This window comes from Grampus griseus (assembly GCF_964374135.1).
Source record: "Grampus griseus genome assembly, chromosome: 15".
NCBI classification, from domain to species: domain Eukaryota; kingdom Metazoa; phylum Chordata; class Mammalia; order Artiodactyla; family Delphinidae; genus Grampus; species Grampus griseus.
In genome coordinates this window covers 76,484,109-76,625,005 of record NC_139009.1, presented here as the reverse complement: position 1 = coordinate 76,625,005, position 140,897 = coordinate 76,484,109, and the positions used below count along the sequence as shown (strand labels likewise).

General features: G+C 53.2%; 3 protein-coding genes across 4 annotated transcripts; 2 read left to right on the top strand and 1 right to left on the bottom strand.

Annotated features, from left to right (window-relative positions):
* The first annotated feature begins 9,592 nt into the window (after nt 1-9,592).
* On the top strand, nt 9,593-16,138 carry LOC309834002 (interleukin-1 receptor antagonist protein). 2 transcript variants are annotated; one of them, XM_082672599.1, is made up of 5 exons: nt 9,593-9,666; nt 9,806-9,857; nt 12,286-12,374; nt 13,486-13,598; nt 14,810-16,138. In XM_082672599.1, the coding sequence occupies exons 2-5, from the start codon at nt 9,844-9,846 to the stop codon at nt 15,023-15,025; spliced, it is 432 nt and encodes a 143-aa protein (XP_082528725.1). In that variant the 5' UTR covers nt 9,593-9,666; nt 9,806-9,843; the 3' UTR covers nt 15,026-16,138. The 2 variants fall into 2 exon arrangements, with proteins under 2 accessions (XP_082528725.1, XP_082528724.1); XM_082672598.1 differs by lacking the exon at nt 9,593-9,666 and having other exon boundaries at nt 9,703-9,857.
* A 30,340-nt stretch (nt 16,139-46,478) lies between these two features.
* Nucleotides 46,479-62,922, top strand: PSD4 (pleckstrin and Sec7 domain containing 4; the record flags this gene model as incomplete). Its single annotated transcript, XM_082672179.1, has 16 exons — nt 46,479-47,450; nt 48,437-48,562; nt 48,862-48,940; nt 49,432-49,813; nt 53,649-53,825; nt 54,261-54,341; nt 54,477-54,589; nt 54,799-54,857; nt 55,015-55,104; nt 56,127-56,170; nt 56,520-56,680; nt 57,755-57,825; nt 57,917-58,080; nt 58,605-58,749; nt 59,031-59,174; nt 60,695-62,922. 16 exons carry the CDS (start codon nt 46,479-46,481, stop codon nt 60,950-60,952), a joined length of 3,066 nt encoding a protein of 1,021 aa, XP_082528305.1. The 3' UTR covers nt 60,953-62,922.
* Nucleotides 62,923-74,033: 11,111 nt separating this feature from the next.
* Nucleotides 74,034-131,915, bottom strand: PAX8 (paired box 8; the record flags this gene model as incomplete). The annotated part of the gene is made up of 12 exons (XM_082672766.1): nt 74,034-75,105; nt 76,551-76,637; nt 83,099-83,245; nt 90,132-90,338; nt 90,795-90,915; nt 95,088-95,263; nt 95,501-95,626; nt 95,908-95,996; nt 97,724-97,924; nt 100,356-100,521; nt 130,845-130,952; nt 131,864-131,915. The coding sequence occupies 12 exons, from the start codon at nt 131,913-131,915 to the stop codon at nt 75,029-75,031; spliced, it is 1,557 nt and encodes a 518-aa protein (XP_082528892.1). The 3' UTR covers nt 74,034-75,028.
* Between the last annotated feature and the right edge of the window lie 8,982 nt (nt 131,916-140,897).

Below are 140,897 nucleotides of genomic sequence, written 5' to 3'. Positions count from 1 at the left end.
AGCATTCTAGAGTCTGCCCATCATTCCTTCTTCCAGCCAGCCCCTCCGCTATGGCAGGGCAGGAAGTGACTGCTCCCTCTGCAGTTATCAGAATGAGGGCCTGGAGAACGAAAGGGACGCATCCAGAGTCATGCAGCTGCAGACCTGGGGATGAGACCCGGGACATGGAGCCTGGCGGGAAGACCCTGCCACTGTTCCCATGCATCGACCTGGGTGGTTTTAAAGATTCCTGAGTTGTCTGCTCCCTGCTGGCAGGGTCCAGGGCATGAAGCTAACGAGCAGGTCAGTTCTGAATGGCAAAGAGGAAGAGAGGGTTGAGAACACAGAATCTTTCAGAGAAGGTGGGGAGAGAGTATCTGACCTCGAAGACAGCATCATGCCAGGGTTGGGCACGGAGCCTGAGGGTAACTGGAGGAGGGGACGCATACCCTCTGCTCCCCAAGCCAAGCCCCAACCACATGGGCCACAATCCAACCATGATGATCCCACCCAAGGGCCTTTGTGCTTGCTGTTCTTCCACCTGGAACACTCCTCCCCTTTCTTAATCATTCAGGTCTCAGCTCAAATATCACCTCAGAGAGACTTCCCCTGGCCACTTTCCCTAAAATCGCACCCACCCCACGTCCCTTGAAAACCTCACGTCTCTTCTTTCCCCTCTAGCACTTCCTGCCATGTGAAGTTAGTTCGTTTGTTTCTTGTCTGCCTTCCCCTTAGAACATCAGGGAGCTTCTGTGGCTTTCCCCCGAGGCCCAGAAAAGAACCTGGCACACAGGGTTAAGTCCACCCACGTTGTCTGGATGAAGGCGTGTACGCAGGCGCCAGCTGACGGTCGTTGGGTTTGGGTGGGCACGAAGGTCCAGCCCCACTAAGCCTGCTCAACCCCTCCCACGTGACCTCCAGTTTTATGCAGGTAAGAACCAGTTTGACTTCTGTTCGCCTGAGTCACCTTTCCGGAAGCTGGGCTTGCCCACCTCCTTGCGGTGGCCAGCCCTGCGTGGGTATGTGGGAAGGCAGGCTGGGGCTTCTCCTCTCATCCTTTTCAGGGAATCAAGAAGGAGGGAGCAAAAAAAAAAAAAAAAAAAAAAAAAAAAAGAAGGAGGGAGCAGCTCTGCCCTGGGAGGCGTTGGTGGCACAGGTAGTGCCTGGCTGCTCTTCCTTCCTGTGCCAGCGCTCAGTCTGGAGCCAGAGGCTGGAAGACCTTGGAACACCTCGTCTTCTACCAGGCCCTCCCCATGGAAACCCATGGTAAGCTCCTTCCACTCCTATTTTTCCATCTGAAACATGGGACTGAAAAGTATTTGCTAAATGCTCTCAGACTCTGAAGAGTGAGCTTCAAGGGGAATGTCAAGGGCGTGGAGCTCCAGGCTTGTCTGGGAGACCTGGCCACTGTACAGACAACAGCCTCCATGGAGAGACCACGCAGATGCTCTGAGGCAGGGGCTGAGAGCCCCGTGCGTGCTGGATGAGCAGGTGAACTGAGGTGCAAAAACTGCTGTGCAAAAAATCTGGAAGCCCTTGGAGTCACTTGGGCATTTCCCACTGTTGATAGAGATGTGGAAAATTGGAGAACTGTTTCTGTAAAAAGAGAGAAAGGGCTTCCCTGGTGGCGCAGTGGTTGGGAGTCCGCCTGCCGATGCAGGGGACACGGGTTCGTGCCCCGGTCCGGGAAGATCCCACATGCCGCGGAGCGGCTGGTCCCGTGAGCCATGGCCGCTGAGCCTGCACGTCCGGAGCCTGTGCTCCACAACAGGAGAGGCCACGACAGTGAGAGGCCCGTGTACTGCAAAAAAAAAAAAAAAAAAAAAAAGAGAGAGAGAGAAAGAACAGTGTGAGCTAAATGAGAAATACTAATAGAACCTGGTCCTCAATCATAGATCTGAGGGGTAATAGGGAAGGGTAGGGACGGTGGAGAATTAGGGGTTGTCACTAGTCAGTTCCACAGGTGGGTTTTTCCATGAGAATGCAGGCCCAAGTGACCAGAATTTCTCATTTTTCTTCTTTTTTTTTCCCCGCACCATGTGGCATGTGGGATCTTAGTTCCCCAACCAGAGATGGGACCTGCGCCCCCTGCAGTGGAAGCCCAGAGTCTTAACCACTGGACCACCAGGGAAGTCCCAAAACTTCTCATTTTTCAAAAAGAATCAGATATTCTGATTTTGTGATGTGTAGCATTCTGATTAAATAAAACAATAAAGTGAGAAAATAAAATATTTAATCTATGAGCTACTGGCTTGCAACCTCTGGTTAAGTAAGATACATGAGGGGCAGAGAAAAGATCTTAAGGATGGTGGTCTGAAGGTCCAGTTTTTAATTCTAAGTTGGCCTCTAATGGGTAAATTATTACTCCCACCTGGGTCTCACTTTCCTCAATGTCGAGAGGAGGCTGGCAAACTCGGGGTTTCAAGGACACAGTAATAATTAATACTTCCACAGTGCTTACTACAAGCTGGGCATTCTGCTGAACTATTTACGTGGTTTACTTCATTTAATTCTCACAATAACCATATGAGGAAGGACTATTATGGTTCACATTTTCAGAAGAGGAAACTGGGGCACAGAAGGTTAAATAATTTGCCAAAGGCCAGACAGCCAGTATAAGCGGAGGAGCTGGGCTTGACAACAGACAGTCTGTCTCCAAACCACTGGATATACTCTAGGGGTATGGAGACCAAATGAGATCAGGAAGCAAGAAGTGCATTTAAACCACAGCAGTGATTCCAGAAGCAGCAAACCTTCACCCTTCCCCCAGCGGGTGTAACAGTCTCCAGTGGGGTGCGGTAAACTGTTAACCCATGGTCTTCTGTAGTTTTCAAATGTGTAAGGGAAGATGTAACTCTCAGAACCAGACAGTGATATGCTGTGAAGGAATCACTATACTTATAAAAGGTTCATTCCAAAATATTTTAAACTGGCACATAGTAGGTGCTAAATAAAGTGTATAACTTGAACTGGATTGAATTCAGGAGACAATTGCATGTAAGTCCAGTGAAGACACCATGTCTCCTGGGAGGAGGAACCACATTCTCCATCTAACGTCAGGAACATGGGTGGTACCACTGACGCCAACCAGAGAACGGGGATCTGAGAAGAGAGAACTCAGTGAGATTCATGGTTTGACAGAAGAGCCGGGAAAGTGAGGACAGAGACAGGATGAAGATGGAAGCACCCTGTGTGTATTCTGCATTATCCTGGACAAGCCATTTACCTCACTGGACCTCTGTTTCCTCTCTACACTGCTGACTTTATAGCTAATGTGTGTGAAGGAGGGGGAGGAGGTGAAGAAGTGACAATGAAAAGGTAAATCCTTTCTACAACCTAAGTTTTTTTGTGTGTGTGTGTGTGGTACGTGGGCCTCTTACTGTTGTGGCCTCTTCCGTTGCGGAGCACAGGCTCCGGACGCGCAGGCTCAGTGGCCATGGTTCACGGGCCCAGCCGCTCCGTGGCATGTGGGATCCTCCCAGACTGGGGCACGAACCTGTGTCCCCTGAATAGGCAGGTGGACTCTCAACCACTGTGCCACCAGGGAAGCCCACGACCTAAGTTTGAAAACAGTTTTAAGCTACTGAATGTTGACCATATCTTGATTACATAGTTGGGGGAAATTAAATATGAATGACTTAATTAAAAATTAACTTGATTAGAATGAGAGTGATTGATCAATATTATATCTGCTATAGTCTCTGTCCTTGAGTGGAAGACTTACTAAGGCTTTGGGGTCCTCTGGTGTGCTTTGCCTATATGTCTATTCATCTAATAAAATGGACAACATCTCTGCTACTGGGCTAATTGGCAAGGTACAATGATTGATAGTTAATTGTGCCTGCAATTTGCAGCACTAGCCATGAGATGGTGCCAGTACCTTCTAAGGGTTTGTATGATAAGGCAATCATCTGTTTTCCAGGGACTGAGGGGTTTCCTATGATGCAGGGCTTTCAGTATTAAAACCAAGAAAATCCTGGAAAAACTAGGGCAATTGGCCACCCTAGTCCATAACAAGGTAAAGAGGTTTCTTTTTAACCTATGTAAGGTCTTAGAATCATCTTTTCTTTACTAGCAAAATACCTCCTAAAATTTCCAAACAGTTATAGAATAAATCATTGCTCTATAAGATGTGAGTTCAAACCAAAAGGAACAGCATAAGAACAAATACAATTCTTGTTCCTGTGCTATCAAGCAGAGAAGAAAAGATGTCACCTGCCTCTCTGGCAGGACTGCAGTGTAGGAAGAACCGGCTTCAAATCCTGGCTCAGCCAGGATCTGGAGCAAGTGATTTAATCTTTCTGAACCTCGATTTCTTATTCTACAAAGTGAGTATAAGTATATCCCCGTCTTGAGACTGGGGGTACCTATACCTGCCTTGCACAGCTATATGAGGACTAAATAAGATCTGTATGAAAGCGTACGACACAGAGGCCGAAATACTGCAGGCAAGAAACAGGGTAGTCCCCTCCCCCAAGTTCCTGTCCTTCCCCTTCTCCTCCTGCCTGTGGAGAAGCTATCTTACAAAGCGAATCAGTCATCAAAGCCCAGAAGGCAAGAGTAAACACGTACCTTGGAAAAACATAAGATAAGTAGGTAAAATAATGGCTTTCAGCGCAGATCCCTATCAAAGCCAGAAACTGCTGGAACAAAGATCATCTTGGAGAACTCTGAACCTCAGAAAGGATTCACAGTGAGTTTACCATTTGTATCTGGGAGGAGAGCAAGCGTCTTGTAAAGCAGCAATCAATCGCAGTTGGCTTTATACACCGTCTCCTGACGTTTACCAGCCAGGACAGGCAACTCGGTCATTCCGACGGCTGCAGCTTGGTGGGCAGAGACGCCCAGGAGAACACCTGTCTCCAAGCCTGACCTGCTGCTATAGGGAGCTTTTAATAAACTAACGGATTTGGTTAAAATTGACTTGGCTGCCTGGAAGGGCAGGGTAGCTGGAGATCGACAAAGGGAAGACAGCAGATTATACTACGGGGGCCTGTATTGATCACCCTTTTTCCTCCTCTTTGTATTAATATATTTACTCATCTCTTGGAGAGAGTAACGGGAGCCTTTGTGCCATTATCTTAGTAAACATTTACAACGTTTGGACAACAGCACTGCCTGTATTGTGTGGTATGTGCTGTAACACTCAGGCATTCAAGAACTGGCTGAAGATTCTGAATATGGGATTTAGCCATTACAATGTAAGGCACACACCTGTCCACCCAAGCCTGTTGCTTAAGTGTTTCCCAGGGACACTTGGATGACAACAAATGCAGCTCCAGGAGGCACAGCTGGAAATGCACCAAGATGCATTGATGTTTCCTGATAAATGGGATTTATTGGTAGGGATTGTTTCCCGGGAGGGCGATGGGACCTGTGGGGTGAGCCATTTGGGCTGAGGAGGAGGAAATTTGGAGTTGGGAAAAGTGGGGACAATTTCTGTCTAGAAAGACGAAAGAACGCTCAAATCTCCCTGTCCCCTCAGGGTGCTGGAGCCAGGAAAAGCCCGTCTCTTCCCAACTTCACACTCAGTGATGTGGGTGGCTTGAAATCATCCGTGGTGGGCGTATCTACACCAGAGAAATTGGCAAATGCTACAAGTCAGAACTCCATTTGGAGATCCCGCTGTCAACATGCACTGCCGAGATCAGGGTTACACCACTGCCCTGCTTTCAGGTTCAATCACCCCAAAACTTCTTCCAAGTCTAATCCACCTGGCCGCTGTTCCCCGGATGGTCTTAATAAAACAAATATGACAGTGTCACCCTCTGATTCAATTTTCTTTTAGATAAATTCCCTGCTCCTTGAAGGGGAACTAAAGGCCCCTCCTTCCCTGGTTCCTGCTCAACTTGTCAATCACGTCTTTGGGCAGACTCATGGGACTCGGGGGCGGGGGAAGATGCAGTTTATATTTTATCTCCCACTGAGTAGGAAGGCCCCCCCCCCCTCCACGACAACCCAGGTTTGGGCTGGGACCCTGGAGCGTGAAAAGTGAATGGAAATGAAGAAGTGAACAGAAATGGACTCTGGAGCATGAGAAGTGAACAGAAATGGATTTCCCAAAGCCCATTTCTGACTCATCTCAAGCCCTGTTTGGGTGAAGTCACCTGGGGCTGCCGTGCTCCTGGCCTCAGTGCCCAGAGAAAGCAAAAGTGAATTTTCTCTGGGTACATACAACATCATCCAGGGCCTCAGATCATTCCTACAGTTTTTGCTACACAGTGTCCAGCAGTTAATAACAAGTAGTCAGGCATACGCAAGACAACGTGTGTACCAGAGAAAATCAGACAGGAGAAGGAGACCCAGTGGGGATTCAAATAATGTAGTCAACAGGGGAAGCCTTTGTAAGAACCCTGAATGAAGAATAGGATCAAGGATGTAAAGGACAAGATTGCAACTTCTGGCAGAGAACTAGAAATTCTACAAAAAAGGAAGCACATGGAAATCCTAGAACTGAAAGATGCCATTAACTGAAATTGAGAAAGAGCTCGCATGTATTGAACACTTCCTATGTGGGCAGACTGCACTGAACACTTTACTGGCAACAACAATGAAGATTCACCCACGTGGTCTCCATGGAGCCTGTCTCGTGTCACTCCTAGGACCCGGACTTAGCCTGGCTGTCCTGTTTCCCTTCAAGTGGACCTTAGTCATTTCTGCTGTCACCGGTGTCTAGCAGGGCAGGGCTCGGCACGTAGCAGGTACCAGTATAGCTGTGATGCCTGGTGCCCGGGGAAAGCACAGGGTGCTGACTGGGAAGCAGAGTTCACTCCATGGCGTGGTCATTAAGCTTAATTCGGAAAGCAGAGTGACGAGTGAGCACTAGAAGGGAGAATACGTTTAGTTAGAGATGTCCCGTGGGTGGGCAGACATCACAGGGACACCAACTGATTTGATGGGACAGAGCAAAGAGTAGAATTGTGGCCAGAAGCGTGAGGAAAGGGAGGAGATTCTCCTCCCCACTTACTTCCTCCCCTGCCCACTCTTGTTTCCCCCTCACCCCGCCACAGGAGTGAATCCCTCCCCTCTGGAGTCAAGCGGGCTTGTTGGGCATGTGGACGGGGATCAGGGCATTGTGACTGTCCCCTCCCACTCTACCTGGGGTGATGAATCAGACATCATACCTCCCTATTGTTTAAGTAGTTCCTACGTGCCAAGGACGGGGCTAAATACATCGTGTGCAAAATGTCTCCATCCTCAAAGCAACCCGTGACAAGGCTTCCTTCTATTATTAGCCCCATCTAATGGATAACGAAACTGAGACTTGGAGAGTTCCGGCATGTTGTCTGGGTGGCCCAGCTCATAACTGACACAGGAGAATGCAGCCCGAAATCGGCCTGGCCCCAGGGACTCCCGCCCCCATGTCCAGAAAGACTCGTCAGGCCACAGAAGGAAAAAGATACAGATCTAGGAGATGGGGTTGGGTGGGTGGGGAACCCAGGGCCTCTGCTCTCAGGGAGAAACCTGTCTCTTAGAATTTGGGCTGGGAACGGAGGAACATTTACCCAGGCACTGCAGTGTGGGCAGGACCTTGACCCCTTGGTCTCACCGTGGCAAGTCACTGCTTTTCTTCAGTATGTAAGGATATTTTTTTTTTTTTTTTTTTGCCGTGCCGCATGGCATACGGGATCTTAGTTTCCTAACCAGGGATCGGACCCGTGCCCCCTGGAGTGGAAGCACAGAGCCCTAACCACTGGACTGACAAGGAATTCCCTTTAAGGACAATTTTTGAGTGATGCTGGTTTAACAATCAAGGAGTACTTCATAAGTAGCCTAAGAAAGACAAGTAGGAGAGAACTTATCCTGGGAGGTGGCAAGCTGCCTTGTTCCCTTACAGCAGGTGTGATGACCAAGGTATGCACCCGGTGATTCATAAGTGTTCCAGAAATTATAAACCCCAATTCAGCAAATACTGGAAGTGACGAATAACCAAGTAGGTTCATACACATCGCCTCCTTCAGCCAGCCCCCCCAAAACAAACAAAAACAATCGACCCCCCAATACAGCCCTCGAAGGTAGACATTATTTCTTACATGTGTTTCAAAGGTGAGTAGGAGCCCTCAAGGTCGCACAGCTTGTGAGAACAGAGCAGGAGATGTGCCTACGTGCCGTTTTGTCCTACTCAAGGAGGTGACAATTTTTGCAGAAATGTTTCACTTACTCTGGAAGAGGAGCTCATTAACGATCTGAGAAATTCATTCGCAAACTTCCTCTTTAAAAAATTTTTTTATCGAGGTATAATTGACATATTACATTACGTGAGTTTCAGATGTACAACATAGTTATACAATTATATTTTTTGCTTGTGATGAGAACTTTTAAGATCCACTCTCTTAGTAACTTTCAAATATGCAGTGGACCCTACCTCTCTGACAGATTTTACCCTCATTTGGACACAGCCTCTGATTGGTTGGTTGAAAATAAAGTCAGACTCCTGCTGTAATAGGAGACCCCTGGGTGGGAGTCAGGAGACCTGGATTTCTGGCTACACCTTTGCCATGGAAGAGCTGTGTGACCTTGGGCAGGTGCCCTCCCCTCTCTGGGTCTTTCTGGGTCTTCTTCAGAAACAGTGCTGGGGTGAGGTAGAATGATGCTGAGTGCCCATCCGGTCCTCAAAGGCTACAGTCTGTGCTTCTGCACTAGCGTTACATTCTCCTACCATTTAGATCATGTAGGACCCGCTTCACCTCTTTTCTGTCCATTAATAGGAATATACTTTCTTTTTTCCTAACTGTCTAGAATGTAGTAAGAAAGGAAGTGAATGTTTCTTAGTGCTCACTATGAACCAGAACTTTTGCCTTCCAACCAACCTTCCTTCCTCCCTTCCTTCCGTCCTCCCGTCCTCGTACCTATGAGAATGACATAATCAACCTCATTCTGAGCGTGAGGAGAGAGAAGCAGAGACCCAGATAAGTGACTTGTTCCAGGTCACACAGGTGGCAAACGGCGAGTGCTAGAGGTAGATTTTTGGATTCATTTCCGTCCCACGCTGAGTTCACCCCATTTTCCCGAGACCATAACTTCAAAGACGTCGATAACAGGAATAGGGTTGGTTTCAAAGCCCCTCTCAGGAAGTTGACTCTAAAGCAGGAGGCAGCAAACTTCAGGCCAAATCCAGCCACCACCTGTTTTTTGTAAATAAAGTTGTATTGGAGCACAATTAAATTAGCTTGCTGGTGTACAGATCGTCCAAGGCTGCTTTTCAGCTACGAGAGCCGAGTTGGGTAATGATGACGTGCGGCCCTGCAAATTCTAAAATGTTTGCTATTTGGTCCTTAACAGAATGTTTGCCAGCGCCTGGTCCAGAGTTCAGCAAGGCCGTCCCGCCTTCAAAGAACACAAAGTGACCTGAGTCTGTCAGGGGTCCTGGGAGCCCTGCCACCCGACTTCTTAGGAAAGGGGGATGTTTCTACTCAAACCTGTTTTTGCAACGTCTCAGGATACCTGTCGGGCAGACGAAGGGCTTTGGTTTTCAGTGTGCTCTTATTCCCAGGAACTCCGTGAAGGGGAAATAAAAATCTCAATTTTGGGGAAATTGCACAGAGGAAAAGGGGAGGGAATGGGTTACAACATCCCATTGCGACACTCAGCAGGGCTGAAAGTGACAACAGCAAGGTTTCTCGTTTTGAAAATGTGAGGGCGTTTCCGTTTCTCACAGTGGGACAGGGTGGCCGCAGCCTGGTCTTGGTGAGGGACTATTTTCTTTATAAGCAGCTCCTCTGGGTCTGAAATGGCAGTCTCCCATTGCCTTGTGGTCACAGGATGGAAGTCTGCAGGTGTCACCACGGTTACCTAATCTCTCTCCTCCTTTTCCTGTTCCATTCAGAGACAGCCTGCTATCCCCTGGGAAAGAGACCCTGCGAGATGCAAGCCTTCAGGTAAGGCCGACCCAGAGGAGGTGGGGCTGGACGGGTAGAAAATGGAGAAAGAACAGAGAGCCATCTGTGGCTGCCAGGTTGCATGAGGTTTGGGCTGGAAAGGGATGCTCGTTATTCAAGTAAGAGGTTGCCACATCCGCGGTCTTCGGGACTTGTATTTCAAAATATCCCAGATGTGTGAAGCTTGGCTGGAGGCCTGGCGGACTCTCCCAGAGACCCTGGCAACTTGGTGACAGACACGTGCCCAGGAGCCACGCTGGGGTTTGGGACCGGCAGAACATGCTAGGCAAAGAGGCAGAGAGGGGCGCTGTGGGCAGGGCACAGCCCAGAGTTCCAGACTGACTGTTAACAGTGCCTGTCTGTGTTGATATATCAGAGGATCCCGCTCCCCTGGGACCTCAGTTTCCCCATCTGTGACATGGGGTTAATGCTAACCCTGCCTGCATTACAGGGTCGATGTGAAGGTCAAATGCACGGATAACAGCATGACGATGTTTTGTGAGCAGTAAAGCGCCTGGCAACGATTACGCTTATTAAAAATTAGGTCAGGGACTTTGTGAGATGTCATCATTCCTGGCTGTAAAAATAGCAGGCTGTGATGCTGATAAAAACAGAACACTGTCCGAGTGCGGCCTCTGGGCCAGGATGTCCCAGGACGTGTCAGGGTGATCTCACCCTCCAGCTCTGAGTTTCTCTTGCCTGAGGCTACGGGACGCTGCGTGCTTGTGTGTGTTCCAGAGAAGTCCCTCCCCCAGGGGTCTGCCTCTGTCTCCTCCCATAGGCTGGGAGCTCTAGGAGATGCTCCAGGGATGTTTAATCCCTTCAGATGGGATTCAGCTCATCCAGGAGCTAAGCATAATCACAAAAGGTCAAATGCTCACTCGTGCCAGGAATTTTACAGTTTGCCTGACCCCCTCTCATTGGGCTCAGGGGCTCGTCACAGCCACCTGCTGAGGTGGGTGCTGCTAGCCCCCTCTCACAGGTGAGGAGATGAAGCACAGGTCCAAGGTCAGGCTGGTGGGCGGCAGGGAGTAGAGGGTCCGCGTCGCGGCTGGGGCTCTGTTTACTGCATCTCACCGCTGCAAGCCCTGCTCTCAGCCGGAGGGGTCCTTCACCAAGAAGAAAAAACTGGAAGCCAGAAACAGGCCATGGGGTGAGCTGGAGGGGAAGCTGACTTGTCCCTGGGGACAGTGGTCCCTGACAGACCCAGAACAGGCCACTGGCCAATAGAGGACAGGCTCTGGGGACAGACCTCCACGGTCTAAGGCTTGGAGGGAGTTAGCTGCAAGGGACTCTGACCCTCGAAACTTCTAACCCTGTGCCGTGTGGGCCACTAGTCTTGGATGAATCTTAAAATTTACATTTAAATTCATAAAAAGAGAAGAAAGTAAAAAATCCAGACCCTTGGTCGCATTACGTTTCAAGAGCTCAATAGCTGCATGTGGCTGGTGGCTGCCATATTGGATGGTGCAGACAGAACATTTCTGCACCCACGAAGTTCTGTTGATGGTGTTACCCTAGAGCCTGCTTTGCTGAAGTAGAAGGTGGCTGCCCTGAGAACTTGAGCATAAGGAGCAAGGTAAAGAAAGGGGTAGGAGCTTCCCTGGTGGTGCAGTGGTTGGGAGTCCGCCTGCTGATGCAGGGGACAAGGGTTCGTGCCCCGGTCCGGGAAGATCCCACATGCCGCGGAGCGGCTGGGCCCGTGGGCCATGGCCGCTGAGCCTGCCTGTCCGGAGCCTGTGCTCCGCAACAGGAGAGGCCACAACAGTGAGAGGCCTGCATACTGCAAAAAAAAAAAAAAAAAGAGAGAGAGGGGTAGAATGCAGGCCCACAGCTCACCAGCTGTGGGGGTTGGGCCTCTTTTGGTTTTTTTCATATTCAAAATATATTTCTTATTTAAAATATTTTTAAGTTGTTACTTATTTTATTTTTTGTTGACTATTTTATTTTACTTTTTAAATTTTTATTGGAGTATAGTTGGTTTACAATGTTGTGTTAGTTTCAGGTGTACAACAGAGTGAATCAGTTATACATATACATATATCCACTCTTTTTTTTTTTGCGGTACGAGGGCCTCTCACTGTTGTGGCCTCTCCCGTTGCGGAGCAAAGGTTCTGGACGCGCAGGCTCAGCGGCCGTGGCTCACGGGCCCAGCCGCTCTGCGGCACGTGGGATCCTCCCGGACCGGGGCACGAACCCGTGTCCCCTGCATCGGCAGGCAGACCCTCAACAACTGCACCACCAGGGAAACCCTATATCCACTCTTTTAACCAGGGTTGAGCTCAGTCTCCACATCCATGATACGGGTGTGCTGAATTCCACACCCCAGGCAGAAGGTTGGACGCAGATTCTGCAAAGTCTGGGGAACACAGGAAGGGGCTGGGCACATAGAAACTGTCCACTACAGCTAGGTTCTTCTGCTTTTCAGAATCTGGGATGTCAACCAGAAGACCTTCTACCTGAGAAATAACCAGCTAGTTGCTGGATACTTGCAAGGACCAAATACTAAATTGGAAGGTGAGTGGTTGCAAGGAAGGCCAATGTGATGTGGGCACTGGTCACATTGCCTGGGGTCTGCAGCCTTGTGGCCCAACCTTGGGAACTTTAGGTGTGATGTCCTAAACGCTGCTGGCTCTTTGTGGCCAAGTTTGAAGCTGGAGAGGCCTGGCCACTGAAGGACACGTACAAGCACAGCCTCAAGAAGGCAGAGACGGGTGGAGTCTTGGTTGGGAGCTACCACCTACAGGCACCGTGGTCCCAGGGGGGGAGGTATGGCCCAGGAGGCAAGCTCAGCCCTTTCCTTCCTCTGGTGCCTAGAAAGCCCCCGTGTTCCTGTGTGATCAGACTCTCACTCCCACCCAAAAGTCATACACCATCAACACGGCTGGGTTATGTCCCTTAATCACGGACACCACACTCAGTCATGTTCCAGATCCATGTCAAACTGGATGAACTTGAACAAGTTTCACCCACTCTGTTCCTCAGTTTTCCCTTTAGTGAAAGAAGAGCAGTTGGATGATGGGACGTGGGATTCTTTCAGCACCGGCCCTCTAGGCTGTTTTCACGTCCCCGTTGGCTGGCTTGGCGTCGTAGGATGGCGTTATCCCCATGCCCTTGTCCTCTGTCCCCGTCTCACTCTTAAAGGGTGTGAGACCCACCTTTCCTGTCCTTTTGGTAATTCTCCTAATGAGGACACAGAGAGGCTGAGATGTTCACTCCCTCACGAGGGCATGGAGACCACCGAGGGGAAGAGGCGGGTTCAGAGTCACCCAGGCTCTTGTGGACCAAGCCCTGCGCCCCACTCATGACCTCGTGTGCTGTTTTCCCTGCCCATGGGCAGCACACCTGTTGACCTAGAGCGCAGGGGTCCTGGGGAAGGGAGGGAAGGATAGAAATCACCCGGAGCAGATTCTAGGTGCCTTGGACCTTGAGGGGTAGCTAGCTAGTGTGCTTGGTTTGATCTTCTGTTGGGATGCGGACCAGGAAGGGGGGCCCTTGCTGTCCTTCTGACCTTGGGGTTTTACTTAAGGGGCTGGAAGAATCCCCGGGGAGAGTCCAGCCTGCCGTGTCTTCGTCATCTGTGCCTCCTCTTCTTTACAACCCGAACTTCCCCTTTGTCCTTCCCCAGAGAAGATAGACGTGGTGCCCATCGAGCCCCATGCTATGTTCCTGGGAATCCACGGGGGGAAGCTGTGCCTGGCCTGTGTCAAGTCTGGTGATGAGATCAAGCTCGGGTTGGAGGTAAGGACCGTCTCAGATTAACGAACACCTCAAACTCGGTGGCTTAAAACAAGCACAATGGGTTCTTTCTCGTGATTCTGTGGGTTGACTAGGATCAGCTGGGCAGTTCTGTGCCACGTGCTATAGCTGGGGTCCGTGCTCCAGGCTCTCTCCCCACGGGGTCTCTCTGAGTTCAGCTGCCCTCTTGAACTTCCTTATGACACGAGTGCTGGCTTCCAAGAGGGATTACTCCAAAAAGACAAACCTCAATGTGCAAACGCTTATTAAACTTTTGCTTGTATCATACCACTAATGTCGCACTAACCAAAGCCAGTCAGGTGGCCAAGCCTAGCCTCGACGAGGGAGGGGACTACCAGGGTGTGGACACCAGGAGGCATGGCTCCTTTAGGGACCTCAATCTCGGTATGCTGCTGTCTTGCCCAAGGGTCCCCAGCCCACTTGGACTTGCCCTCTTTCGGTAAAGCCAACCTTTGGGACCATTCTCTTCCAACCCTTATCTACTCAAACCCATGAGCTGGCATCCCATCCAAGACCCTGTACTCCCGTGCAATATTTCTTATCTTTGCGGTGGGGTGGGGGGTGAAGCATGCCGTGTGGCTTGCAGGATCTCAGTTCCCAGACCTGGGATTGAACCCGAGCCATGGCAGTGAAAGCCTGGAATCCTAACCATTAGGGCACCAGGGAAATCCCCTGTGCAAATCAATGGGCTACTCAGCCCTGGGAAAAGAGGGCTTTGTATCAGGGGATTGTTGGATAAAATCTCAACTCAGATTGTGAGTGGCCGTAACTATGGCACTGTCCCTTCTGTCCGCTAGTGGACAGACACTTTATTGGAGCGGGGCTGCCTGCTCTGTGTGGCGCTGGAGTGACCACGATAATGCGGTAACGTCTCGCATGGACTGCGATACCCGGCCCACCTTGTCCACTGCTCCCTCTCTTGGAGGTGCAGACACAACAGACCGCCAGCCTCCACAGGCCTTGGCCTCTGCTGATGGTACCATGTGTTCCCCAAACATATTGGCCGAGGGCTGGAGTGACCAGATTTCCCCGCATCAAGGTGTAACCGTGGGACAGCCTCCTTGTGTCACAAGACCCGGGACGCTGGGTGTCCTGCCATGGTCTTTGGGCCAGCATTTCTCCGTGGGCAGTCACGGGGCCAGGTCCTGGGGGCTGGGGTACAAGGACCTCTCTGCTCTTTCCTTGGCCCCCAGCCGGTAAACATCACTGACCTGAACAGCAGCAAGGAGGAGGACAAGCGCTTCGCCTTCATCCGCTCCGACAGCGGGCCCACCACCAGCTTTGAGTCGGCCGCCTGCCCCGGCTGGTTCCTCTGTACCGCGCTGGAGACTGACCAGCCCGTGGGCCTCACCAATACGCCTCAAGATGCTGTCCAGGTCACCAAGTTCTACTTCCAGCAGGACCAGTAGCGGTGCTGTTCAGCATCCCTTGCCCCCCACTCCCAGCACATCTATGACTCCAGAGATGTCTCTCCCTCCCACCCGGGGGCTCGCCATGGTTGCAGTGAGCGCTCAGCGGGGCAGCCTTGGCCGGGGGCGGGGGCAGCCCTCGGAAGGAGGTACGAGAGCCCTGGGAACAGCCTCCTCTACTTACCCAGCCTCTACGAGGCCTCCGCCAGGTCTTTCTAAAGTGCACATGGGATCACGGCCCCGATCAAAGCCTTCAGGGTCGCCTGTACCTTCAGGGTAAAGTCCAGGCGCCCTGGCCAGCCCCAGCCCCTCCCTTACTTCCCTTCCAGGCCCCAGAGCCCGCAGGCCACTCGCTGACCTGCCCCCAAGGGGCTCCCATTCCGCTCTTTGCAAACTGGTACTTTTCCAGGGGCAAGAGTTTCAGGCTCTGTGGCAAAATGGAAAACAAGCGTTTCCTGTTTTTTTTTGTTTTTTTTTTCATTAAGCCAGCTTTGAGAGAGAGTCCTTTATTTGGAGATGATGTCCTTTCTGGAAGGGGGTGGAAGATTAAAATATCCCCTTGTTTAGGAAACGATGGTGAAAGGAGGTGATAGCTTTTCCTCTTTGTCTTTCTTGTTTTTGTGATGCCCTGACCTGTAAAATGAAAAGTTAGTGGACTAGGTTGGTCCCCTAGTGTTTTTCTTTCTGGAACATTCTTATAAGTCTAGACCACCCCCCGGCCCAGGCCCCGAGCACCGTGTCCACTGCAGACCTCCTGCAGCTGCCTGCAGTGCTGTCCCCTTCCCTGCCCTCCCGTCAGAATCCCCCAGCTCCCAAGACACAGCACAAATGTGGCTTCTCCGGACCTCCCGGGAGGAACGAATCGCTCCTTGACCATTTTAGCACTTCCGACACCCTGAGACTTGTTTGGAAGATGTTGTGCCTCTGTCTGTCTCCCCACCATCCTGTGAGCCCCTGAGAGCAGGGACCTTGACCCCCCCCCCCATGTCTTAGGTCTCTGCAGGGCCAAGCACATGGCCTGGCCCTCAGTAGGTGCCCTCAGTGAACGTGTGTTGTATGTGTTGAGTGGAAAGTTTCCTACTCCCTGTGACCTGAGCTTTGTTTTACAATAAAACCTTGAAAACTTGAAAACTCATCTACTTTGCTGGCTGTGTCCATGGCCTTGCCGGGCTTGGGGCAAAGAGAACTGGAAAACGGGGGCGGGGTGGAATGTCGAGCGACAGGCCTTTCAAACCCTGGGGCCGGGCCTGGGTGTCTCTCCTCTGAGTCCTTTCCTCCTTGGGCCTCGCTCTCCTCGAATAACAGGAGAGCAAAGCTCTCTGCCAGGAAGGTGTGCAGCACCATCGTCCACAACAGCCTCCAACTGGAAACAACCCAACCCCCCAGCCCAGAAGAATGAACACGTAAACCGTGTACGTTCGTACATACAAGGTAACGCTCGACAGCGAAGAGAATGGATAAACCGCCATTGGCTGCAGCCACAAGACGGATGAATCTTACAAACACCTTGTGGGCTTCAAGGATCCCCAAAGCATGCGTAGAGCACGATTCCAGTTACAGACAGTTTAAAACAGGCAGATGGAACCGTCGTGGGGAGGGATGCAGAGACACAGAGAACAGCAAGGACACGCCCTGCCTGAAAGCGGGGCGGTGGCCCGAGGGGCCAGGCAGCATTCTGTTTCTTGGCATGGGCGTGGTTAGGCGATTTTCTGTATGGATGTTATATTCACAGTTTTGAAAGGTCTAAAAATAAAAAGCCTTGCCCCCTCCCCCCATCCTGGGATGTGAGGGAAGGGGGCACCTGGGAAATGGTGAAATTAACGGGTGGAATGTTGAATGTGGCCCCATGAGATGGGAATGCAGGACTGTAAGAATGACCGTTTATCAGACACCCCTCGGCTAAATAGAGTCAGGCCAGCAAGGGGCGCTGTCCCTTCCTGGGATTCTGCCGACTTCTGGGCTGGGTCCCGGGAGTCCTAGAGTCAGGCCCCGCTGGGCCCACAGCCTGCTGTGTGATGTTGGCCAAGTCACCTCCCTTTCCTAAGCCAGGTCCCTCCTTCTCCCAGGAAGAGTGTTGACTTAGATTGGGGTTTTCCAGACAGAGCTCCCTGGATGCCTCTCTGAGGTCCCTGGAAACAAAGCCCATAAAAGGGGAATGGAGAGGCCAGGCTCCATCCCTAGGACTCAGCTCCCACCCAGCCCTCTGCTTCCCAAACTGGACTTCCCTGCAGGGCTTTATCTGAAGAGATGTCCTTGCTACAAACAAACAAAACTGAGCAGGTTAAAAGGCAACTGATTGGGAATTCCCTGGCAGTCCTGTGGTTAGGACTCGTGCTCTCACTGCTGAGGGCCCGGGTTCGATCCCTGGTCAGGGGACTAAAATCCCATAAGCCATGTGGCACGGCCAAAAAAAAAAAAGGGCAACCGACTGGAGAAAATCTTTAAGATCTCGCCTAGGTCCCAGATCCTAAGACGACAATGAGGTCGCCCCACTGCTCAGCTTTCTCTCCCTCGTGTGTAAAACGGAAGAAGCCGCTTGCTCCACAGGGACAATACACGATGAAGTGAGACGATATGAGTGAAACGCCGTGTGTGATAAGAGTGTGAGTGTGGCTGATATATTTTCAATCTGGGTAAAAGGAGGACGTTCAAGGCAGAAAACCCTTCCAGGCTTCACGGTGACAATAGCAGCTAACATTTGTGAGGCTCCGTAGACATCCTCCCCTCATGAAACAGGAGGTGAAGCCCAGGGCTCAGACACCATGCGATTTGGTTAAGCAGCCAACCGTAGGTTAGCAACAGGCGAGGCAGTCACATAGCCACGCACGCATGCGAGCCCGGGAACTCTGGAGTCACTTCCTGGCTCTCCTGTTTGCAACTGTGCTCATGGATGAGTTAGTTAAAGTGTCGGAGTCTCAGTTTTCCTACCTCTGATGCAGAAATCAGCCGATGAAAAGGGCTGAGTTATTTAATCTTTGCAACAACTTTCTGTGGTCCGTAGGAATGTTCTGATTACTAGTATTAGTCCAGCAGGAATCAGTGCTCAAAGGAATCTGTTTGAAAGCCCTGCTGCTCAAAAGGTGGTCCATGGCACAGCAGCAGCCTCACCTGGGAGTTAAAATGCAGAATCCCAGGCCTCACACCAGACTTACTGACTTAGGGTCCTCCTCTCAACCAGATCTCCAGGTGACTGGATGCATCTTAAAGTCTGGGCAGCTCTGCTTTGAAGGGAAGCACTCATACCATGTATAAGCTCTGGCTTTTTTTTTTTGTGGTACGCGGGCCTCTCACTGTTGTGGCCTCTCCCGTTGCGGAGCACAGGCTCCGGACGCGCAGGCTCAGCGGCCATGGCTCACGGATCCAGCCGCTCCGCGGCATGTGGGACCTTCCCAGACCGGGGCACGAACCCGTGTCCCCTGCATCGGCAGGCGGACTCTCAGCCACTGCGCCACCAGGGAAGCCCTCATGGTTTTTTTGTTATTTTGGGTTTTATTTTGGCATTTTTGTTGTTAAACTGACTCTTGTAATTACAAACCCAAACATCCTTGCTATCCCTCCCAGTAGCTCCCTGATGGTACCGAAAACTCCCCTCTTACCATCTCCTCACTTTGGCTTGAAATGTTCTTTAAGAGAAGAAAAGCTTTAAGCCGCCCTCATGTTGCTAGAACATCAGCTCCACACACGCAGAGCTTTCATCGGTTTTGTTCCATGGTGTATTCTAAGTACCCAGCTTGGAAGATACTGGGTGCTCCATAAATATTTGGTGAATAAATAAATCGGCCACTGACCTCTCAGTAGGGCTTAACGTATTTCATTGGTCAGAAAATTTAAGGAGAGAGAGGACTCGGACCGGGGAAGTTTTAAAAGAAACCTAGAGAAAGGGAAAGGCCTCCGAGTCTAGGAGGCTTGAGGTATCTGGAGGCTGATGGAGGAAGAAGATCTGACCACCAGGTGGCAGCAGCACACAAAAACTTTACTGGATGATGTTTTCGGGGAGGTACATCACAGCAGGGGTCCGTCCAGAGGCTACACAGTAGCAGGTCCCTGCTTAGAAGGAGAGGAGGACAAGGGGACTTGGGGGAGGGGAGCTCCTGTGTGTAGGCGATGTCACTCAGTAGCACAGCAGGAATCTCTGGGTCAGAGAGCTGCAAAGGTCAGCAGAGGACATGCGAGGGGCCAGGGTGGGTCTGTTCTGGGAAGGCCCCATAGGCTCCTGCTTGGTTACAATCCCTGTTTTCCTTGACACACCTCAATCTTGAAGCGGGAGAGGTATGGGACAAGAAAGGGAATAATACAGTTTTGGATAGAGAGGTTAATCCTAAACTCGGCAGAGGAACTCCGTTTTACGGGGATTTGGTTTCAGGAGAAGAAGGTTTTCTATTTTCTTAGCCTTGTTAAGACACTTTGAGCTTAATTTTGGGGGGACATAGATTGTGCTATAACTGAAGGTGTTAAATCGGGGCAAAATCCTTGCAGATCTTGGGCAAACCAAATAATTTTGTCTTTTCTCTTCACGTAACGATGAAATCCCTAAGTCATAATGGCAGATCTCAACATGCTTGATATTAAACCCAACTCTCAGAAAAGTTTGGAGAGCTAGTGAAATACCCTATTTCTGTTGGGGTTCTTAGCCCGAGAAAACTTAGAGAGATGTTCAACTTTCAAAAGAAAATTTTGCCTCTGGGTCTACTGCTGTTACCCAGACTTGGGGGGGCGGGAGCGGGGAGGGTGGGTGGGTTTGAAAACGCAGTTCAAGAAATGTCCACCAGGGGTCAGCATTTTCTTGAAGATAGTCCGATTATTCTCTTGTTTTGGGAAAAATCTTGGGAAGACAAATAACTATTTCAGTTTATGCTCTCAGGGGTGAAGATTTAGTCTTTCAAAGATTCCCTAAGAAAAACCTGGTTTTTCACTCCACGGAAAGTTTATTGTCATTCACCTGTCAGTTGAGCTGTAGTTTAGTCCTGATATGGGCTATTTACACATAGGAGTCTGACCACTGACAAGCACCCAGCAAATGTTGTCTTTTATCCATGTCTATTCTCCAAAGGGTGTGACCTGAGAGATTCTAAGGGTCTTCTTACACCTGCTTGAAAGCCAACATACTGTAGTCCTGTTTCCAGCTAAGGACCACTTACCTGGATGATTGATTGACATGTGGAATTAACCCCACCCCCTACCCACATCCACACCTCCACCCAGGAAAGAACACACACCCACCTTGCCGGAACTCAACACAGGAACCCCTGCGGCATGTCTGCAAGGGAGACGTGCACTTTTTCATGTTGGAGGGTGGTGGCTGGAGCTCTCCATAACAGATAAACAAAAAAGCCAAGACCCTCATTACCATAAGGACTAGATCCATAGAGTGAACAGCGGTGCCTGCACCCTCTCCCCAGGGAAAGTCCACGCAGGGTCAGATGACTCGGAAAATTTGACTTGAAGTCAGAGTGGAGGAATGATCTTGGTGGCCAGTGAACTCAGACAGCTTCTCTTGTTACTCCACCTCCACTCTGCGGGTCTCCCTGCAAAGGGAGTGGAGTTCTATGTCCTGGAGTCAGGCACCCCCTTCCATGGGCCGTGATGGAGTCACTCTGCCACTTTCTTCTCTCTCCTTGGCAGCATTCCTTATGAGTCATGGATGTTTTCTTTCCTTGTGTCACAGGCCATGTGGTCGGAGCACGAGGACGGGGGAGAGGTAGGCAGGGGCTAGATCCTGCTGGGCTTGGCTAGTGATGGCTAGCATTATAGTCTGTCCTAAGGCAGGAACAGGCTTTGGAAACTCTGAATCCCTTACCCCTCCACCACCTTGTGCCCTAATTCGGAGTGTCCACTCTCTTTCTCTGCACCAACTAGTTTCTACTCAACTTTCAAATCCAGGCTCTTGGGCCACTTTTTCCATGAAGGCATTGAGGACCATCCATGCCAGCCCACATTAAGCCCACTTTCTTGAAACTTCCACTAGGACCTGTGGTTCAGAGCACTGATTTGCATAATACTGATGAGGTCTTTCCAGGTGGGCATGTTTCAGCCGTCCCCTGAATAACCTAAGGTAGGGACTAAGTGTTTTGCATTTTGCAACCCCCCAGAGCACCTAGCCACTTACCTGAAACTGATTTTAGGTTTCTCCCCTGTCCGGAAGTAGAGTGTTCCTGTGAAACCTTTCATAAGCATGAATGGCATAAAGTGAAGAAGAAATTAGCTTAGGACACATCTTGCTAACAGATGCACAAAATAAATCGAGCTAAAGCACAGATGCTCACAGACACAGTTCAAAGCTATGGTGCCTTGATGCTGAGATGCTGAGTATAGCTCCCAGGGAAGGAGCTCAGGGGTGCTTAGGTGCTACTCCTGCTTCTGGAGTGTGTGCTGCCTCTGTAACGGTTGGCTGCAAAACAAACGCTGATGCTGTTTTTGCTTTTCTCCTTTTTTTGTAAAAGCGAAAATCCTCTTCGGATTCCATTGGTGAAAACGGGTACTAAGTAAGTCTTTTGTAAAAGAGAAGCGGTGTAATGCAAACTTTCAAAAAGCGGGGGATACCTGTAAAACTTGTTGCAAATACGTTCTGAAGTATATTAATTTCATGTGCATTTCCCCTTTACTCTTCCCTTTCCATTTTCTTCACTGAGACATCTGCACAAATGGCACCTTATCCGAGAGGTCTTTTTTGACTATCCTGCCTAAAATAGCATTCTTTCACCCAAAGCCACCTGTGACTCTTTCATTCGCTCTCTCTGTGGCCTGTTTATTTTTCTTCCTAGCAATGATTACTTCCTGACATGTTATATATTTGCTTGTTTGCTTATTTGTCTATTCCCCTACTACATCTCAAGCTCCATTAGGGCAAGGACATTTCCGCACATCAGTGCCTGATTATTAATTCAACAACCTTCATGGAGCAAGGACTCCGCATCAGTTCCAGGTGCTGGAGATGACACACAGAGCGCCCCCTAGCGAGCTTAGCCAGGAGTGGAAACCAGTTCAAATACCCACGCGTAATTGGTAGTATTTTCCCATAGTTAATTGGTATTTCCAGTTTTTGTCTTCTTTCTTGTGTGTTGTGGGGTGAATTGGGAAAATAATGGTTCCTTCTCCTGGGGTAGATATGGGGGTCTGCGGGGACAAATTGGGTGTCTCTGTGTCCCTGTTGTGAGAACCACAAAAATCTCGGTAGGGCTACTTAAGCTTCCTGAGGTTCATTTTATTCATTTGAAAAACCAAAATCATTATACTTCTCGGAGTCGTTTGGACGATTAAATAACATATGTGAAAGTACTCCGTATAAAAGCTCTCTATAAAAACCGTTTTAATAATGTTATAACCCAAGTGTCTCCAGCCTGTGGAAGCAAAGCAGATCACACCACCTGCGTGTCGTGGTCCCGATCCAGCTCCCCCTTAAGCCCCTCACCATCCTCTGATAGGAAGCCTCTCTCCACCCAGTATTTCTGGATGACCCAATGGGGGACCCTCACTCATGTCTGTCACAACCTTCATCCCCAATCTCCCTCCACTTCCCTCCTCTCCTTATCCATCAACGTCTGTGCCAAGCAATCTCTCCAGATAAGTCCAGAGTCTCCAGTTCTCCAGGTGTCCAAGAGGGTCCCAAGAAAGGAAAAGAACATCTATTTTCTCAGCTTTTGTGCCACCAGTGTAGCACTTATGTCCCCGAATAGCACTCGATGTTGCCCTTAGGTCCCCAGTGAAAAATCTGGCCTGTCATCATTCGTTTCAATAATACACACATTCCCAAGAAGAAGCAACATTGTGTAGGCATAGTAAAGTCTGATCCCAGTTTAGAGAAGAAACACAGGAAGCTGTGTGCAGAGATGGGGCCCTTGGTCTCGTGTTCAGAGTGCTGCAATGAACAAAAACTCTCAGGTTTTATTTAGTTGACAATATTTTTACTTGGCTTTCTATTTAAAACATGTTTTTAACTACTACAAATAGAACTACCATATGACCTAGCAATCCCACTACTGGGCACATACCCTGAGAAAACCATAATTCAAAAAGAGTCATGTACCAAAATGTTCATTGCAGCTCTATTTACAATAGCCAGGAGATGGAAATAACCTAAGTGTCCATCATCGGATGAATGGATAAAGAAGATGTGGCACATATATACAATGGAATATTACTCAGCCATAAAAAGAAACGAATTGAACTATTTGTAATGAGGTGGATGGACCTAGAGTCTGTCATACAAAGTGAAGTAAGTCAGAAAGAGAAAGACAAATACCATATGCTAACACATATATATGGAATTTAAGAAAAAAAATGTCATGAAGAACCTAGGGGTAAGACAGGAAAAAAGACACAGACCTACTAGAGAATGGACTTGAGGATATGGGGAGGGGGAAGGATAAGCTGTGACAAAGTGAGAGACTGGAATGGACATATATACACTACCAAACGTAAAATAGATAGCTAGTGGGAAGCAGCCGCATAGCACAGGGAGATCAGCTCGGTGCTTTGTGACCACCTAGAGGGGTGGGATAGGGAGGGTGGGAGGGAGGGAGATGCAAGAGGGAAGAGATATGGGAACATATGTATAACTGATTCACTTTGTTATAAAGCAGAAACTAACACACCATTGTAAAGCAATTATACTCCAATAAAGTTGTAAAAAAAAAAGCAAAACATGTTTTTAACTGGATACAGAGCTATAAGTTAATAGATTTTTTTCTTTCAGCCCTTAAAATCAATGTCCCATTGTCTTTTGGCCTACATTGTTTCTGATGAGAAGTTAGCCGTTATTCCTATCATTGGGTCACTGTATGCAATGTGTATTTTCTCCCCTGGGTCCTTATAAGATTTTTCTCTTTATCTCTGTTAAGTCAGGAACTGTGAAAAAATCCAAGATTTGATTTTACTCTGCTTGTAAGCCAGCAAGTTAGCATGTCACAGTTTTCATAGACACTGGCAGAAGATAAGAGATAATTTATGACTCATAGCAATAGGAGAGGAACATTGTTGCTTAGGTCTCCCTACCCCAATTCCCACAGGGAGATACGATGAGGTCCAGATGTTGCCTGCACAGACAGTGGGCCATGCTATAGCAGAGGAAGCCCAATGTTGGGAGGCTCTGATCTTATGCAGAACGTGACAAACTTGCCTATCTCCCCTCTGGCAGGGAAAGATTGAGGTATCTCTTCATTCCAGGTTAATACAGATAGAGATGTTTCCCTCCCTGGAGGAGATATATTTATATTCCTTTTGGTTGTTTATTTTAAAAGTAATGGGGATCGTATTTCTGCTGAAATTCCCTCTCTCTTCACCTTTATATCTACCTTTTGCTGTAGGTTCTCTAACATTTTTATCATAATTTTTATTTTTAATTCTTTATTTTTATTATTATCTAATTTTTAATTTTTGATTCCAACATCTTATTTGTCTGTATGTGTGATATTGTGATATAATAAAAAATACATATTTGGTCTCTGACACAGAACTCCTAAAACCTCTTGTAATTTCCTGAGTGAGAAGGTGATAGGAGCATCTTTTGTTGTAATACTTGGGGTTTTTTTGTTTGTTTGTCTGTTTGTTTTGTCCCCAGTTTTTGAAATAGCTCTGCAGTGACAAAGGTGAGAGTTTTTTGTTATTCATAACAGGCAGCTTTCAACAACACCTGAGTTTATGCTAATGAGGTGACTTTTGGAAAGGTCCTACAGATGGGGGCTGGTTGCCAGGGGAACCAGTCATGTGATTAGACGTTTGGAACTTTCAGTCCTACCCCTTGACCTCCAGGGAGTGGAGAAGTGCTAGAGACTGAATTCAGTCACCAGTGGTCAATGATTTAATCAATCATATGCCTACGTAATGGAACCTCCATAAAAACCCTAAACAACTGGTTTTGAAGAGTTTCTGGGTTGGTGAATACGTCCATGTGCCAGGAGGGTGGTGTGGCTGGAGATGGTATAGAAACTCTGCACTCTCTTTTTGTCCTATGTATTCATTGCATTTGGTTGCTCCTGAGTTATATCCTTTATAATAAGCTGGTAATAGTAAGTAATGTGATTCCTGAGTTCTGTGGGCCATTCTAGCAATTAACAAACCTGAGGAGGGGATCCTGGGAGTCCTCAATTTATAGCCAGTGGGTCAGAAGTACAGGTGACAACCTGGGACTTGCAATGGGGGGCAATCTTGTGAGACTGAGGCTTTAACCTGTGGGGTCTGCACTAACTCTGGGTAGTGTCATAATTAAATTGTAGGACACTCTGTTGGTCTGAAGAGTTGGAGAACTGATTAATGTGAGGGGAAAACCCACATGTTTGATGTCAGAAGTACTGAGAGTGTAGAGGAAAACAGTTTTCCTTTAGTGGGTATATTTTAATTGACTGGGTTTTTTTCCCCCTTTTGACCACAGTTCACATTTTCTGTTCACAATGTCTGCTATTTTGTTGTTATTGTATGGTAGGCATTGTGAATGATGCATTGTAGATGCCCTGGATTCTTTTATTTTCCTCTGAAGAGTGTCAACTTTTGTTCTAGCAGGAAGTTAAATTATTGGAAATGCAGTTGGTTTTGCGGGGGCTTGGTTTTAGATTTCTCTTGGCTTGCCCCTAATCCTGGGGTAGATCCCTTAATCCTGGAATGCAGTCTTTACCCCTTAAGTGTGGTCATTCTGAGGTGTCAATGGACAGTCCAAAGTGCTTGCCAACCCCCTCTAAGGTAGCAGGACTTGACTCCACATTCCCCAGCAGCAGGCAGCTAACTGCTCAAATCTCTGCTCAGCTATACTTTTCCTTTGGGTCATGTGCATCCTTGCCTCATGCGTGTTCATTCAGGAGTCAGCCACGGATTTGAGGGAAGTTTGCAGGCAGACGTTGGACCTCTCCCCTTTGTGGTTCCCTCCTCTCCAGGATTCTTCCCCTCAGGGAGTGACCCCTCACCTCCCAGCCCCCATCTATCTACATCACATCACTGCTTATCTCTCCTGCTAGGCTGCAAACTTTTGGAGTATTTGGTTCAGTTTTCTATCCCATAGTGCCTAGTCAGTGTCTGACATACATACAGTAGGTGCACAATAAATGTCTGTAGCGTTAACAAGTGAATTACTAATAAGTTGTAGGATCGCTGATCCTACAGTGATGACGGTCTATGTGGCCTTGGTCAGGTTGTTTCCCCTCTCTGTGCCTCAGTTTCCTCATTGTATGGAAAGCTGCCTGCCTTGTACGGTGGTTGTGAGGATTAAGTATTAAGACAGGTAGAGAGCTAGTGCCTGGCGCATCAATAACACTCATAAATTATTAGCTGCTGTCATTGCTTGAGGACCTTCAGCATCCCATAGAGACGGACTTCTCCACGTTGTCAATCTCTATGGAAGCTGAAATATCACTGGCTATACTGGAAAAATGGAATCAGCTTCTAGTTTCACATATGGTGTCTTATATAGTTACAGAAATGGAAACCAGAGAGTGGCATCAAGTGGAACATTAAAAAACAAGAGCTTCTTGCCAATATCACTACGTCTGAGGACATGTTTGCTAAAACAAATGGAAGTTTCAAGACACAACTATTTGCTTCCAAGCCACCGATCCCCAAACCAGCTAGCGAAAGTTCACCAGTTGTCTGTAAGTCAACAGTTACAGACAGCTGAAATTCTGAGCTGAGATAATGCAGTTTTTTCTGGCGCCCACGAAAGAACTGGCACAGAATGGGCTTGGAGGGACTCGGATTTTGACCCGGCTCGGGGCGTGCACCCGTCTGGGGCTGGTCTGGGCTTCCGGCTGGTTTCCGAGCTGGAGAAAGACACCGGACAGAGGGCTCGGGGCGCCGGCGGCCCAACGGGGACAGCGCAGGTCGTGCAGGAGGCGCCCGCCCGCCGCCGTCAGACCAGTCGGACGGCTTCGCCCGCCCCGCCCCGCGCCGCCGGCCCGGCCACCGCCCTCCGACTCCCCGCCGGAAACCCAGTGCCTCGCGCGAGCCGCGCGCCGGAGCTGGACCGGCCTGGTCCCCCGCGCAGCCGCCGCCCCGCGTTCCCCGCCGTCCCCGGCCCGCGCCTGGGCTCCGGGCCATGGGGCGCCCGGGCGGGCGGGCGGGCGGCCGGAGCAGGAGCCCAGCGGGACACTGGTAAGGGCAGGTGGGGCCCCGCGCCGGCCTCGCTGCGGAGAGTGTGCCGCGCACTGGGGGCGCCGCCGAGCGAGGGAGCATCTGCGCAGCCGGGGAGAGCGGGAAGAGGCTCCGAGGGGCGAGAGGCGAGTAGGGCTGGTGGGGTCCTCAGCGTTCAACCTCATCAGGGGGCAGGGCCGCCGACAGCAGGGGGATGCTCCCTGAGAGAGTCAAACTGCCCGGCCTGGGGTGCGGCGGCTCCACAGGCTCTTCCAGCCGGGCGGGGTGCACCTGGTTGCAGGAGGCGCCCTTAAAACCATCCAGCATCAGACCTGGGCGACACCGAGGGCCTAACTCCTTATCTCCCGTTGGCCTCCGTGGCCCCTAGGCCGGTGACCCGGCGGGGCCCTCCTCCCTGCTCCCTGCTTGCTGGGAGCCTGGCCAGTCTGGCAGGCTGCCCCCGCCAGGAGCGCAATGGGATGGAGGAGAGCCCAGCTCTTCCCCACTCCCTTGGATGCTGGCGGCTCTCCTTGGCCCTTCTCCTTGGCCCTCCTGGGTGTGTCTGGTCAGAAAACACCAGAGGTTCCTAAGAAGGTAAACAGTGTCTCTGCCCAGCAGACAAACTCACTTTCCCCTCTAGGGTTCTTTCTGGCTCTAGGATTGAGTTTAGCTTCTTTCAGTAAAACAGTGGAGCCAGGGCTGTGAGTTCCTTGCAGGTGTTTTTTTCCCACTTTGCCAAGTGTGCTGACCCAGGCCCTTGGGTCCATGGCCTGCATGTCTAGGTCAGGTGGGCAGCATCAACGTGAAGGCCAGGGCAGCTGAAGGCTCCACCTGCCCCTGACCTCATTAACCCAGTCCTTCCCCTGGCCCAGAGCTGATTGGATGTAATTAGCAACTAATTGGATGTCTCGAGCCCCTCTACATAAGAAACGTCAAGGTCAGGTTTAGACAGCAGATAGTACCGAGTGATTCATTTCTTTCTTCCTTTATGTGAGGGTTCTGAAGAAGGGTCATTCATTCATTCGTTCATTCATCCATTCATTCAACATATATTTACTGAGTGCCAACCACTCATCAGGCATGAAGGCAGTGGGAATACAGCTGCTCTCGTTTATATGAATTGCGGGAGAGAGAAAATAAGTAAGGAGATGAATCACATTAGTTCAGAGAGTGATTAAATGCTGTAAAACAAAACAAAACAAAACAAAACAGGTTGATGATGGGCATGACCGTGAAACAGATCAGAGAACTCGGCCCTGAGCTAGAAAAGGTAGCAAGCAGGCTTTCTAAATAAGGTAGGAAAATGGTACCATCTTCAGGCCCTCAAATTCTGGGGGCACAGGATAGGATGTCCTCTGTGACCATGAACAGGGACTTATGAGCTGCCTACAAGGGATCAGTGTATAAAGGATGAGAGGTGAGTAGCCCCCCTGTGGAGTCCTGAGAGTGTCCTTCTTGTTGGGAGGCTTAAATCTGAGGTGGATTAAGCTTCCCCAGAAGACATATCCTGTTGACTCGATTATTTGTTCATTCATTCAACAAATACTGAGAGCCTACATGTTAGGCACTCTTCTGGGTGTTAAGGATACATCACTGAACAAGACAGTCTTTCCTCCCTAGAGCTTATTTTCTGGTGGAGAGAAATGGACGGTAACAATAACAGCAATTTTAATGTCATGTCAGACAAATGCTGTGAACAAAAGCAAAGCAGCTTAAGGGGTTAGAAGGTGAGGGGACCTCCTGGGTTCAATAGGGTGGTCAGGACAGGCTGTGCTGAGGAGTTGGATGTAGACAAGACACAGGCATGTGACTAGCTGGGAGAAGAACATTCCAGGCAGAGGGAACGGCAAGTGCAAAGGCCCTGAGACATGAAGGAGGCTGGAGCAGGCTGGGCATTGCTGAACAGGAAGGAGGCCATGGTGGCTCTGAGAGGTGAGCAGGCATCTCTGGGGCTCTCATTAGAGGAGGCAGGGGCGGGGCTCAGCCTGCTGACCGGAGGCATGCAGGAAGGCAGGTGATGCTCTCAACTGCCGCGGCAGGAAGATTTACATGCTCCCAAGAAAACTCAGGGTCAGGCCTGGAGTTTTACACTAGCAAGGAACAGGTGATCACCAGAGATGGAGAGCGTGTCTCTTGGCAGGAGAGGTATCACTGACTTTCCTTATATGCAGCGTCCATCCAACAACATGGGCTAAAGTGGGAGGTACACACCAAGTTTTCCAAATCAGTAAAGACTTGATATGGGGAGAAAAACTGTTGCCTTCTAGGAAAATGCCAATAATCTTCTGTTTTTCAGAAGAACGATCTCATTAGTAGACTTAAAAGGAAAACAGGAGAGGATATCGGGCATGTACTATATGCCAGGCTCTCTTGAGCACTTCGTGTGCAAACACGAATCATTCTCACAGCACGTCTGTGATGTATGGACCACCCCGTTTCACAGATGAGAAAACTGAGGCCCAGCGAGAATAAGACAGTTGCCCACTTTTACACAGCTAGTAAGTGAAGAATCAGGACTTATAATCGAGTGGTGCAGTTTTAGAGCCAAGTGCTCTGAGAGAGAGAGAGGTTTTGGCTAAAGGGATGTTTGTCTGCAGTAGAAAGGGTCTCCAGGGTGCCTCACAGCAGGGGCTGGTTAGAGAGAAGACAGCAGGACTTATGGGTGCATTCCACTTCTTTTCTGCTTTTTAAGATAATATTTGCATGGGTTAAAAGTTCTTTTAAAAATATTTTGAAAGGTACTACTTGCCTGTGTTAAAAATCTTTTTACAAGTGTTGGTTCAAACAGCCCTTAAGGAACACAGTGAGAAATCGCCTTCCTTCTCCTGTCCTGTGATTCCCTATCTTTTTTAGAGGCAATTGAGAATACTTGCAGACCTATGTTCTATTTGTAAATGAACATATACATATTATACTTTTTCTTTTCTTTCTTTTTTCTTTACACAAATAATGAGAATATGAATACTCAGGTCTGGGACTTCCCTGATGGTCCAGTGGTTAAGACTCCACGCTTCCATGGCAGGGGACGGGGGTTCGATCCCTGGTCGGGGAAGTTCTGCGTGCCGTGCAGGCGGCCAAAAAAAAAAAAAAGAATACTCATGTCTGTACCTTGTACCGCGCCCCCCTTCTTTTTTAACTTAATATACTTATTCAGATTCAGGACATATAGATGTGCTTCATCCTTTTAAAAGAAATGTGTAATATCTCACTGAATGGATTTAACATATTTATCTAGCCAGTCCTTTATGGTTTTCTAAATTGTTTTCCCCATTTTCATTTGTTTGTTTGCTGTGACAGACAACTCTGCATTAAGGATACTTGTACCTACATCTTTGCTCACTTCTGTGACTGTTTCAGCAGGCGACATCCATAAATGTGTAATTACTGATTGAAAGGCCCTGTGTATCTTAGATTTCCGTTGATGCCGGCTTGGTGTTATAAACTGTTCTTGCCGATTTGGCAGACCAAAGAAATGGCATCACATGGTCGTTTTAATAGGTGTTTATAGTCAGCGGCGTTGTGAGTCTCCTGTATGTTTTAAACCCTTTGTCTTTCTCTTTCTGTGGACTGTTCATGTCCTTGGCCTGTGACCTAACTTGGATTTTTGTCTTGTTGTTATTATTGAATTATAAGGGATCTTATGATGATTTTCTCTTCATCCCTCAACTCCAGTCCCGCTGACTGCCCTTCCATCTTCCCTACCTTTGTCCACAGCAGCTACTCTGATATATTTATGATACGTTCATCCTGGGATCTGGACTATTTTAGAGAAATATATGATGTTGATTTATATATGCGTGTATTTTAAACTTACGTACCTTGTACTGTGCTACAAATCATGATCTTACTTTTAAAGCCGGTGCTGTTTTTTAAGAAGATTTATCTAGCTGCTCCCTGGACACTCGGTTTGTTGCTTCTGACCGCTGCACTGCTTTCCGTGGTTGGAATTATGGAATTATCGTAACGGTCGATTCTTACCGGCTTGGTCTAGAAAGCTTGTTTGGAGAAATGGCATGATGGGGGTGAGCCCTGGAGGCTGAAGAGGATTGGATAGGTGGAAAGGGGGATGGGGAAGGGAACAGAGCTGACCAGGAGCACAGCATGAGGACACGACAACGTGTGAAATTTCCAGGAACTATTGCGGGGAGCCCCATAGACTGGGGGTGTGGTTGAGGGTGGCAGTGTGTGGTCCTAGGAGAGGCTGGGGGTCTCAAATGCCCTGTTGGGTTCTCCCTAAAGGCAATGAGGAGAGGTGGGGGTCAGCCAGGAAGGATTTTCAAGGGCAGGAGTGAGCTCCTGGAGGAGAATTGGGACAGACTGTGGACGTGCACCTGAGAGGCAGGAGGTCCCTGGGGCTCTCCGGATAGGTGACGAGCAGAGGGGCTGCCGGGGACGGAGAACCAGCAGGACTGGACGCTGGAGGCATGAAGGGTGCCTGCTAACTTGGGAAATGGGGCACATGCGATGCTGCAGACAGGACCTGGAGCGCAGGGCTGGGCACGGGGCGGGGGTGCGGGGAGGCATGCCCACGGGCACGTGGACAGGTGATCGGGCACCTGTTGATTCTGAAGTCCTGCTCACCTGGCTAAAGGATTTCCGTTGGCATTTAGGACTCCGGGCTGGGGAGGGTTCATGAACCTTCAGCGAGTGGGTAGGAGATGAACGTGTGGGAGTGGGTGAGGTCACGATGGGAGAGCATTAAGTGCAAACTAGGCCCCACTGGAACAAAGCCCCGGGTTGTGGGTGAACAGGCTTGAGAAGTGGATGGACAGGCTGGACCAGCAAGGAGACATGGATGCACTTTCGAACTCTGCCCTTTGCTGGCTCCGCAATCTCAGGGAAGCATCCTCTCGGCCTGGGAACCTGGGCAGGGGTGGGGCGGGGGGTCCTTGTAGACAAGGACGGCCAACGAAGGGTCCCTGCCTTCCTGACATCTCTCAGTGTGCCCTTGGAGGATGAGTGGAAGGGCTGAGGTGTACAGGAGAGAAGAGGCCTCCGGAAGCACAGGTGTGCGGGCTGTCTCCCTGGGGAGGAGCTCGGGGCCCCAGGGCCGTTCCTGCTGGAAGCTGCTAAGCCAGACTGCCCGCTCTGTCCCTGTGGGCAACTGTTGATAGACATGATCTGTTCCAGCTGGCACAGAGAGGGCACCGGGCAGCCTAGGGCTTTGTTGCTCTGGGCAGGCTTATGTGAGAGCACCCCCAGGGTAACACCAACCTTTTGGGGGTGGGGGGGCGCCCAGACAAAACCCCCTCTGAGTCTTGTCTCCCTCCTTCGCGATGTCAGCGTATACCTGTTCTCTCTCTTTTTTCATAAAGTTGTTTTTTTAAATTTTTATTTATTTTATTTTTGGCTGTGTTGGGTCTTCGTTGCCCCATGTGGGCTTTCTCTAGTTCCGGTGAGCGGGGGCTACTCTTCCTTGCAGTGCGCGGGCTTCTTATTGCGGTGGCTTCTCTTGTTGCGGAGCACGGGCTCTAGGCGCGCGGGCTTCAGTAGTTGTGGCGCACGGGCTTCGTTGCTCCGCGGCATGTGGGATCTTCCCGGACCGGGGCATGAACCCGTGTCCCCTGCATCGGCAGGCGGACTCTCAACCACTGCGCCACCAGGGAAGCCCAATATGCACATTTAAAAAAAATTGAGACCATACTGAATATACAATCAAGTTTCTTACTTAATAATATGCAGTGAGAATCTTTCCACTTCATGAAATACTCTTCAAAAACAAGATAAAGGTTGCTGAGGTTCGCTCGATGGTTCTATCATAATTTATTTATCTGGTTCCTGGTGGATGTTGAGGTTGTGAGCATTTTTGCTTTTATAAGTATCTTAGCGCACATGTATTGCAACAGATGTTTGTAAGCATCTTCTGGGTGCCCAGGGGGCTCAAGGACAGATGTGAATAACTGTAGAGCCCTACTCTCTGCTTACCTAAGAAGGACAGACCTGTGACAAGTGGCTGCAGGGAAAGTGCTAATCTGAAAATACAGGGTGGCTTTGGGAGAGAGCAGCTGGGGCCGGACTTTGGTGCCAAGGAATAAGAAGGCCAGGGAGTGGTGGCCTGGGCACCTGTCCACAGTAACCACAGCAAGGTTACTGTACCCACTGCGGGACTGGGCAGCCGAGTCCAAGAGATAGAAGCTGTCACTCACTTTCGTAATAATCACTTCTGGCCCTTGCCCAGGAAAACAAGGGCAGCCTTGGTGCCCATGTGTGTAGGGCGGTTGGTGATGGTGCTGCCGCTCTCCCGTGATCCCTTTCCTCACTGCCCTGCCTCTGGGACACGTCTCCCTCCCAGTCTAAGACCACAGGTGTTAGGGAGGGGCACCAGTGGCCCCTGCCGTGGGCACAGTCCCTAGAAGCCCTCACCCTGGCCCTCCCTCCCAGCTGCTGGCCAGTGGGACTGTCACCATCTACTCTGGCAGAGAAATATTTAGGAAGGCAAGTGTCCTCCTGTCTGTCCTCCCTGAGGGCCCGGGCTTGTGGAGGCCTGAGAGCTAAGAGGGAAAAGGGCATTTTCTGGAGGAAGGAGCAGGTGGCTGCCTTACTCCCAGGCCTCCCTAAAGGACAGAACCTCTACAGTGACAAATTCAGGGACATGGGGGCCCGTCGAGGTGCTTCTGGCCCCGGCTCTCCCCCGGCCTGGTAGCCGGTACCCCCGGAACGATGGTAGTGAGTTCCATCACCGTTGGAGTTTTCATAAGGTCTGCGTTGTAGAAATGAGCTCAGGCTGGGCCATGAGGAGCCCTGCTCCCTTGGAAAGCAATCCCAACTCCTTCGTATCAGCAGCGTGTAAATGGCGACAGGGTATAGCAGACAGTGCATTTGGTTTGGCAGTCCTGGGTTCAAGTCCAGCCTGAGAGGCTGCTCTGACCCTCGGTCTCCTTATCTGTTCTGTGGCGTGGGGATCGTAACACCCCACCCCCACCCCGGACTCTAGGGTTTGGAGATGCTGTTTGTAAAGGGCCTTGTGAGTGGCAGCCCCTAGGGGCCCTCTGTGTAAGGTAGTGAGAAGCCAGGTGCCCATTCCCTTCCTCTGCTGCCTCCCGCCTCTCACCGCTCTGCCTCTCAGGAGGGCAGGCTGTGTGCTGAAAGCCCCAGAGCTCCTCTCCTGGAAGGTGGGCTCCACTCCACCCTCTGCGCTCTGATGCCACCTCCCCACCTGTGCTGAGCAGCTTCCGCTGCGGGCAAACAGGAAGTCACTCACCTCAAGGGAGGCAGGAAGGCTGCCTGCCCCTGGGCTGTGGTTGGGTCCGGAGGCTGCGTGTCTGCTGGGCCCTGGGGAGGGGGACAGTGGGCGGGGACCCCCAGAAGTGGGAGGGGGCACCAAAGATCAAAGCTCCCCACCAGCAGGGGCTCTGGGCGCCAGAGCTAGTTGCCCTGCGCCTGCCCACACTGAACCACACGCCCTGTGAGCTGGAGGCCCCCCTTGCCTGTGGCCCGCCCCTCCCCCCGCCCCTCCCCCACCCATCCAGTTTTGCTCCTTGCATCTTGGGAAGGAGGTGAAAGTGCTAGGAGACGAAAACAGAGCTGGCGGCTGCAGGAGTCTGGGAGTCTCTTCGAGGAGTTTGCTGTAAGCAGGAACCCCCCCCCCCCGGCCACATCCCAAATGCCCCCAAATGCACACACCAGTCACGTATAAGACCTGCTGCCTGGGAGGAGAGCGGAGAGGCCGACTCCGTTTCCCACGGTGCTGCTCGATGTGATTGAGGGTCAGAAGACAGCAGCTTTGACTCATGCATTCATCAGGCTTGGGAGCAGTTATGAGCCAGGCCCTCTGCTGCACAACCTGGGTAGCGATAGAGGCGAGTGGACCAGTCCTCGCCCTTGAGAAGTTTACAGTCAGGGGAAGGAAGGAGACTCATAAGTACACGGAGGAAGCCGATCGCTGGTGCCCGGGCTGACCGGCAGCGTCTCAGCCCCAGGGAGCCCAGCCTGGGATGGGTTCAGGGCTGGGAGTGGAGGGGGAAGACCCTTGTCCTCGGCTCCTAATCAGTCCTCACCTCATGGTCGCCTGGCTTCTGCCTGCATCGTGCCTCCAGCCCCCATCCCAGCTTGTCTGTAACCTCCGTGCGCCCTCGTTCGATGGTCACTTTATTCCTCATCTTGCATTACTTTCCAGTAGCGTTCGACACAGCCGACCACTTCCTCCTTCTGAAGTTATCTTTCTCCTCTCTTGTCTTTCTTTGGTGATGACACACCCTCACGCTGTTTCTCTTACCTCCTGGACAGCCCCTGCTGTTCTCCTCTGCGGGCTTTTCCTGGGGAGGCTCCGCCAGCCCCCAGCGTGGACCACCTTCCTGCTGGTCACATAGGAGCTCCTTTCTTCAGCCCAGCCCCTCCAGTCAACCCCAGGTACCAGCTACTCCTGCTTGAGTATCTCACAGATATCTCAAGCCTAATATTTATTTATTTTTGAAATTATATCTTTCTATTTTAACCTTCCAATATATTATTGTTACTGCTTTATACAGTTTTAATGTTTACTGCATCTTTACCACTCTTTGCTCATAATTTCTTCTTACATCTCAGACCCTCCATCTGGGAGAATTTTCTTTCCTCCTAAAGTGTAGAGCTTTCCTCCTAAACTGTAGAGCTTTCTTTAGTTTGAGATCGCACTTTCTTAGATTTTGTGTATCAGAAAATGTCTTTATCTCATCCTTGTTCTTAAAAGATATTTTCATTCTATATGAAATTCTGGGGTGGCAGTTACGTTTCTATCACCGCACTGAATATTTTATCCCACTGTGGCTTCTGTCACTTAAGTTGAGAAATCTGCTATCAGCAGAATTTCAAACCTAATATTTAAAGATGAAACTCTTGGTTTGCTCCCTGAAGCCTCATCTCCCCACATCTTTCCCATTTGAGCAAATACCATTACTACCCATCCAAGTTGCTCAAGCCAGAAATCTAGAAGCTGACCTGGACTTCTCTAGCATCACTTACGTGGCAGATTCTCCCAAGCATCCCCGATATAGATCCCACATCCTCTGTCTCACCTTCTCTGCCGTTTCTGCTGCCCTCCAAACCACTGTCCCACCTCCCCTGGACTGTCACAGAGCCCCTGCCTGGTCTCCCTGCTCTCACTGCGCCCTCCACTGTCTGTTCTCCATGCAGCAGCAGGTGATCTTAAAAATAAATACGCCTGTCACTCCCCTGCTTAGCCCTGGGGACCCCACGGGATCTGGCCCCATCCTCTTCGGCCACCCTCCCCTAGGCCAGCCGCACTGGCCAAGCTGGCTGGCTTTCTGTCCCCTTCACTCCTGGAGACCTTTCCGGTCTCGGGTAAGAAATGAGACATGCAGTTTCATCTGCCGAAAATGCCCACCCTGCACTCTTTACGTGCTGCCTCCTCTTTATGGGAATAAGGTGCCCCCGGTCTCCCTTCGCAGTGAGCTTCCCCACTGCTCACTTTCCTTTCTCCCCGTCCCATCCCCCCGCCAGCATTTATCACAGTTTATAATCACACACCGATTACTTCGTCGCTTGTTTATTTTCTGTCTGTCACTTGATTGGAAGCTCCTGAGGATAGGGGTCCTGTGCTTTATTCCTGACGGTCAGCAGCTTCTCGCGTTGGGATGGCGTGGGGCCAGCGCTGACTGACCCGTGGCCACGTGCCGGACACCCTGTGAGGCTGGAGGCCTGAGGGAGGGTTTGCGTTTGGGCCGAGGCGACTTTAGGTTTCTGGTTTACCTGGCTGGGCAAAGTGTTGTAAAATCCTCCACACAGAAGGACGAACAGCTTGGGGAAGGTTACGAACCCGGTTTGTGTTGCGCTGACCCGGAGATAAACCTGCCGCTAACATTTGCGAGCTCCAGAAAAGGGAACAGTGGAGGCCCCCCACCCCAAGACGTGTTCGGACGTGTCAGTGTTATAACACCGCACCTGATGAACTGTTATACAAAGTGTGTCCTCTTTTCCTGCCTGTCACTTTGATGATGACCTGGGGGTCCAGCTCTGAATGAGGGTTCGCAGCCCCTGCTGAATGTGGCGGCAGAGGCCACCCCAAGCCTTTAGCTCCTTCCCTTTCTTTCCCCTGCCCTGGCTTGGTGCCGCACGTGCACGAGGGCATCGACCCGCCCCCAGGTCCAGGCCCTCTCCACCCCCTCGCTGCCTCTCCCCCTCGCCCCAGGTCTAGGGCCGCACAGAGCAGTGATGTCCCCGGGGAGGAGCAGGAGTAGAGGTTCCACGGGTCCAGGAAGCAGAGAATCTCAGGCTTCTGGGTGCCCAGAGAAAGGCCTGATGGGCACGTCCCTGTGGACTCCTCGCCGTGCGCGTGCGCGTGCGTGTGCGCGTGCGTGTTGGGGGGCGCAGCTGGAGCCACGCCCTGTGCGCTGTGGGCCAGGCCGGCCTGGGTCTGAGGCCCTTGGATTCTGGGCCTTGCAAGTCGAGGAGTCTTCTGGGAGGTTGGATTTATGAGGACTAGAGTTCAGGGAGGGGGCCGGGGTCTTTGGACCCTCAGCAGGGAAGCTGGTGGTCACTGAGACCGGAGAATAGATGGTGCGGAGGGAGGAGAGCACGGTCCGGTGAGCGTGGTTCCCCCAGCCTCGGACTCAGACTCCTGGACCCCTGTGGCCTGTGGCCTGCAGACATACGTGGGGAATTCAGCCGTGGGAGATGGATGACAGTCGGTCCATGCGGTCAGATGCTCTGAGTTCCAACCACAGCTTCGTGATTTCCCAGCTGTGCCACCGTGGGCAGTGGCTTAACCTCTCTGAGCCTGCCTCTGGATCCATGCAATGGATAGAGTAACAGTTCATAATGTAAGTGAGAGGGGGGACTCAGGGGCTATTGGGGAACCCTTTGTCACTGTAGGACAGTTACACCAGGTGCCATTATTACCTACCCAAGACGGCCGTACACAGATTGAGGGAACAAGAAAAGTTACCAGCCCCAGGGCCCTCCCGAGTCCCACCGAGTGCCCTGCCAGGACCCGAGAGCTGGGCAGAGATGAGAACCTGGTGACAGAACGTGGGGGGGAGGGATGGGGCGTGTTCACAGTCCGGGGCGCTGCGCCTTCCTCTTTCTTTCTCCTGGGCCCCTGATTCGGGGCTGCGTGGAGGGTGGGGGACCCCCGGGAGCCGGGGCAGGGGGCTGGGGCCAGAGGCGCCAGGCCTGGGAGCGGGTGCTCTTGTCTCAGGGCAGGAAGTGTGAGGTGCAGCGCAGCTGGGGAGCCCCAGAGGCCTTGGGGCAGCAGGGGGGTGAGTGTGGTGAGGGGAACGGAAGTCGGAAGCTGCAGCTGCCACGTTCCCCATTCACAGGCCAGACGGACGGGGCAGCAGGGCCGCTCCCGGGGAGCCGGGCCCACACACCCCTTCCCGGGTCCTCTGGAGGTGAGCAGGGTGGGCCTGCTTCGGGTGGGGGGGCTCGGAGGGCGCCGGGGGGCGGGGATGTGGAGAGTCACGTGTGGGCCCTGGCGGTGACCGCCGGGGCAGGTGGGCAGGAAGAAGGGCTCCACAGGCCCCTGCGTGTGCACCTGCGGTGCGCCCGACCTTGGGCTGCAGCCCCATCCTTCCCCTTCCTCCTCTCCGTCCACCGGCCCCTCCCAATCTGGCCCTTTCTGGGATTCCTGCTCTGGCTCCCACGTACCCCAGCCTCCCCGGAGCCCCTGGGGGTCTGCAGTCGTGAAGTGGCCAAGGCCCCTCCCTCCTAAAGCTCCCGTGAGCCTCCCCAGGTCCCTGGTGGCTGCTGGGACTGGTACCCAGCAGGGGCTTCTGTGGCCAGAGGGCTTCTGAGCCTTGACCCCTCGACCCTGGAGAGAAGGAAGCCATTCGGGCTGGGGCTTTGGGTGCGGTCATCGTAGGAGCTCAGACTCGGGGCTCCCGCAGGGAGGACGGGTGGAGGGGAGGGGCCCAGCGTGCTGGTTTGCCTGGGCAGTGCTGGTTTAGGCCCGTCGACCTGTTGGGTAACAGGGACCAGCTCACTCTCAAAGGCTTCCCTGTTTGGGACACCGTCGGGCCTTCTAGTTGTAATTGTTCATCTTAGCCACTGCCCCCTTATTCTAGGGCCTGAGATCCTGTGGGTGGAGTCAGTCCTGCGCTAAAAGGCTGGCAAGGGTGACCTGTCATCAGCTGATAATAAGTACCCCAGAGGACCGAGGGGCCTTAGCCAGGAGGCCTGTCTCCCAGGGCTCTAGGGCATCACAGGCTCCCTCCTCTACAGATAAGGAACCAGCCTAGGGATTAGAATCCAGGCTCTAGGCTCTCTGTAGTGGGAGGGGGAGATCCAAGAAGGGGTGAGGGAGGCCCAGCCTGGCCCTGAGCCTTTGCTGTCCTTCACAGGCAGTAGCGTCTCTGGAGACCCTTTGGCCCTCTCCGCCCACCCTTCCCCCCATCCTCTCTGCCCCTACCCCGTCCTCTCTGCCCTCTCCATCCTCTGTCTCTGCCTGAGTCTCAGCTGACCCCACCTCAGGGTTCTCAGCACCAACTCGTGTGTGTGCGCGCGCGCGTGTGTGTGTGTGTGTGTGTGTGTGTGTGTGTTTCTCTCTGCGCATTTGCATGAAGCCTCCTTCCTTGTGGGCAGGATGTGGGGTGGCCCCCAGTCAAGTACCTTGGGTGCTCTGGCCCCGGGTTCAGGCAGGGGCGTCTGTCCTGCACCTTGAAACTGGAGACGCTCGGGGAGCTGTCCTCAGGGACAGCACCCTTAACCTGGCTTCCGCCCAGGGCTGCTGAGGGACAGGACAGGTCACCTCCTAAATCCCTGGATGGGCCAGGAGCCTTTGCTTTTTGCGTAGGAAGGAAACATTTCCAGGGCAAAAGGAAGCAGTTTTCTGAGTTGGAAGCTTAAAGGGAGAGAGAGAGATGCACACTCCGGATAGGACATCCCGGGCCGACTCCTGGGGGGCTGAGGGAGCCCACTGGGCTGAGGCCGTGCTGTCAGGGAGGACCCGGAGTCCGTGTTTGTTTGGCTGCAAGCCAAGTTAGTCTGAGCATGACGTAGTGTTTCTGAGCACCTCCCAAGGGCTGGGTCCAGCGTTAGCACTCAGACCCCCTCCCACTGTATAGCAAAGCTCTCAAGGAGCTTTGTCCATCTTGTTTCCTTCTTTCACAGGCAAGGAACCAGGTGAAGCTTTGGGCCAGAGTCGCATGGCTCGTCCATTGTAGCTAGGATTTGAGTCTAGTCTGCGAGCCTCCAGGTGTAGGGTGAGTGGGGGCCGAATGCAGGACATTCACGCTGTCATCTTCCGCACTCAGGCAGGCTCTCCCCCGGCCTCCCACGGCCTTCAGCACCTCAGGGCACAGGCTCTGTGCCCAAGCGGGGGGTGGAAAGCAAACCCACTCTCAAAACGATGATGCAGGTGCCATCTGGGCTCCTTCCTGCCCTAAGATCAAAAAGACATTGGTCTTGGGCCTCCCTGGTGGCGCAGTGGTTGGGAGTCCGCCTGCCGATGCAGGGGACACGGGTTCGTGCCCCGGTCCGGGAAGATCCCACATGCCGCGGAGCGGCTCGACCCGTGAGCCATGGCCACTGAGCCTGCGCGTCCGGAGCCTGTGCTCCGCAACGGGAGAGGCCGCAACAGTGAGAGGCCCTCACAACAAACAACCAAAAAGACCTTGCCTTGAAGCCCAGGGTGGGTGGCGGGTGGTGGTGGGAGGGACTTATGTCCCCCTGGTCCCCGAGCCGTGGATTTCTGTGTCCTTTACCTCCCATCAGCTAATGCAGGCTCAGCCCCTGCAGAGGTTACTCCGCTCAAGACAGGAGCCCTGGGGGCTGCCTAGTGCAGCATTGGCTCTCTCCGCCCCACCCCATCCTCAGCTTCCTCCCTAATACTTCCTCTCACTGGCTTCTGGACTCAGAGCATTTTTTTGCATTCCAAAGAGCCATCACACTTCTTCCAGAGCTTTTCCTTAAAAGTTTTCTCTTCCTGAGCCACCACGATGCTTAGAAAAATGAAGGGCTGCTTATTTCAGAGATAACAAGGCCTACCTAAGAAGCCTGTGGAGATGCTTTCTCCCTCCTTTGTTCTGGTTAAGATGGCTGAGCAATTTCAAAAGCCATATCGCTAAGCCTCAAGGGTGAAAAAAAGGTAAACCAAGAAAATGCTAGACACATGAGAACTAGGCTCTGCTCCCCAGTTCCTCTGTGTGTGTGTGTGTGTGTGTGAGAGAGAGAGAGAGAGAGAGAGAGAGAGAGAGAGGGAGGGAGAGAGAGAGAGAGAGAGGGAGAGAGAGAGAGAGAAACTTCTTAAACTCGCATTTCTAGTGGAGAGCACAGGACAAGGTGGTTGAACCGGTCCTGATGTCTCCTTCTCTCTGTCCAGCTACTGCCTCAGAGCCAGAACCCAGATGAGCATTTTGGCTGCTGGGTTGGCCTGGCAGGAGCCACCTCTGGAAAAGCTCTGCCCTAAGGGTTCTGGGCTTCCTGGAAGGAAGGTGTGATTGGCTCATGGCCAGACTGGCCCTCAGGGGGGAGTCTTCATGTTGTAATGAGGCTAAATCTCTTTCTCCAAGCCTCAGTCTCCCCAGTCCTGTAGGAAGGTTGTTGAGGAGGGGGCTTTCTGAGGATCCATCCACCCATCCACCTACCCATCTGTTCATCCACCCCCTCCATCCATCTATCCATCCAACTGTCCCTCCATCCCTCCTTCCACGCTTCCATCCGTCCCTCCTTCCATGCTTCCATCCATCCATCCACCCACCCACCCATCCACCCACCCATCCATCCATCCATCCATCCATCCCTCCCTCATCCCTCCATCCCTCCTTCCACGCTTCCATCCATCCCTCCTTCCATGCTTCCATCCATCCATCCATCCATCCATCCATCCACCTACCCACCCACCCACCCATCCACCCACCCATCCATCCATCCACCCATCGATCCCTCCATCCCTCCTTCCACACTTCCATCCATCCCTCCATCCCTCCATCCCTCCTTCCACCCTTCCATCCATCCCTCCATCCCTCCATCCCTCCATCCCTCCATCCCTCCTTCCACCCTTCCATCCATCCACCCATCCATCCATCCATCCATCCATCCATCCATCCATCCATCCACCCACCCATCCACCCATCCACCCATCTACCCATCCATCCATCCATCCATCCATCCCTCCCTCCATCCCTCCATCCCTCCTTCCACCCTTCCATCCATCCATCCCTCCATCCCTCCTTCCACCCTTCCATCCATCCATCCATCCATCCATCCATCCATCCATCCATCCACCCATCCCTCCATCCCTCCATCCCTCCTTCCACCCTTCCATCCATCCATCCATCCACCCATCCCTCCATCCCTCCATCCCTCCTTCCCTCCTTCCACCCTTCCATCCATCCATCCATCCATCCATCCATCCCTCCATCCATCCATCCACCCACACATCCATCCACCCATCCATCCCTCCATCTCTCCATCTTTCCTCTTATTTTCACAAACATTTCTGGAGTGCCACCTCTGAGTCAGGCAGGCCCTGCCCTGAACAGTGGGGGAAACAGGTGAATTAAAGTGACTCCGCATCAGAAGAAATTCATGCTCCATTCAATCCATGAATTCCCAAAAGAATTGATTTATGGGTGGGAAGAGAGAGTGCTGCTTAAGGGAGCTACAGACCTGGGTTCAGATCCCAGCGTCTCCACCCACCAGCTGAGCTACCTGGGCACAGTTCTGAAGCTCTCTGAACCTTGTTTCCTCAGTAGTAGGAAGGCGATGTCACCACGTGTCTCACTCGTGGAACTGAGCCCACAAGACTGAGTCTGGGGCTGCAAAGCGTGAGCTGGGTGAGTGGCACACCGCAGGGGCGGGGCGCTCTTGACGTAGGTTGGGCACTCTTGACATAGGGTTGGGTTGTCAGGTACAAGACAGAGCGCAGAGCTGAATTTGAATTTCAGATAAATAATGAGTCCGTTTTCAGTATAAATACGTCCCCAGGATTGAGCATCCTCTATTGTTTACTTGCTAAATGTGACAACTCTACTGAGAGGCCATGTGCACCTGTCTGCCTGCCTGGACCCAGGACACCCGCCACCAGCCTCTGTAACCCCAGGTGTCTCATGGGTGGTCCTGAGCTTCTCAAGTCAACACTAACCCTCAACTCTCTAACGACTGGAACTAGAGGCTAACGATATACCACCAGAACTTTGACGTTGGAGTGGGTATAACACAATTGGTCACTAAAACGATTGTCGGTCACCATTTCCACAGCGAGACAGCAGTAGCGGGAAGCACAAAGAACCTCCTTCTTGGCGATTACATTTTGGGAATGGAAGGCAAGCTAGAACCACGTGGGTTAACACACTAGGGATTACACTGTGGAGTAAATGCTCTGAAATAAGAGAGAGGGATGGCGTGCAGACATACCTCTTTCCCCACCACGTGCTGGATCTGTCTGTCCCTGCTTCCCCCCCAGGTCCCCACCTCACCTCCCTTGGGTCCTTCAGTTCCCCTCAGGCCCCAGACATCTGTTGTCTTCTCCTTTGGTCTCTGGAAAGCTGCCTCAGCTTCTCTGATTTTTCTTTCCCTTGGAATCCATGGAGGAAGACCCCATTTCTTCTGGGAAGGCCAGTCCAATCCTCGTTTGTGTCTAGCCTGGTCATTAACATTTACCTGTGTGGCTGCTTCGTTTCATATACATACTTATTTATAAGGACCTATTGGCAAAGAGGGACGTGTGGGACTCCTATCTTGTTAAAAATTGCAGGGCATCCTTTCCACCAGCCGCTGCCCAGCATTTCCCATTCCCATGATTGGCATTTGAACTTTCCTGTCAAGTGATTCACTAATGAGAGGAGGGGAGTTGATGTCATTTGGGTGGAATGCTGCGATGCTCCTAAGGCGGGCGCACATCGGATAGAATGTGTGGAGGAGGGAGGGCAGGGTGGGGTGCTTCCAGAGGGGAGCCAGCTAGGCACAAATAGACCAGGTCTTGGCAGGGACGGAGGGTCAAGGGGTCTGGGAAGGGAGGTGGAGATGCCTCGTGTTCAGGTGCCTGTGAAGTTGGTGCTTCCCGGCACCTCTGCCTACCATCTCCTACATGCAGCCGCCTTCCCAGAGTTTCCTGTACCCTAAGGGCTGGTTGCTTGAGAAGCCTGTGGTGGGGCGGGGGGCGGGGGGGTGTCTCACCTCCCTTCTCACACTTCATCATTCTCCAGACAGGCCTGGGGAGGGAGGTTGGATCCAGAGGGCTTGCCCGAGTATAGACAATGGGTTCTGGGTGCACTCCCTCCCTCTCTCTTGGTGATAGGACTATAGCAGGGCTCTCCCCTGGGATGGAGAGAAAGAGCCTCGAATGATGACTGAGGCTGAGCTAAAGGAGTTGGAGACCCATAGGAGGAGCAGAGTTCAAATCTATTGGCTTCAGAGCATCAAATACAAGATGAAAAGTAAGAAACGGCCCCACCTCTTGGGAAGTCCCAGTCTATTGGGGAGGCCAGCTGAGAACTCAGTGGTAGATGGGCCCTTCCTGGGGTCTAAAGCTTCCGAATCCTGAAGCCCCAGTTCAGCAATTACAGTTTCTTGCTGTGCTCACAGTGAAGAACATGAGGATTGGAACAGAGGGAGCAGTAAAAGCCCAGAAAGGGATTCTGGTTTTGAGAGACTTTTTTTTTAACATCTTTATTGGAGTGTAATTGCTTTACAATGATGTGTTAGTTTCTGCTTTATAACAAAGCGAATCAGTTATACATATACATGTGTTCCCATATCTCCTCCCTCTTGCGTCTCCCTCCCTCCCACCCTCCCTATCCCACCCCTCTAGGTGGTCACAAAGCCCCGAGCTGATCTCCCTGTGCTATGCGGCTGCTTCCCACTAGCTATCGATTTTATATTTGGTAGTGTATATATGTCCATGCCACTCTCTCACTTCGTCCCAGCTTACCCTTTGAGAGACTTGTGGGACGATGCTTTCAAGGGGAGTTAGAAACTTAAATTCGTGCGGGTCCTTTCTCGTTTCTCTCGGGCGCCTCCTGAAAGAAGGAACAGTGCCCGGCCGAGGTTTCTTGGTGACCTTAAACAGAAGGACCCCACCCAGCCTTTGTTGCCCAGCTCTGAGTGTTCCCGTTGATTGAGTGTCTCGTGGTGGGCCATGAAGTAGGTGGGAGTGAGTATCAGGAAGTTACGCATGGTTACAAGTCAGGAGCAGGGGTGTGTGTGTGTGTGTGTGTGTGTGTGTGTGTGTTCACGCGTGTGTGTGCTTTTGTTCCCCCAAATATTTCAGAATGGCTTACACGTACACACAGTCCTCAAAATAGAGATATGTGAGTGAGGAAAGTGAGGCAAAGGGAAAATAAAAGCTGTGACGTGGTCTGGGGTGCACTTAGTACGGGAAATGCGTGCATAGGGCCTGCGGACTTAACCTGCACTTCCTGAGGGCCAGTACCGAGGGAAAACAGGTCGAGTTACGAGTTTCACAGTGTCCACAAGCCAGTTGTTCTGAAGAAGCAGGGCCACCCCGAAAGCCCTGTAACCTGGGCACCACGTGCAGGGCATGGAGATGCGCGCTTCTAGAAAACGCCCCATGAAAATCCTTGGCCACATCCGATTAGGCCCGGTGCAGAGTGCCAATGCGGCCGACGCGCCGGGCAGCTCTGAGCAGGCATGGGGCAGCCCCAGCTTCCCGCTCCCCAGAAGGCAGCAGTCTCCTCCCTGTGCGGCAGGTCTGCCCCGTGGGCTGAAACCTCCTCATGCAGCAGCCCAGGCTGGGCTTCCTCCTGAGCCAGGCTGCATGGCTGTAACTGAGAACCGGCCAGTGAGCGTGGCAAGGATGCAGGCCCCCAAAGACAGGAGCCGTGGGAGGTGGAAACAAGACCAGCTGCGGCCTTTCATTCCTGGCTCCCTGCTTCTCCCTCGAGTCTGTCCCATTCCCCTCACCTCCAGTCCAGGTCTGTTTGGCTCCCACGTACATTGGTTTCCCCATCCTTTTTTTGGTTTGCCGCTACTTTCCCGCTATTTTTTTTCTTTTTTTTTTTGCTCCCCCTCCCCCCTCGCCCTCCCCCCTTTCCCGCTATTTTGAGACATTTCCACCTTCTGCTCCTGCTACCAACCATCTTAGCCTTGACATTCTCCAATCCAGGTTCCCCAAAGAAGGGTCTGGCTTGCCCAGTTCATCTCTTTCAGCTCAGCCACTCGGGCCACCCTCAGCCACCAGACGAGTGTCTTTGGGGCAGGTGCGAGCAGTTGCAGTTGTGGGTCAGACGGCGCGTGTGGCGCACTTCTCACCCCCTCAGGGCTGCGGAGGGCAGCGGCCCTTGGCCTGGGTTATGGATGTGGCAGGCGCTCGAAACCACGTGTAACTCACTGGACGTGTGCTTCCAGGGGCTGAGAGCCCAGCGCTAACCTGCCTTTGCTTTGGGTACTTCCAGGGTGGATGTGGGGTCCCAGTCACCCCCCTGGCCAGCGACCCCTCTGATCAACACAATGGGCTTGTGAAGGCGGACGCTTCTGGGGACTCCTGTGCAGCTTTACTCTGTGGAGGATGGGTGACGACGGACTCTGTGAACACCCCAAACCCATGGAATTGCTCGACATCTGTTTGGGAGACCACATGCAGCTCCACCCAGGAGCACACCTGAGGCAGACACGCGGCCGCCCTGGCCCTCTCGGACCTTGCGGGGAGCAGACCTGGGCCTCTGACCCTCCTGATTCCACGAGGCGAGATGTTCATCCCGGGGGCTCCAGCCCAGAGCCCGCGCACCCGGGGAGCGACTCTTCCCAGGAGGGGGCAGGGCAGAAAGCGGCATTCCCCCGGTCACCCCGGGACAGCCATCCTCTGGGGAGCCCGAGGCAGAGCCAGAGCACGTCCACCCAGGTGGTGTTCTGGGCGGGCATCCTGCAAGCCCAGATGTGCGTCCTGGACCTTCAGGAGGAGCTAGAGAAGACGGAAGGGATCAGAGCTGAGCTGAGATGCTGCCTCCCCACGGCGTCTCCTGACCTCCCCACTTTCCCCTCCAGCCCGATGGGACCCCGGGACTCAGGCCTCCACCGCAGCACCCCCGTGGACGTGCACGGGGCCTCGGGGGAAGAGAGCAACGGGCCTGAAGGGGAGAACCGGAAGCCGGCATGGCCGAGGGAGGGCGCGCCAGAGTCGTCCCCGGAGTGGGGTCCCGAGGAGGAGAGCATATTCTTTGACAACCCCCTCTTCCTGGAGAGCCCTTCCTCGGCCCCCAGTGTGTCTGAAGCGCGCTTTTCCTGGGGGTTCTCAGATCCCTGCGCAGATGTGAGGACCGGGCCCCAGAGCCCGCAGACCCTGGAGCCCTCACCCCCAGGAGGCAGTGTGCCGTGGGAGCTGGGCAGGGAGCCGGATCTGGGGGACAGCGCAGTGGATCCCAGCGGGCACACCACACTGCCATTCCCTGTGCCCACCTGCAGGCTTCACTCCTCCTCCTGGGCTGTGGTGGGCACCACCGAGGGGGCTCCCGCAGCACCTCCCGGCCAGGAGGAGAGCGAGGTAAGCAGAGCCCTGGGAGCCATCCCCAGGCTGTGCATGGGGACACGGAAGGAAGGGCCTTCCTCTGTGGTCACCAGGCCCAGAACTCTCTTCCCAGGTGCTGGGGCCTTTGGGGATCCTGGAGCAATAGCGCAGAAAGGCAGGCCCAGCGTGGCCTTCAGAATGAGAGGGAATTTTACGGGCGCCATCCTGTCAACTGAACATGACGGCAACACCTTGAAGACATTCCCAACTGTAACAGGGCAGCGGTCAGCCTGCTGGGGTGACCTCTGCCCCTAGTGGGGAGATGTCTGCTTTAAGAGTCCTCTCTTTTGGGGAGAGATTGCAGCATTTTGTTACTTTTAGCTCACGTGAGTCAGTGCGTCCAGTGTCACCCGATCAGGCCCACGTGACGATGGCAGAGGTCTTGATATCAACTGGCACAAGTCGTAGGGACAAGTTATGTGAGTGCATTTTTCCCAGGGAGGCCTCTGCTTAAGAGATAAGGAAACTCAACATGGCAGAGCAGGGCTGTAACTTTCTAATCTCTGTGGTCCCAGAGAGCAACGGGGAAGAGCTCATAACCAGAGCAGCTCTCAGCTGACCCCGAGATCAGAGGAGCTGCTGACACCGCCCAGGCCCCTCCACCCACAGGCTGGGGTCCCTGTGCAGGGCAGCTGTGCCTGTGTCCTGTGATGTGCATTCTGGGGCCTGGTTGCTCTAGGGCCCCTGGAGTCCTCAGAGGGAGGCCTGGGAGCCCTGTCCTGGGAGCCGGCCGTTTGCGCTCATCTGGGATGGCAGGGCCCAGCCCAGTGCCTGGGGGCTGTCCCCCTCTCTACAGCACAGCCCCTCCTTGGGCAGATGCTGCATGAGACAGGACCATCTGAGCAGACAGAGCAGAGAAGACTAGAAGTCTGTGAGCATGGATGAGGCCCCAAGGCTGGAAGGGAAGGCCCTGGGAGCAGTTTCCCTTGGGCAAACCTCTCTCTTCTCCTTTGCTTCCCTAGACCCCTCTGGGAGCCAGTCTTGCCCCTGCCCCGTCTGCAGCATCCTGTGTGGACAAAGCATTGACCTGGGAAACAGAACGTGTGGGATCTGATGCCAGCCCTGCCACGTATCCTGTGCAACCTTGGGCAAGTCACTTCCCCTCTCTGGGCCTCAACTTTTCCATCTGTAAAGAAGGAACATGAAGCCAGTGATTTCCAGGGCCCAGCACCAGCACCCCTAGGATGTGTGTCCCATCTGGGGTGCCACTTCTGAACTGAGGCCCAGACCAGGGTGTGAGGTCTGGGTGGGAGGACAGCAGGGAGGGGGGAGGGCCCTGTATACTCATGGTCCCTCTTCCCTCCCTCTCCTCCCCCATGCCTTCACTGCCCCCTTCACCTCTCAGTGCCTCCGGGGCTCACAGATGCGTCTGTGTCTCTCTCAACAGGCCCTGCCCAGTCACGAGGGCTGGCAGACCAAGGAGGTTCCTTCCTGGCCCCAGGGGCCTCTTCGCCCCCAGGACAGAGGTGAGATCCAATATGGGGTCTGGGAAATTGGGTGGTTGGAGGCTTTGGAATCTGGAGTGGGGACAGAGGGCCTTCCCCGGGGGTGTCATTAAGGAGTCCCCTTGTTTTGTGTTGGAGCCAGACAGACTTGGGCTTAAATCCTGCTTCTGCCTCTGTGGCTTCATCAGTACGATGGGTTTTAAAATACTCATCTCATAGAGTAAATGAAGAAATGTACAAAAGTCCCAGCCGTTTGGATGCCTGGGTCTCAGTGGTTTAGCAAGCCCTGAAACCCCGGTTACCTTAGGGCTGAAGTTCTGGGAGTCGTCTGCCCGCTGTCCCTACGTGTGGTGTGTCACTGCCCGACGGGGGACAGAATGTGCCGCTCCAGGGAGGAGCCCTGGGACGGGGGAGCTGCTGGGGGTGGCAGCCCAGGCTGTTCCCTGGCTCTGCCCCTTGGCCCTCAGCCTACTCCTCGTCCCGTGCCAGCTTTACTCTACACTCTTCCTCAGGTGACAGGCGTGCAGAGTGTGCCCAGGAGTCTGCTCCCTGCACTGTGTCCCCTGGCCCCCGGGGGAGCCCAGCCTCTTCGTCGGAGCCGAGCAGCCCTGAGTCTGAGGCCAGAGGCCCCAGCCCCCGGCCCAGCCCCCTGTCCTCCCAGGAAGGCAGCCCGCAGCTCTGGGGCCGCCACCGGGGCAGCGTTCTTTCCACGTGGATGCTAGGTACTTCAAGCCCTTCATTCCTGGAGACAGATGGGGCAGCGCCAACTTCCCTGGAGAGAGAGAAGGCAGGAGAGGCCCCAAGCCCAGGGAAGGAAGTAAAGAGTGACGGCCCAGCCGGGACTGCCGAGGCTGGAGCCAGGCAGCCCGACGTTCTCTTGACCTCTACAGAAGGGTGAGTGTCGTTCTAACCACCCTCTGCCTCCTAACGATGCAGGCATTTAAGAGTACCCGGTATGATTCTTTTCCCATATGGGTCCTTACAAAATAGTATAGTTCCCTGTGCTATACAGTAGGTCCTTGTTGTTTATCTATTTTATATACAGTAGTGTGTATCAGTTCATCCCAAACTCCTAATTTATCTCTCCCTGCCCCCCAACCCTTTCCCCTTTGGTAACCATAAGTTTGTTTTCTATGTCTGTGGGTCTATTTCTGTTTCGTAAATAAATTCAGTTGTATCCTTTTTTTTTTAAGATTCCACATATAAGTGATAGCATATGATATTTGTCTTCCTCTGTCTGGCTTACTTCACTTAGTATGATAATCTCTGGGTCCATCTGTATTGCTGTAAATGGCATTATTTCATTCTTTTTTATGGCTGAGTAATATTCCTGTGTGTGTGTGTGTGTGTGTGTGTGTGTGTGTGTGTGTACACATACATACCACATCTTCTTTATCTACTCATCTGTTGATGGACATTTACGTTGTTTTCATGTCTTGGCTATTGTAAATAGTGCTGCCGTGAACATTGGGGTGCATGTGTCTTTTCAAATTATAGTTTTCTCTGGGTCTATGCCCAGGAGTGGTATTGCTGGATCATATGGTAACTCTAGTTTTTTAGGGACCCTCCATACTCTTCTCCATTGGCTGCACCAATTCACATTCCCACTCCAGTGTGTAGGAGGGCCCCTTTTTCTCCACACACTCTCCAGCATTTACTATATGTACACTTTGGGTTGATGGTCATTCTGACTGGAGTCAGGTGACGTGAGAAAAGCACATTGGGACTTAACATACTAATATCTGTTAAGCCAGGATTATATGACTGGAGGGTCTGGTAGCACAAGAAACCAAAGAGCAGACAGTCATCCACGTGGGGCAGGACTTGAATGTGTCGAGGCAGAGCCAGGGAGACGTGTCCACGGCTGGACACCAGGAGAGGACCAGGGGTGTGTGCAGCGAACCTGACCTGACCAAGGCCATGTGCCCAGAAAAATGGGGGCCATGCTAGGCAGGTCTGGGGAGAGGGAAGGTCAGAGCTTGTGATGTGGGGATTACGTGCCGCTTTGAATTTGAGGATGTGTCTGGGAGGCCCAGGGCGCTGACTCGGATCTCAGGGGAAGCCGGAGCAGCAAGGAGAGGTTTGATTGGGACCAAAGGAATGGTGGATCTTGGTGGGTCCATAGCAGGACTACGTAACCCTAGAACTGTGACCAGGGGGAGGAATAGTCCAACTGGAAACCATCCTAGATGTCCACCTGCCCCAAGGATGCTGCAGGAAGGCTGTCAGCCCCTAGGTTCTCTACATGGGGAAGGGGTTTTGTTGGCCAAACAGGGGTCATATGAAAGAAACCAGGGGAAACTAGTGATGGTTCAGGTCGTGGACCTAGTGTTGGACTAACTGGAAGATTAACTCCACTCCCATCTCGAAGTCATTGGGTGATGGTGAACCCCAGGCAGTGCCAGAAACCAGAGAAACCAAAGAAGCCTCTTCTGCAGCTGGAAAGCTACACTGTCCCTGAAGAAGTTCAGACTAATCAGAAGAGTCTCTAGGTGTCTAAAAAGAGAGGGTTCATGATACCCAAAATTAAAGTTAATTCAACCCCAAATAAAAGTAAATCCACCTAAAATGAGAACCATACTTTCATAGTAAATAATGAAAAAAGGTTTAATTGATGCTTTTCTTGGTAAATGGCACTAAATATTACATAAGTAAATTTATTTAATCTTATATTTAATACACTATAGGAGATTAATTTTCCTGGCCTAATTTGGTGGCCCAATGAGATGTCTTTCATTCATCCTTAACTTTCACAGCGAGGTCATAAGGGTCTATTTAATTTATCATTTTATTTTATTGTTTTATTGTCGGCCGCACTGAGGTGGCATGTGGAACTTCCCCAACCAGGGATCGAACCTATGCTGCCTGCAGTGGAAGTGTGGAGTCTTAACCACTGGACCACCAGGGAAGTCCTATTTTATTTTATTTTTTTATATCAGCTTTATTAAGATATAATTCACATACTATACAATCCATCCATTTAAAGTATACAATTCCATACCAATTTATATTTGCCCTGTGGGGTGTTTTTCCTCAAAGTGCCTTCCCATCTAGATATTATTTGAGTAACAACACTCACTGACTAGGTCTTTTTTTTTTTTTTTAGATGTTGGGGGTAGGAGTTTATTAATTAATTAATTTATTTTTGCTGTGTTGGGTCTTCGTTTCTGTGCGAGGGCTTTCTCCAGCTGTGGCAAGCGGGGGCCACTCTTCATCGCGGTGCGCAGGCCTCTCACTATCGTGGCCTCTCTTGTTGCGGAGCATAGGCTCCAGACGCACAGGCTCAGTAGTTGTGGCTCACGGGCCTAGTTGCTCCGCGGCATGTGGGATCTTCCCAGACCAGGGCTCGAACCCGTGTCCCCTGCATTAGCAGGCAGATTCTCAACCACTGCGCCACCAGGGAAGCCCTGTCTAGGTCATTTTTGTAAAAGTATTTGAGGGCTTTGTCAGCTGATAATCTAAGTAGCTCTCTTTAGATGTGACAAGCGTGTCATTATTGTCATTTTCTCCTCTTCGGTTGTTCACGGGACTAACTCTTCCCGTTCCTCACTTGTCAGTGGCTTCCCAGGTGATCCCTGGAATCTTCCAGCATCACTTTCACGGCCTTCACAGAATCCTTTCCGGCAAGATTTGTAACTTCACTTTTCAGTTGGTTTCCATTACGTTTGCCCTGCCTTGTTGGATGTGATGAGCCTCAGGAAGCAGTGAGAAGTTACCGGCACAGACGCTGACCCCGTTGGGGGCAGAGACGTACATTTGTGTTAAGCGGAAAGGGCTGTCAGGTGCAGCTGCATTTCATAAGTGGGCAGTCTGTCGGTGAACGTTTTCATACCGTGATAAGTTTTCTTATCTGTACAACTCCCTAACTGCATCCTAATAGTGGATGACTATTCCACTAATGAGGAAACCCCAATACCTGGTTGCCATGTTGCAGGGAAAACGCAAGAGTCAGGTAGAGATGGGGCCGGGTGACTTCTGGGATTCTGAGTGTTCTCCGAGTCTACCGTGAGGCTTACTGGGGCCTGTGCAACCTCTGCAGGGCACCATCCAAAGCCCCTGCTGGAAGGCCCCCTCCTGTACCACAGGGCTGCCGATACAGGAAGGCAGGGGATGGAAACCACCTGTGGCAACCCCAGCATCACCATCCCTAAAGCTGGTCTCGCCTTCCGTTCTCGCTTCATCCTTGCACCTTCCTTGGCTCCAGATCTAGGGGTGGAGGCTGGAGGCTGGAGCTGGGGGAGGGGAAGGGCGGCAAGGAGGCATGATGGGGCGGGCGGGACAGGTGAGGGACACGAGTGGCTGCTGACCTTTGGGGAGGTATTCCCACCCCTCCTTGGGATGGACTAAACACCACTGGGGTCTTCAAAGGGCTGCACCTGCCACCTGAGGTGAACTCGGCTCAGAACATCCCTGTGGTTTACCTTAGGAAGTGCTGGTACCGAGCTCCGCTCCAGCCCTTGCTAGCTTCGTGTGAATACTGCCCTCTCTGGGCCCTCCGGGCGCCCAGGTCAGGCCAGGCAGGCTGTGACCCTGCCTCTTCCCTGGGGGAGGCCCTGGTCCGGCTCTTCCCCGGCCACACGAGGCCCTGGAGCTCCACCTCCTGCCCTGAGCTCTGGGCGTGGACTTCTGAGCACACCCGCCCCTACGACTGACCTCAAGGATGCTTGACCCCGAGCCCCTCTGTGTCCATCCCAAGTGGGAGTCTGAGGTCACTGATGGACTTTCGCAGGCTTCCTGAGAGCCCCGTGCCCCACGCGCAGCCCCCAGAGGAAGGCCAAAGGCCGCCAGCTGGAGGCAAGGTGGAGAATGGCGTCAGGACCGACAAGGTGGCCTGGAACTTGGCCTCCCGCCTCTATCGCCTGGAGGGCTTCCGGAAGTCCGAAGTGGCCGCTTACCTGCAGAAGAAGTAAGGGGCTTTGAACCTGAGCAAGGCCGAGGTCGAGTCAGGAAGGGAAGCAGCCAGTGGGCTCCCTGCCCGCCCGTGTCCCCCCAGCCCGACCGCTGACCTCTCGAGCCTTCATTCCTGTCCCGTCCACTGCACCCCTCACCCCTTTGCCCCCCAGACCCTTGCCATGCCTGCCTTTCCTCTTAGTCACATTCGTGTCACCCTCGACCCCTGCTTAGAGCCGCCGGACCCGGCAACCTGCCTCCTCCACCCCAAACCCATGTCCCTCCCACTCAGCGTCGGATGGGTGCCAGTGCCCTCTTGGAAACTAGGGTCCAGCCTGGCTGTGCCTTTCCCTTGATCTCACCCCCCCCAGCCCCTGTCAGGCCCCAGGATATGTGCAGGCCCCCAGTCCAGAACCCCAAAGCACGCTTCATCCCCACTTTCCCTCCACAGCAACGACTTCAGCAGGACGGTGGCTGAGAAGTACCTGTCCTTCTTCCAGTTTGGAGGCCAGAGCCTGGACCGTGCGCTCCGGTAACAGCTGGGGGCCTTCTCTGGGGAGGAGGGAGGGATGGTGGGGGGCAGTGGTACCACCGGCAGGGCTGGAATCTGATCGGCCCTGAGCTCTGGGGCTGCTGGGCTCTGCCTGGACTCTGGCCCTCCTTCCAGGGGCTTCCTCCACGCCCTGGTGCTCAGTGGGGAGACCCAGGAACGCGAGCGGATCCTCTACCAGTTCTCCAAGCGCTTCTATCACTGCAACCCTGGGCTCTTCTCCTCAGTAGGTAGGGAGACGCCGGCCCTTTGGGGGAACCGGGCAGAAGGATGGCAGGGAAGTGTCCCCAGTCTGCTTGGGGGTTCACTGGGTGGTGGCTGGTGGGAGTGTGTTTGGGGGGCTCTGGGGACCCAGAAGCATTTGGGGCTCACCCTGCCCAGGGTGGGCAGAGGAAATGCAGGAGTCCCGGTTCCAACGAGCTTTCTCTCTGGGGGGCAGACTGCGTGCACACCTTGACCTGTGCCGTCATGCTGCTTAACACGGACCTGCACGGACAGGTGAGAGCCTGGGGCTCCTGGAAAAGGGGAACCGAGGCCTGGGATGGGGTCAGGGAGGGCCCTGGGGACCTGGGGAGGGTTCGGAGTAGCCGGCCGGGGGTCTTTCTGTTGGGGTCGGGCATGTGTGCCAGTGACGCCCCTGTCCACATGGCCACAGAACCTCGGGAAGAGCATGAGCTGCCAGGAGTTCATCACCAACCTGAGCGGCCTGCGGGACGGCGGGAACTTCCCCAAGGAGCTGCTCAAGGTACGCACGGGGGCTGCTCAGGGGCCCGGAGCCTTGGCTCTCTGTCCCAAGGGCCACGTGAGCTCACGCCCGGCTTTGCCGAAACACCCTGGAGAGGACAGGCCTTCCTCACTGAAGGGAACGAGAAGTGTGGGTCCCGGGCCAGCCGTATCGGCGTCACCTTGGAATTTATTAGCTTGTGTGAATTCACAGCCCCCCCCCCCCCGCCCTGGACCTACTGAATCAGAATCTCAGCCTGGGGCCCTACGATGTTCTGTCATGCTTCTGGGTGATCCTTAGGCCTGGGGTTTTGGTTCTCAGGGCAGAGCTTCAAGTAGTAAAAGTCTAGAGCTAGGATTCGGGGGCCAGAGGTTCCAGGGTTTGGATTCAGTTCACTCCTTAGCCAAGGCAGCTTCCTCCAGGGCGAGTGACCATGTTACAGTGTTGTTATCACAACCTGCCTAGGCCAGGGCCTGGCCCACAGTCTGCCTTCCTAAGCAGTTAGAGCATTTATTCTCTTGTCTAGTCAGTGAACATTAATTGAACACTTACTAGGTACCCGGTGCCCCACTGGGCGTGGCCAGGGCTACAGAAGCCAGCCAGCCACATTGATATGAGGACTCTTGGTCATATCATTTCAAAGTCACAGCACCTCGTTTATTCATTCACTCGCCGTACACTGACGGCCCCGGTAGTCAGCTGTTCCTGTCGTGTCAGATCCCTCTGGGCAGGATGGTATGTGGGTGATTCGTTTCCCCTTCAAGGGAACTGGTTCAGGCCTCGCTGAGCTCAAGTAAGGACGAGGATCGCTTTGATCATCCCTGTGTCTCTAGCTCCCAGCACAGGGCTCGGCACATGCCCCGTACATTGCTGCATGTGTGCACGGATGCGCGGACGCATGGGCTGCTTCCTGCTCGGGGCAGAAGGGCAGCTACGTCGGGGTGGAGGCGGCAGGCTGCAGCACGCCCGTCCTACCTCTGCCAGACGGAATGTGCACCCCACGGCCCGAGGCTCCCGGGCCCACCTGTATGTTTCTGTTCCAGGCCCTCTACTGGTCTATCCGAAGTGAGAAGCTCGAGTGGGCTGTGTAAGTGAGACCCATCTTGCTTCCCCTCCCTCTCCCCTGCCCTCCCTCCACCCACCCACCTGAGTTGGAGAACTGAGTTGGAGCCCCTGGACAGGGCTCCCCTCTATGTGGCTGGAGCCAGAGGCGGGGCAGTGGGCCGGGGAACACCTGAGGAACCAGAGGTGGCGAGGGTATGGGGATGGTAGGCAGTGATGGGTTGCCTTTGGAGGAGGACTTCTCCGGGAGGGGGGGTGTCCTGAGGTGTGGCTTCCCAGCAGGAGAGAGAGGATGGGGGTCCTGAGGTGGTGGTGGGCACCTCCCGATGGCCTCTGGCCGGTCAGCACCCCCAGCCTGATTCTCTGATGTCCAGGGATGAAGAAGACGCAGCCAGGCCCGAGAAGGCCCAGCCGTCTTCCCTGGCTGGCAAGACGAGCAACCCCTTCCTCCAGCTGGTCCAGGACCCCACGGCGCCCACCTACAAGCAGGGCATCCTGGCTCGGAAGATGCATCAGGATGCGGACGGCAAGAAGAGTGAGTGTCTGCCTGCTGCCACGCGGGGGCATCTGTCTGCCCGTGAACGGGGTGTGTGTGCAAGTGCCGTGCTCAGGGACACCGTGCAGAGAGACGGCACGGGCGGAGGACAGGCAGCCCATGTTCCTGCCTCAGTGCTGACCGTGAACCGGGGTCTGTGTCATGTGCTGGGGGTGGGGGAGGGGTGCAGAGACAAGATAGACCTAGGGACCCCCCACCCCCGAACCCCTGTGCTATGGTGGGAATTAGACAAGCACACCAGTGTCTGGTATAAAAGGAAGAAAGAGCTGCGTGGTGTAGGGAGGCCTCCATCGAGTGTGGCGTGTGCAGGAGGGCAAGGTTTCTGGTTTTGTTTTGGGGTGGAACGTGGGGGACAGGATAGTTAAGGCTTCTGGGACGCAATGGTCTCTGAGCTGAACCTTGGAGGAAAAGAGGGCCTGATTCTTTGTAGTTGGGCAGAGGGATCCCCACCGAGAAAAGAGCACGGGGCGTGTGAAAGAGGATGGCGTGAGGTGCATTGGGCCTCATCCTGCAGACTGTTGAAGGCTCTGGAGCCGGGCAGCCACATGACCAGAGCAGGAATGGGATCCCAGATGGGCTGGGGTACGGTGACCCGCCAGGGAACTGGCGTTTGGCCGTGAGAAGTCACGTGAGCAAGGGCAGGAAGTGACCGTGGGGAAGCCGGCCTTCCGCCCTAGCATCTGAGCCCCTGGGCCTCTCTGATGGGACCAGAATGATGTCCGAGAAGAGCTGTGCTTGTGGGCGGGGCGGGGGCGCGTTTGGAGTCAGTGGGCGGGGCGGGGGCGTGTTTGGAGTCAGGACGGTCTGTATGAGCCTCGGCTTTTGTGGTTGTTTGTAAATAGTGCTGTTTTGGTATCTGCGAGTGGTCGCCCATGTGTGAGACACGGTACTGCCCGTCTGTGTGATCGGTTGTGTTTTGTTGTGCTCAGGCATGTCGCTCTACACCCCGGGGAGGGACTGGAGTTGGTGGAGGGGAAGCGGGGGGACAGTGTGTGTCTGAGGGTCCAGAGGGGCGGCCACCACACCCACCTTTGTGTTCTGCTCCTGGGGCAGCGCCGTGGGGCAAGCGCGGCTGGAAGATGCTCCACACGGTCTTGCGAGGGATGGTCCTCTACTTCCTGAAGGTAGGAAGGGAGTCTGCACCCGCGATGGGCAGCACGGGAGGACGAGCAACTGATGCAGACCTCTTTTCTGAGCCCGTGTGCCCTGTGGCAGGGAGAGGACCATGGCCTTGAGGGGGAGAGCTTGCTGGGGCAGATGGTGGACGAACCGGTAGGGGTGCACCACTCGCTGGCCACTCCCGCCACCCACTACACCAAGAAGCCGCACGTCTTCCAGCTGCGCACGGCCGACTGGCGCCTCTACCTCTTCCAGGCACCGTGAGTTTCGGGGGGGGAACAGGCAAGCGGCAAGGCCCCAGCTTTCCTCCCTGACCCCCCTCATCCTCTGACGGCTACCGGCCCCGCCCTGGGGGGGAGGTGGCGTCCTGACCAGTCCACCTGAGATGGGCTGCTGGCCGGGGTCCGGCTACAGCTGGAAGCCGGGGCTTCCTGCTTCCGTCCCCTGCCCTTGGCTCACTTCGCCACTGCACCACCTCTTCCCCGAAAGTCCGACTGAGCCTCTCAGTTCCAAACAGAGGATTCCAGGAAGTCACGAACCCTCGATCATTTTTTGGCATTTGATATAAACTCTATTGCCTTCCCAGATTTGCCTCTTTGTCTGCTGAGAAAAACCACAAGCGGGGGTCAACCACCTCGGCCAGTGGCAGGACTTCTCTGGCTTTTGTCGGCTCTGAGTCCTGAGCTGCCGGGCTGCTGTGCAGACCACGGGAGGCTGAGGGCGGGGATAGGTGATAGCACCGGCCTCTGTGGTCCTGGGGACAGACGGCCGCCTCTCCCTGCAGCACTGCCCAGGAGATGACTTCCTGGATGGCGCGCATCAACCTGGCCGCTGCCACACACTCGGCGCCGCCCTTCCCCGCCGCGGTGGGCTCCCAGCGCAAATTCGTCCGGCCCATCCTGCCCGTGGGCCCCGCCCAGAGCTCCCTGGTACGGCCTGGGGGAGGGGTGGGATGCCGCGCGGGAGGGGGGTGCACCCCGGAGGACTAGGAAGGAGATGAGAGGCTGTGCAGCTGGCCTAGGAAAAGTTGGGGGGGAGGGGGAGGGATGGGCTGAACACCTAGGCCCGGGATCGGGGATCGAGGTGTACACCTGAGCCCAGGAACGGAGGCGGGGGGCGGGGGTGTGGGGGGATTCTTGGGCTGCCCACCTGGGCCCGGAACGGAGTGGGAGGGCTCGGAGCAGCTTCCCCCACTGTCTCCCGCTCCCAGGAGGAGCAGCATCGATCCCACGAGAGCTGCCTGGATGCTGCCTCCGACGACCTGCTGGATCTGCAGAGAAACTTACCGGAGCGGCGGGGCCGCAGCCGAGAGCTGGAGGACTACCGCTTGCGGAAGGAGTACCTGGAGTACGAGGTGAGGTGCCCGCGCCTCACCTTCCGCCTGGACCCTCTGCCGCCCTCTCGTGGCCGTGGCTGTCCCTGCAGCCTTGGCTCAGGGCAGGGGGAGGTGCTCCTGTGAGAACACGGGGTGCTGTGTGCGCTGTCTCCACACGAGTGTGTGCACACGCGTGCGCAAATTGTGTGTGTCCGTGTGCACTCGGGCCGCTTCCCCTCTTGTCCTGGGGGCACATAGCAGCTGCTTGTCTGGAAACACTCTTAGGGAATGTTACTGTCATACATGTCTTTGCTCCCAAGAGTATATTTGGCTTTTCCTACACTGAAGGGAAACCTATATTTTAACAGAATTATTTCTCCTAATACCTACCTAATAATAATAATAGGCAGTATTTCTGAAGCTCGCATTGCATGGATTATCTTATTATCTAACTACTCTGGGGATAGGGGCGGTAATCCTCATTTTACAGACGAGGAAACTGAGGCACAGAGAGATTAAGCGACTTGTCCAAACCTGATACATTTTCAAGAGACTCCAATTACATCCGTGCCTCGTGTATGGTCGTAACTAAGGAATGACCTTTATTAGCTCTGTGATCGATGCTGAAACATTTTTTCCCACCCAGCACGCACCCTGCACCCAAATTCAGGAGGAGGATAGGCGAGGGGCATTGTGGGAACAGAAGGGGTCACAGGCCACCCAGGGGCAGAGAGGGGAGAAGGGAGCGTCAGTGTCACCTCCTGGCTGTGCCCACCGGCCCTCGCGCTGCCCTCTCCCTTTCTTTCTGGTTTATCCATTTGGCGTACTGGCTGCATCCATCGCTGTGAGCGCGCCACTTCCCAGAGGCCCCGGCGTGTGGCCGATAGGACCCAGCTCTGCACGCGGCATTCCAGCCTCTCTCTACCACTTTCTGACCAGCTGGGACCTTTAGCAAGGCCCACCCCTCCCTAGGCCTCACTTCCCTCTTTACAGAGCAGAGCAGTGACTCCCACCTGACCTCCCAGGGCTGGGATGGGGATCCAGCGGGCTGGAGGGTGGGAAAGCACTAGGTAAACTGGGAGCTGTATCCGAAGGATGCTAGTTACAGGGGCCCAAGGAGTGTTAAACAGATGAGGGTAGTTAGCGTCATACTCTCCAGATGCCAATTGTTAAAACGCCGCGCAGACTCACTTAGGGCTGAGTACAGATGTGCACTGTGTGTGTGCAGTGCTGCACAGACCTCGGGCCTAGTGGGTTATGGGTCTTCTAGTGTCTCAGCGATGTAACGTGCTCCAGAGATGTCAGTCACGGCACTACACGGTGTTGGCTGTTAGACCAGGGCTGGACTTACAGGTGTAACTATAAAACACCCAGGGAACGGCAGGATCTGCAGATACGGTTGCTTAAGCAGATGCTAGCCTTTGGCCCGGCGCTCTTTCTGCAGGAGTCCTTATCGCCATAGCGTCCTTCACATGTGAGCTGTCTGTCCCTCACGATCCCAGCCCCCTCCCGACCTGGAGCCAGGGTGGTGCTAAGGCGGCGGGGCCCGTGTGTTGCAGAAAACCCGTTACGAGACCTACCTGCAGCTGCTGGTGGCCCGTCTGCACTGCCCGTCGGATGACCTGGACCTGTGGGAGGAACAGCTGGGGAAGGAGGCTGCAGGCCCGCAGGAGTCCAAGCCCAGCCTGAAGAAGTCCCACTCCAGCCCGTCCCTGCACCTGGATGAGGCCCCCACCACGGCCAAGGTCAAGCGCAACATCTCAGAGCGCAGAACCTACCGGAAGATCATCCCCAAGCGGAACCGCAATCCGCTGTGAAGCGGATGCCCCTCACCGACTCTGCCCCCACGGCCTGGGGTGGGTGTGGGATGAAGCCCCGAGGAAGAGCCTCGTCTCAGCGGGCGCATGGTGGCGATGAAGCCCTGCCCCTCCCCCGCTGAAGGATAGCCTTGCTTCCCTGTGGTCCCTCGTACACAGGAGTTTTCCCAATACTGCTGCCCCCTGCCCCTGGCTGCTCCCGAGGGCGATGGGAGGTCAGGAATTTGGCTCCGCTCCCACAGCTCATCCCGTGTCACCCTCCATCTCTTCAGAAGCCACAGCGGACACCTTTCCCAGGCCTGCGGGCAGCTCAGTGCTTATGTGAGAGTCAGAGTACTCGGGGACCCCCGGCCTCCGGGACAGAGGCCGGGGCAGCAGAGCCCTCTGGGCAGACAAGCTAGGGGAGCCGCAGCCCTGAGGGTGGTCTTGTTCTGGGAATCAGGTGGCCTGCTGGGAGAGGTCCTGGGAGACCCCAACCAGGCCCCGCCCACTGGGGGGACAGCCTTCTGGGTAGGAGCAGGGATGCGGCGAGTTCAGGGGCTCAGTGAGGCTGACCCTGGGGCCCCTGCCTTTGTCTCCTCTCCCACACATCACCCACTCGCAGTGGGCAAACGAGAGAGGCCCTGCCTTGCATGGTCAATTGCTGATCATCAGAGCAGAGCCGATGGCGGTCAGTGAGGGCCGGAAGGGGTGGCGGCCTCCAGAGCTTGGTGGAGAGAGCCCTGGAACGAGGGGCCTTTGCCTCCCCAGAGCAGGGAAGGAGTTCTCTCCGGGTTCAGACCCTAGGGAGGCTGAGGGTAAGAGGTGGTGACGCGTCCGTATCCGCTGGGGGCTCTGGAGAGTTGGGGGGTAGGGTGGGCGGAGGCCTGGCTCCCTTCCCTGAAAACTCCATGCCCGAGGGGCTCCAGGACCCTCCCGGACCCCTCCCCTGGCCCAGCCTGCTCCCAGGGGCCTTTGCCACCCTGCCTGGGAAGTCCCCTTGTGCTCCGTCGGGCTGTTCTCCGGGGGCGGTTCCGGGCACTCGCGGACCCGAGGCTCTGCCTGTGGGAAGGAGGCTGGGCTGCAGGGGCAGCCACCATTGTCTCTGCTCAGCCGAGTGTGCGAGCAGGCGGCCCGCCAAGAGGGGCCTCTCCACTGCCCGCCTGCTGGCTGACGCACGGCCCCTCCGGCCTTCCTGCCGGCGCTCTCCTCCCCTTCGTGCTTGCAAGCAGCCTGGAACTCCACCAGGTGGGGCTGGCACTCGGGGGCCACGAAGGGCGTCTGGCCAGGGCCCAGGGCCGGGCCACACACCCAAAGCGTGCACAATAAATGCCAACAAAGAAGGAGGTGTGTACGGGTGTAGGGGGAGGGGAGGGTCAGCCAGTTCCGGGCAGCTGGGGCCACCCGCAGGGTGGCAGGCCGCATCCCCCTTGCCATGTGTGCGTGCATGTCTGTGTGCGTGTGCATGTCTGTGGGCGTGTATGTAGCACACTGAGCAGGTGCAGGGGTCACATATGTAGTTTGTCACAGCTGGAGGGGACCTCAGAATCATTTAGTTATCCACTCATGTGTTCATTCTTTCATTTCACAAGTAATATTAACTACCTTTTATGGGCCAGTACTATGGGATTCAAACACGGATTAAGCGCATCCCTGGCCTCCAGGAGATGACTGTCCTGCTCTCTGGTTTCCAGTTGGCAGTGTAGAGACACGCTGGAGACATTCCCATCCTACACCCAGGAATTCAGATACAGTAGATCTGGGTCAGGGACACCAATAGGTATTTTTAAGACCCCCTGGGCAACTCTGACGTGCAGTGGCAGTTAACAGCCACGGCGCAGTCCGGTCGTCTCATTTGATTGAGGTGGGAGCCTAGCGCCAGGTGGACGTGACTTGGCCCAGGAGTGATGCTTACAGGCTGAATGGCCGTGAGTGGGTTATTTGACCTCACTGACCTGTATGCTTATTTCTAAAACCCGAATAAAAGGCAGAGGTTGGTTTGCAGGTGTGCATGTGTGTCACATTTCCATGCTTCTTTGCTCTTGCAGAACTGGCATCTCCCTTTCCCCCCGGGCATGTGAGGCCTTCAGAGCCCGGTGACCGTGGCTGCCGGGTCCCCCTCTGGCCAGTGCTGTCCTGGCCCCCGTTGGCCTGGAGGCCTGGGGAGGTGGAGGTGGGTTGTTGGGCTGTGGTTATGACATGTGACCACCAGGGGGCGGGCTTGCATCTTCCAAGCCTGGGCGGCCCAGTTGTCCAGCCACAGCTGTGCTCCTGGAAGAACAGGAAGTTAGGCCTCCCCCAGGCCTTCCCCCCTGCCCCGCCCTCTCACCAGAACCAGGCCCTTCCACTTCCCCAAACCCACAGTGGCCCAGCCAGGCCTCCCACCATCTGGGGAGGTCTGATCCAAGCAAAGGGTTGGGACTTTGACATCTTCCTGCAGATGGAGAGGAAGAAGTTTCTGGAACCTTATGGGGACAGACTAGAACTCCCTACAGAACTGTCCCAAGGAACCTACAAAAATGGAAACCAAATGAGCACCCAGTCCCGGTCCTGGGTTTGGAACGGATCAAACCCCACGGGCCTAGACTCACCCAGTGTCCACCCTACTCTTCTTTCCTACTCAGCACTGGGTTGGTCCATATCTTTGCAGGAGAAGGGGATGGGCACAGGTTCTTGGTGAACAGCTCAGACTCCATAAGGCTGGTTGAAGTTTGCCCTCGGTTCCTCCTTTCCCACCTAGGGAGCTCAGCTAACCAGGAGATACCCCAGATGTAACCTCTTCCTGGTCTCTCAGCATCTCTGCTCCATCTGGCTTTCTGCTGAAGACATTCATTTGTTTGTTGTTTGCCAGGCACCAGGGAGGAGTTAAGATCACTAGGGCCCGAGGTCTGGGTCCTTTCCTCTGGGGGCTCCGAGTCAGATGGAAACAAGTGGGGCGTGTCCTGCTCGGCAGGAGCTGGGCTGGAGGGTTGAGGTGGGATAGAGTGAGAGACACACGGTGGTCAGGGTGGGCTGAAGCTGGATCTTAAAGGACCTGGTGTGCAGCCCAGGAGGGTGGGTTTCGAGCAGAAGAGTGACGGGTTCATGGCTTGGGAGATAGTCTGGGAGTTTGGCTTTAAGAAGATTGAATGACTTGAGTAAGTGAGCCTAGAATAGGGTAGATTATGGCCTGGAGGTGTTTTATACTATGCATGCAAATTTTCTGTAAGTCTAAAATAAAAAGGGGGTGGGGGGAAGAGAATACCCTGGAACCTTGGGACAACCTGGCCATCCACATCTGGCCACATCCCTCTCCCTTCCCCCGACCCCCCAACTTGCTTGCTGCCCATACTTAGGGGGTGTCCTGAATGCCACACTCTGCGTAAGGGCCCCTTCCCACTGCCCCCTCTGCCAACACCTTTGCCTCCAGCTATCCTGCATCTAACTGGCCCCCATCTCCACCTGTTCCCTGCCTTCTGAGGAAGCGATGCTCCGTGCATTCCTGGAACTGACCCTGCCCCTCCCTCGTGCCCACACCCCTCCCCCTCCCCATGTCCTGCCTACCCTGACCTCACCCTCAGGGGTCCCATCTGGGTTTTCGGCCTATGCTCTACCCCTTCATTATCTTGCCTCGCAAACAACTTGAAGTATCGCCATCGGGAGGAAAAAGAAGAGCCTGCACTTGACCGTCTGCTGCCTGTAGCCGAGGTCCACGGATGTGTGGTCTTTGCCAGCCCTTTCCCTCCCTCCCCTGGTCCCGTTCACACCTGGCATGTTGGCCTCCAGCCACTGCTCCCCACCTACGACCCTCAGTCATCAAGCTTCCTCACCTCTCAGCGACCTTTGGCCCCATGTGCGCCCTGATCTGTGGAACCCGCACAAGGCCCAGTGTGATCTGGCCAGTTTGTTAACTTCTTGTGCTTCCGTTTGCTTCTCTATAAAATGGGGATAATAGCACTACTTACCTCACAGAGTCCTTGTGAAGATTAAGTGAAATTATGCACGTAAACAGCTCGGAACAATGCCTGGCACAGAAGGAAAGCCTGTTAGCTATTAGCACCGGCCTCGCCGGCCTTCCTCAGGCACCCTCCCGCCTCTGGACTCCGGTTCACATTCTGCCCTCAAACATGGGGTCCTGCTCCGAGGCTGGGCCTCTGCACTCAGCTCTCCCTCTGCCTGGACTTTGCAAGTGACAGATGTAAACTCACATGGGCTTTAGCAGAATAGGACGTTGTTCAGCTCCAGTAACTGGACAGTCTGTGTCCAGGTCGGGCTCCACACTGAGCCAGGAACCTGTTTCTCTCTTGTTCTTCTCCCAGGCCTAGGAGGACAGGGGCAACCCTCACGGTACCGAGGTGCCCCAAGAGCTCAAGACTCCCTCTTCTTGGTACAAATCTAGCGCGCAGAGAGTATCTGCTCGTTGGAAATTTCAATCTCAAGTCCAGGGTAGGGTCTCGTCCTTTTTTTTTTTTTTTTTTTTGCGGTACACGGGCCTCTCACTGTCGTGGCCTCTCCCATTGTGGAGCACAGGCTCCGGACGCGCAGGCTCAGCACCATGGCTCACGGGCCCAGCCGCTCCACGGCACGTGGGATCCTCCCGGACCGGGGCACGAACCCGCGTCCCCTGCATCGGCAGGCGGACTCTCAACCACGGTGCCACCAGGGAAGCCCCAGGGTAGAGTCTCTTTGAGCAACATACCTTGGGCCACGTGCCCACCTCTGAGCCAATCACTAGGGGCCTAAGGTAATCAGAGGCCTCCTTCCGAGATGGGGGTGGGGTGTGGAGGCAATGCCACCCAAAGGATGGAGGGGGGAACATCTGCTGAGAGATTCGGAGTGCTAGGACTGGGAAGAGGCAAAATCCCTTGCCGTCCACATGCCACCTCCCCCGTGAAGCCTTCCTTGACTCTTTCTCCCCCCGTTATTCCCTATCACATCAAAGCCTAACTTTCTACACCCCTCCCCTGCCCTCCCCTCCTGTCTTTCCTGTCTTTTTGCTCCCAGTAGAACATAAACCTCCCAAGGGCGGGAACAGGGCTGGTTGTTTTCCATCGTATCCCAGGGCCTGACTCCTGGTGTTGAAAAAGGTAAATCTCAAAACTTCATCCTCCCTGGGCTTCCGGAATGCCACGTTCTCCTGGTTCGTCTTCTACTTTCTTGCATGTTCTTTTCTGTCTTTTCTCCGCTTGTAACCTCCCCGCGGCCCAGCCTGAACTCAGCCTTTTCGCCAGGGGGATTCTCAGAGATCTCACCTGGCTGACTACAGGGCTGTCGCTTTAGCTTCTGGGAAGAGTCTCCAAACCTAAGGTTTCAGTCCTGATCTTTGCTCTGAGTTTCAGACCTGGAGTTCTGTCTGCAGGACGTGGTCCCTCAACCAATCCTCCTGGAAATGGTAACTTTCTGTACAGATGTTACTCATTACACGGGAGAGTGAACTTAGGATCATCTCCCCTAAACCTGTCCCCGGCTGACTCCCTTTTTCTATGAATGATTCTGTGACAGGTCGTCCATTGCTTTGAAAGCCAACATGCCAGGATGATGAAGAGATTTGAGCCAGATGGGCCTTTGCCTTCACCTTGGGTGTCAGGTAGAAGCTTCTGGTTTTCTGGATCTCTTTGTCCCCATCTGGTGTGACACAGACAGGGTGGGGAGGAAGTACATGCACAGAGAGGCGCTGACTCCCTCACTGAGCGAATGAGGCCTGGCAAGTGACCGTGACAACCCTTTCACCTGGCCGCCAAGAGACTCCAGGCCGATTTGCACCTCAGGTGCAGCCGCTCAGGACCCACTCTTCCACCCGTTCTATATTTTCTGTGCTCCTGATGCTTTATTTCGTATTTGTAGTTCACTAATTTATTGCATGCATTTCCTGTGAGCTGTCTCAAATCCTCTCTGGAACAAGGTGGGAATACATTAATATTTAAAATAAAATAAACAAAATGTCAGCTTGTGTGTGTGTCTTAGGCTGGAAATTCCTTAAGGGCAGGGACCATGTCTGTTTATATAGCACCTGGCACGGTGTCAAATTGAAGCTTAACAAATGAATTTTGATGAAGACGAGAAAGAAGCTGCTGGCACGAAGATACAGAAGTTTGGATCTCACCCTCGGGCCAAACCTCATCCAAACCCCCTTTTCGCAAGGGGTGACCTTCCACAGGCCCCAGCCAAATCCTCCCCCTGTTCCCGCCCATCCAGGCTCCTTTCCGTCACCGCTGCCCGTCCAGACTCCCCACAACCAACCCCGTCCTCACCCACACTCTGCTCTCACAAATGCTCCCCTTTTTCCCCAGTCAGCCCTCACTCGGGTCTTCACCCCAAAACGCCCGGCCCACCCTTCTACCCATTCACCCCGTGCCCCAGCCCCGCAGGCTCAGGCTGGGCAGCAGCGTGTGGTGCTAGGAGACGCCACCGGCTGAGTGTTTCAGGTGCCAAGGCACGCGGAGGGACCTCCAGCCAGGCGGGGACCTGGCAGAGGGAGGGGAGGGGATAAGGTGCTTCAAACCTCCAGATGCAGCAGTTAGAAAGAGGACAGAGGCAATGATCCTTCAAATTGCCACATCTGTATAATCTGCTTTTTATTTTCTGCTTCATGAAGTTTTATTTTCCATTATTTATTCACTCCCCTTCCTCCCCTCCCCCACCCCCGCTCCTCCTTTAGCAGGCGACATGCTCAGATGGGCCCCGAGCCTTGGCCTGGGTCTCCGCCCACCCCCGCCCGGCTGGCTGCGGGGAGAAGGCACCTGGTCCCTTTCCGATGACGCCCTCTCCTCTTGCCATCGTCGTGTTTCAGCCCCCAAATGCCCCTCCCTTCATCCTCCAAGGAGAGCTTGGTGCAAATGTGCATGGGGGAACGGGTCACAGAGGTGAGGCGTGTCCCCAAGGCCCCGGTCCCCGTAACCACCCCGAGCCGGAGCTTATAGCCGGGAAGGACCCAGGAGATGGAGATGTCGACCTCACAGCCAGGGGGTGTCTCCCCGCCACGTGCCATCCGCCCGCCTCCTCTCCCGGACCTCTTCCCGACCCTCTCTACCCAGGACCTTCTTCATCCTCCCTTCCCTCCAGTTCTTGGACCTGTGGTCAGGGTGCAGGGGGTTACTGAGATGGGAAGGAGGGGGACCAGCCAGGACTGCAGGGAAGTGAGGCCCTGAGCATCCCCTCACGCCCCACCCCCACCCCGACCCCGCTCCCACTGTAGCAACAAAGATGCAGCTCAGAGAAAGACCGGGGCCATCAGGTTCTAGTTAGTCACGGGGGGTGGGGGGGGCAGGCCCCCAGTGGCTGCCGTGGGGTGAGAGGGTGTTTGGGAAAGGACGCTTATGTTGTGAGTCTCCTCGACGTTGAGTCTTCTTGCCTAGCGCCCTCCTTAGCCCTCGGTGGGACCCAGAAGCTCAGGACGATAGCCCTTTTCAGGCCCGAGGTTGAGGGCTTGCAGTCAGTGTTCTTAGAGCTGCGTCTTGAAGACGCTACGGATGCTCAAGAAAGGCCTGGGAGGGCCGTGAGGGATTTTGCAAATCTTACCTGAAACCGGACAGCACTTTATGTCCCCTCTCTTTTGGCTTTTATCCCTTTCCCGTCTTGCCCTATACTGACTTTTATAAGTCTCATTTTTTAAATAAAAGCTCTGAAGTTCCTTGTTTTTATTTTGGGTGACGGTGGGGGTGGTATGATCCCGTCCAGTTCATCTTGTTTCCTTCTAGGTGCCTATCACGGGGTCTGGCACAGAACGGGGGGGTTTAGGAACTATTTCTGAATGAACAGGTGAATCAGTGAATGTGAGAACTAGGCCTTCTCAGGCCCCAGGCTGTATGAACTGTGGCTAATTCACTTCGCTCAGGTTTCTGATTTCTGTCCCAGCCTGGAATCCTCTGGAAGCCTGGCTTTAGCCCAGCCAGCTGAGGCAGGAGCCCAGGGCCCTGGGTGGGTGGGCCACCAGAAGCCAACCACCCCCCACCCCACCCCGAACAGAGACCGGATTCCGCATATGGAAATACGGTGTTTGCCTGATGGAAAATTACCAGGGGAATTTGGTCGAAAGAGGGCTTCATACCTGAACCAGTCAGATGAGTCCCGTAATGCCTTTCACTGCCCAGGTGGCCACTGAATCACGGTGTGACGGCTGGACATCGTTCTGGCCCGAGCCACGTATTTTACGCAGCTGAGGATTTCCCTGGGGTTGCCAACCGGGGAGGCAACCAGGGCGGGGACACAGCCCCACACCCAGGCCTGAGCTCTGGAGCAACGCTGTCCCCCAGGGGGGTAAACAGAGGTGTTACGATTGCCATAACTAACAGCTCCAGCGACACCACAACCTCAGCCCCTAGAATGTCTGGCCAGCAGGCCCTTTCCCTGATCGCCATCATCAGCATAGAGGGGGAGGGCGTGGCTGTACTTCCTACAAGTAAAGCCTCAGTCCTCACCGCGGCCAAGGGGCCTTGCCCCCGCTTCCTTCTTTCTTACCCTCTTCTCTTTCTCTCACTTCTTCCCTTTGGTGAAGAAGTAAGTTTCCATTCGGACCGAGCTCACCCGTACTGATGAACAATGTCTTTGCCGCAGCAAGGTCCCCTGGGGAGGCGTGTGGGTGGGCTGGGGGATGCTCTCCTGGCCGGGCCCACGGGGGTGCACTCCTCTCCCCAGGGGGTGTATGGGGGGAACCAACGTTGCCCACAGCTGGGGGCCTCCACTCAGGACCCCCAGGAGGCACGAGCAGGACGTGAAAACCGGGGCCTGATGGCAGTGGAAGGGTGGGCTGGAGGGGAATGTGAGTTCCCAGGCCTGGGCTGTTAGGGAAGCTAACTAACGCCCGCCTCCCTGTAAAAAGCAAACACATCTAAAACAAACAAAAAGATTTATTTGTAAATGAAAGCGGTTCTCATTCGAGGCAGGGCTGCGTGTGTGATGGTGCGCACGCACGTGTGGGCTTGGGCTCCCGTTACACGGGGGAGGATGCCTTGGCTGGAGAGGAGGGGGAGGGGAAGTGGGGCGTCTCAGAGGAGGGGGGCGCCGGGAGGCGCGGTGGGGGGAAGGGAGTTGGCGTCATGCTGGTACTAGTTTGATTTATCCCTAATGAGTTCTCAGCACATGGCTGCTCCGGGCTCACTCCGGGGGCCAGCGCGGCCTCCCGTGGGCCCCAGCCCGCCCCCGACTCCAGAACAGACGCCACTCACTCAGAAAAGAGCCAATTTCCACACTGCACAGTCTGCTTCACTCAAGGGGAAATCACATTTCCCTGGGAGAGCCGGAGGCAGCGCTTCCCTCCCCAGCCTGGCCGGCTGCCACCGGGTACAGATGCAGAGGAGCTGGGCCCTGACCTCCCTTCTCCCCCAAAACAAAGCCCCACTTCCCCCAGCCCTCGCCCCAAATCTCAGGGCAGCCTCTCAGCAGCTGGGGCTTAGCCTTTGCCGCTCAGCTCAGCGAGAGAAGGAGATAGGGGGACGTCCGGGGAGGATGCTGCCGGGGCGGGGACCGGCCTTCCTTGCTCCCTCCAGCTTTGTCCAGGAAGCCAGGCACCGGGTTTGGTTTGAGGGGCTTAGAGATGTGGCGATGGGGTTGCTGGTGGTGTGTGTGGGTGCATGCGCTCGAGCAGGGAGCAGTAGGGAATCGGGATCTGCCATCAGGAGATAAGGACCTCCAGCATCCGTGTCCCGAGAGCCCCCAAGAGCCAGAGGAGGAGAATAAAGTAATGAGAAGAGTAAGAAAGCAAGCGGAAGGGATGGAAGGAGGGAGAAATGCTTCCAGCATTTCTGAGCAGACACGGGGAAAGTCTAAGCCCTCCCCACCATTCACTGCAGACACAAAGGTCTCTCAAAGGAATAATTGCTTCGGACTCAGCAGAAGAGGGACTGCTGAGATTAAAAGAGGTGGGAAAAGGAAAGAGAAAGGTGCGAGGGAAAGAGAGGAGGCGGCCTTTGTGGGCCGGGATGCTTTCATCACAATCACCGCGGCAGCTGCAGGTACCAGGCTGGGTCACTCCCTGTCTGCGGGTGTCTCACAAACTGAGGCAGAGGAACAATCAGACCCCTGCCTGCGGTGGAAATGCTTTATGACCCTAAAAGTTGGAGAAGGGGCGGCCTGGGGGGACATTAAGGGTCAAGGAGGCGGCCCCATAACTCTGTCCCTCCCTACAAAGTGATGGGAGCCTGAGGTCTCTGCAGAAGCCTGGCCACATCCAGCTACTCAAGGACTTAGATTGGGATGCAGAGTTGGCCTTAGATTAGGGGTCGGGCTGTGGCCCCAGCTCCTCTGAACGACCTTGAAAGATCCAGTCATCTCTTGCTCTCAGTTTCCCCAAGGGCAAAACGGGGCCGATGTGCAGAATCGGAGACACAAATGGATGGGAATGAGTTTTGTAAACAGACAGAGACTAAGCCTATGGGAGAAGAGTGATTCTATCTTCTGAGGATGGGGGAGTTCAGGGAGGGCCAGGGAGGGAGCGCCAATCCCCGCTGAAGCTCAGGGCACTGACTCGGGACCCCGAGGTCTCCAGCCCCCTTGTCCTGTGCCCACCCGCAAAGGACGAGCCTTAGGAAGACGCTGGTGGGAAAAGTTGTGAGTGTTTGGGGAGGGGGCCAGGAGGATGGTGAGGACAGCGGGAGGGGGGAAACCTTCGCAAGCCCCTCACCTTCTCTGGCCTCCTACTTCCCCATCTGTAGACTGTGGCCACACTCTCCTCTCACCTGAGGTTGTTGTGAGGGTTGAGTGTGTCTCTGGCACACGACGGGCAGAAGGTACGTGTTTTTTAGTAACAACCAATGCCAAGAATATTGGCGAAGAGACAGGAGGGGCTGGCCTTGGGGCAGGACTCCTAGCTGCCTCTGCCTCCCCCTGCCGCAGGCCATGGGGTAGGGGCCAGAGGGTCACAGCAGCTCCAGTCCACCTTAGAAAGGTGTGTTCTGCCCCACCTGGTGGGCCCAGGTAGGGTTCTAGCTGCTCTGTCTCCCAGCAGGAAACGCATCACCACGCAGGAGCTGCCTGGCCCACACAGACCGCTGAGCTCCAGGCACCCCGGGCTCTCCTGGCCAATGCCAGGAGGGCAGGGGCCGCTGGAGGAGGAAGGGTAGGGATGACAGACCGGGGAGTAGGGCCTGGAAAGCTGAGGAGGACTCTCCACACAGGCAGTGAGAGGGATGGTTCCAGGGTGCAGTGGGGATGGGGCGTGGCGGGGGGGCAGTGAGGCAGGGCCCTCGCTGCCCTGGGAATGCCTCGGGCCCAGGCTTCGTCCCCAGTTCTCCCACTGACACACGCACTGCTCGCATATGCCTTCAGAAAACCCAGGGCCTCGACCCTGCTACAGAGTAAACTACCTCTCTGCCACTTCCCACGCAGCTACCCACGGATACTTCCCACACTCCCCAGCAGGAAAGCCGCTTCCTGTTCACCTGTGCCTCCCAACACCTGTCCTCCCCGCCCTTCCCCTCATACTCTTTCTTCACCACGACCCCGTCATGTACCTCGCCAACTTGTCCCAACACCACCCCTGATGTCAGGGCACCTGAGATCATCTCTCCCCCCAAGCACACAGACGGCTGTATTTTCCAAGCCCCGAAGGGGGACCCGTGGTTTGACTGTGGACGGAGTGTCTGGAGCGCTACTGGCCAGGACCTGCCGCACACTCACCAACGTCTGCTCTGAGCAGAGTGTCCCGGGGGGCTCAGCTCACCTCCGAGAAGGAAGGGGAGCGCTGAACCGCGGTCAGCCTGCAAAAGCGCAGCCCAGGTCCCTTTGTCATTCAGGGCTTGGAGAGGCTGCCAGCGCACCAGGGTCCCCAGAAAGGGTTTGGCTGGGAATAGGAAGGATCGCTCTGCAGGCTCTGGGGGGGCACCATCCACCTCAAGGTGATTCCTGGGTGGGGACTGTCTTAGGGCTCTCAGGAACCCAGATATAATGGGATGCAGTCCTGCCACCATTGCTCGTGGCTGGAGGAATATCCTGTTATTGGAAACTGAGCCTCATCTCAGATCCGCTCAGAAGTCACGGGGACTGGTCTTTGTGGGGGGCCCACTCGTCTATGCCATCCGCAGCGAGCATTCCTTGCCTCTCCTTTGGGAGGACCAGGGAGGTCAGAGGCCTGTCTCTCAGCCGCTGCCCTCCCAGCCTGGGAGCCCCTGGTTGCGGTGCTAGTGGGGGATGAGGAAGCCCCTCCTCCACCTGACTCAACCTCAGCTGTTATCTGCCCAGCTGTCGGCATTAATCTGGGCATCCTGCCCCCGGCTCCAGCTGGGTCCCTCACGGAGAGGGTCCACGCAGACACCAGGCAGCCGCTGGTGGGCCAGGCACCCTCTTGGAGGCAGAGACCTGGCAGTCACCATTGTGACTTGTCCTCTAAAATTTCACAGAAGGGGGTTGTCCTAAGTCCTTAGAGTAGCTCCCTCACCCCTTCCTGGCCTCAGCTTCCTGATTGCACAGTCTTGCCAAATACTTAGGAACCAAACCCAAAAATATTAAACTCTCGGTGGCAGTCTCAGAACCTCCCTGGGGTCTAGAACCCCCCTGGCATCCCTGATGAGAGCCCTGTGCTGTTGGGTGAAAGTGCTGGACTTAAGGTAAGAGGACTTGATTGAATCTACTACTTCCTGCCTTGGGCAAGTTATTTCATTTTTTTCTGAGCCTCAGTTTCTCCATATGTAAAAGAGGGCAAATGGCGGCTTAATTTACGTGAGGCCCCATCCGGCAGAGCCCAGGAACTGTCTTCTCCCTTCCCTCCTCTCACACCTCAGGGATCCTAAGAGCTGTTTATGTGGGCTCCAGCGCAGAGCTGTTCCCGGATCTGCCTCCAACCTTCCCGGCGGATTCTCTGGCTTCCTGTTAATAACAACAGCAACTACCTGTGGGGAGTCTGTGATTGGCCGGGCACCGGGCCACGTGCTTATTTTATGCTCGCATTTACTCAGAGTTGGCACAGTCAAAGCTTGGGATACGTGATTTGCCCGGGGCTGAACATGTCTCTGGGGCAGAGGGCGAATGTTAAGTCAGGGGCTCCCTCCCTTGGGCATTCGTGGTCCTCTCAACGCCCGGCCCCCAAAGTGAGTTCGCTGGCCACTGGGCTCTGAGGTTCTCTGGAGAAAAAACCCAGTCCTGGGGTGCCTCCTTCCCCAGCCAACCCCAAAGCTGGAGACCAAGAGTAATGGTTTATTGAGTCTTGTGGCAGTGGTGGTTATCTTTAAAAAAAAAAAGAAGCGTCAGGGGGAGAAGCCCGACATGGCAGGGAGACAGTTCACTGAGAGGAAGACGGCAGCTGGGCTCAAGCAGACCCTCATTTACAGTATTTACAGTCGGGCCTGGGGAGCGGAGGGCGGGCACGGTGGGAGCCAGAGAGGAAACCGCCATGGCTGGCTTTGGGGGGTAGCTGTGGGCTCGGCAGGGCTGTTGGGAGGGGAGGCGGGTCCCCAGCCATTGTGCCTGGCTCCGCCCTGGGCAGGGCTGCACCCCACCCCCAGGAGCCCGGGGGCTTCGGAATGTCTGTCTCAAGCTGCAATAGGCTCGGCCAGGCTGAGGTCTGGCCGCCAAGGGGTGGTTCCGTGGTGGGGAGCATCTGGGATGGAGCTCCTTGACCGCCGGGCAGAGCTCCTGGTTGGCTGGACCCAGGGTTCAGCCTGTGGGCCAAGAGGGAGAGGAGTGGAAAGCGCCAAGCAAGCTGCCCAGAGAAGGTGGTGCGTCTCCGGGCGGCGGTGCGGGAGAGCCTTCGCACCCGCTGTGGCTCGTGGGCTGGACCGAAGCACTTACAGCCCGCGGCCGCTAGAGCGTGTCGGTGATGGGGCCACAGAGGTGCCTCTGTGTGTCCCTGACCCCGTTGTGGGCCCCATGTGCCGTCCCTCTCAAGCCTCTGGCTGTCCCCTCTTCTCTCCCCACTTCTCCTCCAATTTTGTCTCTTTGGAACGGGACGGTTCTGTCCCCCTGGGACTCCTGCCCCTCATTAAGGAGTCCTGGAGGACAGCGTGGCCTTCTCCAACGTCGTCCGGTCTCTCATGGTTCATTAAATCAACCACACGGGGAGGAAGCCGTGATGCTGGATTTGTGGTTATTTTTCATGTAATAAATAAAGATTCCTTTGTGTGACTCTCTGGGGCCCGTCCCAGGCCGAGTCCTTCTGTTGCTCAGTCGCTCCCACTGTCCCCATGGCAACTACAGATGGTCAAAGGCCGCGGCAGTGGTAGGTGGCGCGCTTGGCCTTGTTGTGGAACTGTAATAATACGGGGAACCTGGACACGTTCGAAAAAAGAACAACAACACTGCTGGTCAGAAGGGGAAACTGCACCACAGACTCTCCCTGCCTCTGCCAACCTTTAAGACAGCACAAGTTAATCATTGATCCCTCGGGCCTATCTGATCATCAAAGATTAACTCCTCTCTGGCCCTATTTCCTCCTTCTCTGGCCTCACCTTTGAGTTTCTGGCCAGAAGGAGAACAGTGGCTTCTTGCCCCTCCCGCCATGACTCCTTTGACCTTCAACACCCTTGTATCAGGGAGAGGGCAAGAGAGAGCAGTTACATTTGGAACCCTGAAGAACCAAGTTCACGCGGGGAGATCACTGGGGCTTTCCCCAGCCTTGCCCAAAACGTGCGAGGTCAGAGGATCTTCTTCTTGGGAAGCAGGGGGATTGGGTCCTGACTGGTCGAGGGGGATGCACATTTGAGGGCCTGCACCGGGCAGCTGTGCACACCTGCAGGATGGGCAGCCCGGGAAAGTTCCGTGGGAAGGGCATGTCTCAATGCCGTCAGCCTTTCCGGCTACATTGAACAGAAGCGTGGCTTGAACTTATCTGGCAAACAGAACCCAGCTCAGCCAGCCTCCTAGTCATTTCTGGAACAACAAGAGGTAACAGGAGGAGAGGGGGCGTCTTGGGAATGGATGGTCCTGCCAGGCCTGCGACGGCGCCCTTGCGGTTGGCCGTACTGCACTGCGGCTTCTGTCCGGTTCAGGTTTGCTCTGAGACCCTTAAGGCCATCCCTCACGGAGACTCCAGTGGGATCCCTCACGTTCCCCATTAAGGGGCCTGGTTTCCTGAAAAGCTTCTCTACCCAGCCCAGGCCCGGGGGGAGACAGGGGCTGATGAGCAGCTCCACAGCTCACTCTCTGTTCCTCCTGAAGGCTGTCCGTATCTCAAGCCAAACAACAGGAATGTGGTGGAACAGAGGATTTCTGTGTAAGGGCTCTGGTGCTGAATCGTGAGTATCTTTGAGTTGCTTAGATGGTTAATGCGGGCAACAGGATGGCACTGTTTGCAATCAGGGTGCTCCGCGGCAGAGGGGCAGCTGGCACTCCCACAGGGCGCCCCTGCGACAGCGTCTGCAGCTGTGGGACTCTAAGTCCCTGAAGGAAGGCAGTTCCCCTCCAAGATTTTTCTGGAGTCCACTCACCACTGCCCTCCCAAAGCCTGAGCCCTGAATCTTACACAAAACAAAAGATTTAATAGAAGATGGAGAAGAGAGACAGTGGTGCACGCAAGTCTCTCTTCCTTCTGCCTCTTCTCCCAGGCAACCCGGTACCCTGCCTTCCCTCTATCTGCTCGGATGACGGAAAACACCTGTCTTCCTGGGCGCTCCATCTAACTGGGGCCTCTCAGGTCTCAGGCAACTTTTGGCTCAGCCTTGCACCCCTCCTCCCCGCAGAGCAGAGGGCCTGGGAGGCCCCAGAGGCAACTTACTCAGCAAGCTGGAGTTGGGGAAGCGCCAGGCCTCGCTGTAGGAGGAGTACGGGGTGTGGCCATAGGCATTGCCAGAGTATTCGCTTCCTGTGGGAAGAGAATGTGAGACCCATGAGGTGGAGGCACCAATGGAAGGCTGGGGATGGGGGACAAGGGTCTGCAGGGCAGGCATCGAGCAAGTCCTCCTCCATCAGTCCTTCGGGGGCCCCTCAGTCTGCATCACGTGGGGCAGTGCCTTTTCCATCAGGGACTGGAGGTACTGCCCCATCAAGATCAGCCCTCCCAGGAACCCCAGGACGTCGATTTTAGTATTGTGCCCATTTTCCAGATGAGGAAACAGAGGCTTGGGGATCTGCAGAAGCTCACACACATGGAGGGTCTGGTGGAATTTGGAAGCTGTGCTGTGACCAGGGCCCAGGTTCTAACCACTTCTGCTGCTGCCTGGACCTTCTGTAGAAAGGTCTTTCCAGGAAGGGCCAATGGGAGTGAGAGGGGTTAGGGGTCATGGAAGGACTCAGTAAGGATAAGCTTTGTAGCCTCCCTAAGTATGGTTTGTGAGGGAGGGGCGTGTGTTTGGTGGTGGTGGGGTTGCTGAGGGTGAAGGGAAGGAGAGGGGAGGGCATCTGTGTCCTGGGACTGGCTCCATAGAGATGTTTGTCTCATTTCAGACCTGCCACTGCAAGCAAATTCAGTGTACGATTTATACGAAGCAAATCACATCACCTCTTTCTGTGACTGGATTCTTGGCTTCACCAAAGGAATTACTTACCAGAAAAATTACTTAAGAATTCCTTTAAATAACAGAGCAGACCACCGCAATTACTGCTGGGGCTTGGGACGGAGCGTAAAGTTGGCAAAACACTTTCCCACATGGTAAGCCCCTTTATGCTCATAAGCTTCCGACAAAGTGCTCGTCAGTAGCGCCAATTTATAGAAGAGGCAATCGGAGTACAGCACGAGTGAGTAGGGGGCCTCAAATCACACAGTTGGGAAATGGCAGAGCAGAAGTTGACCTGAGGGCTCTTAACTTGAAATCCCAGATCATCCATTTATGTACTTAGGAGACAATTTCATCCACAAAGCCAGGTTCCCGCCAACCCTGAGCTCCGGTGAATCCACACTGCCTTCCAGAATCTGATCTGCTGTTGTGAGCCTCGTGCTTTCTGTGGTTCCCTTCTGATCTCCTTCCCAGAGTCTAGAAGAGAGGCTCGAAGCTGCCTGGCTCTGGAGCTGGCCTGCCTGGAGCCAAATCTCCATGCTCCACTTCCTAGCTGTGCAACCTTGGACAAGTCACTGAACCCCTCTGAGCCTTGGTTTCCTCATCTGTAAAATGGGGCAGATTATTGTCCCTATCTCATGGGGTTTTGCTGAGGATTCAATCTGATAACACATGTCAAATGCTTATGAGCACCATGCTTGGAATATAAGAAGCAGTGAAGAAATGCTAGCTTTTCTGATTTTCCCATTAGGTAGGCGCTGAAATAAAGCTCAGTAGAGCCTCACACCAGTCATCCAACCAGTGTTAAAGCCTGAGCAACAGGAAGTTCCTTAGGGGCGGGGACTAAGTCTAACACAGGTCAGGAGCCCAAGAAATACATGTATAAGAAGGGAGGGAGAAGAAAAGCAAAGGGATAAAAATAGAAAGACAGAAACTAAGAAATGATCTCATCCAGGGATTTCCCTGGTGGTCCAGTGGTTAAGTCTCCGCCTTCCAATGCAGGGAGTATGGGTTCGATCCCTGGTCGGGGAGCTAGCATCCCACATGCCTCGTGGCAAAAAACCCAAAACATAAAACAGAAGCAATAGTGTAACAAATTCAATAAAGACTTTAAAAATGGTCACATCAAAGAGAATTGTTTTAAATTAAATATAGTAAAAAGGAAAAGAAATGATCTCATCCAACCATTCATTTCACAAGTGAAGAAGCTTCTGCGCAGAGAGGGACATTTGCCCGAGGCCACATGCTCCCTTAGGGCCTGCTAGGACCCTAGCCCCCAGCACTTCTTCTTGCGTTCACAAGGCAGCCTGTCCTGCTTACTGCTGGGTTCAGCGCACCCTGGAAGAAGCCGATTCTACGTTGGTTGCCCAGCAACGCCCTCAGGCTTTGACTCCACCTCACCCAATGCCAACCTCAGCGGCTCCAAAGGACAGGAAGAGAGGTGGAAAGTCCAATGTGTTTGCCCTCTCCCTGTGTTACTTCTTCGTGCATTCACTCACTACTCACTCACTTATTCACTTATCCAACACACGCTTACAGAGTACCTATCTGCTTCGGTCACTTAGAAGTTGGAGTAGGGTACGAGACTCAGGAGGTGGTACACCCCCTGGCTGCAGCATCCTCCCACCATCAGATCTGTCAAGCCCCCTGCAGCCAAAGCAGATGAAATGTCCCTGCACCCATGAAAGGTCAACCCATCCTGTTTGCTCTGCATCCTGCCTCACTCCCCTTTCTGAGGATTTGGTCCCTACAGTTTATCCCTTCTCTTTCCTCTTCATCAAGTCTCCCTTTCCAATTCATCACTGCCTTAGCCAGCATACATGCTCCGCCATCTTCTCTTTTAAAAATCCTCTTCTTACCCCACATTCCTCTCCAGCTACCAGCCCTTCTCTGCTCCATGGTCTCTGCCCTCACCTCCTCATTCCCCTCCAATCAGGCCAACACTGATCTCTTCAAATCTCTGCAACCTCTACCCCGATCACTCCAGTGGTCATTTCCGTGTCCATCACCCCCCTCAACCTCTTAGTCGATTTTGATTCAGTTCATCACTCCCTCCATGCCTTTGGGTTTCATGATGCCAGTCCTCCTGGTTGGCCTCCCAATCCAAGGGCCTTTCTGACTCCCTGGCCTTGCTCGTTCCTTCTCTGCTATGTCTCTGAATGCTGAAGAATCCCAGGGCTGGGTTTGTGAGCCTGCTGTGATTTTCCATTCACATTCTCTTTCTAGTGATCTTGTGTAATCCCTTGGCATTAAATAACAGCTTTGTACAATGGCTGAAATTTATGCCCTAGTCAGGATTCTTTCCTGACTTCAGACACACATCATATGCCTACTGATGTATTAAACTGGTTATCTAGGTGGTGTCTCAATCCTAATATGACCCAATAGAACTCTTGACTTCCACATGCCAAATACTCTACCTCTTCCTCGTCTAACCTCCCACATGTCACCACCATCCATGCTGTTTCCCAAGCCCCAAACCAGGGACTCAACCTTGTTTCCCCTGTCATTGAACCCCTACAGCCAGTTCCCTAGTAAGTGCTGTTGGCTCTACCATCCTCAGTGTCTCTGTTCTCCTCCTCCCCTGCTACCTCCATGGCCCCCACCACTGTTATGTCCTGTATGAACTACTGCAATTGTCCTTCAATTGGTCAGTTGGTCTCTGTGCTTCCGCTTTTGACTGTCTGCAATTTGTTTTCCCAGTGGCCTGAGTAGTTTACAAATTCGACCCATCCACATACAACGTCTCCTCATTCCGCAGTGCTTTCGCCACTCACTCACTGTTCTTGGATATCTCGCCCTCTTTCTCTGTGTGGTCATGCTAACCCAGTTCCCGCCTTGGGGCCTTTGCACTCGCTGTTCTTTTGGGCTGGGGTCGGTCTGCCCCGGTTTATCACTTGGCTGACCGCTTTGAACACCTTCTCAGAGAGGCCTCTCTGGATCACCCAATCGAAAGTAATCTTCTCTCCCTGTGGCTCTGTATTACATCATCCCATTTTATTGTCTTCCAAGTGCTTATCACTATCTGAAATTATCTTGTTTATTCATTCACTGACTTTCTTACTACACTTTTTTTCTCCGCTATTAGGCTGTAAGCTCCTGTCTTGTTCACTGCTATATCCCCAGCATCCCATACCATAGATCCTCAACCACCATCTGTTAAGTGAAAAGTGGTGAATGGATGGTAGGATGCAAGGATGGTTGAGAGGGCGGATAATGGATAGATGAAAGAATGGATATGTGAAAAGACGTATGGAAGGATGGATAGAAGGACGGATGGATGAATGGAAAGGTGGATGGATAGATGGATGGATGATGGAAGGATAGAAGAAGGGATGGATGGATAGAAGCATGGGTAGATGGATGGGTGGATGGATGGATGGGTGAAAGGAAGGATGAATAGAAGGATGAATGATAGAAGGATGGAAGAATAGATGACAAGATACACGGATGTATGTAAAACTGTGTGTAAAGATGGATGGATGGAAAGATGGAGAGATGGATGGATGGATCCATCTATCGGAGCTCTCGGTACAGCTCCAGAACTGGTTAGAGGGTCATTAACTGTATCAATGAGACAGGAACAACAGCAAACAATTAGAAGGCACAAGAGAAGATGAATGGATAAAAGAAATCTGTGCCCTGGTCTGGTTCCTACGTCGCTCTCCTATAACACATGTCATTATTTCCGGTATGGTGGGAAGCAGCGTGGTGTAGTACGCTAGGTTTGAAAGAATGCTAGATTTGAAATCAAAAAAACTGTGCTTGAACAACCCAGCCACTTAGCATGGTTACGAGCCCGGGCGCACTACTTCGCTTTTCTACGCTTGTTTCCTTATCTACATAAAACTAAGATCATACCAGCTTCCCAGTCTTATGGTGAGGATTAAATGAGAAATAAATGTATACCTATGAATGGCCAGGCACACAGAAAGTGCCTGACAAATGATCTCTTCCTTCCTTCCACAATTGATTGAAGAATGTCATTGGTATGCCTTGCTTTGAGCACTCTGTCTGTACCTAGCACACAGTAGGTGCTCAATGAAGGTTTGATTTTAATGGAAGGAATCTCGCTTCAGTCAACTTGGAGATTGTAACCACTGGTAAGAGATGGACACGAATACTTTTTCTATAAAAAAATTCCTTAAGAATTCATTTGCACCATGGAGTTACTGGGAACCAGGGATGCATTTAAATAACATCGTACTTTCTGAAAACTGATTTGCATGTAACTTACTGGGAGCCCATCCACCTTGCCAAGCAAGCCCCCTCTTGGAATTCACTTTGCAGTCCATGCTGTACTTGTGTTATTTATTTTTTTTCCACAACACCCACTCAGGGTGAGGTCTTTATGGAAACAACCTGGGGGCCTTTGATGAGAGGCCCAAGCCTTCCAGCTACCTCACAGGTCAGACTCTGGGCCCCAGGAACCACCCCTTGCCCTGGGCCTGCCCCCAGGAATGATCCATAATTAAGAGAAAAGCCCTGTGCTTTACATCTCCTCCTCCCCTTCTAAGCAGGCGGCAGGGAAAGGTGGAGAGGTTGGAAGGGGAATGGGGGGAGCCGACTGGAGCCTGGGATTTTGATTGAGGGCCCCATTATCCACACTCTTAAAAAAATAACCAAATCTTTTCCTTTTTTATCTGGACCAATCTCATTTCACGCTCCAGAAGAGGAAGGGAGGGAGGGAGGGAGTCTGGGGCCAGGAGGGAGAGAGGAGTCAGTATTCTGTATTTTCAACGCTGCATTAAGCACATCGCCACGGTAACCAGGCAGCGACAAGTGCCCGCTCAGCGGGTTCCCAGGGAGCACAGAGCCTCCTTCGCTCCCGCCCTCCTCCTCCCCTCCCTCTGCCTGGGAGAGCCCAGCCCACCTGCCTCGCACAGGGCACCCGAGTGGGTGGCTGGTAAAGAGTAACCCCTGCCAGTGGGGGAGGGAAACAGGCCTGGGTGAATGCCTTGAGTCTCTGGAGTCAAAGCCAGAGAGGCTGCTCCAGGGCTGGCAGGAAGGTCACAGATGCCCTGATTGATTCAGAGCTCCCTTCCAGAAGCTCCAGGTCCTCAGGCCTCTCTGGGCGGTGCGCATGGCTCTGTTCGACCCTATCCAACCTGGGGTCCTTCCTGTATGTTTCCTAAAAGAGTGAGACTCGCCCGAAGAAACTCTCATTGTCTTTACTTGCCCAAACCTTGATACCCTGGGTCACTGCTGGGTGATGACCACGCTGGTGGATAAAGAGACCCCAGTGACTGGCAGGGAGGATCCCAGGACAGTCCAAGTGATGATGGAGAAGTACTCCCAGCTCGTCTCCCACTTTATAGTACCTTTGGAGCTCTCCGGCCACGGGTCCTGCCCGTGCAGGGTTGAGTGAGTGTGAGGTGTGAAGAAGGTTGTATTTCAACCGTCTTCATCGCCATCATCACCAACACCACGCAAACTCAGACTTTACAGGAAGGGTAGATGGGATTCACCAGAGTGGAATAACTGGGAGACCACGGGCTGCTTGTAGGCTAGGATTAGGTTTAGCTCACAGTGTTCCATGGCCCCCAGCGGCCTCCGCATCAAGGCTCACTGAATCACTGGAAGAAACGGCAGAGCTCCGATCGGAACACCAGGCTGTCCCAGCCCCTCCCTTTTCATCACGGTGGGTAACACAGGAGCATCTGGGAAGAAGGGGGCTGAGCTGGAGAGAGTTATGGAGCCAGGACTGCACTGAAGTCTCTTCTCCAGGCATTTATAAGAAGATACACCTCTCGGTCCACGCTTCCTTGCCCTTCGGGAAGCCTATGCGAGGGGCACAGCTCACCTCTCTTGCTCGGCCTGGGGCCGCCACTTCCTCTTTGCAATGCTTCCCCTCCTGCCCAGCCCCTCCCCTTACCTGCCACCATGCCTGCGATGGCAGAAGAGGCATAGCTGCCCTGTACACTGGTGGGGATGTGGGGTGGGTATCCAGGCAGCGTGGGCCCCACCATCTCTCGCCCTGCAAAAATACAGCAAAGTGTCATCAGGTGGGCCACTGTGGGCTCCTGTGCTTACTGTCTTGCTCCCCCGGGGCTCAGCAAGCCTTCCCTCTGCCATTCCCGCTCTCTCCCGAGTCCTTCTCCAGACCCACTTCCTCCCCCACCCTCCTCCTCTGAGCCCAGGCTCCTCTCTCCTTGGCTGGCCTTGGCCAGGCCACAGGCTCCACCATGCAGGATGTCCTGGTTACTGCAGTCCTCTATTGTTCCCTGTTCTCCAATGATTTTATTGACACAAATCTTATTCATCCATAAAAATGTCATGGTATCGGAGGGAGGCTGAGGGCTATGTCTTCTGGGTCTTTGTGGTCCCCCATGGCATCCACATAGCAGCCGGCACAGCCTGACCTAAATAAATATGTTAGAGGCCACTGGACTCAAAGCTCACATCTCCAGCTCCAAGGAGAGCCGGGAACAAGGCCCTGTGAAGGGACGGCAAAGGTGTGTCCTGTGGGCCCATCACTCTCCTTTTTCAAACGTGTGGCAGATATCGCTAATCAATCATTGCACTCTTTGCTGAGCCAGAGGGAGGTTCCTGCCCCTGGACCTGGCCTTTCGGGTGGATACAGCCTATCAGAACTGCAAGAGACGTGAAACATATTGCCTTTTCCTGACCTGGAAAGGAGATGTGGGCTGACAGACAGTGTTTACACATGCCCATGAACCACTGACATCTGTCCATGCCATTCCTGAAAAGAACCATCTTTCTCTTTGTTTATCTGTAATTTGTGGGTAATTCTCTGGCCTTGGTGACACAGAGGCTGCTCTGTGAAGCCCTGATTTCCCTGGCTTTGCCTCTCCTCGACATCAGGTAGTCAAACCTTCCCATTCTGGAGACCCCACCTGACCTGCTGAGTTTCTCTCCATCTACACCACGTGCCAACAACCACAGTGCTTCACCCGTGTCCCTTCTTCCATTGCCCCATGTCCTGCAGGCCCATGAGATTCTGCCCCATCCAAGGACTCTTGGCCAGGTGACAAGGCATCCTGTTCTGCCCAGGTCATGAACACCGTCCCAGCATATTTAGGAATAAGTCCATTCCACTCTCAAAATGCCCCCGTTTGAATGATGAAATTATTGGGTCGTCCTAGCGCTCGGTGACGTTTACAAGGTTTCTAAACCTCAGACCTATCGACACTTGGGAAGAGAGAATTCTCTGTGAGGGACTGTCTTGCACATTGTAGGATGCTGGGTCTACCCACTAGATGCCAGTAGCAGTTCCCACTCAGTGTGACAACCCAAAATGTCTCCAGATATTGTCATATGTCCCCGGGGGGCAAAAATCACCCCAGAATGAGAACCTGTGTGTTAGATTATCACCATTACCAGAATGTTTTTACCTTTTCCATACTGGGGGCTACCTTCTCTCCTAGGACTTACATAGGCTCGCTGTGAGCCTCTGTCAACCAATTTACCAAGTCCACCCCTTCCATGGCACTGTTTGTCCAACTTTCCTCCCATCCATCCCCCAGAGGTCCTTCATATGTCGGGCCCTTCAGGGGGTGCCTAGTAACAATGGGAGGGAAGGTACCTCGCATGGAACCCTGTAAGTTGTCAATACAGCAGTAACTCCCTCCTTACCTCTATTTCTAGAGGTTCCCTGAAGACAGTTCATTCATTTGACAAATACTGATTGAGTAACTCTGATACCCTAGGCACTTTTCACAGCACTTGGGGATACAGCAGTAAGCAAGAATGCTAAATTAGCAAGGCTAGGCGCTAAGTCATGATGGGGATAGACTGGGATGGGCATTGGAGCCAAGTCCAAGTCTGGGGGGGTCAACAAACAAGACCAGGCCTACTGGACTTCTGCCCTTCCTCTGAAGGGAAGGGTCTAGGAACCAGAGGATTTTGGTCCTCATTCTGCTTCTACAACTAATTTTCCAAGTGCCCTAGACCAGCCACCAACGTACCCCAAGCCTCAGTTTCTTCACATGCAAAATGGCATAAAAAATAAGAGTAGCCTTACACACCTTATTACTATTACCAGAATGTTATCAACATAATTCAGAGCTAAGGTGTCATGCCACAGGTGAACACTGATTCGTGCAATGGACACATTCTATAAATTGTTACATGTCAAGGGAAACCTTATAGAATAAATCCTATCGGAAAGGAGCCATCGATTCATTATTTAAAACTCTGTGAATGTTTTGGTAAAAATGAACAACACCCCCTAATTTCCTAATTTGTTTGAGTATAATGTCCAGCAGTGGTCGGTGCGGGACCAAACAGAAAGGAACCCACTGGAATCCGACAGATGGGTTCAGTTCACTTGACACAGGCCTGAACAAATGAGGGCTTGGCCAAACAGGTGAGGAAAGGGAAATTTCAGTATATTTAGAAGGAGAGGGAGAAGTAGGCAGAAGATACACTAAGGGAAAATCTGATCTTTCTTCGAAAAAGACCGCAATACGATCAGCTCTCAGACTCTGCCCCTTGGACCCTTGGATGAAGCCCCTGGTCCCTTGGATGAAGCCCCTGGTCAGGCACCAGAGCCCATGAGAGGCGAGGAGTGACATGAAGCCCGTGCGGGCAGGATGAGGACACATGGTGTATGTGACGTGAGTAGGACAGTGATGGAACAGGGTGGTGGCTGATTCGGGCCTGATGCCTTTTCCCTTTCCTCTTCCCTCCCTACTTCTGAGAGACAGACAGACAGACAGACAGACAGACAGACATCTAGGTCCAGATTGTGGCTGAGGAACAAAGTACTTAATTTTCCTGACCTGCATCTTCCCGTCTGTCTCATGAGGAGCTAGGCTAGATGACAGATTATAAATTGGGCTCACCTTAATTAATATTTGACTGATTGGTAGGGGGCTTCCTGGTGCATTGTGTTGAGAAGGATTCTGAGGCTGCATCTGTGTCTGCCGTGATTGGGGTTGATGGTATATCTCGGCTCTCAGGCCATCTATTGGCTAGGGCTGGCCTAGGTGCTCTGCAGAGCTCTTTCCGGCCCTGGAGCCCTGTGGTCCCACATTCCCCTTCATTCTCCTCTTATCCTGTCCCTTTCCATCACCTGGTCCTGCTGCTTCTTGAGCTCTGCAGCTCAGTGGGCAGAGCACCAGGGTGCAAGTTCCCCTTAAGCCACAATTTAATTTAGTCACAGCTGCCCCCATGAGTCCCGTCCCACGAGAACTAGCTCCCAAACTGCTCTTTGGGAAACTGATTCACCAGCCTCACTCCCCTGTATTCTGAGATTTTTAATCTTCGTCTCCCCTTAGTCACTTAACTTTCTCCCAGTGGGACGGAGGTTTCTGAATCAGATGTTGGAGCAAACTCCTGAAGGCTTCCTCCCCTGAAGCTTGGCCCCCTTGAAAAGCCTGCTGAGACAGTCTTCAGGACGGCCTTCACCCGGACTCCGTACCATCAACTTTCCCACCAGTCTCGCAAGACTCCGCTTCAATTCCTTAAACATGTTTTCTCCCAAAGCCAAGAACTTTGCAACCTTCTTAGAAATGAAACCACAGAAGCCATAGGGTGGCGGCATCCTTCCACGGCCTATTTTATGGACTTAATTGATTTTTTAAGGCTCTTCACCACAAGTTTATCTTTGGTTTGTAATTCCATCTCCTCTGTACTCAAATATACTTCCAATACAGTCCTATGTTTAAGAAGCTGACACAGACACAGGTCGACGTTGACTGGCTGGGAAATGGGGTTTTAGAAGAGAACGCTAGCACCTCAGAAATACTGGTAAATGTTCTAAATATCGGTAGAGGCCAGGATCAGAGCCAGGACTCGCAGGAATTCTGAGGGTAGAGGTGATTTCAGACCATTTCATCCGCTCCCTTTGATGTCTGCCCTCTCTGTGACCTCTTTTCAACTCCTTATCTTGCCCTGATAGCAAGGAGAATTTATGGCAATCCAGAACTCTCTTTGGCAGGATTAAATATAATTTTGCACAAAAGGATGGAGGCGGGTAACGGGCTCTTTGATGATAAAACCGAAGTCAGGGCTTTCTCGTCAGCTGAGCGGGACTCAGCCCCGGTACAGCCAGGACAAGGACAGCCTCAATACTGCTCTCGGCCAGCGTGCTGGGACCCCATACTGGGGCATCTGACGGGAACTGCGAGTAGAGTTAGGAGAAATCTTCCTGTTCTCCAAACCCTGAGGTTTCTTCTTTCTGGGCTGATTAGGGAGAAGTTGAGACCCAGAAAATACCACCCCAGACATCGCACTAGCAGAGCCGCTGGACTGGGAGGGGACTTGACCCCGGGGATGCAGGCAAAGACTTGGCGGGAGGTGGCAGGCAGGGTTCATAGGAAGCTACTCACAGGAGGAGAGAGCTGGGAGGGTTCATGTAGGTGACATTTCATTATGGAATGAAAATGTACCTGGTCCTCCTTCGTCTCCTCTGTCTGCAGCATCATTACCTCGGATTAATTTGGGCTTGACTTCCTTCCGTTTTTTTCAAGCTCGTCTCTTCCTCCTTTGAATAGGTTTCCAGCCCCCAGACTCTTGAGATCATTCCCCTCCTTTTTTTTTTTTTTTTTTTTTTCTGACTGCCCTTCATGGCTTGCGGGATCTTAGTTCCCCAACCAGGGATTGAACCCGGGCCCACGGCAGTGAAAGAGCTAAGTCTTAACCACTGGACTTCCAGGGAACTCCCAGATCATTCCCCTCGCAAGCTGCTTTCTCTCTGCCGTCTCCCCCCAGTCCGCTCACGGTGGCTCAGCCACGTGGGAAGTATTTAGGTCCAATCTTGAGCAGAGGTGGCAGGGGGGGGACGCGTTTTCAGGAGCTCCAGGCCCACACGTGGGCTCAGCATGGATACTGCCATCCTAGGCCTTGTGCCTGACCCACAGGGCGGGCCTAGCTCTGTGAACTGCGGCCTTAACTTGCCTCCTGCTCTCGGCAACCTCCTGGACCCAGCCCCTCCAAGCCTGGCCACTGCTTGCTCTTCTCAGAGCCCCTGCCTGTGATTGCATGGTGGCTGGGGGTGCTTGAAGCCCTAAAAGGGTGGCAGGGAGGGGAGAAAGCGTGGGAGCTTTGGGGCAGGGACTTTGCACTGAGCTGTTGCAACCACACTTCACACCACCACCCGGGTCTGTGCTCTGATATATCTGCTTCCCACTGCCCTCTGTCCTGCCCGCTCCTCTCTGGCTGGTCCTGCCAAGCCTCTCCACAGCTCCCACAGTAAGTGAAGAACTGCTCCCCATGACCACATGCTTCACCCACACCCTCATCCCTTACCTGCCTCATCCCAGCCCTCCTGGCCCCGGCCCACCATGTGCACAAGGCAGGCAGTCTTTCCCGGTGACTGGGCCGGTCCACCCTACAGTGGATGTGAGTCTCTTCTATTCCCCCTTCCCTCCCTCCCCATCCCATTTTCTCTGGCTGACATCACTTCACTCAGCTCACAGAGTTTGCTTCTTTAATCACTTTGGTCAAAACAAATGACCCATCTCCGCTGACTTCACCCTCTTTTGAAATTCTGCACTGAGTCAACACTTTCCTCCTTGCTTCAGACCCTTAAACATTGCCTCTCTGCCCACACACTGGGCTTCCTTTATGAATCCTTTGCCTCTGTGCCCACCTCTTCCAAGAGGACCTCCCTCATTAGACGCAGGGATGCACAGAGGAAAAAAAAAAAATCCTAGGTGCCAGACAGACATAAAACATACAGACAGTTACAAGAAAGGGTCAATGAACTTGAATAAGAGGACCGTGCGGTCCCTCTGGGTGGGCAGAGGTCTGGTTCTTTTGCCGCAGTGATTTTCAAGACCAATGGCTTTCCGCGGACAGAGCCCCTACTTCAGACAGAGCAGCTCTTCGTTTGTCTGGTTTGGATACCTGGTTTCTGTCACAGGTTTCATTTCAAGAGAGTGCTGCGAGGTCCAGCAAGTTTGAAAACCACTGGCCCAGAAGGGGCTGGCCCACTCCTGGCTTCCCCCATGGGTCCTGGTTCAATGCCTTGGACCCACATCTGAAACTGTCTCATCTCTGTGGCAGCCCTTCAGGTATCTGAAGACTGTTATGGGTCTCTGCCCCCCATCCCTACCCCTCACTCCACCTCAGGCCTTCTCCCTGCCCAAGCCAAACACCTCTGACTTTTTCAGCCACTGCTCAGACCCTGGCTAGACGGGCTGATGTCCTTCTGCCAGGGAGACCCAGCTCTGCTGGGGTCTGACCCACACGCTGCATGGAGGCGGAGCCCTCACCATGGTCCTGATCAGGGGCCTCCGCCAGGCCCTTCTCTCTGGGCCTGTCGCCCGTCAGTATAAGGAGAGATTTGCTCTAAATGCCCCTAAGATGCTTCCAGCTTTAAATGTTTTGAGTTGGATGAGGTTCCTGATGGGAGGTCCCTGCTCCCCACCTCTCCTGGGTTGGTGAGTCACTCCGCCTGAGTGTCCTCCAAGGGTGACACTCTTAAGCAGGGCACAAGGAGAGTTCCACTATGGAGACCCAACTGGGGCTTACCCTCTGTCTTTAGAAATTTGATCCAGAATTTGGCCCCCAAAGCCAATGCCTTTCTCCCTCCAAAGTTTTCTTTCTTCCTTCTTCTGTATTTTTTACCCAGACCAAGTGTTCAGGGCTTTACGGAGCCTGGCTCCTGGCCTTAGGGACCCTGCTCTTCCATGGGGCCTTGGGTGGAGGTTCTGGAAATCTGCCGGGCACCCCCAGAGTGCCTGCCACCCCGACGGCCTGACTCTGCAGGCTCGGAGGGGGCACATCTTGGCACCTCCAAAAGTTGCCGGAGGAATCAGGAAGTGGGGCGATGGTGGAGAGGACTGGGGACCAGAGAGGGGGCTGGACCCACAGCAGGGGACCGGCGTCCGGCCCTGAGGACCCCCCTCCCTCCCCCCACGATGGCTGCACAGCCCGGGACCTCCCTGTCGTACCTGAGAGGAGGGCCTGGCCCGTGAACTGCCCGTACACGGAGGCAGCATGGGGAAAGGCATTGAAGGGCGGGACCGAGGCACCTGCTGGGACCCCGGAGCCGACTTGCTGCAGATCCAAAAAGGCGGAGCTAGATAAAGAGGAAGGGGTGGAGCTAGAACTGGACACCTCGGGGGTTTCCTGCTTTATGGCGAAGGGTGAATGAGGATCTGCCGGAGGGAGGGAGACAACAAGGAGAGAGGGGTGTGAGATGATGGGGTGGGAACATGCGCAAACCAAGCCATGAGGTGCGGGATGGGTGCGGCGGCGCGGGGCCGGTGGGCGGGCTCCTCCCTGAGGCTGGGCGTGGAGGGGTGAGGTGGGCGGGGCTACGCGGTGCCCCTCAGGCCGCGGGAGGAGGGGAGGGGCAGCTCTACCTCCCTGCTGTGCCTCTGTGAATGTAGACGCGGCTGCGTGTGCCCCGCGCTGGGGGGCAGGCGGAGGACCGGGGCCGAGGATAGAAGGCGAGACCCTCTGGACCCACCTGGAGGCCCAGCCAGTATAGCCCCCCTCTCCTCTCCAGGCCCGGGGCCGTAACACCTTCCTTCTCTCCATCCGCCAGCTCTGCCCTCCAGCCCATCCTGGCAGCTGGGGCCACATGGCCCAGGAGATTCCGGGCATCGTACCTGCCACCACGGGGTAGGTCTGATGAGTCGAGAGGTTGCGCCCCAAGGGTGTATTGGAAGGGGTCAGGGTGGCCTTCCCGTCGTCCAGGGCGCTGTTGAGCAACGGCAGCGGGTAGAGGCCCTGGCGAGCAAAAAGCAGTCAGTGCACAGAGGCCGTGGGTCGCAGGCCCACCTAGAAACCCCGCAGCCCAGTCTCCCCGGGAAATACTCCCTTCCTCTGTCCCCTCTTCCCGCTCAATCTCGACTCCACCTAGCCGGCTTAATTGGCCCTTATTCTCTGAGTCACAGCCCTTCTGTTTTTCTCCCAGTCCCAGGCTCAGGACCTTCCCTTCTGCAGCCCCGGAATTCAATGCCGGCTGGCGGTGCACAGGCCAGGCACAGAACAGAGCAGCTCCTTCCAAGGACCACGCCCTGCCTGGACGCTGGGCTCCTTCCTGGTCTCCTCACCCTGTCTGGGCCCGCAGAGAACAGGATGCAGGGCTGGGGCAGTTGGCCCATGAGACCGTTCAGGTTGCTTTGCTCCAGTCATTGTTATTCTTCTCCAGATCAAAAATGCAGGCACAGAGAGGTCAAGAAACTTGCCACACTCTCATAGGGGGGCAGAGCCAGGATTTAAACCCCAGGGGTCTGGCTCCAGGGCCCATGCTCTCAACCGCTGCTCTGCAGTGGATAACATCATGACCACTTCTTACACTTGCAAAGAGCGGACAATAGATTTTGCCTGTGTTATCCTGATCCGTTGCCCCCAGCAGCCCTGTGACATGGGTGAGCAATATTCTGTCTGTTTTATATGCCAAGAGCCTGAAGCCCAGAGAGGTAAACGTCCCGGGTGCGTATGAGACAGAGACTGAATCGAGGACAGCAGTTCCTGACCCGGGCATTTTCTCCTTCAATAAAATGACACACCTGATACCCCAGCAGAACAGGTGGATTTCTCTCTCCCCGCCCCATATCCAAGCAAATATAAATGTGCACGTTCAGCTTGAAGATTAGAGGGGTTAATTTGTTTAAAAAATTCTTTATCAGGTACCTGGGGATTTTCTTAGTTCTGACCTCATTTTAGATTTCACTCGGCCTCCCCTAACATGAGCAGGCCATCTCCTAAGACGGCCTCCAAGAAGAACCTGTTCAATGAAAGGCAAGGGTACATCACCCCTCACCATGACTCCCTCCCACCGGGGCACGAGACAGCACACACCTGCTCCCCGTACGTGGATCACGCACGTCACAAGTGCACTGTGTGAACTAGTGTGCAAAACTGAAATCAAGGCTTGCTCCGTGGTTACATAACGGCTCCTCTAAAGGCAATCGCTTTCCGTGATTCCCATCGAGCTGGGCTCTCCAAGGGGCCGCAGCAGTTTCTGGTTGTGTGCCAGGCACTTCTGGAAGAGGCAGTAAATTCTGGAGGCCACAAGGGCGCCATTACCATGTAGCAGCAATTACTGACTAGATGGCGCTCTGGTTCCATGCCTTGCGAGGGGGCTTCCTGCTTCCTAGGCAGGATGGAGTTGCTTAGAGCCCGGCTTAATGAAATTGAACAAGATGCCTAATTTCTAGAGAGTGTAAGAAAAGTTTAAAATGCTTTATGGATATGTTGATTTGATACCAGATGCTTTCTCAAAATCCTATAATTTTCTAAAATTTAGGCAATTCAGTGAAAGACAAACCAACCTATGTAGTCAGACATTTCGGTGATGTTGCACTGAATGGCTCAAACATCCCCATGACGACTGGGTTTCTTACTGGGATTGAACTTGAATTGGGGAGCAGAGGGCACAATGCTTTAGGACTTGGACGAGTCTGAGCCCTGGATCTGCAAGTAGCTTTAGTCTCCTTGACCTTTCAGAGCCTGTACACCTTTCTCACCTGTATAACAGGGCTAATGGAATCTGCTTCACAAGGCTGATGTAAGGATTAAGTGAGGTTTTATAGAGCTACATTAAATGCTTAGCCCAGAATGCTTGGTAACACAAATGCTCAATAAATAGCTATTTCAGAGTTATGTGAAGAGTCATAAGCTCCCCAATTCTTGAGTCTCTGTCTTCATAATATTCACATTCTGGTGATAAATCTGCTTCTTGCACTTGTAAAATAGAGGAACAAGGGCTGTGCAGATGCCTAACTACGCCTGGTGGTAAATAGCAACCAGAAATGAGGCCACACGACGTTTCTATTGAATGCTTTGCCCCTTGTTGACTTTACAGAAGAGATGGCCATGTCTTCGCCCCATCCTGAGGTCAGGTGTGAGGACCTGTGCTTCTCTCCTCGCTCCCTAGGCCGGAGGGCCTTCCTGTGCCCAGTGAGGATACATGGAGTCTTCCTTCAGCAGTGCTGACGGCACCAAGGGCGGGAGAGGTAAGGAGCCCCGGGCACAGGCTGGGTTCTCCCTGCCGCTCACCACCGAGCAGGGGAATGAATGCGGGAGTAGATGATTGGCTGAGGGAGGGAATGAATCAATTATGGACACGGCTAAGCCTGTCTCCTTATCTGTAAGGTGAGGGGTTGGAGTAGTGCCATGGTTTTCAGGCTCTCTTTTTCCAGTCTTCAAATAAGAACTCACATAGGAGCATCGTATTTAAAGCAGGTAAAGTGAACGGATCTGAATGAAACCAGGGCCAGCAGGTCTGAGCTCCACAACCATTCGCTTCCCCAAGCCCTCTCTACCTTCTCTGGCCCTGGGTCATCTCCACACAAATGGAGAGACTGGACTGGGTGGGCCCTGCGGTCCCTCTGGCTCAAGACCTTTGGTGCTGGGTCTCGGGGCTCCTTGTAATCAAGCAGGGCCCCTTGTGGGGCTCAGGAACGGAGCCAGGAAATGGCTCTGCGGCCCAGCGGGTCTCAGCAGCAGAGCTTCTCTCCTCTACCAGGACGCGGGTTCGTGCAGGCTCCGTCTCACACAGCGGTTGCCCGCAGGCCCACCGCTGTGGCCCCATTCGGCTCCCCCACCCCCGCCCCGCCCTGCCCTGGGAGCCACGTGCTGCCTTGAGGCTGAGCGCCCGGGCCCTCTCCCCAGGTCTGCTGACGGCCAGCCTTCCCTGCAGCCCTCCTGGTTGCTACAGCCCGGGCTGATAACATCGCTGACGCAGAATGCCTGCCCAGCTGCGTTGCTGGCACCGGCCCAGCAGCCCAGACGGTCACTGGCAATGGCTCAGCTGATGATTGGCATCGTCACCATTGGCCTACTCAGATCTTAAAGATGTACGGGCACGCCTCGCTCCTAGATCCGATGACAGCAGAGAGGGGTGAGCAGACACCGGCCCAGGGAATCCTCAGCTGGTTGACCAGGTGGGGTGAGGTAGGGAGACACTGCAACTGCAGCGTTGATAAAAGATCATGAACCGAGAGGCCGGCGGGCCTGGAAGTTCGGACAGAGGTGTGGAGTCCTTGTTGGGCTCTGTGGGAGACCTCGGACATCTCTGCCAGCTTTTCGCAGAAGCCAACCCACGATAAGCCATTTCACCTGCCCTGAGCACCGGAAATAAAACTTCCCTTGTAGCTTGTAGTTTATTGCGCTGGATTTCTCAAGGCATTCGCTCAATCTGCCTTTATTGAGCATCTGTTATAAGAGGGGCGCAATGTTAGGTGCTGGAGACAAAAAAAGATGTTTTGAGATGCTGCCCTGTCCTTAAGAGATCTGCTGCGTTTTTACATCTCTGTCCGCTAGGCAATTACACTACCCCATGAGTCCTGGGGAACAGCCACCCGGACGTGCAGAAGCAGGGGTGCGGGCGAGATGAAGCGTGTCTGAGGAGCGAGGAAGGATTCGTGGACCAGGTGGTGCTTGAGCTGAGTCATAATGGCCGAGTGGTATTTTTCCAGGCAGAGAAGTGGGAGGAAAGGCATTCTGCGAGGAGGGCACACCGTGTGCTGGGGCAGAGGGGTGTGAACAAGGCTCACGGGGTGGGCAGGCGTGCGTGGCCCAAGGCGGGGCTGGAGCTGCTGGTAGAGGTCACGCTGTAGAGGCCGGAGCCGCGGCTTTATTGCATGGGACCTGACCCCGCCGTCTAGGGAAGTCACCGCGGCAGGGGCATGGCGTGGTTGGCTGCATTGCCCTAAGCTCAGAGGCTGTGGGTGAGGGAAGGCCACAGAGCCGGGAGGATGAAGAGGAAGAAGCTAGCGTCTGGTGACACAAAGCCTGGGACGGCCTTGGAGCTGCAGGAAGCAGGCCCCTGAGCCCATCAAGCAACTCCTAGCTGCTTCCAGAGCCGCAGGCTGATTAGGGAGCTTTCAGAGCCCTGCCTCCCACCCCCCCACCCCCGTCTGCTAACCTCCCACGCCCGACTGGCCCCTCACCTGCTCGCCTTTGGTGTGGCTCGGGGAGACGTAGGCCTCTGGGTACGGCTGCCGATCAAAGGGGCACTCGAGCGGCTCAAGGTGGTGCTGGCTGAAGGCGTCCGTGCGAAGGTGCTTGCGGGGCCCGCTGCCGCTGCTCTGGGAGTCAAGGCTCAGCCGGCAGCTGTCCTGGTCACCTGGCGGGTGTCCCCAGGCAGGGAGAAAGCTTTCAGGGGCCCGTCCACCCACCCCCCGGGCCCGAGCTGGGGAGCAGACTTGCTTCAGGGGAGGGAAAGGACCAGGCTCCCGGGCCTCAGGGTGGCTTAGAGACAGGCCCGAAAGCCCTGGGCCGCAGGGGGCTTGTGTCCCATCAGAGCCTCAGCAAACTGCCCTCCTGCGCCCCCAGCCTGCCCTCTGGTTCCCACAACACTCACTGTCGTCCAGTTTCCTCTTGCTGTCGCTGCCAGGCTGCGCGACCCCCAGGAGCCCGGTGATGGAGTAGGTTGAACCCAGAGAATCGGACTGGGGAGACTCTGGGGGCGTCACGGCCGAGCTGGGGACTGCAGTGGGGCGAGACGGAGGGTCAGGACGTGAAACTGACACCCCTCAGAGCCCCTGCTGCCACCGTGGAGGGGTCAGGGGCACCGCTGGTGCCAGGGTTCTTGCCTGAGGTGGTTCCACCCCTGAATATTTCAGAGCAAGGCTGTGTCCCCACGGAAGGGCTCAGTCTACACCCCTGGTGTGTCTGTGTGGACGTGTTTGTGTGTGACTCTGGGTGTGTACGCAGATGGGTGTGTGTGTGCGAGGGGCTGGGTGTGCCTGCGGGACCCTCGGTACTCACTCAGCGTGTGTCCTGGGCTCAGGGACTTGGTGGCCACGCAGCCGTCCATGGGAAGGTTGAACGGTTGCTGCACCTTGGTCCGGATGATTCTGTAAGGAAGACAAGAAAGGCCCTTAGAAGAGAAGGAAACAGGGCTCCTGGATGCCCCAGATCCAGTTGCCTTTTTTTTTTTTTTTTTTTTTTTTTTTTTTTGCGGCACGCGGGCCTCTCACTGTTGTGGCCTCTCCCGTTGCGGAGCACAGGCTCCGGACGCGCAGGCTTAGCGGCCACGGCTCACGGGCCCAGCCGCTCCGTGGCATGTGGGGTCTTCTAGGACCGGGGCACAAACCCGCGTCCCCTGCATCGGCAGGCGGACTCTCAACCACTGCGCCACCAGGGAAGCCCCAGTTGCCTTTTTGAGATCCCACTTGGGTATCTAAAGGCACCTCAGGGCTTCCCTGGTGGCGCAGTGAGCCTGCGCGTCCGAAGCCTGTGCTCCGCAACGGGAGAGGCCACAACAGTGAGAGGCCCGCGTGCCGCAAAAAAAAAAAAAAAAGGCACCTCAAACTCAGCCTGTCCACACTCAAACCCAAGACCTTACTCCTCATGCCTGGTCCTTCGCACTGTTCCCATTCCACGATTAGTCCCCCTGGTCACTCAAGGCATAAATGCACGTGGGGCTCAGCATCTGCCTGCCTCCCTTCTCCATCGAGCCAGTCATCAGTTTCTGTGGGTTTGACCTTGTAAATCTCTCCAGCATCCATCCCTCTCTGCGTCCCTCACTGCCAGCACCAAACTCTCCCTCCAGGGTCACTCGCTGGCCCACCCCTCTCTGCTCTTGACCCTTTCTAATCTTTTCTTTCTATTGCAGCCAGAGTGGACTTTCTGAAATGCAAGTCAGCCTCGGGCTTAACGTCTGCCAAGATTCTTCCCATTGCTTCTGGGTCAGAGGCAAGAATACGCAGCACGGTCACCAGCCTCTGAACTGCAGCCTTTTCTTCACATCTGCACCTCAGCCGACTTCATGCTCCCCTTCCCTCCACCTACTGGCTTTCTTTCAGCTTCTCGTATGAGATCCTATTCGCCACAGGGCCTTTGCACGTGCTGTCTCAGAGCTCCTTTCACTATCCCCCACCCGCAGCCTTTCACCTAGTTAACTCTTATTAGTTATTTCTTACTCCAGGCATCTTTTCAGAACCTCCCTAAACAAAGTCACCCTCTGCCAGCTCAACACCCTCACATGTCTCTCCTTAGCCAAACTTAGAGCTGCTTTTCTTACAGTTGTTTGCATGGGCACTTGATTAGGACTCGATTAGTGTGTTTTCCCACTGGACTGTAAGCACCACATGGGCAAGGATTGTGCGTCCCCAGGGCCTACACATGAGTGACTTATGTGTGAATGAATGAGTGAGTGAGCAAGTGAATGATTGATTGAGGTGGTGAGTGAATGATTAAATGACTAAACACATGAGTGGGTGTTTGGATGAGGGCCCAGTTAGGGGGTCTTGTGCCTCGCTCAAGAAAGGATCAATGCAAGAGGAAGTTTCTTTTATTGAATGAAAGCGCATGTGGTGTGTGGGGAAGGAGACTGCAGTGGGTACAGTCTGGGTTGGGGACGGGGTGAGAGGGCAGTGCGGTGAGGAGAGGGGTGAGGGTGGGGATGCCCATGGCAGTGAGGAGACTGGAGGGGCTGGTGCCTGGCCTGGGCCCGGGGCACTTCCGGCCTGACTCTTCAGCATGCGGCCCCTTCCCAGGCTCCGTTCCACTCAAGCCAGGTCTCCGTCATGATTCCCCCAAAGCCCGGGTTCCCGGCCCCTGGCTGCGGTGTCCCTCTCACCTGTTGATGGAGCTGACACTGGGCACAGTGTCGTTGTCACAGACGCCCTCGGCCAGGAGCCGGTCTCGGATCTCCCAGGCAAACATGGTCGGGTTCTGCCGTTTGTAGTCCCCGATCTTCTCCACCACCTTGGGGGTGGCCACCTTGGGCTTCGAGCCCCCTATCACTCCAGGTCGGATGCTGCCAGTCTCGTAGTACCTACTCCAATAGAGAACCCCAAAGAAGTACCCAGTAAGCAGGTGGGGTCTTCGGGCAGGAACTTAGCCAGAGACTCTTGTTCCCCTCCGAGGCTTCTGGGGAGGGGCCGGGGGGTTGAATCGTGCCCCCAGGGCCGGCCTCCAACACGCTGTTCCTGGCACTGCCTGTTTCCCTTGCATGGGTAGGTTTCTGCCCTGCCAAACCAGAACTCTCTTCAGTAGACCTCGCCCAGGGATACCTGGCTTCTGTCTTTCCCGTCGTCCCCCTGGCCAGTCTCCTGCGTCTGAGCACCTGCGAGAGCCGCCTTATGGGGCACAAAACACCTCCCTTCTTAGAAAGGGCACTTTGACGAATGTGCTTCGCGGGTACATACAGGTTCACAGCAGCCGTTTGCTCCGTCCAGATGTTCTCGGCTGAAGCAGGACTTACTGTTCTCCTTGGCCATCCTGGTTGTACCCCTCCCTCCCCAGGAAGCCAGCGGGGTCATTGGGCCCTCTGCCCTGTCTTGCTGGTTTCACCTTTGTTCTCCATAAAACCCCTCCACCCCTCTACCCCACCCCATACCCCCAGCCACTGGTTTCCCACCAGGTTACACAGTTCAAGTTGAAGCTGCTCCTCATGGACTCTGGAACCCCAGTCTGGCCTGGAGCCCTGGCCACGTCCAGCTCCCTTAAGCTGAGCCTATTCTCCCAGGGTCTCCACTCCCCTTCCCAGCATCCCTCAGCAGGATAGCCTGCCTCCCCTCCTTGGGGAAACTCTGGTCTCTTCTGCCATGAAATAAAATCTGTCTCTTTAACACTCCCTTTATGGGCTTCCCTGGTGGCACAGTGGTTGAGAATCTGCCTGCTAACGCAGGGGACACGGGTTCGAGCCCTGGTCTGGGAGGATCCCACATGCCGCGGAGCAGCTAGGCCCGTGAGCCACAACTACTGAGCCTGTGCTTCTGGAGCCTGTGCTCCGCAACAAGAGAGGCTGCGATGGTGAGAGGCCCGCACACCACAATGAAGAGTGGGCCCCGCTCACCCCAACTAGAGAAAGCCCTTGCACAGAAACGAAGACCCAACACAGCCAAAAAATAAATTAATTAATTAATAAACTCCTACTCCCAACATCTTCTTTAAAAACAAAACAAAACAAAAAACTCCCTTTATGTGTCACCACCATCCGGCGCTCATCCCCTTCGTGGGATACTGCAGCCCATCTTGGGAACGCATCTCCTGACCCCAGCCTGGGACCACACTTTTTCCTGACAACTTCGGCCAGGAAAGCAGGGCTTTCCACGTTCAATTACAGATCAGGCTTTGGTCTTTTTGAACCAGAACTCCTCCTGAATCCACTTACAGGTTGAGTAAGGGAGACGGGTACACCGAGCTGACGCGAAGCCCCGACTCCCCCATGTGTGGGTACTTCCCACCCGAAGTGGCCTCCAGACTGGACTACGCGGCTGCGTCGGTCCAGAGCTCCGCTGCTTCGGGTCCCTCCTGAACCTTTGGGTTGGCAGTTCTTTTATTTTTTTTGCGGTACGCGGGCCTCTCACTGTTGTGGCCTCTCCCGTCGCGGAGCACAGGCTCCGGACGCGCAGGCTCAGCGGCCATGGCTCACGGGCCCAGCCGCTCCGCGGCATGTGGCATCCTCCCGGACCGGGGCACGAACCTGTGTCCCCTGCATCAGCAGGCGGACTCTCAACCACTGAGCCACCAGGGAAGCCCAAGGTTAGCAGTTCTTAACTCTGGTTGCAGGAAATTAGAATCACTCGAGGAGGGCTTAACACTATACTGAAACTTGGACTCATTCCCTGAAGTTCTGCCTTAACTGGGGTGGGCCGGGGCCTAGACATCAATTTCTTTTTCAGATTAAGATTACCCAGATGACTCTACCGTGCGGCCAGGGCTGTGAACTGCTGCTCTAGAGTTAGTGTCCGTAAGTGTCACCTGGTCATCTCGTAAAAATCACAGCGTCCGGGCCTGGCTCCCAGAGAGGCTGCTGTAGGCCTGGCCTGGGGCTTAGGGACCTGCATTTCCTCAAGCAACCCCGGTGCTTCTGTGGCAGGTACTCTGGGAGTTAGGGTTTGAGAAACACACAAACTCAGACGTCCCTCAAGCTGGGGTTAGACCTCTGATCGTGTGTCCCCTCCCCAGTGGCTCCCTTCCCGTGGTCTCAGCAGCGGGAGGGCCTTTGGAGAAGATTCTGTTTTAGGAACAAAGAAGTCTATAGAAAATGGGACATGGGGCAAAGGAGACCACGGGGGAGGGAGAAATGAAAGGAAGGAGAAATGGACAAATGAGGAAGGAAGGGCGGGAAACCGCAGAAGGCAGCAGATGGGGGAAGCCCAGAAGCACCACCACATCCTGTTCAGGTCCTGTTGAGGGGCCCAAGCAGGACGCCCCACGAGTCCCTGAAAGGGAGGGCGGTGAGGGGTGAATTTCGTGCTTACCTGCCAAGGATCTTGCTGACACAGCCATGGCTGACCCGGAGCTGGCGGGAGATGTCGCAGGGCCTCACGCCCTGGTGGGCCAGGTCCACGATGCGCTGCCGCACCACTTCGGGCAGGGGTCTGCCATTCACAAAGGCCCCTCCCAGCTGGTTCAGCCCTCCGTGGCCTGAAACACAATAGTCCGGGGGACGGTTGTCAGGGCCACCGGGCAGAGAATCAGCCTGCGTGTGGACATTGGATGTTGAGAGCCCCTGAACTTGAACTCCCACCGTTGGGCACCCCCTCTGGTGTTCCCGCTGCACCCCGTCCTGCTTCCCACCTCTGAGGAGGGCTAGCTCGGGTTGGCGGGGTGAGGGGCATGTATGATGCCACAGAGTGGGGACATCCCACTTTGGGGACCTTTTGGGGGGTCTCCTCTCAGACCCTCAGCACCTCACTCCAAATAACAACCCCAACACCTCCCTCCCTCCCTCTAGAAAGTATCTGAATAGCTGAGGATTCAGGGTCTTCCTACTCTGATACTGAGCTGTGTGACCTTGGGGAAAATCCCCCTGTCCTCTCTGCGTCTCTGTTCCTCATCTATAAAATGAGGGCGTAGGATGAAATCAGTGGTATTTAAGTTTCTCATTCTCGTTCTTCTTTTGAACCATAGGGCCGGGTTTTTAAGCACAATCACGTTGAGAAACACAGACACAAAACAATAAAAGCAGAGCTTCTCTGATTGAGCTTGGACAGAGTGGGCCCTGTCCGTGGGTTCCCAGCCTGAATGGCCCGAGCTCTGCTAGGGGCACTGAAAGGGCAAAGGCAGAGACCTCACTGGCCCACGTTCCAGGGCTTCCAGGACTGACATGTCGGACTGTGGGCAGTGGTGCAGAACGTGGACACGCTGTGATGTGCGCCTGTCTCGTTAGCCGCCTTCCTGACTTGGCCTCTACCCTCTGGCCCCAGCCTGTATTTCATTCTGAGCCCATCCACTTATTCAACACATATTTATTGAGTGCGTACTATGTGCCAAACGCTGCACCAGGCCCTGCAGATGTCGAGGTGAATAATGCAGATGTGATCCCTGCTCTGGGCTCATAGGGTTCAAGTGAGGATCTAGACCGGCCAATGACCATACCACATGGTCACTGCTGGGACCGGGGACATGCAGGGGGTTATGGGAACCCCTGGAGGGGACCAAGCCCAGGCTCAGGGGACCATAGATGGATTTCTGAAGAAGTCTAAGTGGAGACTGAAGATAAAGAGACGTCAGACTAGAGAAGGACATGAGAAGGAAAACTGTTCCAGGCAGTGGGAAGAGCATGTGCAAAGGCTTAGAGGCAAGAAGGTGTCTGTTCAATTTATCAACATACTTAACTCTCTAAAATCCCTAGATACAGGTTGGGCTAACTTCAGGCCTGAGATCTTCCTTTTGCCAATGAGGAGACTGGGGCTTAGAGATTTTCAGTGACAATTGATGTGACTCAGCTTATATGAGGGAGAGCCAGGATGTAACCAGGGATTAAGGCTCCCATCAGAGCTGCTGGGTGAGCCCCACTCTATGGCCAGACCTGACCCCGGAAGCTTGGTACCAGGCATGCAGTTCCACACTGGAGGTGCCACTGCCCGGGAGCCGAGGGTGTCTTTTCACACCAGGGGCATGATTTGGTAATCTGGGATGGCAGAGCCCCGGGGATGGGAGTCAGAGGGAGCGGGCAGGGCAGGAGGAAGAGCCAATGCCAGGCTTTCTGCGTCAGCCCGTTAAGGGCTATTTATGGCCGAGGGTGGGATGTACCTCTGCTAGGCACACCGTGCCCATTACGGCCCACTGGCGTAGCACGTTCAAAACTGCCCCTGCAATGTCTCCTCAGGGGCCCAAGCTGTTTTCAGCAGAGCAGTGAATATCTGGTTTTTTGTTGCTTTTTTAAAAAAGAGTCTATAAGCGCCTCTGGCCTGGGCACTAAGTCCAGAGGAAAAGCCCGCTGGCCAAACACCCAGCAGGAGGGACACAATGATCCAACTCCCTGGTGGAGACAATTGGGTGACCTTGGGCACTGCTTCCACCTGTCCCGTTCTAGGCAGCTTGTCCTAGCAAGTGTGCTTCCACCAGGGCTGGGAACACATCCCAGATGGTCAGCGGAGGGGCCTGCATCCACTCCTGAGCCCGCTCCTCTGGCTTCTCACTGGCCACAGGCTGTCAGTGGAAAACAGCTCAGCCATTTGACCCTCACTCCATCCGTGCTGCTTTTCGGCTCTTTTGGGTCCAGACACTGAACACAAGGGGGCGCCAGACAGCCACCCAAACAGACAAGGCCTCCCAGCTTTGTCCCCATTTTCCAGAATTTAGGCTCCCACGTGATCCACGGAGCTTAGATGTTGTGCTAGGTTCTCTACATCTAGAAACGAGGGTTCCTACAGGTGGAGTTCTTCACCCCCAGAAAGGTAATAGGTTTAAAAAGCCAAACGCCATTTCTTGGTGGCATGAACTGGGAATTATGCCTAAAAACAAATCTACCCTGTGTCTCCATTGAAGCGTGCGGGCCATTGTCCTAAACTTTCCTGAAGGGCTGATCAGGACCCTTAGAAACCCAAACTCTCAGGAACCCTCCTGAAAGGTTATTTACTAGATCAACCAGGGAAAGATGTATTCATAGCTCTGGCTCCTAAACTGTGAAGTCTCTGGTGTTTTATTTTATTTTATTGGCTTCTAAGTTCTTTGTGTTACTGTGCAAAGGGCGTTGGGTCAGACTCCTGTGTTGACTCTGCCTGTTCTAATTTTTTTTTTTCACTAGTTTCTTTTATTCTGTAAAGTTGCTTAAATTCTTCTAAAAAATTCTTTAAATCTCCTTTTGAGGAGTAATTTCTTTTTTTCGCCAAGGCTGCTGCTGCTTCTTCTTAATTTGTTTATCCCTCCACATATATTTTTTTTATCATGTAGCCTTTTTTTTTTTTTTTTTACAGTAGGTCCTTGTTAGTTATCTATTTTAAATATAGCAATGTGAACATGTCCATCCCAAACTCCCAATCTATCCCTCCCCCCCACCCTTCCATCCCGGTAACTATAAGTTCGTTCTCTAAGTCTGTGAGTCTATTTCTGTTTTGTAAATAAGTTTATTTGTATCATTTTTTTAAGATTCCACATATAAGCGATATCATATGATATATGTCTTTCTCTCCATATATTTTTAATACAATTTTTTAAGGGTTACACTCCATTTACTTCCTGTTTTAATTTTATCATTTGAGAGATTTGGGGTTTTTTTCAACCGTAGTGTTTTCATCCACTGAATGGGAGCTAAATAACACTATTTGCAGTGTCTGCTGCTGACCTAGGCCAATGGCTGGTAAAGAAAATTTCAGAGAATAACTAACTACATGTACACCTCCACCTTAGCCCCATCTTCTTAGAATAATAATTCTTATTGTTTGTATATTATGGTTTTCATCTCTTTTGATCTTAACACAGATATACCAAGTACCTACCATGAATCAAAGCACTGAGGATATCACCTTGAACAAGACGAGAAACGTGGCCCTCGAGGAACTTACAATCTTTGGAAGGATGCAGTCAGATAAATTGGAAATCACCATGTTAAGGGAGAAGTTTCTTGAAAGAGATACGTAAGATGCTAGGGGAGCCCGTAAGCGGTCTGAGGGAAGCTGAAGGGTGGAATGGCCAGGAGGTAACCAGGGGAAGAAGCTTCCACAGGAGGAAAATCCACACACAAGACTTTGGTGCTCTCAAGAAATGGAAAGACATTTACTGTGGCTGTCGGAGAATCAGGGTGGGGGATTTGGAAAGAGCCTGCTGGCTGCAGAGGGAGACGGGACCTCTGGTTTGAGGTTTGGAGCTCAGTCCCCATCACGGAAGGGCTTTTGTCCCTCCTGTGTCCGGTGCGGGGGAGTAGACACCTTTGGGCGAGTCACCGTCAAACGCCCAGAGGTGGGTGCATCCTTCCTTCCTGACCCAGGGAGGGCCCGGCCGCCCACAATGCTGACCACCTTTCCGTGTGGACAGGGTGGGCTCTGAGGCCGGAAGCCAGGAACGAGTGGGAAGCAGGGAAAGGTGTGACCCAGGAAGAGGTTTGACACTTTCTGAACAAAGGCCCTTTGTTCAGGCCCTTTGTATGGTCTGGAGGGTGGAGGAGAAAGACGAGCCGGCCTGGCCGGACCCAAGTGGGTTCTGAGTGTGAAGTCCGCACACGAGGGGACGCCAACTTGCCTGGGGACACAGAACGCTGAGCCTACAGCGAGGGAGTCTGCAAAGCTCTGGCTGCAGCCTGCTGTCCAGAAATGTATACTTTGGAAAAGTGACCATCTGGGGAGGTCTTAGGCCTTTCTTTGGTCATTCTTCACCCCTTACAGGGCTCTGAGGAGTAGGCAGAGTAGGAGAACAAGAGAGAGGTCATTGCCCCAAACTCTTGTTATATGTATGGATACCCAGACCCTTGAGATGTAGGATAATTTCCCTGTGCCCCATAATCCTTTTTTAAATTCTAATTTTATTTTTATTTTTCTAAAAATTTTAGAAAATTTTCTAATTTTATTTTTATTTTTCTTGACCATGTGCATGGCATGCGGGATCTTAGTACTCCGACCAGGGATTGAACCCGTAACCCCTGCAGTAAATACACGTGGCAGAAAAATGCTTTACAAATGTGAGGGGCTATTGTGATGGTTGGTGAGTCGATTCCCCACCGCGGGACCCTCGAGTCCCATCGGTGGGTACTTTCCCCTTTCACCTTCCGTCTGATTCCTCACATCACTGCCCAGTCCGAAAGTGACAATGGTTCAATGTGTTGTGCTGTGAAAATTTCCACTTAACTACCTGGGGATTTTTGTTTCAGCCCCAAAGAGTGTCAAGGTGAGCGTCTGAGCCTTGGCAGAACTATAGTGGGGGATTCAGCAGCTGCTTTGGAATGTCCTGTAAATCTCGCCACCACGCCTACCCTCGCTCCCCAAGGAATGGCAGTGCCAGCACTACCCAGTCTCTGACAATCTCAGTTCAGGGATGTTGTCTCCCCAGCATGCTTACCTGCAGGCCTGTGATCTCCCGCTGTAACCTCACAGCAGCCCCCGTTGCCTTGGAATAGAGACCAGGGCCTCTGCCTCAAAACACTCCTAGAGAAAATGCTCCAGGACCATGGAAACCCAGTGTTCCAACCTCTTGTCCCACCTTCCGCCCCAAGTCTACACTCCGGGTCCCTCCAGCATCTATGAGGTGATAGGTTACCTGGGCACATTAGGCCCTTGGATTAGGACGGAGGGGCCAGCGCACTGAGAAGCAGCATCGTGCATCTGGCTTTACCCTCAACTTGCTGCATGACCTTGGTCTCTGCGCCTTGCACGTCTCCCAAGGGTAACCGGAGAAGAGAGACAGTCGGTTGGTAAAGCTTCTGCTTGTGATGCTCGTCCCTTTCTCACTGATTCCTCCTCCTTCCACCTGTTCTGGAACCCTACTCCATACACCATCCTCCCACGTCTTTTATATGAGTTACGTCTCCCTTTTGACCAGGTCCATCCCCTGGACCTACAAACACAATTAAATCCACTTATGCTTCCTCCCCAGCCCCTGCTTACAAAACAAAACAAAACAAAACCTCCCCTTGACTATGAACCTTTTCCTTCCTATTGTTTTCAACCAAATTTCTCAATAAGTAGTCATACTTGACTGTTCCCATTTCCTTCCTTTCCTCCCTTCTGTTCAGGGGTCACCTCACGCCATGCCTCATGCTTAGCGGGTGCTCAGATGCTAGGAACTAGGTGGACGGCAGGTGGTAAGGGCACTAAGTTCTCCCTCTTAAAGAGGCTTCCATACAAGGCTCGGTCCTTGGTCCCGGCTCCTCGTGTTTCTCTTTAATGCAGTTCTCTTCCCTCATTTGTTCTGTGTTATCTATTCTTTCCCAGGCTTCTCTCAGATCCCAGTGCTGTGCTCGCTCTACACCATCACCCATGGTGATCCCACCTACTCTCATTGTTTCACTTCCCACCCCTGTACTGATGGCATCGTGGGCATCTAGGTATCTCCAGCCCAGATCTTTCCTCCGTTTTTTTTTTTTTTTTTTTTTTTGCAGTACACGGGCCTCTCCTGCTGCGGAGCACAGGCTCCGGACGTGCAGGCTCAGCAGCCATGGCTTACGGACCCAGCCGCTCCGCAGCTTGTGGGATCCTCCCGGGCCAGGGCACGAACCCGTGTCCCCTGCATCGGCAGGCGGACTCTCAGCCACTGCGCCACCAGGGAAGCCCTTTCCTCCGTTTTTATATTCAACTTCCTATCGGAAACCTCCAGGTGATAGAGGCACCTCCTCTAGGGTTGTCTTGGTGGGTCATGACACCAGCTGCCACGCAAGCATAAAACCTGCCCTGCAGCTCCATCGCATGCCACCTTCCACCACACTCCCTGCTCCACTCCCTCACGGGCCTTGCGCATGACCTTGGAGCTATCGGTGCACCTCCTGCTCTGGGGCCTTTGCACATTCTGTTCCCTCTGCCTGGCTTCTTTATCTCTGAAACCCTAGTATCTGGTATAATGCTTGACGCACAGTAGGTACCCACTAAATGCTGGTTAAGTTGACTACTGGAAGGAAGGAAGGAAGGAAGGAGGAAAGGGAGGGAAGAGAGTGAGGGAGGGAGGAAAGAAAGCAGGTCAAAAGCGAGCTGAGTGAAGCCCACACATTCTTTGCCTTCAGCAGAATTCTGTCTCTTTCAAAGACATATACTCTTAGACATGAGTTGTTTTTTTTAAAAAAAAGGAGTCCAGACATCATGGCACAGGAAAAGAGAGGTTTGCCTTCCTTCTGCAGGAGCCATGGGATGAATGCAGGGGCCTTCCTGTTGGCTTTTACATCCAACCTTCAAGGTCAACATTAAACGTGTGACACTTGTCGGGCTCACACCTTTGCAGGGAGCGTTACAGCCCACACACTGCCTTGTTGATCAGGCAGGAGAACTCTGTGAGATAGGTGCTACTGTCACCAGTTTACACTGATGAGAAAACTGTCACCAACTTGAGTCTTCGGGTTCTAAGTTGGGAAGATTTTTCCTTCTAACCCTGGCTGTAGAGGGTTATGGAGAATGATAAGGAATTTTTAGCCCCGGTGGCGAGATTTCAGCATGCCCCTAGGGAAAGAATCACGAGAGACAGCTCCAGCTAGGGAGGACCTAAGTTTAGTAGCAAAAGCTATATCCCACTGGGGAACTCGGACATCCCAGACTCAGAGGCCCACTTGACAAATTTCTGACTCAGGGCTGCAGGGTGATGCTACCCCTTGATGTGTGTCAGGGTCCTATCCGTAAAAAGATTTGCTCCCCCAGATCTCACTGCCAGGGAGCTCAGCCCTGTGTTCTGGGTTCAAGGCCAAGTACACGACCAAGCCAGTCTTGGAATCCTGTTTCTTCAGACCTTTAAGTACAGCATCAGTCAGGGGCTAGTCAGAAAACAAAAACCTGTTTCTAGGTATTTCAACAGAGAGGCTTTAATGGAAGGACTTGCTTTTCTAGGCGTTGGAGGCTGTAAGAAAGAGTGCAGAGGAGCACTGCGGTAACCCTGAGACAGTAACTGTGGAAGAAACCACCATTCGTAGGACTGGGGAAGAAAAGGAAGAGGCTGGAGTCATCAGAACTTTGACATTGGAGGAGGGGCCCAGGGAGCTGGGGCTTGGACCTCCAAGGTGATGGTGCCTCCTGGCTGCTGCTGGTATATCTGAGGGGCACAGGAGGCTGGTTCCGGGACTGCTGGTCTCTGGATCACCTGCTGCTGAGGCAACATTGACAAGAACCACATGCAACAAGAGGAAGGCCCTGTACCATCCTCCAGCCTTCTACCCCCTGTCACATGGCCCACTCAACAGTCCCTCATAGAAGCCCAAACCGTTAAGCAGCTTGAAAACCTGTCCTCTCACCCTGATGAGTGACTGAGGTTCATCTATTCATTTATTTTCATGCACTGAATCTGTGTAGGTAAAGGTTAGCAGAGTAGGCTCAGGAGACAGACTGCTGACATTCAAAGACCTGTTCCACCTCTGAATTTGGCGTGGACTTCACCTCTCTCCGCCTCTCCTCCTAGGTGTGTTGTGTGATCTACGTAACACAATGCCCATATAGCACTCAGACAAACATTCTCCATTACCACCTGACCATCACTGCTCCCCTGCCAGGCATGGCTCCAGGCTCCGAGGATACCTAGGGGTCAAGACAGGTGGGTCTCCGCCCTCTTGGATGTTATAGTTTTCTGGGAATGGTTTCAATGTAATGAGCTTACTTTCTCAGCAAGTGACAAAGCTCTCCCACCCCATCTACCCTATCTTCCTGCCTGGATCATTTTCTGCTCTTCCTCTTCCAAAATCCTTAGTGATGAGCAAAGGGCAAGGTTCTGGAATGCCCTGAGGGGCAGGAAGTAATCCCAGTTCCTCTCTCCCCTCCTGGGTTCCCTGCTAGGCGCTTATTCACTGATTCCTGGGCTTGTTCTTATAGATTTGTTCTCCCGGCCTGTTGGCCACTGTCCCTCTTGTGGGGCCTCCATGCACTTTAATTCAGCCCAAGAGGCCCCCAGGTTGTGAGACCATGAGGACCAGCTTCCAGCCTCCTACACTCTGAAGTTCTGGATGGTCTGAGGGTCCCCCAGAGCCCCTGGGATAATAGGTAAGAAGTCTGGCTTCTTTGCATGCTCTTGCCTTAGATCAGCCCAGAGGGTAGGAGGGTTCAGCCCTATTTTTTCATGTCCAACGGGTAGAGAGGGCTGGCAGGGACAAAGGGAAGGAGACAGAGTGGAGATAAGGAGGGTTCTCCTGGATTAGTCTCTAGGTGGGAAAGAACCAAACTTGGCTGGTATTTTTCCAAGATTGGACTTAAAAAAAAGAGGAAAGAGGGGAAGGAGGAAGGGAGGAAGGGCTACTTTCAGTATTCACCCCCCTTCTCCCAGGAGTCAACGCTTCCGAACAAGACTGACAGCCAGCATGGTGGGAGGGGCTCACTCTGGAGCCAGGCTGAGCTCTCTAACTGCGTCTTCTCATTCAGTTCTCCTAACAGCACATTATCCCCATTTTACAGATGGAGAGATGAGAGTAGAGACTGTCTGTAACTTTGCCCAAGGCTGCACTGGGGCAGAATTGAGACTCAAGGTGAGGGCTCCCGGATATCCCGGCACTGCCCCTGGCAACGTATGGTTATTCCAGATGGACAGTCAGACCCTTCTCTGAGGGCGAATGTGTCTTCACATCACCTACCAAGCATGGGTGCGTTGCGAAGCCCACTTCAGAAGCCCCTCTGGGTTTTCGTTTGGTTGGGGCTGAATTTTTCCTTTTTTATGATTTTCTTTAGCCAGAGAATGAACGGAATTACATTGTATTTCTCCCCCCTTCCACGTTGGTTTATCCCCCTCCACTCTCTCGATTTCCATCCATCCGCACTCCCTTTCTGCGCAGTCTTTGCTGCTCGGGTGTCTCCTCCTCTGTCCTCGGTCTCCTCCCATTGCCTTGCTGGTTTTTATTTCCACCCCTTGCTGATGCCCCTGCTCTTCTCAGCCCCTTCCCCAGTCCCCTCCACTCCTGCCCAAGACAGCAGACCCCTCCCCTGCACCTCTCTCCCACCCACTCACCCTGAGTTTTCCCTCCTCTCTACCTCCGCCCCCCCCCCCCGTCACTCCTTTGGCTGGTCGCCCCTCCCTGCATCCCTGCGTCGTCCTTAGCGTCGCCTGCATGACTGCTCTGGTTCTTTATCCCATCTTCCCCTCAAAGGCATTCGCAGCTCGGCTGTTATTCTTGTATTAGCACTGAACCCATTAAAGCTAATTTGTTTGCCCTAATCTTCATTTATTTTTCCCTAGTTGATATTAGATTTCCCTCTCTATTGCTCCGGCATGATTTTCTCTTTGTCTTCCTAACGGGCCCCCCCCCCGACCTCCTCTCTTCTTCTATTAATCTGGTTGGCTTTACTGGTTTCAAGGCCTTTCTCCACCTCCCTCAGCCCTTAGATTAACTCTGTCACTTCCCTCCCAGGAAGGGACCCAGGGAGTGGATTTCCAGGGCTGGCGCTGCTGTAAATGTCCGTGGATCTCTAAGCTGCCTCAGAAAAGTACTTGATGAGAGGCCCTGACTTGTCCCGAAAGTCTGGAAGGTTCGGAAATGAGGGGGCTGAAGAGCTGGCAGCAAGCGGGACGAGATGTGCTGTGTTCTGAGCCCTGAGGGGTCACCCAGCCCAAGGCTTCCCAGGCTGGGCTACCCTCTGGGGCTGTCGCAAAGATTTCTGGAGGGTTCTGCAAGCTTCTCAGATCCCATAGATTGTACCAGGACGCCAAACTGCATCGGGCCACTTTCTCCCTGTGACTAATATTGGGCACCATCTCTCCTCCATCCCTGTTTCCCAGACTGGAGACATACTCCCTCCTCTTCCGGAAGAGGGGAAGGCTTCTCTCTGCGGATGTGGCTTTGGGGCGGCTAAAACGCATCCCGCATCCCGGCCACCATGTTTCCCAGGACAGAAGCCTCTCAGGACCACCTCTCAGGAACCTGCACTATCCCCTACCTGCTTCTCCACTGACCCCCCTGGTTCACAGCACTCCATCTGAGGGTCGTTATTGGCCTTTCTTGGGGCCAGTGCTCTGCCTGTCCCCTGGACGCCTAGCTCCTCGAGGGCAGGTGCAGTGTCCTATCTGACTGTATAAGCTTGCATCGCGGACAGGAGAGCGGTGCTTCCCGGGGCATTCAGAAACTTTCCACCTCTGGTCACTTCAACCATAATCTCTTGCCATGGTGTCTGTGTTTTTAAAAAATTTCCTCTGGTGATTGCCCAGAGTCTATGTCCTCTCATTAGATGGTCAACAAATACTTATTGAAAGCATGAATTAACTGATTAAATGCGAACTTCCAGTCAAAGGCTGCAAATGGAACTTGCCAGTGCTTTCTGGAGGTTTCCTAGAGGTCATTCTTGACTCCTTCCCTCCCACTGAGCCTCTTAGATGCCTCCAGACTCCTGGCATCACGCACCCGGGGCTGCAGTGGGAAGGGCCAGGGCCTCTGCATCTGGGGGAGAGTGGGCATGAGGCAGGTGTGTCAGCACCCACTGAACCTGCCCTTGGAATCCCAGCATCTTCACAAATCACTGTGCTGTACCTTCAACTCCCCCTGGGGTCAGAGGCCTGTGGATATTAATGCTGGGTTTTTTTTAAATGATTCTATATTAAAGCAATTTTCAGTTCATTAGATTTCAATTCAACGAGCTCCCACTCTACGTCTAATAATATTCCAGGCTACATGTATGTGGGGAGATGGTTTCTGACTAGAAGACGGCGTGCTCGCCCTTGAGGAACTTACAGGTTAATCACCCCTGACACCTTATAGAACCTCAAAGCATTAAAATCCATTCAGAAGCACTATCTCCTTCAATTCTTTTCACAACCCCATGGAATACCCATGGGGTGTGTGCGCACATTTCTGTGTGTATGAGTGTGTGTGTGTGGGTGTGTGTCCCTGTCCCTGTGTGTGTGTGTGTGTGTGTGTCTGTTCCTGTCCCTGTGTGTGTGTGTGTGTGTGTCTGTTCCTGTCCCTGTGTGTGTGTGTGTGTGTGTCTGTTCCTATACCTGCGTGTGTGTGTGTCTGTTCCTGTCCCTGTGTGTGTGTGTGTGTGTGTGTGTGTGTCTGTTCCTGTCCCTGTGTGTGTGTGTCTGTTCCTATACCTGCGTGTGTGTGTGTCTGTTCCTATACCTGCGTGTGTGTGTGTCTGTTCCTATACCTGCGTGTGTGTGTGTCTGTTCCTGTCCCTGTGTGTGTGTGTGTGTCTGTTCCTGTCCGTGTGTGTGTATGTGTGTGTTCCTGTCCCTGTGTGTGTGTGTGTGTGTCTGTTCCTGTCCGTGTGTGTGTATGTGTGTGTTCCTGTCCCTGTGTGTGTGTCTGTTCCTGTCCCTGTGTGTATGTGTCCGTGTCTGTTCCTGTCCCTGTGTGTGTGTGTGTCTGTTCCTGTCCCTGTGTGTGTGTGTGTGTGTCTGTTCCTGTCCGTGTGTGTGTATGTGTGTGTTCCTGTCCCTGTGTGTGTGTGCCTGTCCCTGTGTGTGTCTGTTCCTGCCCCTGTGTGTGTGTCTGTTCCTGTCCCTGTGTGTGTGTGTGTCTGTTCCTGTCCGTGTGTGTCTGTTCCTGTCCCTGTGTGTGTGTGTGTCTGTCTGTCTGTTCCTGTACCTGTGTGTGTGTGTCTGTTCCTGTCCCTGTGTGGTGTGTGCCTGTCCCTGTGTGTGTGTGTGTGTCTGTTCCTGCCCCTGTGTGTGTGTGTGTGTCTGTTCCTGTCCGTGTGTGTGTGTGTGTGTGTGTCTGTTCCTGTCCGTGTGTGTCTGTTCCTGTCCCTGTGTGTGTGTGTGTCTGTCTGTCTGTTCCTGTCCCTGTGTGTGTGTGTCTGTTCCTGTCCCTGTGTGTGTGTGTCTGTTCCTGTCCCTGTGTGTGTGTCTGTCTGTCTGTTCCTGTCCATGTGCGTGTGTGTGTGTGTGTGTGTGTGGTGGGTATGGAGCCCTCAGCCCTGGTGCGGGGGCAGGAGGGGGGCCTGGCCACCCTGTGGAGCCAAACAGGTAGGAACAAATGAAGAACAACTGTCCTTGTGAGCCTGACACACTGAGCAAAATCTGTGACAAAACTGCACGTCTGTGGCTTCCACACCTGTCGACAGCTGGTTCCCCAGAACCGGGCATGGTAGCAAAGCGGATTATACACTGTAAAGCCACTCAGGGCTGCCTGAGAAACAGGAAGGCCCAGAGGAGCAGGATCAGCCTGCAGGCTGTGGTTTCAGGGAGGAAACGGGGCGCGGGAGGCTGAGAGCTGGGAGACCTGGGTCCTGGCCGCTCTGGGACCCTCCTGTCTGTGCCTCAGTTTCCTCATCCAGCTTGAAGGGCACAGATCATCTCTACTGTCCCTTTAGTCCTAATATCCACACCTGCGGGACTGCCCTCAGGTCTGGGAATAGAGGCCAGGAACTACCAGAAGGGGTGCAGATAGAGCTCTGTGGGGGGACTTTGGGCAACTTTTCCATGGAGGAAACTCCCAGGGGGTGGCCCTGAGGCCACCTGTAGAAAGACGAGGGACGTGGCACACAATGGGCCCTCGGACTGTGTGTGACCTGCATGACAGTGGAGAGAGATGCTCTGATGATGGACGATTGAGGGGACGTGTACGTGTGCAAGGCTGCGGGGCATGTCTGAGAGGGTCCCTAGCCAGGAAGGGGAGGCCACCTGCCTGATGCCACAGACTCAGTCCATGGCAGAGCCAGGGCAGAGCTCACCTTTTCTGACCCAAGTTCCCATTCATTCCTCATCCCAGGGGGGCCCGTTGGGACCTCAGTGCCATCTCAACTGGGGCCATCTTGGCCACAGTGAAGGAAAACGGTGGTGGGGTTGGATAGAATGTGTTCCGTGCCCAGGCGCACCCCGGAAGAGCCCTGATCCTCTTATCAGTTTGCTTGTCATTTGATTTTCTTCTGTGGTGAACCCAGTCTTGAAGCTCTTTTCTGGGGGTTCTGGGTCTGGGAAGCAGAGTCCCTTCCTCTGTGGAAGCATGGGGCTGTGAGAAACAAGAAGGGCTCTCGAGAACACGTGTCACTTCTCCTCTCTCTGTCGGTCCCAAACCAGGGCTTCTACAGCTGAGCTAGACCCATCACTTGCAACACTCAGATTGTTATACATTGAATTGAGTCCCCCCAAAACTCACACGTGGAAGTCCTAAGCCCCTGTGCTTCGGAATGTGACCTTATATGGAAATAGGGTCTTTGCAGATGATTGAGTTAAGATGGGGTCATTAGCGTGGGCCCTAATTCAACGTGGCTGTGAACTTTTAAAAGGGGGAATTTGGACACAGAGAGAGATACACAGGGAGGGAGAATGCTACGTGAAGACTGGAGTTATGCGGTCACAAGCCAGGGAACACCAGCGACGGCCAGCATATCACCAGATGCTAGGGGAGCACAGAACAGATTCCCCCTCTCAGCCCTCAGGAGGAACCGACCCTGCCAACACCTTGTTCTCAGACCTCCAGCCTCCAGAACCCTGTGACAATACATGCCTGTTGTGTGGCCCCCTAGTTTGTGGTACTTTGTTACGGCAGCCCCAGCAAACGCATGCACAGATTAACGAAGTTCTAGCTCAGAGCTGGGCACAGGAGGTTTGGGGAAGCCCCCTTGGGCTCCTCTCCTGGAGCCTCTCCTTGGAGTCACTCCGCCCCTCCAAGTGACTGTCCAGTATAAGGCAACCTCTGTCACAGGCAAAGAGCAATCACTTTCTAACATCTGACCCTCTCTAGGTGCACCTGCTTCCCTTGACACCGCCATCCTCCCACAGAGCCGCCATCCTGCTCCATTTCCGATCTTTCCGTCAAGCGGCAAATTCCTCTTTAATGCAAGAGCATCAACACATCACACGGCAAAGCGTCCTGTAGGCGTCCATCACTCTTGCCCAGCCAGGCCGTGTTTACCCCAAGTCCACCAGGACTTCCAGGCTTCTCCTCCTTTCATGAACTTTCTGGATCCAGTCTAAAGGTTGGTTATGAACTCACCCAACATTTGCAGTGCCCTTTCAAAGTGCTGTCAGGTAAGTGATTCTGAAATTCAATTCAGCAAATATCAATTGGGCCTTGGCTGTACTGGGGACGGATCTTCACAATCATTCTATGGCAGGGGGAGGGCCTGGCACTTTGAACCCATCTTGTATATGAAGACACCATCTTGGAAGGTTAACGGCTGTGCACAGCCAGTTATGAGCAGACCCGAGAGTGCACCTGAGTTCGACCCACTCCGTCTACTGCCAGATGGGAAATCTCTGGGTGGAGGGGGTGCTGGGCAGGGAGAAGGGCTGTCTCTTCAGAAGGCTGGCATGAGAGGCTCCACGTGGGATTGACCTGTGGTTGGGACTCAAGGTGGGCTGACTCCAGATCCATGGTTCCCCGATGCTGATCTACAGCAGAATCACAGGGAGCCTGTGAAGGACGCAGATTCCAGGACCCCACATTGGTTAACAGAGCTCCAGGAGCTTCTGATGCTAGAGACCACACTTGAGAAATATTTGTATAAAGCTAATTTTCAAAAAGGTTCTTTCATTTAGCAAATATTTATTAAGCATCTAGCATGTATCTACTGTGTGCCAGATATCGTTTGGGGAATTTTATCCCCAATCTACAGAAGTTTGTAACTCTTGGTCCTCACAGATGGATCCTGAATCTGGTCAACCACCAAGCTGATACCCAGTGTCCACCGGGAAGGCCCACTACCAGGTGAGTTTTGCCCAGGCCTGCCAGTGTTTGCCACCCCCAGTGGTCACGTCTGCCCAGCCTTGCTACCCTGTATTGGAGCCCAGGCCGGCAAGATGCCCCAGGACCAGGGAGGCGTCCTGGTGGGGCAGCCTGGGCCTCAATGGCTGCCTCGGTGTCCCTAAATGGCTTCTATCCTTCTTTCCTCAGTCCCATAATGACCACTTATTATAAAGAAAATAAGAGTAGTTACAGCAATATCATGGGAAAAGATCAAGTGTATTTCTCGTTGGGAAAACTTCATTTACAAAATTCAAGTGTACACGTTAGGTTAACTAGTAAGACAGTGAAACATGTTATTGGAGAATTATGTGAAAACTACCATCACGGAGATTTACGGACCCCTCACTAGGTCATTAAAAGTGAGGGTACCAGAGAGGGTCTGGTTAAGGAAGTAGAACCTGAACAGGGCTTTGTCAAGGGGGTGGGGATGGAGACGAGGTTCCAGGCAGCTGCCACGGAAGGGACAAAGGCACAGAGGTGGCGATGTACATGCTGTGTTTTGGAAACAAGACTACTTAGCTGGAACATGGGTTTGCATACGGAAATAGTGGGAAATAGGGTCAGGGGGGTGGGATCGAAACTCCTCGGGTCGTACACCAGCGGTTTGCCCACAAATGCCTGTTAATGATTGGATTAAGAGGAAGGGCAAGCAGGACTCTAAGATTATTTCGGAAAATCACCAGGCTCAGATTCTCTGGAACAGAGTGGGGAAAGGTGGGAAATCAGAACGTTTTGATAATGTAAATCATCTAGCAATCACAGATTATTGCCAAGTTGTTCCACTCAATAAAAGCACCACAGAGCCCAAAGAGGACAGTCAGTGGGTACACAGCTCTAGCAAGAGAACTAAAAGGAATACGGAAGTCAGCGACAAGGGAAGTGTGAAGGCGAGCTGGCTGGGAGTGGCAGTTTCCACGCACAGTGAGCAAACGGCCCCGCCACATGCACGCTGAGTGCACTTGACCCAGGCTTCCTGATGACAGGGTTAGGGGGGACCTCTTCATCTGGCCTCTCTGGTCTAAGTCCCCCACAGTGTGTCTGAGCCCCAACTGTCTTCCCATTGCTGTCCCCTCGGCCCATTGCTGTCTCCCGTGTTTCCAGGACCCTGGGCCCTGGAACCTGCCCACACTCCTAGGATGTCACATCTCTGCCCTTACTGGTTCCTCCTGAGTCCCCTGCTGGATTCCTGCCCCTGTCTCAGGTCAGCTCCCCCTACCCCACCCCATTCACAGCCCAGCTCGTCTCCCTGTCCCACTAGCTCAGCATTTTGTGTCTCTCTGGACTGAAGTCTTTCCTTTCTCTCCCCACTTGTGACTAAAAGTCCAATCTGCTTTCCTCTCTCTCTAGAATGTCAGCATGAAAGCAGAAGCATGGTCTCTTTAGCCCTGTAACTCCATGCCTGCCATACCGAAGGGCTCGGTGGATGTTTACTTACTGAACTGAATATTAGGGGAATGATGCCCTTTGAGACAACTTGGAGTTAGAAACTCCAGGCTTCTGTGGCCAGGGGATGCATGACTGGGGACAGCACGTCATAAGAACTGGAAGTAACCGAGCATGGTTGAGGGGGTGCGTTGAGAGACGTGCACTGGGCACTGCCAGGCTGGTGCAGGTGTGCCAAGGAGTTAAACCCAGAGACCAAAGGGACACCCGGTGCTTCCTTAGGAGCTGGAGTAAAACCTGAGGTGATGCAGGCACAGCGTCCAGATGGAGCACCCATTTGGGAGAGAAAGAGGCCAGGAGGAGAGGAGACAGGTTCATCACAGGACAGTAGAGGTCAGGGAATAGTAGCATCTCTGGATAGTGGACCAAGTGGTTTGCGCATCTGAGTTGGAGAAAGATAAATCATGATTTCTATGGCTGGTGTTATGGGCTGAATGTTTGTATCCCCCAAATTCATACGTTGAAGCCTTAACCCTTACTGCGATAGTATTTGGAGGTAGGACTTTTGAGAGTTGATTAAGGTTAGAGGAGGTCATGAGGGTGGGACGCTCATGATGGGATTAGTGCCCTTATAAGAAGAGGAAGAGACAACACAGCTCTCTTTCTCTCCAGGCTCATGCACTGAGGAAAGCCCATATGAGGACACAGTGAGAAGGCAGCTGTCTGCAAGCCAGGGAGAGAGCCCTCATCAGAACCTGACCATGCTGGCACCCTCACTTTGGACTTCTAGCCTCCAGAGCTAGAGAAATAAATGCCTGTATTTTAAGCCAACCAGTCTGTGGCATTTTGTCATAACAGCCTGAGTTGAATAAGACATGTGACTGGGATGGAAATTTCAGAGGTGACAGGATCTTCAGAGAAAATCTCAGGCAGAGATGTTTTGGCTCTAGGTATGCATGAAGGAAGCTGAGAATGAGACAAAGGGGCAACTGCTCAGAGTGTGATGGGTGAGTGGATGCAGACCCAGTGAAGCTGAGTGTCAGGAGACCCGGATCCAGTAGCCCACCTTTTCTGTGTATGTCTTTACAACCCACAAAGCAACTGGGTTCCTTAAATGATTGACGCTCACGTGCTATATTGGACCATGTGCCTGGGAAGAAGGGGGTTTTTCGGGAAAGTAAAGATGAGAGGAGGGGGCACAGGGATGTGGCTCCTTTCTTTGGATGGTGGCAACATAAATTCTCCATGATGGAAATGCTCTGGATGCCTTCTGACGCAGGCATGGGGACCTCATCATTTCACAGAATTGGGGCATCACAGCCACTATGTGGACATCAGGCAATTCCAGCCTCACATGCAGTCCAGCTGTTCCCAGGGCACAGGGCATCTAGAGGGTCCCACAAAGTGTTCTGCTGAGAACACCACAAAACAGTAAGCTCAATATAGCGAAAATCAGAATGTGCTGCTAAATCCAATCTTAGGTCCCAAGGAAAACACGCGGTAGTGGCCATCATATAAGGAAAAAAAATACATCTTTAGCTCAAAGGTATTTTATCCACAAATGTACTTTTTCCTGCCACCATTACTCTGTTTCACTATATCAATGAGTGGACACCTCTGCCCGCTAGACAGGAAAACATTGTTTGAGAATCACTGATTTATGCAAGTTATACAAGTATTTGTTGATCAAACGCACAAGTATTCCTGATGCACCACGTTGTGCGTGACGATCCGTTCCCACAGTGCTGCAACAAGCATGGCATCGTGTGTCCACAAGACTGCGGTTCCCGCTCACGTTTCCCCCGTGGGTTTAGTGCACGGGCGTGCCTGTTCCTAAAGACGCTGGGCAGAGCTTCCAGGGATTTGGAGTGAGGACATTCCCGTGGTCTGAGCCGAGGACCCCACTGGTGACAGCCCTCAGCCACCTGCCTTCCGTGTTGCAATCCTCGGTGGACCAACAGGCCAGATTCTAGAACAGGCAGGTCCTGCTGCTGTTGTCTGCCCTCTTGGTAACTCTGTCCCCATCTGGGAAGAGTCACCATAAACCCCAGAGCCCAAGTGTTGCCAGTGGCTCCCACACTGGCCAGACAGGTAACCTGTCCCTGGGTCTCATTTGAAAACAAGGTCTCTGCCGGGCCCCATGGCTACCGACATCCCATAACTTAAGTGGGGGGCCTGCAGGAGTCATGGCTGGACAGGGAGTTTCTCTGCCCAGACCTCGAACCGTAGGTTTCAAGAACAGGGAGGTCACAAGTCAGTGACCCCATGCTAGACTGACTACAGTTGATTCCCAAGACAGAGCAGGTGCCCCGGACCTCTGGGACCTTGCTTTCCCTACTATGTCCAGTGTCGTGGACTCAGTCTGGGATCATCAGCTGCTCCTATAGTTTCATGGCTGTGTCTCTCGGGGTGTCTGAGAGTATGGACTTCTTTGGCCGCCTTTTTTATCGCCCCCAGACCAAGGACAGTGTTCCGTGCACACGCGTGTGTTTATGTGTGTGAAAGGGTGAGTCTTATATGCACATGGGCATGTGTGTGTGTGTGTCACCCACGTGTGTATGAATGTGTGTGTAACTGGGTAGGTGGGTGTGTGTATCACAGAACGCAGACCAGGGTGAGGACAGCCAGGCATCCAGGGTACAAAATTTAAGGAGGCGCCTACTTTCAGGGCCTATCCTGCCCCTTAATGAGCCCGAGAGTGGGGGGCTCCTTAAATTTTGCACCCTGGGTGGCTTTGTCCCGCACCCTTGACCCAGCCTTTGTTGTGTGTATGTGTGAACGTGTGAGAGTGTATCTCTGTATGTTGGTGTGTATGGAAGCGTGTGTTGTGTATGTATGTGCATACGTTTGAGTGTGTGTATGAGTGTATATGTGTGTGCACTTGTGTCTGTGTGTCTGGGCAGTTCTTACTGGGCTTTTCCATTTCCGTCAGCAGCTGTAGGGGCCCCTTCTCATCCGCCTGGGTCAGCCTTCCCTCTACCCCGTGCCACCCACTGAAAGGCAGCACCCTGTCTCAGAGAGCCCTGGTTATACTCATGGGGTCTGGGGCAAGGCACAGCTCTCCCGGTCTCAGTTTCCTTGTTGGTAAAATGTGGTGTCAGGGCCTCACCTTTTCTGGCCTTGAACGACGCCGGGTCTAGGTAGACTACTTGGTGTAATGAAACCTATAAGGCTCCTGTGACACGTGAGACTCAAGTCTAGAAGGCGAGAGGCACAGAGATGAACATTCCTACACAAAGTAGGCTGCAAAACATGCCATAAAAATAAAGTGCTAGGGCTTCCCTGGTGGCGCAGTGGTTGAGAGTGCGCCTGCCAATGCAGGGGACGCGGGTTCGTGCCCCAGTCCGGGAAGATCCCACATGCCGCGGAGCGGCTGGGCCCGTGAGCCATGGCCACTGAGCCTGCGCGTCCAGAGCCTGTGCTCCCCAACGGGAGAGGCCATGACAGTGAGAGGCCCGCGTACCACCAAAATAAATAAATAAAGTGCTAGGGACCTTGGGGAGGAGGAAAGGAATCCAGGAAGGCTTTAGGGGGAGGTGGCATTGAGCAGGGCGGGCTGAGGATAGCTGGGCTGTCTGCATCACAGGCATGAGGTCTGTTGGGCCTCCCAGCAGGCTGCTGAGCCAGGGGCCACGGGTCCACTTCACCAGCGAGGGAAACGGCTCCTGAGGTCACACGGGTGCATGTGGTTGAATGGGAATTCAAAACCACATGTGTTGGACTCTCAAGGCCCCACCTCTTCAGCCACCTCCATCCAGGGGGAAAGAGGCTCCCGGGCCTCAAGATGGGCAACATCTACACGGGGCAGACCGATGAACACACACAAAACAGTCTGCAAACCATAGAAGGCTGTGTGCAATGCTGTGTGCAATCGCGTGTACACGGCGGGACAGCGAGTGACTTCCAGGGAGGCGGGGACAGAGAACCGTGTGGGCGGGGGCATGACGCGCTCCTGCCCCGGCTCTCCCGGAGAGGTGGACGCCTTCCAGCCAACCCGACCCAGCCAGGCTCCGAGGAAAGCAACTGTGACAAAGCAGTCAGGGCAGCGACTGCGTGGCTGCAAGCAAGACCGTGAAGCGGGGGACACTCACGAGAGGGTGAATCCCGAGGCCCCAGGGCAGGCCTGTCTCGGCTGGGGGTACCTGTCCAACCGGCTCTGAGGCCAGCAGGAGACAAGGGGCTTGTAGGGCTCTGGATCTCTGGGACACTGTCATATCACCAGAGAGCACGGGGACTGGAAGGACACAGGCCTTGTCACACTGGCTAAAGGGAGACGCCTTATACAAAGTCTGCAAATCTCTGGAGACACGGGGATTAAGCAGTGACTGGGTCCAGCAAGGGTTCTGACCTGGCCCAAGTGGGCACATCTCCACGGCACGTACACCTACAATTCTGCAACGTTCTGCCAGCCATTTGGAGCCCCGGTGTAGACCATCGTGGAGTTGGCTGATCCAACACGGCCTCACCTGCTGCCCTTCTGGAACAGTGAGTGATACAGTGATATCCAGAACACTGTGATAAATGGCCTTTGGTGCTCCCACCACCTGGGTTGTTAGCTTGCAGTCCTCGTCCTGCCACTGAATTGTTTTGTCTGATTATCTCCCCTCTCGGCGCTGTGGGTCTGCTGCCTTTGAAAGAGAATCACAAGACTTCAGCTCCCTGCCCTGAGAAGGTGCCTCTCACCCCTGTCATTTACCTGGAATAGCCTGGCAGTGGACGCCACCATCACTGGTGTGATGCCCTGCACACAGCAGGTGGCATCCGTGAGGGTCTGTGAAATTGAATGAAACCGCTCACCCTCAGATTCCAGCTTGACTTCACCTCCTCTCCTGCCCCAGCCTCCTCCCTCCCAGCCTCTTCCTCCAATTGGAAGTCACAGCCAGGCGCCCGAGGACGTGTCAGGAGATCACCCCATTCCTGCCACCTCCATTTCGACAGTCATCAAGAACAGTCTCAGGTTCGAGGGAAAGAGCAAAACAGAGCTGGAGTCAGGGATTTGATGCTCAGCTAATGCCAGGCTTTTAAATGTCAACCAGGGTTTGCTATCGTGCCAAAGCTGGATTATTATTACACAAAGTTGGAAAATAAATATAGGACAGGACGTAGGGGTGGGGCTGGAAGGTAGGAGAGAGAAGAAGACAGAAGAATTGTGGATTTTTATTTTTTTTAAATAGACATACGGTTCTGTGTCAATTAAGAACCAGTACACAAGGCACATCTCCCTGTGGTCCTGTCTCAGCTACACACATAACATAGATGCATGCCCACTCTAGCTCATCTTTCCTAAGACCAATTCTACCAAAACCCTAGAAGGTTCTGGATTGCAACCTAAAGTCCACGGGCAGCCCATTCTATCATGAGCCTACTGTTTCCCCTGTGATTGGGTTTTCTGGTAAAATGAAATAAGGAATCCTTTTCCAGACTGGGCTGGCGTAGCAGGTGATCATCGCCCCAGGGCTCTGAGTTAGCACTTCCCATGAATTCTTTCACTGAATCCAACACCCCTAGGTTGTAGGTCTATTATTTTATCCAGGTGGAATATTAAAAGGTCTGTCCTAAATCTTAACTGGAGCAAAATTTTGACACTGGTTTTCAAGTTCCTAATGGAGAGTTTCAGAGGAAATACTGAGACCATGGAATGTTTGGACATCTGTGCTGGAGAATTTGGGGAGACCCTCCTCCCTGGGGACCCCTGTACTGGAGCAGGGAAAAATTCTTGAGTAGCTGCTATGTGCCAGAGGAGGATGCTGGTTTCACTTTCAGTGTTGCCTAGAAACCCTGCAATATCCCCGTGTTTTATACAGAGGAAACTCAAGCCCAGAGAGACAACTGACTTGCCTAACGTCACACAGGGAGAAAGCAGTGAGGTGTGGTTCACAGGTAAACCCTCTGAGGCAGAGCCCCTCCTGCTGCCTGCAGAGATGGAGAGGCGGCCGCAGGGCCTGGTTCACAGTGACCTCAAAAGTCTCTCGCCCTCTTGATGCCTCACAGGCTGCCCCTGAGTTGATCAGAGGAATAATAGTTCTTCCAGAGAAGCTGAGGAATCCAACGCAACACGTGCGGTGGGCAAACACGCAGTTCACACGATGACGGTAGATTAAGCTGTTTCTCTTAAGTGCGTCACCCAACCAGCTCCCGACTCCTCTGCTGTGCTGGTCTGACAGCAACAATACGTGGCAGTGGACTAATTAGCACTAATGACTCAGGTCACTCCAAGGCCACTTAGGGAAACAAGTGCAGAAGAGAACACGGATGAGCACTGGGGCTGAGGACGGGAGAAGAAAGAACAGTTTAAAAAGAAGGAAGGGAAAGAGTGGTCTTTCTCTCTCCATCTCTTTCTCTGCTTAAATCAAAGATGGGTTTGCATCCAAGAAATGCAACCAGCCAGGAGCTGGGGGGCTACTGTCCACAGCCTAAAGGGGCAACAGGAAAATTTACCCCCTTTCCAGGCACTGGTACAAGTGGAACCTCGGTCGAGGTGCCAAAGGAGCAGACGACTTGATTTTGAACCCCTGAGTGAGAGGGACCCCCAGGAAGCAGCAGAGGGAATGAACCTAAACTTGGGGAAATGAGATCCAGCACCTCAAGTGCTCCCCACTTGCTGCCTGTGGGTGGGGCACCTGGCGACAGCCCCTGACTTCACGGGCGGGTCTTCCCAGTAACGCTGGAGCTGTTTCCATCACACCCACTAACTCCAAAGTCTCTGAAATGCACCCAGTCAGGGAGGCCCAGTGTGGTTTGGAGATACCAAGGGAGTATAGTATACCTGCTGGCCTACAATTTATTGAGGTGCCTGTGGGTAACTGCTTTTTTTTTTTTGGTGCAGGTGGAAACACAGCATCCTGGGGGGATGTGTTGAAAGAAAGCTCCCTCTCTCTGCATTTTCTAGTGGCTGACCATCTCCTTCCACCTCACAGGACCTCCAGGAGGGACACCAGATAGGAACCACTGCTCCCATTTTGCAGATGGGAAGACTGAGACAGCCTGTTTTCATTGAGCTGGAGCCTTAGGGACACTGATGAAGAAACCAAGCTGACAGACTGAAGGTCCTGCCTGTTGCTATCGGCAGGAGTCCTTGAACCTCCTCACCAAGGATGCTGGCCCGAGTTCCCAATGGAGCTGCAAGCGTGAACCCATCTAGTGCTACAGGGAGTTTTGATGAGCTGGCCTTTGGGAAGGGGGGCAGTGGAAAGGCAGCTGGAGTCAGATCAGTCTCACTGAGCATCAGTTCTCTTCTCTGCTGTAAAAACGTCCATAACAAACCTGCCTGGTAGACTCCTGAGAATTAAATGAGACAACGGATGTGCCCTCTCCCAGCAGAATCCCACACCTGTAACAGCCCTTGGAGATAATAATCAGAGCTTCCATTGACCGAGGGCTCACTAAGTGCCAGGGTGTGCCCAGCACTTTGTGTATTGTGTCTCTGTCTTTGGATATGAACGTGGCATGGGCAGAGCTGGAGCGGCTGTGGGCTGCCTGTGCTGAGCCTTGCCAATTTTATATGGCATTCAGAACTATGGGAGGGTCCTCAGGAATTAACACAGAAACAGGACCCATATATCCCTGGGGGACTCCTGAACCTCCCTCCCCTTCAGCTTGGACATGCCTCAGCAAGGTTCTATCCAGGCCCTTTGTTCTTCCTGGGGAAGGAGCCCCAGTCAAGGTAAAGCCCAGACTCGGTGACATGAATTGTGGGTTTAAAATAGAAACGTTCCCATGAAGATTTTTCTGATCCAGGTAAGAGACATTTGCTCATCTGGGCCACCTGGCCAAGGGAGAGGTCAGGAGGGGTTTTCAGAAACCCAAACAGGCTTGTCAGCCCTAACTCTGGACCTCAGGACACAATTACAAATGGTCAAAGATCTACTTAAAAGTGCCACGACCGCAGATACATAAGGAAGGGTGGATACCCCTGCCCACTCTACCCTGACCCAGAAACTCTATCTCAGGGTCACTGACTGTGGACTGGAGAAACTGGAATTGGCCTGGGAGGGTGAAGTTTTCAGGAACCAGGAGACCCTTGGACTGTATTTCTCTGTCCTCCTTCCCCCAAGGAGAAACACCTAGCACCTCTGTTGGAAGCAGGCATTGTGCACACTTCCTAAGCAGACTGTCTTCTGGCCCCGGCTCCGAAAGAACCTGGGCTAAGGTGCTCCAGAAAGAGTCACTCCCCCAGAAAGCTCTGACTATGGGGTTGCATTCTCTTCTTTTCAGAGAGTGCATTATACCGCCAAGTTCTATCTCTGAAGGGAGTGCGGGCTCCTGGGGGCTGGTAACTCAGTCTTTCCCCAAGTCTCAACTAAAACAAAAGCAAACTGCAATCTGAAATGGGGGCATATTCCCCTGCCCTCTCCTTTTAAGATCATCTTTTTTTTTTTCTTTTCTTCTTAAACGAAATTGTGTCTTTTATCTTTTGGCTTTTTGTGTACTCAGAACCTCGGAGCTCAAAGGTTTCTCAACGCAACTGAGAAGTCGGCGCCTCTTGGATTGATAAATAGAGCAGCTTTAAAATGCTTAGAACTGAAGACAGACCAACTGTGGCGAGAGAAAGTAAACACATCCCCGCACCAGTCAACCCTAGCAAGCTCCTCGCTGAGATTACAAACTGCAGTTCCTGCCTGAGCTGGCAAGGATGCTGGAGCAAGCTGGGGTGGGGAGGGGCAGAGCCACAAAGCAGCTTCCTCTGCCTCAGTCAGTTGTGTCCCAGAGGAGACGGGTCACCTGGGAGCCTACTCAGGACCCGGTTTGGATGTTCCTAAGCATAGCCGACTCCACCAACGGGTTTCACGCCTGGAAATGTCCCAAGAGAAGAGGGAACCAGCTTCCTTCGTTTGATCTAAAGGGGGTTCCTCTCCCTTACCCCCGCACTCCCCCTGTGCAGGTGAAATTCTCCAGTGAGAGAATTGGGATTTTTCACAAAATAGACTGTGATCACTACATAATTCGATATGAATATTTGAGGTACTTTTCCCATGAAAAAATCCATACTTTAAACACTCCCCCCCCAAACACACACACAAATTGTTTTTATGAGAACCAATTAATAAATGCTAATTCATCCAGGCATATCTCCACTAAATTACTGTTTCATTTAATTGTGGGGGAATTTTCCATTACTAAACTCTCCCTTGCTGGGTTTTTTTCTCGCATTATTTATATATTTTTTTCAGTTTCACTAATAGTGAGGTTGGTATGCGATATTATCTGCTGTTTGTACGTCTTAAATTTCTTTTTCATTTAAAATGTTTCCTCGTTCTTGCAGCTCCACGTAATCTGGGAGAAACATCATTAAAAGCAGACAAGATTTAATACATAAATGATGGAAACAGGCACTGGCTGAAGAAACGGGCACAGGAGAGCGTCTTGTCTGATGGTGCCCCTCTGATGTCAGGCGTGCATGGGTGTGCGGCAGCGTGTGTCTCCACTTTGGGTTAATGTGGAAATGTTTTCCTATGTCAGAGAGTCACAAGTCAATCCACGAAAAGACTTGTGGGTACACAACTAGGAATGAAGATCACAGGGGCTTGAACAATAAAAATAAACAACACTTGAATCTCTTCTTAAGCCAACAGCAGACAATGTGTATTTTCTTCCTTCCTTTTCACGGACACCAAATCCAAACTTTGACATCTAGACACCCAAAATCCAGACCAGCTGGTCCCCAAAGATCCTGCCTTTTTTATGCATAGAAAATTGGGGGGTTCCAGTGATGGTTAGGGGTGGCTTAGGGACTGTGGTTGAGATCGCACTCAAAAGGACATATTTTGAGGTAGAATTTTGATTTCCTTATAATGAATGGCAAAGTTTCCATGCACCTGGCTACCGTCATTTCTGAAATAAGTTCTTTCACTTTTCCCTCTCCAGCCACCTTCTTCCCCTCTCTCCTCCCCTCCCCCACTGCCTCCTTTCAGTGTCTTTCTTTTTCTCTTTAGTCTTCCCCTTCTTTCTCTTTCACGGTAACACATTCTGGAGGATGTGAATGATTAAACTGTTTACTCCGAGGTTTGAGGTTTAGGTATGAAAAGGCATGTCACTGTAAGTAAAGTTTCACCTTTATACCCAACTCTATCAATAATTACAGAACAAGGATGATTGTTAGTAAATCTTTCTTACAGTTAGCTCTTACCAAAAGTGATGGTATTTATTCTGAGTGTACTGAGTTCTACTGATCTTACTATTCACAAAAATTAATTACAGAGCTGAGTAACCTCCAAAATGAAGTTAGCGTATAAAGGGATCATGAGTGTGTCCCTGGAAAAATGCATACCCATAAAACATGTGCCACATTAAAATTCAAGATTTGAGGTCATAAACAGAAACTTTTGACATGTTATTATAATAGTAGACGCTTTCCTTTGAACCAAAATATCTCTTAATGATTAAAATTCCGAGATTGATTTTTGTGTTGTTTTTCTTCACTTCCTTTGTCCTCTTCAGCAAAATTAGGTAGAGTCCTTTCGGGTATAGACTGACAAAATTAATTAACTTTCCTTCCACCCCCAAAATGTCCCAAATAAATGCTTCCAATAAACATCAAAAAGTGTCAATTAGAAATAATTACTTCTTATCAATCAGTAGGGCAATTAAAGTGACAAAGCTTGAAAAGATACTTATCTTAAAACTAATTCACAAGGTAGCTAAATTATCTCCTAATTAACTTGTATTGAGGAGGGTGGGAGGACGGACCATCTTGAAACAAAGATGAATTGAGGAACCCCAATACCTCTTTATGGTCCTCAAGCTCCTCAAGACTGTTTTTCATCCTGAGACCTTATTTTCAACCCAGGCAAGAAACCTGGGCAGAAAATAGATCTCTGGCTCCCTTTGCCCCTTTTTAAAACCAAGAGGAGGGAACAGGGGTTTTACATCTGTGATTTAAGGAAGTTAGAGATAGGCTCCTCCTCGATCTAAAGCCTCCTTTGACTTCTTGAATAACCTATTTTCAGGAGCTGGGGGAGAGGACTTCTCGGAAGTTATTGCGCATAACTTTTAATGACAACCTGCTTGCTTTTTACTAAACTCTCTTCTTCACGGATACAGTATTGTTTACATTTTAGTATTTAGGTGGCTTTTCTCGTGCATCTTTGACTCTTGAAAAAAACGTTCTTGTTTTAGAGGATCTTTGTTCCCTGATGCTACAAAATTCCCAGTAGATTTCCAGACCATTTATATTGCTGACCGCCGGCAGGTCAGAATCATTCACTCTTCGCTCTCCACATCCCTTCAGAAAAAAAAAAATATATATATATATATTATATATATAATATATATATATATATATATTATATATATTATATATATATATATATATATATAATATATATATATATATATATATATATATATATATATTGCTTTAAAGAGCTCTCTGCGAAGCGAGCCGCAGAGGGTGAGCCACAGCGGCCTGGGAGGCAGAGGCCGCGCAAAACTTTTCTCGGACGTCTCGGATTTTTGGAAACGGTGCGCATGGCCTCGCTCCCGCGAAAAAAGGCCCGCGGCCGCCTTCGCCCCGGACGCTGCTCCAGGGGAAGCTTCAAGGGGCGCTCTCCAGGCAAGGGCCGGGCAAAGCCGAACTCAGAAATGGAAATGCCTGGGGAAAAGAGGGAAGTCTCTAAGACCTACAAGAGAAATGGGCTTATAAAAACAGGAGGGCTCAGCTTATGAATTTAGCTCTAAATATAGGCAATGGCGTCAACTGATTAGAAAGACAGAGGGTCTCTCCCTCAGGTTTGCCTAGAGAGGATTTAGAAAAGAAACAGGGGACCGTCTTGAACATTTTGAGCTACGTTTTAGGCAATTTTCTTCTGTTTCATTAGCATTAAATTAAAGTCTCATCCTCCCTCTGCCTCAGATTTTTCTTTTTTTAATTTGTTTTGGGGAGAGGATAGAAGAAGCCCCTCTGGCTCCTCTAGACAGAAAATTACCTCTGTCCCAGGCCCTGCCAGCGGTGGACGGCTCCCTCCCCAAACCCACGGGCGAATTGCCTCAGAGCTAATGGAAAAACTGTGTCTCCTCATCTGGGTCTCTTGCTGATTAAAAATAAAGTAAAAATAATTGTGTCCTTCCTTCTTTCCTTCTTTATTTCCTTTTATTCTAACGAGTGCTTCTGTAATGAAAATAGGTAGCGAAAACAAAATCAAGCCAACCCGAGGGACCGTGACATCGTCTTATTTCTCGAGCAGCGACATAGAGGAAAGGGTCTGGTCCAGCAGGGTAAATTCGAGGTCCGGGAGCACCCACTCCTATCACCGCCAGAAAGGTCAGGGGAAGGTCGGGGGTTGGTTGGGGCTTGGGGGTGAAGCGGCGGGACCCAGCCTGGCGCGGGTTCTGGCACCTGGCGCCGCGCGCTCGGCCTCGGAGACCGTCCTGATGATGCCGAGGCGAGTGGATTGACGTCTCTCGTTATACCCCCGTATGGCTAAAGACTAAGGGTCTAAAACCTGGTCCTGGCCTCAAAATGTGATCAAGGAGCTTGAGTGGCGCCCGGGCGCGGGTGGGGGCGGAGTAAGGGGTGCCAGGCGCTCCCCTCGGTGCCCTGGCTCGTCGACCCCGCCGCTCCCGGGGAAGGGCTGTGAGGTCTCCATTCCGCGCCCCTGGAGGCCCGGCGCCCGCAGAGGGCGGCCAGGACGGCGGTGGCCCCTAGGGGCACCGGGGTGGGGAGGCAGCGTGCTGCTGACTCCGTCTCCGGTGGTAGAGCGAACCCGAAGGAGAAACCTACCGGCGCCCCGGGGGTGGGGGGCCTGCGCCTCTGCCCGTGGAGCCTCGGCCCCCAGACCCGAAGCAGCGCGGGCGCAGCTCGGACCCGCGGCGCTCTGGGCTAAATTGAGATCTCAGCCGCGCGCCGCGCCCGATCCGACCCTGCTTATTATAACAAATGTCCCGTTTGCCGAGCGGGACTTCATATTCGCCGAGAATTCATCTGAAATATTGATTTCCTCTCACTCCACCGGCCCAAATCGATAGCGCTGCGCCCTGGCCCCATAAATCGCCTTCCCCGCGGCCGGCCCAGCTCCATCCATCACCGCGGGCCAGGCCGCGCCTCTGCCCGCTGTCCACACTTGCTGAGCGCCTGGCCGGCCGTGCCCACCGCGCCGCCCGGCCCCGACCCTGCGGCTGTTTCCTGGCACAGACCACCCCGGCCTGGGCCAGGAGGTGGGAGAGAGCGGGAGTCGCGGCCAGGGACACCCTGAGCGCTTTTGAAGGGCCTGGGCCCGGGCGCCGGTGGGGAGGGGAGTTCGCCCCGTGGGGGGCTTAGTCCTCGCAGGCCGGACGCCCCGAGCGCGGGTCCCCGCCTGCCCGGTGCTGGGCAAGGAGGAGTCCGAGAGCCCCCCAGCGCGCTCTCGGCTCCCAGGCCCCGGACCGCGGGCTCCCTTCCGTTTGTCTGGAGAGGTCCGCTGGGCTCACGGTCCCGCCCGGGAGCCACGGGCAAGAGCTGGGCGCACCCGGGGACGAGGGCTTAGAGGTCGGGGGCAGGGGAGCTGCAAGTCCTGCACGGCCGCGGCGCAGGGCCTGAGAGCGTGCAGGATGCCCACTCTCATGGGCCAGGCGAGACCCGGCTGGGGCGTGAAGGACACCCCTCTGCCCCCACGGAGAGGTCCTCGCCGCTCCAGGTGGTCCGCAGAAACCCAGGCCTGCGGAGGGCAGCTCCGCAGGGCCGGGAGGAATCTCAGGGCCCGAGAGCGGCGAGACGGCAGCCGCGGAGAGCCAGGCCGGAGGCGTCCCCAGCTGCGCCCCCCACGCACGGGGTCCAGCGAGCCGCGAGCCTACGCTCCCCAGCCCCACCGACCCGAGCGGACGCACGGACGCACGGCGACGCGAAGGCTCGGGGGTCCCGGCCACTCCGCGTCCTTACCCGATCTGATGGAGTTGTGAGGCATCGCCGGGGAGTCACTCGCAGCCCGCCGAGGGCTCAGGGCTTCCTCACGCAGGTCCCCGCTGCGCCCACCGCCACGCCGCTGCCCTGCACAGACCCAAGGGCAGGGGCATGAGACTCCCTGCCCGCTGCCTTAGACCTCCTCCCCAGGCCCTACCCCTGAGGCTCTCATCGCGAGGCAGGAGTCTCAGGATTTTTAGGTGAAGTGTGGCCAACCTCAGCCCGGCCTAACACATGCGCCCGGCCGGAGGATCCGGCGTTGGCATGTTCTGAGCAGCCCCAAACTCCAGCCCGGTGCCCTCTACCTCTGCCAGCCCAGCCTTAGCCGGTTTAACTTGAGAGAAAAAAGGCTACCGGGCTTCCTGGGACCCTCTCCCTTCTCGAATCATCCCTTTCTCCCAGTCAACCCCTGGGAGGGATACCTGGCCGGCCGGCAGGCCACAGGCCTTCACTGCCCGGGTCCGCCCGCGAGGGTGCCCTGGGCCCCGCGTCTCTCCTCCTTCCGAAGTTTGTTCCCATCCACCCGGCATCGCCGACCGGTTTTATCCCGCCAGGGCCCGGAGAGATGGGTCTGGGGAGGCTCGCAGGCCGCGGATTGGCTGGCTGGGTGCAGGGGGGTGCAGGAAGGGGAGGATTTTGCAAGGGGGACATGGCTGAGTGGACTCAGGAGTTAGAAACATTCGCTGGAGCTTCTGTTTCCAGTGGAGAGAGGAGAGGGAGGCAGCTGGGCCCTAACTCAGCAGGCCCGGAAAGATTTGAGGAGTGGGCGATGGAGGCCTCAGGGCCTGAGGGTGAGGGTCTCTGGGTCCACCCGGGGTCAGTGACACCAGAAGTGAGAGACACGCCACCCCTGTGCGCCCTGCGTCCCCTCCTCTCACCCCTAGTCTGCTCAGGGGATCACCTTTTCTTTTGTGGGAGGGAACTTTGTTTTATATGCCTGGTTCTTAAGGCAGATGCCTATTCTCAGGGCGGGAGGCAAGATGGTGTAACCTTCTCACCACTGGTGTGGACCTCTTCCAGGGCAAAATCCTGAACAGCCCCTGAACCCATTCCTTCCGCACCAGCCAGGATCCACGCCTCACATTGTTAAGTTAATGAAAATGGTCACCTAACCCATTCCACGGGAACACCTTTCTCCTTCTAAACACACAGCCGCCAGCCTCCTTCCTTGCTTCCTGAGGATTTTGAACTTGGGAGAAGAGTCCAGAGGACGGGCCATGAGGGCCTAGATTTCAACTCAGTGTGGAAGGGTATTAGAAAGGGACAGGATGAGCTGAACCCTGCCTTGTCTGCAGGAATCAGCAGCCTTGGGGCCGTGTGGGCCTGGGTGTGGATAAGAAGGGCTCCCTTGGGGTGGGAATGAGAAGCCCTTAGGGGGGGTGAAAGCTGCCCCCCTCCTTCCTCACAGGTCTTCTCTTCTGTCGGGGGAAGCGGGTACAGGGAAGATCGTGTGGGCGAGCTAATGTCCTGCAGCGCCAGCAGGCCGGCGGGGCAAGGCCTGGGTGTTCCCCAGCCTCAGGCTGTGCTCTGGACTCAGGGTTCTATCTGAGAGAACTGTGATGCTCCTGGCCTGGCGGGGGGGACAGCTCTGGGGTACAGAGGCTTAGAGCTGCCGGCGTGAGAGGGAAGGGATGGGGCCGAGGCAACTGGGGTGACTCAGAAGGATGTGTGCGCGGGTGTGTTAATACACACAATTTTTCTTAATTAAAAAAAAATCTCTCTCTTTCAGGTTAATCCACTTCCTCCTCCCACTCAGCCTTCCTTGTTTCTCGATTTAGCAGAAATTAATGATTCTGTGAAAAGCAAAAGACTATGTATGTTCCAAATGGATCCTTCACCCCATCCATGGCTCTAAACAAAAAACAATTCGCGCTTTATTGTTTTAAATGTGTCTCAAAACTTGTTATTTAAAATCGCTCTGTGGTTTCAAAATGTCCAGATATTCCACTTCTCTGGTCAGACCTCCTCCCGGCCGCACCCCAGAGAGAGAGGGAAGAAAGGTGCTGGGATGAAAGTGGGCCTTGGTGTAGGTCCCACGGACCCCACAGGCCAGTTTGCTGCTCCGGTGCCTGCCCTGTTGTCTGTAGGGGAGCGGTGGAGTGCGGAGGCCATGCAGAGACCGTCCACCCAGGCTCCCCTCCCACGGCGGAGGCAATGCTCCAGGGTGAGCCTGACGAGCCCTCATCCAAACAGTTCTGCAAACTTCAGAGCGTCTGCCCGAGCTGAGGGGCTGACAGGTACCCATAACCTTGAAAACTGCTGCATCGTTCTTGCCAATGCTTTCCTCCTGTTCAACAAAACAAGGTCCCCTCCTCCCTCCCCCCCCCGTTTAGCAAAACTTCTCAAAGGACAAAAACAGCAAGTTATCAAGACAGTCAGGTCCCAATTGTGAGTTCATTTTTTAAAAATTCTTTTTAATATGGAAACTTAATATGCAAAAAACACATCCACACACCTTAAGAGCACCCCTTCCCCAGACTGCAGGTGACAGCTGGTGGCCAGTAGGAGACTCCACAGAGAAGTTCTTCCAAAGCCAACAAGCAGTAAGAACACAGGAGCTCCACTGCCTCTTGGTCTGGTCCTGCTTTTTAATTACAGTGGGATTGGAATAGGACCTAATTATTTTCAAGTAAGGCCAAGAGAACGGTTATTAACCAGTATCCCAACCCTTTGCAAATGTAGAGGTTGAAATGATACATATATAATTTTATATATATATATATATATAATATATAAAATTTTTAAAAATGCCTTTTATCACTGTTTTTTTGCAAACAAGAAAAATTCATGATCCTTCTAGTTAGGCATAAACATCTCAAGCCTTCCTTTGATGTAATTAAACTTTCCAAATACATTTAGCATCCTGGCTATGACACTCAGAGCAATGGGAAATTGAGGACATGCTTTTCAAAACGAAAACACCTTCTTCTGCCTTCTTCTCGGATTTGATGTCCGTAAGCCTTTCACGCTGAGACTATCACCTGGCAAGCTGTGATTGAAAGCCAGTTATGATTTTTTAAACTCAGTGTTTTCCCAAGAATATTTAATTCGTTGCCAGTATGAAAATAAATCGAGAAGACAGAGTAACTCTGGTTTCCTTTAAACATTGGGCAGATCTGCCCACAGATCTAAGTGTTTCTTCGTAGAAATGAAGTATCTTGCAGTTCAACAATCAAAGAGTTTAATATACATCCCAGGTAGCTGCCTAACCCCAGTGAGTGTTCTGTGATTTTTAAATTCTAAGTTGATCCACTGAAGCTTCATAAGATGGTCTTTCTTTCCACGGTTCAGCTGAAATCCACCAAACTGGTGGGAGGGTTCGTTAGGGCTGAGACTGAGGACGTTCCCTAGATGTGAGATTTTGGGTGCTAAGGTACCGAACTGTCCCAGGGAAACCAGTATGAGTTGGTCATGTTAGCTGACAGAGCTGGGAAGGAAGGGGTTTGGGGTCTTTTAATAAGCAGCTCAGAGTTTACACTGTCCCTGGGCTGGGTGTTCAACTGTGCAGATGGAATCCTGCCTCCTTCTGGATCAGGTCCTTGACCCTCCGCTTGGTCAGGGGCCTCTCTTTCCCCCTCACCTCCCTGTATCCCAGGAGAGGGAACCCAGGACCTCTTCCTCCCCTTTGATATAAAGTCTCAGAAATTTCTCTCTGCCAACTGCCCAGAGGCCAGCCCTGGGGGAGATACCTGCCCCCAACAGCCTTGGGGGAGATCCCTGCCCCCTGCTTACCTGCCATGTCACCTTCCCCTACATGGTAAACAATCCGGGACTAAAGTGCATCCTTTGGGGAGGAAACAGCAGCTCTCTACCCTGAGTTAGAAGGCAAGCGTTTCAGCCCTGGCTGTGTGAAATGGGACCATTCCCTTTCTCTGAGCCTCAGTTTCCTCCTCTGTAGGATGTGGGTGTGAGTGAGGAGTGGGGAGGGTGAGACCCACCTCATAGCCTTGTTGTGACGGTGAATAGAATTATGATGGTAAAAGCCCTTTGAAAACTGCAGCTCTGTACAAAAGTTAATTATTATTAGACAACAAAGGCAGGGCGATACTTCCAAGAAGGGTAGAGGTGACACTCCTCTAAAATTTTGTTGTAGATGTTGGTTCCTTTAATCCTTTCCCAGCAGCACCGTGAGTTCTTCAAACAGCTGTGTGACTGCTGGGTGATGGACAGGTGAGCCGTTGAGCAGGAAAGGGCCAGTGAGCCTGTGCTTGTGCGTTGGGTGCAGGGTGGGTGTGGGAGCTTCTGTGGGACGGGGGTGTCTGTGAGGGGAGCGATGAATAGTCCCTGGCCCAGAAAGAGGGAAGCAGAACCAGTGGCAGAGGGGGAGGGCCTGACTCCCCGATCTCACCATTTGCCGAAGGCAGAAGCGCTCAGGGCACCACCCGCTCCCCCGACACACCTGTCCAATTGTGCTGGGATTTCTACCAAGTCCCACACCTCAGGAAATGGCCGACAGCCTGCCCTGAGGCCTCCTGGCGGCTGTGTCAGAGAATCAATCATTAATTACCCTGCGCTCCTCCCCCCACCCCCAGGCTTTCAAAACACAGAAATAGAAATACAGGTCCTGGCAGGTGAAAGGAAAGTGGAAAAGCAGTTTGGAAAAAGCCACCCGTGGCATCTGTCCAGTGGCTTTTGGAGTTGGAGATGTGTCCTGGGCACAGGTCTCTGGAGATCTTTGCCCACCCCAAAGCCCCTGGTGGCTGCCACCTGGGCTGCCGTTGGGGACCTGGTATTTTCGGGGTGGAGTAAGAAAGAACCCCACTGGGGAAGCAGAGAGAAAGGTAACAGAAGGAGAGGAAAGGAGCAATGTATAGAGGGGATAACACAGGTCAATTGTTTTTCTTTTTTAATAGTTTTTTTTTAAAGTTACAAATAATGACCTAGGCCTCTTGGCAACCCATTTTGCAGATGAGAAGACTGAGCCCCAGGAAAAGTGCGTACCAGATCTAAGGTTACCCAGCTGGTAGGTGGCTGACTCGATGTCCAGATAAGCACTAGAGACCCAGGCCTGGCCTTAATGTTGGAAATTCTGCTCACCTCAGCCTAGTTCCCTCAGTCCCCAGCACCTACCCCACATCCCATCAGGAAGGAAGGTTCTGGATCCCAGGGAGTGGCCAGGGTGAGGTCGGACTCCCATGGCCAGAAAACTTTCCTGCCCCAAGAGAAAAGAGCAGCTCACCAGGCAGGAATGCCCTCCCCTTGGCCGGGCCTCTGAGTCCAGCCCAGAGCAGCGGGGGTCAGGACACAAGAATCCTCTGAGGCCAATGGGCCAAGGTGCTGGAGTGGGCTGCCGTCCTGACAGATGTTCTTGGGGAGACGCCAAGGAAAAAACCCAGGTCCTGGGTTTTGCATCAGACTCAGGGTTGGCTTTGTTCTCTGTGGCCTTGGAAGGCCAGAGGTTCCTGCTGTTGGCAGAAATCACAGAACAGAGCCTGGCAGTGTCCAGGGCCCTGATGAAAGCACCAGAGACCCTGGTGGTAGGGTGGGGGGAGACGGGAGAAGCGGAGGGAGAGAGAAGTGTTGGGAGCTCTAACCTGCCTCTTGCCCCCAGCCTTCACTGCCTGCCCCCTGGAAGGCTTCCCGTATTCTGAGCTGAGTAATCCTGGGCCACTTGCCATGCTTTAGGCCTTGGCTGGCTTCAAAACTCTCCTCCCACTTAGACCTCTTTCATTCTCCCGCAGACCCTACAGCCCCTGCCTTCCCTGCGTTTGGAGGAGCAGGGCTTTGGTCCCCTGTTTTTGTCTCCATGCTCCAGTGTCGTAGCGGTGTGGCCACCCTTGGTCCCCATAAGAGGGTGGACACACCGTCAGGTTGAGGGAACTCTAAGCACGGTGTCTCCTTCTAAGAACAACAGCTACCTCTACTATTATTTACTAAGTATTACTAAATGCCAGGAACTGTCGAGTGCCTTCCGTATAAGCCCATTTATTCTCCACAACACCCAGTGAAATTGAGTTTTGAGGCAACACGGGCATAGGGGCTGCTCTGGGTCACCCTGTCGCTGGACGGTAGAGCTAGAATGGGAACTTGGACTCATCTAAGACCTGTGGCAGCATTCTCTCCACCCCCCCATGGGCTGATTACAGGCACGACAGCTGTAATAGCTCCAAGAAAGCTATTGGAACAAACTAGGGAACAAACTAGAAAAAGTGTCTTGTTTGTCAGTTTTGGGGGCCACCAGTGGTTTACTGGGAAGCTTGACATCTAGTAATGAGAGTTATCCTTCCGAGGCCCACGGACAGGCCAGGTAAATGAAAGAATGAAAAATAAAACTAAGGTGGGAGTCACAGTGACTGTATTCTCACTCAGTTAGCAGAGCACAGACACAGAACACATTTGAAGCAAGAATGAGTTCGTCATCCACCTATTCATTTTCCTTTTTTTTTTTCTGTTTTTTTCAGCAGTATTGAGGTATAATTGACAAATAAAATTGTAAGATGTTTAAGGTGTGCTTTGTGGTAATTTGATATACGCACACATTGTGAAAGGATTCCCACCATCTAGTTAATTAACACACACATCATCTCATTTATTTGTTTGTTTATTTTGGTGAGAATGTTTAAGTTCTGCTCTCTTAGTGAATTTCAATTATATAATACAGTATTATCAACTGTAGTCACCATGTTTTACATTAGATCCTCAGGAACTTATCTAGAAAACAGAAATTGAGTCACAGATGTAGAAAATAAACTTATGGTTACTGGGGGCTGGGGTGTAAAGGGGGGAGGGATAAACAGGAAGATGGGGATTGACACATACACACTACTATATATAAAATAGATAACTAATAAGAACCTACTGTATAGCACAGGGAACCCTACTCAATACTCTGTAACGGCCTATATGGGAAAAGAATCTTTAAAAGGTGGATATGTGTATATGTATAACACATTCACTTTGCTTACACCTGAAACTAACACAACATTGTCAATCAACTACATCACAATTAAAAAAAAAACCTATACCTTTTCTGAAACTTCTTAAAAACTTCTTTCCATTTTCAGGTACCTCATCTTTACATAAGGTAGCATTTCCTTTTCTTTGTCCTAAACTCATTTTAAACCTCAGGGCGTGCTCTGTGGGCCTGATAATTTCTGTTCGCTTCATCCACGTTCCTGATCTCTTTACAGACAGTCAGCCTCTTGCTCTGAGACTTCAGTTTTCCTGGTAGAATCACTTCCCTCAAGCTCACTCCGGAGGATAGAGCCCAGAGACCTGGGGAAGGATCCTTTGCCCCTTAAATCCTGGCACCTACCCCTCCACAATGCAGAGAAAGGGTAGAGGTCACCATTCTCTGTGGGGCTGGGAATCTGACGCTCAGAGCTGGAATCCTGGCACAGTCCTGCGCGGGCTGTGTGAACGTGTGCCGAGTATCCACCTTCTCTGAGCAGAAGTTTCTGAGTCTGAGAAGTGAGACTAATCATGGTATTTCTCTTCTATTATGTTGTGATGTGTAGGTCAGACAGAGCACTTGGGGCACAATGAATGCTCAGAAATGGTGAGTGACTGGAAATAAAACTAGTCACAGGGACTTCCCTGGCCGTTCAGTGGTTAAGACTCTGCGCTTCCACTGCAGGGGACGCAGATTCCATCCCTGGTCTTAGAACTAAGATCCCTCATGCTGAGTGGTACAGCCAAAAACCAAAAAACGAGTCACAATACAGGTGATAGAGAGTGTTGCTCATGGACCTTGAGGTGGTGTCACTGTCACCATACTCAGGACACCAGGAGACACCGAAAGATTCCACAGGACAGTGGGGCGAGGGCACTGGGGAGAAGAATTGAACTTGCCGGTTCCTGGGACAATCAGAGCACAGGGTCCCCAGGCACTTGTGAGCTGCTTCATCCCTTTCCACCCCGATCTGTGGGTGTGCACTTACCCCAGGGTCCCTGAGACTGCCCACATGGACCAGACCAGCTCTGCTCCCTGAAGGGGCTGCCGAGTTATTTAGCCTGAGAACTCTCCTCCCAGACACTGTTCCCTTGGCTCCGAGGGTGGCGACCAGAACATAAGGCATCCTTCCTGGAGGGGCAGGCATGGGCCTCAGCTTCCCAGTGGGGGAAGGTAACTGCCACTTTTCTGATTCACTGAGGAGCCAGAATCTTCTCTAGTTTTCTTTGCTTTTATTTATTTTACTTTTAGCTTATACACATAATAAATCATAAATAAACAATAATGATAAATGTCTCCCTTCTTGCAACCCTTAGCCCGAGGTAACCCTGTTATCTATTCAATATTTGTTCTTCCAGACCTTTTCTATTCATACCTTATGTCTGTAACTATAGGAATAATGACCTCTGTTTGCGGGGAGTGTGTGTTTTAAGATGCGTAGCAGCATCCCGGAAGTAAGTTGTGCTCTGCAAGTTGCTTTTATCCACTCAGCAATGTCTGGAACATATGTGCATTTCAAGACATGTAGCTCTACCTTGTCGTTTAGAACTTCTCCGTCAGAGCCCAAAATGTGAACGGGATAGAGTCCAAGCAACTCTCCTCCTTTGGATGGGTATTTCTCTCTCAGCTGTTCTGTTATATCAAAACTGTTCTGCGATGAACTCTTTGTGCACATACGTGGATATTTTCCTGGAGAAATTGAAAATGAGAAATGGGATTGTGGGAGCACTGGGTGGGCACCTTTAAAATAGGGATGAACTAATTGGCTTCCCTCAAGCCTAGTCTGGCTTCTCTTTTCATGACTCTTTTTTTTTTTTTTTTTTTTTTTTTTTGCGGTACGCGGGCCTCTCACCGTTGTGGCCTCTCCCGTTGCGGAGCACAGGCTCCGGACGCGCAGGCTCAGCGGCCATGGCTCACGGGCCCAGCCGCTCCACGGCATGTGGGATCCTCCCGGACCGGGGCACGAACCCGCGTCCCCTGCATCGGCAGGCGGACTCTCAACCGCTGCGCCACCAGGGAAACCCCATGACTCTTGAATGTCCCTTTCAAGAGGGAAGGTAGGCAGGATGGGCAGAGTGAGAAAGTGCCTGTGAGGTTTCCTCATCCAGGGGCGGTGACCACAGTGTACAGAAGCTCCGGGTGGGCATCCTGACTGGGGAATATTTTCATCCCGAGAGCATTCTGGACTACCTCAGACTAATAAGGGAATAAAGAGAGGGTGGTTTTTAGCCCCCTGGGATCCCAAGGCCACCTTCACAGGTCAAATTGGGTGACTGAGTTTCGTGTGATAGTCTCTCCTTCAAGATTCAAGAGAGAGCTGGACTCCCATGCTTGGGACTCACCCTCTCCATTCCGGAGCCTGAGGAGTTGTGAGAGACCTGAGTTTATGATACAGTCCTGCTCTGAGCTGTGTGACGTAGGGAAAGTCACTCACCCACTCTGATTCTCAGGTTCTCATACTTAGTAAAAAATGCATATAATATTCACGTCCTATCAGCAGGGTTGTATGAAAGTGATTTGTAAACTGTTAAGAAATGTGAGGGATGATGAATTTGAAGCAATTATCATGCTGAATATAACACCTGGATGACTTCACCAGGAGAGCCCTTTCTCTTTCCCTCGTCTTCTTCCTTCCTTCCCTCCCTACCCCACACCTCACTTCCTCTTCATGTATTTTGTTGTACAAATATTTATTGAACATCTATTAAGTGCTGAGCACAATGCCAGGGCCTGGGAACACAGTGGTGACCAAAACAAGAATCATGTCTTCAGGGAACAAATAGGTTCTGCAGGGAGGTGTGCTCCCTGCTGTGATGGGGTTGGAGTGGAGAGCAGGAGACGTGGGCAGCCCACGATCTGGAAGGCACCTCACAGCATCTTGGCTGTTCAGAAGCGACCTCTAGCAGAGCCCTGAAGGAAGAGGCAGAACCAACCAGACAAACAGAGGAAAGGGAGGAAGTAGAATATTCAGGCATGAGCAGGAAAAAAAAATAACACCTGTGAAGGTCTGGAGGCTGGGGGCAAGAGGGGAGATGGGGCAGGCACAGCTAGCGAACTGAATTCACTGTAGTGAGAAATAAAGTGGAACTATAAGGGGGATGTGTGTGCACACAGGTATGGTGAGGACTGAGAGATGGGAC

What these genes read in the sequence shown, in the direction of transcription:
- LOC309834002 (XM_082672598.1), top strand. Translation starts at nt 9,742, where the DNA reads ATGGAAGTCTGCAGGTGTCACCACGGTTACCTAATCTCTCTCCTCCTT. An exon ending in TGCGAGATGCAAGCCTTCAG is followed by an intron (nt 9,858 to 12,285) that starts GTAAGGCCGACC and finishes TCTGCTTTTCAG; the next exon opens with AATCTGGGATGTCAACCAGA. An exon ending in AGATCAAGCTCGGGTTGGAG is followed by an intron (nt 13,599 to 14,809) that starts GTAAGGACCGTC and finishes CTTGGCCCCCAG; the next exon opens with CCGGTAAACATCACTGACCT.